Below are 144,179 nucleotides of genomic sequence, written 5' to 3'. Positions count from 1 at the left end.
TTAAAACTACGGAAATTAGATAAGAATATGTTACGGTAACTTCCAAAACGATAAAAAAATATACACAATAAATAATTACTACTATTAAGCGACTAAGTAAAAATACAAGAAAATCACTAAATTCGACAACAACTGGAAGTAAATGAACACTAACTATGAATTTGAACTTGACAAAGAAAATGATATAATAATGGCCGACTATAAGGCGTTTGCTGCTAAGTCGAGCAAGAGTTGTGGTTCGACTGAAACAATGAAAAGGCGACGAACAATCACGTGATAATTAAAAACTTCGTAATAAAGACACAATACTGGCTACTTAGCTCCTTCGTATTATGGGAAGCGCATTGCAATAGGCAAAACTAGTGCTTTTATGCCAAATTGATTCGAGAGAATTTGCTTTTTTTTCGAGGAAAATTTCCATTTGCGCGGAAACTTCCTATACTTTAATTAAGTACTTATATAACACACTTTTTAAGTCTGGAAAATGTCATTTCGATACGATGTTAAATACTCAAAAGAATATGTGCTTATCAAAAGGACAGGTGGGAACAATGTCCTTACAAAACAACGCATATAAAAACACCACAACAGAAAGAACTATTGTTGTAAACTGCACAAAAAGTTAAAAAAGTTTTGAATAAAACTGTTTAAATTTTTTTATAGTAATTTTACTTTTATTTAACATTTAGTTATTACCCCCAGACGCTGAATTAATTTCTTAAAACAACTTGTATTCTTATTCACTGAATAAGAAGTAGAGTGACTGTTTTGAATTGGAGGCATTTTAATTTTCTCGTCGGTTAAATTTCTAAAGTAGATTCGCAAAAATTTTTGTGCATTTTATCTAAATAATCAGAAAATTAAGTACTTAGTACTCACTGCTATCTAAGCTATTTAGAAATGAGCTAAACTGAAGAAAATTAGACAAACATTCTATAAGTGTTTAAAAATTTAAGCTATTTGTAGAAGCTAGTTTTGTTTTGACTAAAAATTATCAAAAAACTCCATGTATAAAAAAAATTAGAAGTACTAAATAAAGTATTTTAAATTAAAGTGTAAATAAAACTTTAAAGTATTAATGAAAGACAAAGCAAAATTTTTTCTTTTTTTTTTTTGTTTGTTTTTTATAGAAAATAGTTATGTTCAGACTAATTTGGAAATGTTTTATGTTTATATACATTTAGAATTATAAAAAGTATAGCTAGTGATTTAAAACGATATCTAAACAAGCCTAATATTTACAAAAAAAAATAGTCTGTGCAACAATATACAACAAGTTTTGTAAAATAAAAGCTACCTTTAGTTGGTCTGAGTTTAAAAAAGTTTAATGGTATTGTAAGTTACTATGAAACACTTTAGTTTGTGTAAATTTTAAATACTTTTTAGAACAAACAACGACTTAAATGCAAAACTGAAAACTCTAAAGAAGTAAAAAAAAAGGTATTTGTTCATAGAAAATTTAACGTTATAGTTGAGCAAGTGTCCTCCATCAGAAACTACTTCATGACATATGGATGGGAAATTCTTAGCAGAGATCTCTCTCATCCTGCTTAGTCGTCAAGCGTTGTGAAATTTGGTGAAATTTTGTAAATTTTCTGAGTAGATGTGAAAGCTTTGACAATGGTGTGTCATAAAGTATAACCAATGAACTATGTAAAAATTTTAGTTTTTTAAAGAGTTTTACTATATAACAACAGAATTAGAATCAATAAACAGCAAATAATTTAAAATATAAAATCTTTACAAGCCTAATTAAAAAAGAAACTGTTCTTAGTGACCTTAAGATGTCCTTTTTTTCAAAATTAAATGAAAATTTAAAAACTTTTTAAAATTAATGAAAATATAGTTTTTTAACAAAATTGTTTATAAAATAACAAGTTATGGAAGTAAAACTGTCTAAATGTTTTTATAGTCTAGAAAAAAAGCAGCCTGAGACTTTCAGACTCTTAAAGATAACCTGATTTTATTCTTAATCGAAACCTACCTGAATTTAAAAACCATAAACAAATATCCTGAGTTATATTAAGTATTTCCAAGATTTTCAAAATTTCTAAATATCCATAGTATACTCATTGAGAGGCAACCCTGGGCTTGAGTTGACCTGAATTTTTTTTAATCTGAGTTGTTATTTTTCGGGTCGAAAAATACTATCCTGAAAGACTACAAAAGATCCTGTAATTCTGATTTTTTAAATTTCTTTATAGTTATTTGTCTTAAATTAAAAAGATTACTTAATTTACTGAAATGTAAAGAGCTTATATAATAATTATTGTTTAATAGTTTAGCAGCTTATAGCAGTTTACTATTTTATTTAACTTAAAGAGGTCGCAATTTTTTGTCACCGAAACACGGTTGTGAATAAAATATTTAATTAGCACATCCTATTTAAAAGTCCTTTAAAAAATATTTAAAATATTTTTGACTTCTCAAAAAAAAGTCTTGCTTTTCAAAAGTATTAGTAATACAGTATTTAAGTATTGCAACTATAACAGATAAATTTCATTTATAATTTAAATGAGTAAGATTTAAAAAGTCTAAATAAAACTACCCTGATTTAAACCAGGATACTAAGTCATACAAATATTTTTATAATTTTCAAATTTTGAGTTATTCTGAGCATGTTAATGTCCCATAGTTACAAAATGTTTTTCAGAAGTTTGATCCAGGTTTTCTGAATTTATTTCAGGATTTTATAGGTACAATTTATTGATTTTATTTATAGATAAAGTTTAAGTTTAAAAAAACTGTATTAAAAATATAATATAAAAACATAATAAAATACTGAAGAATTACTTTACATGTGCTTTTTAGTAAAAAAAATTGTTTGTGATATGTAAACGAAAATTCAATATATTATATTTCTATTCGAAATTTTTTCACTACAAATCTAACTCTGAATTTCTAGTATTTTACAGGTTTTTTAGTGAGCTTTGTTCAAAACTCAAATTTTTTTCACAATTTTTTTATTTCTTTACTTTCAAGATTTTCCAGGTTTTTGAGCTTTAAACCCAAAAGTCAAGTTCCATACTCATCATTTCAGGTTTTTGGCAACTTTGAAGCTGTGACTACCCTAGAAAATTTAAGACCTTACCGAGTTATCCTGAGAGAACTTTTTATCAGAAAACTCTGGTTGCATTGTTGAATTTTTAGCTTTACAATTATTAGAAGTTTAATTATTTACATTATCTGATTAAAATTTGATTTTTTGTTTTAAATTTAATTTAATTACTGACTAGTATTTTATATATTTCATTATATCAATAATTAGTAATTTTAGTTCTAGCACAAACTTAAACAAAAAATATGGTAAAGTAAAAAATTAGTTTTATGCTAACCTTTTTGATATGTAAGTCTGAAAATTCTAAAAGACATTTTCTAGAAAAATAGATTTGACATCATTATTTATTTATAGAAGAATTATTAGAACACTTTTGTTAATCGTTGAGTTTTATTGAAGCGTATTAGAATGTACAAATGAAGGTCTTTATAAATAAAATTATCTAAAAAAGAAAAAAAAAAGTATCTAAGCTACAGGAAAAACTAGCTTTAATGTTAAATTTAATCGAGAAAAAATTAATAAACTAGATAGTGTTTTTTTTTTTCTGCACAACCTGAAAAACTCATGCATCAAAAAATATGTTTAGTGTACGCTAAAAGTTTCTTGCACCCCAAAATAAACTTCGTGTACACTAGTGTGCACCAAAGTGTAGTGTTAACTTAATTTTTTGTTGAATAGTGAATACTAAAATAACAACAGGATATAAAATTTTAATGTTTATTACCTTGAAATCAGTTGTAGCTGATAAAGCTTAATGCAACAATATTGAAATAGGGGTTGATTTGAAATTTAAATACTCAGGATAATTTAATAATTTTTATCTAAGAATAAATTAAGCTCTTTTTTATATAAACAGGATGACTCAGGCCAGTATAGTATTATTAAAAAAAAAATAGGGTAATTTTACGGATTTTTAAAAATCCTAGTCCTTTTTTGCTAAATCATGAATAAGGTATTGTAGTTCAAAACACTTGATAATCCAAAACTGTTCAAAATCATTATTTTTATTGATATCGAAAAAACAAATTTTAACAATTATGTAAAGGATTTTGAAAATTCATGAATATGTTAAATGACAATGTTTTTAATTTATTTAAATTACACAAAATTGTGATAACTAACTTATTCTATAAGATTTTAACTAATTATTAAAGAATTCACCGTTAAAACTATGATTATTATTTTTAATATTATGTTAGATATCTTAATATTTGATATTATTAGAGTGTCCTTTAACTTTTTTTATTAAACTATAATTTTATTTCCTTTCTATTTAAAATTTTTTGTTTATTGAGTGAAACATTTTAATTTAAAATAGTTAGAAAATCTGTATATAATATAATATTTCTGGCCTAAAATTTAGTAATAAAAATAAATGAAAAAAACAAAGTATTTTTTAGTTGAAAATAGTTTTAAACAAAATCTTGAAATGTCACAATATTGTTTCCATGGTCAGTATTTAGGGAACTATAAGATCTTGGGAATCTAATAAACTATAACCCATTTGACTTAAAAGAATGAATAAACCCAACTTATAGTGTTTTTTTTTAAAGATTACCTAAAGCCTAGCTTGTGATTTTATTAAATTTATTTCCTGTAGTCTACCATAAAAATAAATGTGAAAATAGGTTTACTAAAAAAATTATTTAATGATAACTACAGCTGTGTTGAAATAAATCCTTTAGCTTAAGGTATTGTAACTATTTTTTGAAGAGTGAACATTGAAATAAAAACAGGATGTATAAGTTTAATGTTTATTACAATAAACTCAACTGTAGCTGGTAGAGGTTGAAGCAACAACATTGAAATAGGGTTGGTTAAAAAAAGATAATATGGATAATTTGAAATTTACTAAATATCAGAGTAGCACAGGCTAGCTTTTTGTTTTGTATTCAGGATGACTCAGGCCAATATGAAGTTATTAAAAAAATCCAGGATAATTTTAGGAATTTATAGAAATCCTAGTCCTTTTTCTTGATCATGAATTAGATTTTGTTGATCCATATTCAATAATATCATATTTTATAGCCAAATTTGTTCAAAAATGTAGTTTTTATTGATATTTAAACTTATAAGCTTTAAATAAAAAATATTTCAGAATTATGTAAAGGATTGAAAAATCCGGACAACTCAGAACATATATAAGCAAGGTTGCTATTAACTTAAGATGAATTTGTGATAAAGGTTTAAAAGTAAAATATTTATAGTATTTTTAACTAACACAGGTATTATAATAACTAACTTATTTTGTAAAATATTAGCTAGTTAGTTATCAAAGAAATCAAAGTTTAAGCTATAATAGTTGTTTACAATTTAAATCTAAGGTATGGATGTTGTAGATATTATTTAATTTTTTTTATTAGGATTCAAATTCTTTTATAATAAAAATCTTAGTTTTTTAAGTAAAATAAATTAAACATTTCTGCTTGAACATTAAAGAGCAGTGAGCAACAACACTGAAATAGGAAAGTTACAAACTCAGGGTTCTCAGGATACTTTTTTTATTTTATGATTAGTCAGGTTAAATCAGACTAGTTTGATTTTTAGAAAGCTCAGGATGAGTTAGGCAAATTTGTAGTTTTTGTGAAAGACTTAAAATAGTTTTAAGAATTTTCAAAAATTTCAGTCTATTTTTTTCTAGATTTTTAATGAAATTTACTTGTTAAATATGTAATATGTTTAAATTGTATAACCAAAATGTTCAAAAACTTGATTTTGTAATTGATTAGTTATTTAATAAATTTTATTATTCTTTGTAAGGTGTTTTTGTTAGTGTTTTAAAACTCATGATAATTCAGGACAGATTTTGGACTCAAATAATGGTAATCATGTTAAATGTAAAATTGGTAAAAGATTAAAAAACATTTGTAAAATCCAGTATAACTTCATTATAAAACAAAGTTGTTCTAATATTTTTTTCAAATAAAAACTTTTTAAAATGTTTTTTTTTTTTAATTTATGAGAATTATGGGAATTTCAGGAATTATAAAAAAGCACCTGAAATTTTGAACAAAAATCACGAAAGAACGTGAAATTTTTAACAATTTTTACATGATAAGTAGTAAATTTTGATTTGACATGAAAAATCTAACATAGATAAAAACTTATGTCATCATTATTTGTTTTTTTTACTAGAAAATGCTTTAAGAATAATTTTACAGTATCTTTTCTATGTTGTAGTACTATTTAAAACAGTTTTTAACCTCTAACATAACTTTGAACTAAGTAGACCCAAAAACCTATACTTTAAAAAACCTTTAAAAGATTCAGAAACCTGGAAAAAATTTCTCAAAAACCAGTGGCAACCCTGTATTTAGCGAACACAAGAATCAAACGTTAAAGAACTTAAGTAAAAGATCTCGGGAGTCTGAATTTATATACCCATCTAAGTTTTTATAAATAATATACTCAACTTTATAATGTCCTATTTTATAAGTTTAATTTCAGCTTATCACGTAGTATTTGTTTCAGGGTTTCCAATTTACCTTGAAACCTGGAAAAACCTGGAGTTTGACAACTTAGGCAAAAAAAACCTGGAAAACCTGGAATTTAAGAATTTTTGAAAGAAATATCGGATAAACCAGGAATTTTGAAAAAAATCACTAAAAAACCTGGAATTTGTAAAAGTTTTAACATGTTAATTAGTAGAATTTCGATTTGACACAAAAAATCTATCATAAAGATAAAAGAAATTTATCTTCATCAAAATTTTTATATAAAAAAACACATTTAAAGTAGCTTAACAGTATCCTTTCAATTTTTATATACTATTTAACACAATTTCTTACTTAAACTTAACTTTAAACTAAAAATAGACCCAAAAATGTCTACTTTTTAAAACCTGGAAAAATTTGGAAAAAACGAGTGGCAACCCTGTTGTTTCCTAGGGTCTTTGCTATCATTGTAAATAATAGAAAATCTAAAAATACTTTCACTGAATAAGTTGTTTGGTCAAAATTTGCACCTATGTTAAAAGAAATGCTTGTAGGCATAGTACAGATTTTGTGAATATTGAAATAACAACGTATAAAAATTTATGTCACAAAAATGCGATCTTGTCTTATGTCTAGTAGAACTGAGAGTATCATCATTGGATCAGGGTTGCCACAAGCCCAAGATAATCGGGACAGACAATCTGATTTTTTTTAAATTTCAGGGATATCTAAAGATAATATAAAACTAAAAATAAAACAGTCAGGATAACCTAGAGCAATTAAAAATATTTAAAAACCTCAAGTTAACTTAAGATATCTAAGGATAGTTTTAAGTTAAAAAACACTCTTGATAACTCAAAACAATTTGAAGTATTTTAAACTTTAATTTAACTCAGGCTAGTTTGTTTATTTTTTTATTCAAATTGAATCAGACCAGTATGGTGTTAAGATAAATATTAAGTTTTGTGAATTTTTAAAAGTCTCAGCTCTTTTTTTTTATTCTTAAATGAGATATTGTTGTTCCAAAATCACTAATATCTAATTTTATTAACTAATTTCATATTTTATAACCAAATTTGTTCAAAAACTTTTTTTTTTAAGTTTTGAGATTGTATATAAAAAAATTTTAAGAATTATTTAGGGGATCAAAAATTTCAGGATGACTCAGGACACTTCAAAGTCAGTCAGAACAGTTATAAGCAAGGTTGCTTAGACCACCTTGCTACTGCTAACATGTATTTTAACTAGACATCTGAGTTTTTTTTTTTTTTTATTGTAAAGTTGTTATTTAAACAACGTTATTTCTAAAAAGCAGTTTTTTATTTTAAAATCTCAGCAGTCAAATGTAGTACTATTTTTTAAGTTGGTAACAACTTTTTCTGAGAATTAAAATAATTATAAAACATAAAGTTTTTCATGTTTTTATATTGCTTGCTAATTTAATACAATATTTTGTTCATTGTTATGCCTAATTTTTATAAATAGTTCTGAGTATAACTCAATACTAATAAAAGTTAGGTTTTTGTTATTATGGTTTATAGTCCTGGACTAGACATTAAAAGGTATCAAATTTGTGTGCAAATAAATAACTGAAAGGTTCTTTGTACACCAAGTCATACGACCAGATATTTGAAAAATTTTATTTGTTCAGTAAACAATACAGTTTGGTTAAATATAACATGACCGTACAATTTATTAAGTCAAATAAACCACATTCTTTGTTCGTTTCACTGTTATTTAAAAACGTTAAAGAAGATTTAAGCGTTTATAAAAAGTCTAATTTAAATTTTGTCGAAAATGACAGTAAATAAGTGGTTAGGAACTTTTTTCAATCGTCATTTCAAATGAATTACAAGTTAAAGTGCATTGTGAAAGTTAATAATAGCTACTGTTACCAGACACTTAGATCAAATTGATTTTTGTAAAACTTCTCAAAGTTCTTTAGAAATTAAAAGTCTGACTGCCTAATTTTCAGTTTTTATATTTTGCATTTTTTCTCCTATACTGTAAAGTTTAATTAGTTTAGAGTTATTTAATTAATTCTTTCACCCCTACTATATATGGATAATAATCATAAAACTTTTAAGACAGATTTATGTTCCGTACTTTTTTAAGATTTAAATTTATAGTTTAATTAAGATGGTCTATACCTCTAGTAAAAGCTTATTTACATTTTTTTTACTTTTGCTGCATTTTTCAAACAGTTTTAGTGTTCTACTGACAATGTAACAAATCAACTAATTTTTTCTTTTTTTTAATTTGTAGAAGTACTACTTGTGAAGTAGATCAATTATCAAGTTCTCAATGAAATTGTTCTAAAGATGTTTAAATACAAATAGTAATCAGTAAACTGACTAAAAATTTTACAGATTTAAAATAAAATACTTGAAATGTCCATTGATCAAACTGTGCTACGTCTTCTTAACGAAAGAAAGAAGCCAAATAAAAATTTACAGTCATTTTATCGTTCTGTTGTAGAAAGTTTAAGTGAGAAAAAGTTGAAACTTCTGGTTGATTTTCTCACGAAAGGTTGTTCTTGAGATGTGTTTTTGTTTTTAGTTACTAATATAAGTAAATTTTATATTACTTGCAAAAGCTAGTTAAATAATTTGTATTAATAAAGCCTATTATTTATAATTAACCTAATACTGTAGGTTTAGTTGTTGAAAAAATAATTAGTGGTCTCTACTTTACAAAAGAAGAAGTATTTATTTTTCAAATAATTATTTAACAAACTAAGTTTTGCTAAAAGAGCTCGTCAGTGCTTAAGGTAAAAAAAAGTGGAAAATACTTCTTTCAAAAGTCATGGAAAGTGAGTTGTTAATCTAGCAATTAGTTAAAATAAAACAACTAGATTATATTAAGTTTAAAATAAGGAATTTTAAGTTAGGCGCTATAAAACTCTACAACCAATTCTTTTACATGCATACTTGTTACAGTTTAAAAATATCAAACATTAAAGTTATTGTACGTTTTGTTTTAGTTTTAGCTGCATACTGAGCTTACGCTCTTAAAGCAGACCAATTATGTTAAACTATTTAAATCCGTAAGTATGCAGCTTAGGGTCCTGGACAAGACGTCAAAAGGTACCCAAGTGGTGTATGACTCGATAACCGAAAAGTTTTTTCGTGCACTAAGTCCTAGGACCAAATATTTAAGTTTTCAGCTTTTTTTTTTGAATATCGCATAAACACCTGTGCAAAATTTTATATGGTTTAAAGAAACTTTTCACCAAAAAAATGCTACCGTAAAATCTTTAGCTGGATTTTTTTTACATGTGACAATCATCACAAAAAAAATTATAAAAGCATTGACTTTGAAATATTTTTTCAGAAAATTCTACTTTAAAGACTGATGAGCTTTGAGCTAACTTGAGTTTGCTAACAAAAAGTCTTAAAATATAAAAAAGACATAACTATACTAGTTAACAGAATACTTTATATTAATTGTTATATTTTTATCAAAAAATTATAGTATATTTTGCGTCTAAGTTTATAATGTAACTAAAAAAAGTATTCTATGACAAGTTAATATTCTTTTAAAGGTTACATTGATTTGAACGAAAAAAATATACTACCTCTACTAGAGACGGCCTCTCAACTGCTTTTAGAAGATCTTGAAAAATATTGCTATGAAACCTTCATTAAAAAACCAAAATTGAATAATTTCTACTTGATATTTAAGTCGTCAAAAACGTTTGTGCGAAAAGAAATGTTTCAATATGCAGAAAAAGCTTTTGAACTTTTCGTACAAAACGACGCTTTTTTTAAAATGGACCTGAGATTTGTTGCCAAACTACTTTCTAGCTCACAACTTAAATTAAGTGATGAGATTCAGGTTTTCGAAGCCGCAAACTCGTGGTTAAAATACAATTTGAAAGAAAGAAGCAAACATGCGTCATATGTTTTGTCTAAAGTTCGTTTGTCGCTGCTTTCTTTTAGCGATTTTAATGTAGTTAAGGATGAAGTTTCGGCTTATGATTTGAATAACAATTTTCATGATTCTTTGAAAACGATAATAAAAAGTAAAGAATTAAATTTATTAACCTTGCCAAACCATACTGTCAGAAGCAACAGTCATTACAAATTTAACATAGTTGTATGTGGAGGCGAAGACAAAAGAGAAGTGTTAGAAGACAGAAAGGTAAAGCGTGAAACTTATATAACAGAAGGAGATGACTTCTCACAATTAAAAGAAATTGGGCCATTAACAAATCCTCGATTTCATCATTTTGCAGTGGATTTGGGCGAACATGTGTATATTTTAGGAGGATACGATGGAAAATACAAACAAGTGATGTCAGTTGAAGCGTTCTCTAAAGATACTAACTCGTGGAAAGTTGTCGGTTCATTGCCAGATGATAGAAATTATTTTTCGGCTTGTGGATTTATGGGCAAACTTTACGTTAATGGTGGATCTCACGATGAATTTTCGGACTTGAAATCTTGCGTGGTTTACGATCCGAAGAAGCAAAATTGGAACGAAATAGCAGACATGAACGAAGCAAGATCATACTCTCACTGTACTGTTTTCAATGGAAAAGTTGTTGTTTCTGGGGGAAGTATTTCTGACAACGACAACTTTAGAGAAGAGCCGTCTAATACTGTAGAGTATTTTGACTCTTGCAATAATAAATGGCAATTTATGAATAGTATGATATATGGAAGGTTTGAACACCAATCTATAGGTATAAGAAACAAATTGTACGTTTTAGGAGGTAGTCTTCGACAGTTATCTTGCGAAGTCTTTGATATCTACACTAGAATTTCTACTTTACTAAAGCAACCCAGTAACAATGTAAACAGAAATAACTCAAGTGTCCTTTCGATTAGAAACAGAATATTAGTAATCCGAAATGACAAAGAATTAGCTGAGTATTTTGACATAGAAAAAAATAAGTGGACAAAAATGAAAGAACTTCAGCTTTTTAAAAAGTTTAGCTCGTTTTGTTGTATAAAGAGTATTCAGTTGTAAAACATAAAGTCCTGGACAAAACGTTAAAAGGTATCCGTGATGTGCGACTCTATAATCTAAAGGTTCTTTATGCACTAGGTCCTAGAACAAAAAAATTTAAGTGCTTTTTTGTCGTTCAATAAATTATATATATATAAACTTGTCGGTTTTTGATAAAAATATTTTTGAAATGAATCACAGTGTTTAATAACTCTACAATTTTTGCAAAACAATGTAACTTACTTCTAAAACACTTAAAACAGTTTCAAAGTTTGTTTGAAGCTAAGAAAATCAAACTAGAATTATTCTCATTCTTTGTTCAATCTTGAGCATCTTTAAATGTATATTTTAATTTTTTAGGTCCTTTTTCTCTTATAAAAGCTAAAAGTTTTATTAGATATTTAGTGATCAACTGTTTTAATATAATCTTTATTACTTTCTTCTTTTATAACTATGTATTTTTCTCATTAATCTTTTATAGTGACTTGACACTATGTAATTAAGACTGCAGTTCTAAGAGCAAAAAGATATCAAAACATTTTAAGAATAATTAGTATCGATATCTTTTTGTTTCCTAATTATTCGGGTTTCAATATAAATACTGAAACTCAATTAAAGAATTCAAGTTAAATGTAAGAACTTATAAAAGTGTTGTTTTAAATTTTCAATAAACTTTTTGAAATTATGCAATTTTTTATTAATTTCATGCGTTTTTATTAGAGCGATTTTGTAAAACTTGAATATTTTTTAGTTGAGTAAAATTTCGTTGAGGCTTTTCGATAAGTTGAGGCTAATCGGTATGCATCTTGACAAATTAGTAGTCTGATTTTTGTTTCATAGTTATATAAATAGAGGTAGGCAATTTAAATATTTTATTAACAACCAGGTTTCGGTGGCAAAAATATTTTGCGACCTCTTTAAGTGAAATAGAATGGTAAACTGCTTGTATTAATGTTGCTTATCTAAAATGTTATTTAAAAACTTATTTATGCGTCAAAACCTAAACAAAAAACTAAAACGCTAGATATTTGAAAATTCAAGCTTGTCAGTGTATAATTAGGTAAAATTAGTACTAGTTTTAAAAGGAATTGAATTTAATTAATATAATGAGTCAAAAGAAAACTGGACTAAGAGCTTTTTATTTTAATATTAAAAAATATTAATACCTTGAAATTTGTTTAAATGGAATTAAAAGCTATCTAAAATTAGAATTTTGAGCAAAGCATCAACAAAATATTAACTAAACTCAAAGTCACTCAAAATTTCAAAATCTAATTTGTATAAAAAAAAGTAAACGTCAAAATTTTAACAAATTTGAGAACTATCTAAAAAAAATTCTAAAAATTTATATAATTAGAATTAAGAACTGTCTAAAAATTTTAATTTCAACTAAATATCAACAAAACTCAATGAAAATGTCAAAAAACCTATTCTGTACTAGTATTATTATGCGATTTAAATTTTCGATTATATTATAATCGATTTCAGTTAGACAAAAAAAATTTGTCACCGAAACCTTGTTATAAATAAAATATTCAATTTGCACACTTCTATTTAAATAAGCTCTACACATTTCAATAAATTGAGCAATCTTTTTTAGTTAAGACAAATAACCATATATTTTCATCGTTAATAAATTACTTTTTTAGTAGCAAATACAGTAATCTTCTCTTGGGTATAAATTTTTTATGTGCGTACTTCCCGTTGAGTACGAAATTTTTACTTGAAAAACAATTCAAAATATGGATTTTTATATGTACTTGAATAGATCTAGTACTGAGAAATGAACTTTTGTTTAAATTTAATCACGTTTAATGAAATAAAGCAATAGTTAAAACTGTACAAAAATTCTTAAAATCATAAGCAGTATACTTGTTAAAACAAAAATAAATGAATAGCGCGGTTTATACTCTAAAATTTAATGACTAAAATAAAGCTGAATGTAGTTTTACATAATTAAAACAAAAGTTATTTGTAGTTATTTTTTTACCTTTTTGATTGTTTCAAAACCCATTGGTTTTCAACATATTTTATCAATTGTATTATTGCACTGGTTACTGTTACTGTAAAAAAAACGATTGTTTTATCTGTAACCTTTTGTTTGAAAATAATAGTGCTCACATTGTCTATAGAAATCAATTCATTTAACACTACTTTAGTGTTTAAATTTGAATAAACGAAAAAGCTTTGTATATGTTGCTTTTCGTTTTTGTAAAAGAATTGAGACAGTTTTTTTCATATGGTTTTTTAAATCAGTTTCATTACCTGTAGTTTAAATTCTGAAACAGCTTTCTTTCATGTAAGCAGCATTCAAGTTTGTTTGTAAATCGGTTTTAAAAAATAATTTTTAGTATTATTATCTAACAATTTATTACTTTCAAGAAAAAAACCAATAATTCACCGCAGAGTGGATTTTAAAGTTTTAGATTTGTGGTAAACTAATAATGGTAAAAATGACAAAAGTAGTTCAAATTAAGCTTTTTCTTGACAAAATTAATATTTAAAAAGAAAACAAATTACATTTAGAACTATATTAGTGTTGAAAAAGCCTTTAATTTGAAAATTATTAAATTTTAATCTTTTAACACAAACAATTGAACCATGGTATATGATGAGGTATTGAAATCAAATGGATTTAAAAAACAAAACCTTATAAAGTTAAAAAGTGTAGAAACGGATATCAATATAAAATACATTGTTCTTATAGTTGAATTATAGTATGGTAATGTTTAAAAGAAAACAAGGGGGTAAAAACTAACAAAAAAACTATTTTACAAAGCATTGTTGTTGTTACCGCAAATATATTATGACATAGAATAAAATGTTTTTTGTAAAAAATGTTTGTTAAATAAAAAATAGAATGAGGGTCGGATTTAGAATATTAAATTTAATAAAAAAAAACTTATTTTTAAAAATATATTTTAGTTAACAAATAACCATAGAGGCATAATCTAAATTTCTAACTTAATAAAAATGATATTAATTTAAAAAATTTTTAATAAATATATTTTTGATATCCTCAGTGGATGAATTATTGTGTCTTATTTATTTGTTTCGAACTCCATAGTTAAATACTTTTATCTGCCTTTTTCCCACTTTTTTAGCGTAATTAGCCTCACTCAATAGTTTAGCAGATCTACCATAACACGCACCAACCGAAATTTTGCGCTTTTGTGCTGCATACTTTAAAGTAAATTTTTGTTGTGCAAAACATATTAATTTGGTTTACATTTGATAACTGTTTGGATTTAATGGAAAATTTTGAGAAAACTTTTGTTCGTCCAAGCGTTTAAGAGAAAATAAGTCCGATGAAATTTTTCTTAGGCTATGTTCAGTTCAGCCATATATAAATGCTCATCAGTTGGAGCAGGAATCATTCTAGACCACCTAGCTGTTGCTAACATGTTGTACAACTAGACATTTGTATTATTTGTTGTTTCCAGTAAAGTTCATTTTTAAACGATGTTGTTTCTTATTAGCAGTTTTTTTGTTTAAATTATAAGCAGTTAAATGTAACATTATTTTATACAGTCTTAAAAATGCTTCTCTGAAATTAAAAGTCTTTTAAGGTTTTAATATCATTTAAAATATTTCTAAAGCAAAAATTATTTTTTTGAATGGTTATTGAATACAATATCTTTTTGATGGTATGAAGTAAGACAGAATCTTTCAACTTATGTAAGGTAACCTTAATACATAGGGAAACCCCACAGTTTTCAGCTAGCCCCAGATATGCAAGAGCCACCTTGCAACAAGCACTATACCAGGAGAAGCAGTATGAGGGTGTCAAAGATTGTATTTGGGTGATGAGCGACTCAAATGGTCAAAAAAAATCAGATTTGACATCGAGGATGCAAAGGCTCAACTCTTATATTTTGAAAATCGCATGGCTGACCATGGTTTTTTCATATTGAGGATGACAAATATTTTGTACTCAGAGAATATTTGACAAATAATGATATGTCTGATTACATCTTGTTCACTGAGCCTAGAGACGGAAATTTTAAAAGCTTGCATACTTACTTAACATATAAGGATGGAGCCTTACCACATGCTTTGCTTCCAAAAGTATAAATTGACAACAGCAGTGGCTGTGACCTCAATAATGAGGTCGCGAAATTGCTCCTTGACCTAAAAAATAAAGAAATATTACATTTTTTTGCACTTGATTCCTAACAATTTTAAAAAATAGATTGTCTAGTAGTCTGTCATTTGACTTACAAGAGTTCAAAAGATGTGTTATAGATGTCTGCGATGCAGGCATGAGAAATTCAAGAAATGCTTTAAAAGAGATTAAATACTTTTACTGACCAAAACGGAATCCGCATCTCTCAGCTAAAGAAGGAATGCACAGCAAGCCAGACAATTTGGGCAGGGTCAGACTGGAGGCTCATATAATAATGCCAACTACCAAAATTCAAATATCAGGCAGTATAAGAATCAGGTTTACAACAGCCTTTGCTATCAACACAAAACGTATGTTCATTTAGCACGTGGATGTGACAACCACAACCCAGACATATGTCCTATAAGAAATTTGATTGCACCATACCAACAAATAAAATTACCCGTCCTCTTTCCAATGAGAAACGGATGGGGGTAAAACAGTTCTCTCTAAAGCTGCTAGGACTTGTAGAACCACCAAGCTAGCAAATCTACAGGGTTTTCCGAACTTTTTTTAAATGGCCCCCTTTAAATGCAATTGCCCCAACTAACGAGACTACTTAAAAAATTACCATTTAAAAACAACTAAGACCTTTTACTTTTTTGTTTCTCTTCATTTGCAACTGAAGTATTTCTAGTGTGAGTTTCAAAATTTTTTCGACTTACTAAAATCGCTCCCAGGGGGGCGGCACCGCCCACTTTGGGAAACCCTGGTCTAGAACTACTCCTCTTGAAATAGCTAGTGACATTCAAAGCCGAGAAAATTTATTTTTTTAAGTCAAATGGGTTATACTTAATTAGATTCCCAAGATCTCATAGTTTCCTAAATACTGACCAATGAAACAATTTGAAATGATAAAAAGTATGGAACTTGACTTTTGGGTTTAAGGCTCAAAAACATGGAAAATCCTGAAAGTAAAGAAATAAAAAAAAAATAAAAATATCTTGAATTTCGAACAAAGCTCACTAAAAAACCTGTAAAACTAGAAATTTAAAGAATTATTAGATTTGTAGTGAGAAAATTTCGAATAGAAATATAACATAATAAATTTTTGTTTACATATCACAAACAAACTTTTTTTTTATTAAAAAACAAATTTTATTTAGCTCTTCAGTATTTTTTAATGTTTTTATTTTATATTTCTAATACAGTTTTTTTAAACTTAAACTTAATCTATAAATAAATTTAATAAATTGTACCTTTAAAATCCTGAAATAAATTCAGAAAACCTGGATCAAACTTCTGAAAAATGTTTTGTAACCATGGGACATTTAACATACTCAGAATAACTCAAATTTTGAAAATTATAAAAATATTTGTATGACTCTGGTCAGTATCCTGGTTTAAATCAGGCTAGTTTTATTTAATTTTTTTAAATCTCACCCATTTAAATTATAAATGAAATTTATCTGTTATAGTTGCAATACTTAAATACTGTATTACTAATATTGTTGAAAAACATGATTTTTTTTTTGAGAAGTCTAAAATATTTTAAAGATTTTTTAAAGGACTTTTAAATAGGATGTGCTAATTAAATATTTTATTCACAACCGTGTTTCGGTGACAAAAAATTACGTTCTCTTTAAGTTAAGTAAGATATTAAACTGCTATAAACTGCTAAACTACTAAACAATAATTGTTATATAAGCTCTTTACATTTCAGTAAATTAAGTAATCTTTTTAAGTTAAGAAAAATAACTATAAAGGAATTTTAAAAATCAGAATTACAGGACCTTTTGTAGTCTTTCAGAGAGTATTTTTCGACCCGAAAATTACCAACTCAGATTAGAAAAAATTTCAGGTCAACTCAAGCCCAGGGTTGCTACTCAATGAGTATACTGCGGATATTTAGAAATTTTGAAAATCTTGGAAATACTTAATATAACTCAGGATATTTGTTTATGTTTTTTAAATTCAGGTAGGTTTCGATTAAGAATAAAATCAGGTTATCTTTAAGATTTTGAAAGTCTCAGGCTGCTTTTTTTCTAGACTATAAAAACATTTAGACAGTTTTACTTCCATAACTTGTTATTTTATAAACAATTTTGTTGAAAAACTATATTTTCATTAATTTTAAAGAGTTTTTAACTTTTCATTTAAAATTGAAAAAAGGACATCTTAAGGTCACTGAGAACATTTTTTTTTTAAATTAGACTTGTAAAGATTTTATATTTTAAATTATTGGCTGTTTATTGATTCTAATTCTGTTGTTATATAGTAATATTCTTTAAAAAACTAAAATTTTTACATAGTTCATTCGTTATACTTAATGACACACCATTGTCAAAACTTTCACATCTACTCAGAAAATTTACAAAATTTCACCAAATCTCACAACGCCTGACGACTAAGCAGGATGAGAGAGACCTCTGCTAAGAATTTCCCATCCATATGTCATGAAGTAGTTTCTGATGGAGGACACTTGCTCAACTATAACGTAAAACTTTCTATGAACAAATATCTTATTTTTTACTTCTTTAGAGTTTTCAATTTTGCATTTAAGTCGTTGTTTATTCTAAAAATTTAAAATTTACACAAACTAAAGTGTTTCATAGTAACTTACAAAACCATTAGACTTTTTTAAACTCAGACCAACTAATGATAGCTTTTATTTTACAAAATTTGTTGTATATTGTTGTACAGACTAATTTTTTTTGTAAATATTGGGCTTGTTTAGATATTGTTTTAAATCACTAGCTATACTTTTTATAATTCTAAAAGTATATAAACATAAAACATTTTTAAATTAGTCTGAACATAACTATTTTTTATAAAAACAAAACAAAGAAGAATGTTGCTTTGTTTTTTATTAAAACTATAAAGTTTTATTTACACTTTAATTTAAAATACTTAACTTAGTACTTCTAATTTTTTTATACATGGAGCTTTGTGATAATTTTTAGTCAAAACAAAACTAGCTTCTACAAGTAGATTAAAATTTTAAATACTTATAGAATGTTTGTCTAATATTCTTCAGTTTAGCTCATTTCTAAATAGCTTAGATAGCAGTAAGTACTAGGTACTTAATTTTCTGATTATCTTTAAAAAATGCAAGAAATTTTTGGGAATATACTTAAGAAATTTAACCGACGAGAAAATTAAAATGCCTCCAATTCAAAACAGTCACTCTACTTCTTATTCAGTAAATAAAAATACAAGTTGTTTTATGAAATTAATTCGGCGTCTGGGGGTAATAAATAAATGTTAAATAAAATTAAAATTACTATAAAAAAGATTTAAACAGTTTTATTCAACACTTTTTAAAATTTTTGTGTAGTTTACAACAATAGTTCTTTCTGTTGTGGTGTTTTTTATATGCGTTGGTTTGTAAGGACATTGTTCCCACCTGTCCTTTAGATAAGCACATATTCTTTAGAGTATTTACGATCATATTAAAAAATGTCATTTTAAAGTCTTGAAAAGTGTGTTACATAATAAGTATTTACTTAAAGTATAGGAAGTTTCCGCACAAATGGAAACTTTCCCCGAAAGAAAAGCAAATTCTCTCGATTCAATTTGGCATAAAAGCACTAGTTTTGCCTATTGCAATGCCCTTCCTATAATGCAAAGGGACTAGGTAGCCAATACTGTGTCTTTATTACGAAGTTTTCAATTATCACGTGATTGTTCGTCGCCTTTTCATTGTTTCAGTCGAACCACAACTCTTGCTCGATTTAGCAGCAAACGCTCTATATTCGACCATTATTATCTCATTTTCTTTGTCCAGTTCAAATTCGTAGTTAGTGTTCATTTACTTCAGTTGTTGTCGAAGTTAGTGATTTTCTTGTATTTTTACTTAGTCGCTTAAATAGTAGTAACTACTTATTGTGTATATTTTCTTATCGTTTTGGAAGTTACCGTAACATATTCTCATCTCATTTCCGTAGTTAAAAAAACAGAAATAAATCATAGTGTCTGTTGTGCTTGTTTAAATTTTGCTGTAACATAACTATATAAACTAAATTTATATTTGTAGTTTTAAGTAGTGATAAATATTTCGTTTTGTTTACTCAGTTAGAAAGCAACTGTAGCACATACACTTTGTCTAAGTTTAAACTAGTTTTTTTACTAGATCGAAAACTAAGGTTATTAGTTTTCGAGTTTTCCAATACTATCAAAGTTTTTAATTACTAACACTTAAGGTTTTTTAATTTATATAGATTTTGCGACGAAAACCTTATAATATTTTATTATAAACAGATTCACAAGTTTTGATTTAAGTAATATTCATACAATTACTTAGTTTTTAGTAGCGCCTCAATAATATTATAACATTTAACTTTCCCTCTCGCCATCCTAACATGTCCTTTACCCTTCGTAATCACTGTATCACAGATGGTTGTAATCATAACCATAGTAGACCTTTTAGTTATAATGATACTAGACCAGTAGGTTATAATTGTATTAAGTTAGACGGCTACAATCTCACTTTACAATGCCAGTAGGTCAGTGGGTCATAATAACAGTAGGTCAGATCGTTATGGTATTAGGTCAGATGGTTATAGCTTAAAAAGCTATTAAAGCTTGTAGATATGTGAGATTAGACTCTCCTCATACTTCTTCTGGAATTTAGTGCTCTATTTTAGTTTTTTTTTTTTATTTAGACTGTTTTTTAGACATAATTTAAATTAAAGGTGGGCAACGTTTTTAATCGGAGGGCCGGATTATAAAAAATTTAGTTCTTGATGGGCCGAAGCATTTCGATAATTAGTCTACCTGATCTAGTATACAGACTCGGTCGAATAATCCCTTTTTAGATCTGAATCTGATCATATCCTAATTAGAAATTGTTATCCGGATCCAGCCCGACACTGATTTCATTCAGGTTGGTCATTATTTCCATTGTTTTCGGATTCACAAAAATTTCTCAAGTATGACATTTGAAGTTAATATATAACAATTATTTAGATTTCTATGTTTTTTATAACCCTGTGCAGTTTTAATAATAGTTTCATAAACGCAGTAATTTAATTACTAAAAATTACATAAGACAAACTTTAACTTGTTGAGTGTATCATAAACTTTGTATGTTTTTTGTATTTTTATATGAAATTATTGTTTTACTGAAGTTCATCGTCACACAAAAGTCATTGATAGCTAAAAGCATGATACTTATGTATTTTTCCGTTGATATCACTGATTGTTATGTATTTGCAAGAGTTTCAAAATGTGTCAATTTAATCTTACTGAGATGGGGATATAATAGTTTTAGCTTTAAACTTTTCACCTTAACTACAGAGTACAATTGATGAGCAAAAGTACCCTTTAGTTTGGTATTCAGTTTTTTCATATGCCTAAACAAACTACCGTGGGTGCCAAATCTGAGAACCATTCCTTATTGGAAAATTAGAAAAACCCTTATGGTTTTTTTTCATTTATAAAAGTTGCCAAATGTGCGGCGGCTTTATGTCCCAAACACATCTTAAAATTTTTCAAAAACCTATTTAAATGTAAAGTTGAGCAGTTTGACTGAAAACAGTTGCAAATAACTTGTTGAGAAGTAATAACAATAATAATTTTCTTGTTTCTGACATAAACCACTTATTATTTATTCGGGAAAAAATTTATTATTGACTCGGCAATATGAATGTCATTGACCTAGTAGATTGACAAAGGAAGATATGTAAAGTATAAGATTTTAAAAAGAACATTTTGTTCAAAGTAATTTGAAAAAACAATATTGAGACAAAATATTTTTTTTATTACTAGATATAAATTTAAAAGTTAACTTAAACATACAATCTTGATTTATAGGTTTTTAAATTCTAACTATTACGTTTGATATGTAAAAATTTAGTACAAAGTTTTATACAAATTTTGTAATATGGATTTTGGTGGGCTGGTCATTTTCACTCTGCGGGCCGAATGCCCACCCCTAATTTAAAACAATCCTGAATAAAAAAACTAATAATTTTTTGTATACAAAGAAGACTACACTTTAATTTCAAGAATTGATAACATAATAAATTATAAATTACAGAATGTAATGTTAACCTCACTATTTAACGATCACGCTTTAAAAAGTATACTTTTAAGACCTAATCATAAAAAGAATTAATAAATTAATGTAGCATAAAATTTTCAATAAACTGAAAGTATTTTAGTTTTCTAGAAACTTGATTAGTGTTAGGCTTAATATCAGTTTTAGCTGCAAGTAATATTTTTTCTAAAAATAAAATTGCTAAACATGCTTAAAATTTATTTAGATTAAACCATTTGTTGTTGTATAGTAACTTTAATTATGTATTTTTTGTTAAATACAATTTGTTTTAAAGAATTCTATATACTAACATTTTCGTTAAATTTTTATACTTTTTAACATATTTTAAACAGTGAGTTTATTCTTTCAAAACTTGTTTTTACAAACTGAAGAAAAATAAAGATTTGAAAAAATAAGTTCACTATTTCTACTTTAGTAGATGAGATCTCCTTATTTGTTTTCTATAAAATCATAACATATAATATTTTAAACAGTTTTATTTGTTTCGTCTTTTCTTGCTTGAATATTTGGAGTTATTGCTTTATCAAAATTAACATCACAAAATAAGTTAAGAATGAAAAAATTTATCAGTTGTTTACTTTGTTTATTCACTTTTATGAAAAAAAGGGAAAAATCTAAAAACAAAAAATTAAAAAAAGTCAAGTTTTTGAGTTTTGTGTACAAGTTTATATAAAGGTATTAATAATTTATAAAATTAAGTATCGATATGAATAATACATATATATTAAAATTGATTAACTCAATTAATTAAATAAGTTTGAAAACATTTTTAAGAATGGACTTTTGCTGGGGTTTAGTTTCACCGGAGCTGTAATGTCACTTATTCTAGTTGTGCTTCAATCACACTTAACCATTGATTATTAATCAATAGATTAGTACCACCTCTTCCTTTAATTTTTAAGCAACTTGTTTCAAGCTTTAAGGAAATGTTCTTAAAATTGTTAGAAACCACTTGTCAGAAGAAGATTTAAAAAAGTCAAATTGAAATATTTTATGACAAAAAAAAATTTTGCTTAATTTAAAAAAAAAAAGTATGTTAGTTTATTAAGTAAAAAATAAAACTAAATTTTATAAAAACAAAAAGTTTAGTAATTACAAACTAACCTAATTTAGTAACTAAATTCTAACTGAGACTACTTTCTATAATCAGACACGACAGTTTTGAGTGATGAATCTTTTATATAAAACACAACAAGAAATACTAGCATATACAAAATTATTAATTACTTTGGTAACACTTTAAAAACTAGAAGCTGTTTAAATCTATATCAAAAGACTTAAAACAATAAACTAAAAATTAAATAAAACTTTTATTAAAGAAGAAACTGTAAAGATTTTAATAAACTATTCAACTATAAACCTGGCTTAAATATTTAAACAATTAAACACCTGTTGAAATATTCACTTTTAAAACAAAACACTACTTACAATAAGCATTCACAAAAAATTTCAAGATATTTTATTGCTTCAAGCTGCACACCAAACTAACTAACTGCTTACATATAAACTGCCTGTCATATTCTGATGTTTTGTTGCATCAATATTTACTTTGAAAAATTTCGTCATATGATTCTCATTGGCTCGTACATTCAACCGTATTAACTCTAAATATTCTCTGAGCTCAACATTAAACAATAAATAATGCAAGTATTCATTCAAAAGTTTTCAATTTTACAACATATGTAAAGAATTGCATTTCTGAAATGTTTATTTCATAGTTTAAATGTAAAAAAATGTAAATTAGTCACGTGTACAAAATGAGCCAATCACGGTAGATGTTAAATTTTGACTGACGAAAATGACTCTTATTAATTTACACAGGGTTAGTTTTTAAAAAAATTACTTTTCAGTATGCTCTTTTTTACTAGTGATCTACCGGACTCACTATCCGGGTCCGGGTCCTGCCGGATATTGCCATTTTTGTCTGATATCCGGATCCGGCCGGATTCTAATTTGAAAAAAAAGTCCGGATCCGGTTCCGGCCGGATTCTAATTTGAAAAAAAAGTCCGGGTCCGGTTCCGGCCGGATTCTAATTTGAAAAAAAAGTCCGGATCCGGGTCCGGCCGGATCCTAACAGAGATCCGGCCCGGACCCGGATCTAGTTAGTGAAAAAGAGCATACTGAATAGTATTTTTTCAAAAACAAACCCTGTGTAAATTAATAAGAGTCATTTTCCTCAGTTAAAATTAAACACCTACCGTGATTGGCTCATTTTGTACACGTGACTAATTTATATTTGTTTACATTTAAACTATGAAATAAACATTTCATGAAATGCAACTCTTTACATATGTTATAAAATTGAAAACTTTGGAATGAATACTTGCATTATTTATTGTTTAAAGTTGAGCTCAGAGAATATTTAGACTTAATACAGTTGAATGTACGAGCCAATGAGAATCATATGACGAAATGTTTAAAACTAAATACTGATGCAACAAAACATCAGAACATGACAGGCAGTTTATATGTAAGCAGTTAGTTAGTTTGGTGTGTAGCTTGAAGCAACAAAATATCTTGAACGTTTTTGTGAATGCTTATTGTAAGTAGTGTTTTGTTTTAAAAGTGAATATTTCAACAGGTGTTTAATTGTTTTAATATTTAAGCCAGGTTTATAGTTTAATAGTTTATAAAAATTTTACAGTTTCTTGTTTACTAAAAGTTTTATTTAATTTTTAGTTTTTTGTTGTAAGTCTTTTGATATAGATTTAAATAGCTTCCATTTTTTTAAAGTGTTACCAAAGTAATTAATAATTTTGTATATGCTAGTAATTCTTATTGTGTTTTATATAAAAGATTCATCACTCAAAACTGTCGTGTGTGATTATAGAAAGTAGTCTCAATTAGAATTTAGTATTTGTTAGATATTAATTAAATAAGGTATGATTTAATTATGATGGGTAGTACTAATAAGTTAAGTGTACCACAATCAGTCCACAACTTTACTACCAAATTGTCAATTTTTGCTAGCTGTTATACTGATTATTAGATTAAAGTAATTTTTTCAGTTTTAAAAAACCTCATTCTGACTCAGGCTTGTTTATACTCACTCTAGCTAGTTTTATTGACTTAAACAGTGGCAACCCTGCTAGTTTGAAAATTTTTGGGAATTTTAGAAAATCTTGGACTGCCTCAGGCTAGTTTAGTTTTTTATAAAAACTCAGGCTAGTTTTCTTTTAAATTTTGAATGAGTTTGAGCTGATCTAGTTTTCAATATTTTGTATTTTTCTAGTGTATTTTGTTCAAGATCGTGATTTCAGATTTTTTATTGTAAATAACACCTAAATTTGTAAACCTTGTGGCTAGCTGTTCTACTTATTATAAGATTTAAGTTCTTTTTTTTTCAGTTTTTAAAAACCTCATTCTGACTCAGGCTAGTTTATTCTAGTGATGTACCGGACTCACTATCCGGGTCCGGGTCCGGCCGGATATTGCCATTTTTGTCTGATATCCGGATCCGGCCGGACTCTAATTTGAAAAAAAAGTCCGGATCCGGTTCCGGCCGGATTCTAATTTGAAAAAAAAGTCCGGGTCCGGTTCCAGCCGGATTCTAATTTGAAAAAAAAGTCCGGATCCGGTTCCGGCCGGATTCTAACTTGAAAAAAAAGTCCGGATCCGGGTCCGGCCGGACCCGAAATTGTGGGTCCGGTACATCACTATTTTTTACTAACTAGATCCGGGTCCGGCCGGATCCTAACAGAGATCCGGCCGGACCCGGATCCGGACTTAATTTTTCAAATTAGGATCCGGCCGGATCCGGACTTTTTTTTCAAATTAGAATCCGACCGGAACCGGATCCGGACTTTTTTTTCAAATTAGAGTCCGGCCGGATCCGGATATCAGACAAAAATGGCAATATCAAGCCGGACCCGGACCCGGATAGTGAGTCCGGTACATCACTACTTGAGACTTAACAAGTACCAAAACTATCTTAAGTTAGAATGAGATTTTTAACAGTTTTTACCAAGCATGAGTTTTCCTGAGTGTGTACTGATTGAATTACGGTTTTAACTGTTTATAAGTAAAAAAAACAGTATAAAAGACTGGGTTTAGGAATAAAAAGCATCTTATTGTACCTATTAATTTACAAAACTAGTTGTAAAAAATTTAAGTTGTGCACCAAATGTTTTTATATCACTATGCAAGTCTTACATGAAGAAACCTAATTATTGTAAAAAAATATCCAATGACTTTACCACATTAAAACTTAGGAAATTTAATTAGAACTTATCTATTTAAATGGTAGTTTCAAGTTTGTAAGTAAAAGTATTAAATTATTACAAAGTAATTTAAAATTAAGTTCTATGTCTTAAAGAAAAGATTTTAATGAACCTACAACAAGTGAAATATTCTAATTTTATATTTACGTTTAGAAATATGAGTAATTTTATATACGATTGAAAATATTTATAATATCATTTATATCCAACACTACTAAATTTTTAGTCTAATTTACAATCTACATAGGTGACAGATATATTTTTCTTAAACTTACTAACTTAAAAACACTTATAGCTAACAGTTAACAAACTAGTTATGATTAATTAATTTATTAAGTGACTAGAATTAACCTTACTAAAAATAAAAACATTAGACAACATAAGAGGCATTCCTACTTTAAAAAATAAGTTGTTTTTGATAGTATTAATTTTTGTATACAAAGTTGTGTTTTGTTTATAACATGTTTAAGACAGCATTTTCTTTCATAATAATTTAAACTCTACTGCCGGGGATTTTTTAATAGTTTATTGTTTTATTCTTATTTAGTTTGTGGTGCTTTTACCATGCCTGGTCTAGAATAATTCCTGCTCTAACTGATGAGTATGTATATATGGCTGAACATAGCCTATGAAAAGTTTCACCCGTTTTTTTATCTCTTAAACGATTAAATGAATAAGAGTCTTCTCAAAATTTGTTATTAAATCAAAGCAGCTATCAAATGCAGTTTGGCTGAAATTGCTTTTTTGTATTTTTTAACCAAACTATAAAGCCCATTTTTTATAATTTCTTTAACGTTAACCTGGAACTTTTATTTTGTTCCAAAGAACATTCTTAACTTTGCTTTTCACAATAATTGGGGTTCGACTCTAGTAGTGGGGCCCCTTTGAAAATTTAACACTTAAAAATTTTTCTTACTTGTTTAAACTTTTCTACAAAATATAATTTTTTAAACTTACCTATTAAACTAAGTTTTTTATGATGATTTTTTTTTCGTTGAATTTTTTAAAGATATCCCCAAATAAATTGTTCCAAAATATTCAAATTTATCATGGCTTTACTGCAAATATATCATATTTTTCAAATAGTTTTTATTTCAAACATTCTTATCGAACTAATTTTTATATTATGAAAATATTAATTTCTTTTTTTTTAACTATATGAACTATGCAAGTTTTACAAAATTTGAAATATTTGAGGGATTTCTCGCTTAAGTAATATGAACTTATGTAAAACTTGGATTTCGAGCCAAAGTAACCCTCGTGTTTGATATCCTGTTACAATAGCGTGTAATTATTTTTGTACTTAAGTATATAGTGTAAATATGACCTTAGCCTTATGACCTATATTGAAACGTGTTTGACAATAAAGCATTTAAGCTCAAGAAATGAAAAATTATACTTTGTTTTGTTTTTACTTGAACTATAAAAGATAATTTTTGAAAATTTCGTACAGTTACTGAGTTTCACCGGAACAGATTTTTCTTAATTAAACTTAAATTATACCGTAACTAGTTAGCAAAAACAACTTAAGGGTTCTTTCTCTTATTTAGTGACAAGATAATTTTCATATAATTTGTAAGAAAAGTTTAGGTAACAAGCATACAGGGCGTTGGGTGCTGAGGGCAAGACCTACATTTTCCTGATCCATGTTCAAGAAATTAAGTGTTAAACACAAGGAAGTGTAGTTTAGCTAAGTAGTTTTAAAAGTTTAGTTTTTAAACTTTAATTTAAATTTAAAAAACTTTTAACCGCTTATCTTTAAAATCAATAATCAGTTTTAAATTTGCAAATAGTTAAATTTTTTTTAATGAACTAATAACAGTAATAAAGAAACTTTCAGATACAAGTTAGCACTATCAAAATTAGTGCAAAATAACAGCTACATTAACAATAACTCAATAAAAATAAAAACATAAATTGCCAACACACAAAAGTGTCCGAAAACTAAAATACAATTTGATACATAGGGCGAATTTGTTACATCTTCTCTCGGTTGGCCCTTTAACTGAAACCCTTACGAGGAGTTTCTACAGTTATGTTTCTTTTGTTAAGTTAAAGTCAAAAGATTTAAATACATGTGAATTCAAAAAATTAATTAAGCGCTGCTTCATTTCATTAATTTTGTGAAAGATTAAAAAACTTTACTATGAAAAACTGATATACAGCATTACTTTAAAATAAAGTTAATTTAATAGAAAACAATATTATAAAGCTTTCATTCCTCTAGCGTCAGTTGCCGCTTCACCACGCACTCGACATCCTCTGAACCTCTCATCATCGGCCCACAAGTGTCGCTGCTTCTTTCTCTCAAACTCCTCTCCGTCTTTAATGTTCCCTTCTATCAATGCATTCAAGTGTTATCGCTGCATGCTCGCGGTTGAACCAATTCCACATTCACAATCTTGCTCTCAATGGCGGACTATCGTAGTTGTTTTTCAAATTATGGACTTTCCCATTGATCAAGGGCTAAAATGTAGGAATACTAACTGAGAAAGCATTGTTGAGATACCAACCAAACATTGAAACTTTTAAAAGCTTTTTAAGGTATAAGTTTACAAATAACACAGCGAAAAATTGATTAAAAAAAATTTTTGTTAATTTTTAAATTATCATTATTCAGGTACATAACTCTTATTTAGTTTTATATAGCTAATTAAAGATTAACTAAATAAATGTATCTATTTAAAAATTTAAAGAGCATAATTTTGTCATTTAACTATTACAAAAAAAAAGTTTAGGGTAAACAAAGCTTTCACAGTGCAAAAAAATACATCAAAGTTTATAAAAATAATTAAAAATATTATTTTATTTAAAAAAAAAAAACTTGACTGTTACAAAAACTAATCTAAAAAGAAAAAAAGTTATGATCCAAAAAAATTCTGTTAAAATAGAAAAGCTGTTGAAAAAAATATTTTTTGTTGTGCACAATTTTTACTAAGTATTATAACAAAAAAATTAGATTAATTTACATCTAACTATAAAAATTATTTCTTAAAATTAAGTAAAAAAAATCCTTTTATGCAGACACACTTATAATTCTTTTTTTTAATTTTGAAAAAAAAACTTTCATTCTAACAAAAAAAAAGCATTTTTGTCAAATTATTAAACAAATCAAAACTGCTATAACTCTTACCCCCATTTATTCTTATCAACTTATGCGTATTGTAATGGTGTGAAGGAGGGGTCCCTTTTATAAGCAAGTTATTGATAACTGCTGTTACTAACGGCAATCTTAGTTTATTTTGACTATTTTTGCGCGTAGAGCTTGATTTATAACGTGATGCTGGCACTCAATGAACCCATTTGATTTGGGGGCTGTAGGGTAATGTTGTCCGATGATCAATTCCTTGTTGTTTGCAAGCTACTTCAAGTAAATTATTCGTAACTTGTCCCCCATTGTCACTGATAGCAACCTGTGGGATCTGAAAGTACCCAATCCAGTTTTGAATGAATGCATTTCTTACAGTCTCTGCTCGTTTGTTCGGAATTTGTACTGTTACCAGAAAGCATGTACCCCGGTCCTTCGTGGTGAGAACATATTTGTTGTTCTCTGAAGTCACGTCCATTGGACCAATTGTAACAATGTGGAACTGAAAGCTGAAAGCGTTCTGTCCTCCGAGGAAAAAAAAACCAATTTTAGGTCTTTTGTGGCGGATTACTTTGGCAGCTTTGCACTGAACGCACGACCGAGTCCAATGTTCAACATCTTTTTTTTTAAGTTGACAACCAGTAATCTTGTACCACTAACATTGTAGATTTCTCTATACCCAGATGAAGTCGTTGGTGGGCTACATTAAATCTGCTAATCTTAAATCAGTTGGTAAAGTTATTCTGTTTTTTTATTCTTAATTTAAAACCACCAGGCTTTTTGGTTGAAGAAACTCGACCTTTTTAGCTGTTTATTACAGGTTTGGTGTTTCACTAAAGTTGCTACTATAAGGTTTGGTTCATTTCTCTCGAGTGTCGCAAATGACTCCCTATCAAAACTCTCTTGGCCAGTTACTTCCTCGTCGTCATCTACTGATTCGTAGTGCAGCTCCTCTTCAGCCTCTGATTTAGAATCAAGTATTTCCTCATAAACGGAGTCAGACTCATACTGTCTGAAATGCATTGATGTTGCTTGCGGTGGGCGACTGAGTGATCAGCAACATGATTTTCTGACCCTGGAATACGAATAATTTCCGGGTCATACTCTTTTACTTTTTGCAGGTTCCTTTGCTCAGAGGGATGTTGGTTTTTTAAATAATTTTTAACGTCGTTCACAAACGTTAAAGAATCTAACCTAACAATTAATTTTCTTCCTAGTATTTTTGCATGAAAGTGTTTCATACTTAGAGAAAGGGTTCACAATTTTTTGAGGATACTGACCGCATTCTACTAAGTCTTGGCAAGCATTTTAAGAAAAATGCAAGAAAAATCATTTTCTATTCTTCTTTTTTCTGTTCTAAGACAGCTCCGACGTCGGTTTCAGAAGCGTCAGAAGACAGTATAAGGGGTTTGCCGTGATCTCATACTCTAAAGTTGCTGCCTCGGTCGGTACACATTCTGTTTTCTCAAAAGACTGCACCTGTGTTTCGTTTTGTTGTAGTATACTACTACAATTTTCAAAACAATGTAATTTACTTCTAAAACAGTTAAAATATTTTTAAAATAAGAAGCTAACTAAATCCCACTTGAATGATACTTACTCTTTGTTCAATCTTAACCATCTATAAAGGAGTGTCTTGCCAAACGTGAACTTTTTCCTTTTACTGATTTACATAAGTTTTTACTGGTTTACTAAGAATCACTAAGCACAAAATCTGCAGTTAAGTACTTTTTTTCAGAGTTCAACTTAAAGTAATTAAAGACAATATGTAGATTAATAAGTCAATTGAGCAACAAAAAATAAAAAGAAAGTAAATAATAAAGGATCATTAATTTTTGAACTAACTAAAGAAGGTATGCAAACAAAAAATAAATATGTTACTAAGTTAAAAAAGATAATACCTATAAAAAGATTTGCTTTTTAAGTTTAAATTTTAATTTGAAGAAACGATTATGTATAATGTTTATGTCTTACGAAATAATTAATTTATTAAGTTTTCTATTTTTTTTCTTTGTTGTTTAAATAAAATTGCACTTTTTTTTAACTTATGGAAGAAGATACTGTAAACTAGATAATAATGTTTTTTTTTTATTAGCATGTTAATAAGTTTTTAATAAAACACTTTAACTTGAATTTAAAAAAAATTGAATTCATTTATAAATATACATTTTTATTATTTATAATATTTTTAGTTGGTAATCAAGAACAACTGAACCTATAATTTATTTGGTAAATAGTTACTCGAATAACTGAAAAATAACTCAAATTAATTTATTCAAGAGCATATGCTTTTAATTTTCTACGATTATTTGTAAAGTATATAGAATTAAAAAGAAAATTTGTTTTAGATAGTAAACTTCTAAATACTTCTTTAGTTTTTAGTTAACTTAAAACTACAAGACTAATAAAACTTATAATTTAATTGTACACTTAAATTAATATTTTAAACTAAAACCTCTTAAGCATTAATACTTGAAATGATAAACAGATTTAGTATTTAGGCTATATAGATACAAAGATCTGTTAAGACTTAAGTAATTTTTATTAAAGTTGTATGTTATTAGAAATATTTTTCATAATATCCTCACCTCATTTAGTCGGTGATTACGAAAATTAGATGCTAATAATTATGAATAAACCATATAATAAGTAGTTAAAATAAATGCTAAAAACTTATTATTTTTGAGCACAATAATAATATTTAATACATACAACCAGTACTATAAAGGCTAAACATAGGTAAGTTTTAATAAATGCATACAAAAAACCTAAACATTCTGTTTTACTTTATTACATCAACACAAGTTGCATTTAACAGAACTTAATTTATTTTTTCTGTAATTTAAACCTTATATTTACTTATATAACAGAAAATTAAACATTTAACCCAAAAGTGTAATTAAATGTATCGCTTTATCAAAATAGTAAGTTAAGTAACAAAAACAAAATGAACTTTATATATGGCTAGTCAAACATTAAATTTTTTTTTAGTTTTTTGGCTTACTAAACAGCTTTTTAATTTTTAGATGTTTAGGTTTGATGACAATAAAATATAAAGATGTTAAAAAATTAAACTCAATGTCTTTACTCTTGTATTTATTTAAGTATTAGCAGTAATTTACAAAGAGAAAAGTCAGCTCTGCAGCATATACCCCTTACAATTAACTTCGCTAACTATATACCAATCTCAGTAAACAGTTTTTATTAGTGAGCAACTTCTAGTGAATTCAATAATTAAATACATAATGACTTAAATAAGAAAGGTAGTAGTATGGAATAAAAAGTAAGATGAAAATAGAAATTATTTAAAGCTTTATACTAGTTTCAATAGTATATTCTAGTTTGAGTTTATTGTTTTTTATTAAAAAACAACAAAAATTGATTAATCATATATTTCTTAAAATAATAGTTGTGTATGAAGTACAACCGCAATAAATAATTTTGTTATCAAAATCAAAATTTATTAAATATATATCCGCAAATCTTACATTCTTTCAGAAGTCACAATGGCCGAGCGGTCTAGTACGTCAGACAATGCATATTTATACTACAGTGCATATTTTAAGTATTTACCTTTTAGTATTACTTGTGGCTACAAATACTGTTGATTGTGTGTTTCTAACTGTATAACTGTTTGAAAATAGTTTATTCAATTAGTTAAAAATTATTTAACTATTTACAACAAATCAGTTAGCTTCAACCACAGAAAATGGACACTAAAAAATATTTCTAGAAAAAATTATTTCTATTGAACAACTTTGTCCCCTCATATCTCAAGCTTGAAGTCAACCTGTCTAGAGATTCAAAAAAATAAACGCTATGCTAAATTTTTATACTTTGTTATCATTTCTTAAGTGCACTTTAGTTTGAAGTTCACAAAACTAATTGCTTTAAAACAATTAAGACCAACAAATTTACAAGTATCAAAAAAGAACGACTGTACTACAAAAACTAAATTGCTTTTCTACATACAAAGAATGAAATAATATTTTTTTCCGACTTCAGATTAAGTAAAGAACATAGAAATTAATTCTAAATTTATTCAGCACCTAGTTAACTAAGTACAAATAAAATACTAACCCTATTTATAGCTATTTTTAATTAATTAATCAAAAGCTGTAAACAAGTTATTCTAATTAAAAAATAATAGATAATTACTAATAAATAAATTAAAAATGGTTAGAATCATCAAAAAAATTACTATCTACAGTCTTAACAAACACTTCGGAAGGATTTTTCGTTTATTAAAAAATAAACATTGTCAATTCTGCAGAAAACAAAAAAAAACATACTAGCAACCAGAAAAATTTAAATTTCGTACATTAGATATTTTTAGCCAAAAATTTAAATAAAACTAAAAAACTAAAAAAATATTATTTTACTAAAATACTGAATTTCATACTTTTTCTTTGAGCTTAATAGAACACTTATATTTGAGATTATTCAGTTAAGTTTAATATATTTTTTATTTTGAGAAACTGAGAAAACAAAACTTTTGAAAATTAGTTTTGTTTACTGTGACTAAGAAAAAATATTATTATAAACAACAAACAATTTTAAAAAATCCCAAAATATTTTACTTGATAATAAAACTTTTTGATGACATTTTGATTTTTTATTAAAACTTAAACACTGTTTAAATTAATTTTTGCCATAGTTTTTTTAATATATTATTGTTCTGTATAGTCTAACTTAATTTCTATAGGGTTTTCTAAAAACTGGAATGTGTATGCATTTTCAATCTGTTCTGGTATATTATTCTCGTGAAATCATTTATAAAATATAATTAGAGCGAGTTGGTCTTTTATTTCATGGTTTAGTTTAATTTTATTGTTTTTCCATATGTTTCAGTGGGCATTCCACCTTTTAGTAAAGCTGTTCATAGTTTGTACAATATTTAAATTTTTGCATATGTTGCATGTAGCTGCATATATTCCATAATTTTTGAAATTTAAATGTTGTTTAAGTTTTGTATCTTGTATTGTTTTATTATTACTTATCATACTTTTATTATAATTTTCAAGGTTTCCGCATAAAGCACACTTTCCACATTCAGCTGTTTTGTTGTTTTCTTTTTTTGTAAAATTATTTTTTTATTAAATAGAAATATGTTCCAAGGTAAGCTGTTAATTAGTGGTTTATTTAACGAAAACCAAAATTGCTCAAAATGTTTAGGTTCGAGGACCTCTCGGTCATCGAGTTGCATACCCAACGAGTTAATTAGGCATGTTTTAGCTTTTGTATTCAAACAGCAGTTTTGTTTTTTATTTTACTTTTATTTTATGGTTGAAAATCATCAGAGTAACTCTTTTATATACAGTTAACGTTTTATGAAGGTCAAGCAAGCAACTTGTCATCATGTTTGATTTTACCTGCCCATTTAGAATTAACATTACACTAACCAAAAACAAATGTCTGTTTTACTGAAAAAAAATCAAGTCTAATCAAAACTGCTATACCTTAAACATACATCGAATTTCAATACAAACAAAATTTACATACAGAAGCACTCTAGATCTACTCCTTGTAGTGATTTAATAATAATATTTTTTTTTTTACTATTTTTTCTTAAGTTTCAAAAACTTTTTAGGACACTAGACTAAAACTTTGGACCCAAAAATCTAAAGCAGTTAAGGCCAAATTTTTTTCTTAGTCTTTCGGGTATTAAATTATTTTACTCTGAAAACTTTGTGTCGTGTGAATGAACAGAGCTAGCAAGTGATAAACCTATTGTGCATTACATCAAATCATATTAAAGTTTTAAGCATAAACTTACAAATTTGCAATTTATATACATTGTTAAGTTTTAGCACACCATTTTTTTTTTCAAATAGAGGGTTTGTTGTGGTCAGGTCAGGACTGCGATCTTTTCAGCTTCAAAAATATATCTTCAAAAATGAAAAAAACTATCTTAAAAACGTGTGTTTCCAAAAATCTTTTATGCTTACAATTCTCAATGGTTCTAAACAAAAAACTTGTTAAACGGTTTTGATTGCTTTTCAGATTATGACTGAAAGCTTTATTTGAAATAAAAAACTTGGGAAAATAATTTTTTAACTTTAAAACTAGACTAAATTTTTTCAAAAAACTTCTTGTATTAAGCATATGCAATTTTAAAAAATCTTTTACGCTTACAACTTTCAATGTTTTAAACAAAAAACATGTTAAAAGGTTTTGATTGGTTTGAAAATTTTGAATAAAATCTTTATTAAAAAAAAAATTGAAGTAAAGTATTTTTCTTTTAACTTTAAACCTAAACTTTTTTTTCGATAAACTTTTATTGAGCAGCGGCCTCTTTATGAAACATTTACGCTTTTAATTTACATTTTTCTTTTTACCAAAAAACATGTTAAACGGTTTAGATAAGATTGCTGTGAAGATTATGAATAAAGAATTTATTTCAAAAAAAAGTTAGAAAAGGTACTTTTCAACTTTAAAACTAGACATTTTTTGATAAACTTCTTCTATTAAACCTTTTTTCAAAAATCAAAAATCTTTTATGTTCACAATTTTTATAAAAGTTTTAAATTTTTTAAATTTTTTTTACTATCTCTCTTACTCTTAACCCTTACCCTAGTAGATTGGTAACTTTTTTTTAAGTTCGAACAACAGTTTAGATATATGGTTATTCAATAGGTTGTTTGAAAAAAACATGACCACTTAACTAAAAATCTACCCTTTAGTTTTGTAGCATTAGTTTTGAAATTTATTAAATGAATATTTGTGAAGAAATGTATGACATTAAACTGTATCCGTGGTGTACAATACCCGTAAGGTTTTTCGTACACCAGGTCCTTGGACCAAACTTATTGGTGCTTCTTTTTATGCCTTCCTATAATTAAATAATTTAAATATAGAAAAGTTTTGATTAGCTAAGGGGAAATACTTGGTATTTTTTTTATTGCTACAACTCATCTGTTTTACATGTTTATGCTAAACTAAACCGAATTGTAAAATAAGCACATATAATTTAAAATGTCTTAAGATAACATTTTTTTGATGGATTCATAACTTGGTTCTTTTTTAGTTGTGATCTTTTCAAACTAACTTTAAAGTAACGTTTTTCAAATTAATATTCTTTTTTAATTTCACATCAGGTCCGAACATCTACATGTATAGGAAGCAATGATCCTCAAATTATAACAAAAAACTTTTTTTTTTTTTTTTTTTGTTTTTTTTTTTATTATAATTATCACTGTTACCCTTACCCTCGATCGGTAGCTTTTTTCTTTCTTTTTACTAAATTACCTTTTAGTTTTCCTTTTTATAAAAATTTTTGTAAGTTTGGGCGTAGTAGGTAAAAATGCACGGTTTATCTATGATTTGAATACAGGTTTCCAATTAAACTTTGAACTTAACACATAAAGATATGAAGAATTATAGTCGGAGGGTGAAATAAATACATAAAATGTCAGAGAATAGAAAGTGACGTGTGTTTAATTGGAAACCTGTATTCAAATCACAGATAAACCGTCCTTTTTACCTACTACGCCCACTAGAACGGCTAGAGGTTTTTTACTGCAGGTTTATACTTAGCATGCAACCACCTTGTTGTTTTATGTTTTACATTTTAACTTTTATTTTAAACACAACCCGTAATTTATAACACAGTTTAATTATGTAATATTTAAAATATCTGTATAAGATCTTTAAATTAAATACCCAACTCTTTATAAAACAATAATTAATTATTTCAATAACTATATACTATATATATGCAGCTTAAGTCATTGAGTTTTTATGTTATTGCCGTAATTTATTTATCGGTCAGTGCTTTGTAATCTTAATAACAAGTTTGTTTTTGTGCTTTGTTTTCTGAAATTTTCAATTTTTAAATTTAAACTAAATCTGCTTCCTAATTGCATCTAACTTTGATTTTATTATAATCTATATTTAATTATTATAAACATTTAATAAATAAAAAATACATTACATCAAGTTCCTGTGGCTTTTTGTCTTTACCGTTGTTAAATTTATTAGTGCAATAACTATTGGTTGTTGTTTTAGTTTTTATTCACAATAGATTACATATTACTTTTCATATTTAAGCACTTGAAAGATAGCTTTTTTCAATGTGGTAAAATCATTCATTTTAGTAATCGTATAGATTGATGCTAACAGTAAAACACAGCATAAAATGTTTTGAGTGAAACAATAAAATTTTATAATATTCGAAGTTATAAACAGTAATAATGGTGACACAGTTAACAGCACATAGATAAATAAAATTGATATTAGCCTAATCTAAGAATGTGATATTAATGTGAATATTATAGTATTTTAAGTCCATTTGTTTAGTTGAAGCTCTCATTATTGATAAAAGATATTAAAATGATATATATATCCTATTATAAAAAACTTTAGTTATTGAAAGTGATTAGTTAAATAGTTTTATATGAAATTTATTCTGCCAAAGTTTCAAATTTTTGTATTAACTAAACAGACTTATAGTTAACACTTAGGTTTTCTTCTAACACCTAGTGTTAAATTTTCTTTACAAATTTTATTGACCCCTCCCTATAATAGCCTTAGTAACAGTTTGTTTGTTTTTTTGCTCATGCAATTTAAATTTGCTTTTATAAAATCATGTGAAGTATATTGCGTCAAAAAAGATGGCGGATATAAATTTTTATAACTTTGTTTTCTATTAAAACACTGTTGTAAACGCTTACATTCTGACTTATAACAAGACATTTAATGGGAAGAGTGGAAGAACTTATACATTATAATTAGTATCCTAAAATTTCAATAAGGTAATTTCAATTAGCACTGTTTGATATCAGCATAGCTAATGTGATTTCTCTACTGACTTTTTTTTAAAACAACTTAAGAAACAAAAAATTTGGACTCAAAAACTTTTTGAGTTAAAAGTTGAGTACTAAGTTTTTTTTATGAATCCGGAACTACTCTAGTGCTTTTTAGACCCTTTGTCCATTTTTTTATTAGATTTAAATATATTTATGAAAGCTAAAATTATATACCATAAGATAATTAATTACCATAAGATAATTTTCACAGAATAAAAAATTGATAATTTATTTTTGTGATAAAATCTTTTGTATAAAAAGTTTCATAGAAATATAAGAAAACAATTTTTCATTGGTTACTTCCTCTAAATAAAATAGAAAATTGCTAAAATTATGTCTTTATCTTAGTTTTTTAATAAACTGACCTCATATTTTTAGGAAGTGATTCATGCATTAGTAGAAAAAATTCTATTTCAACAGTTTGAAAAAAAGTTGAGAAGCTTATGACGAAACTATTTATTTTTAAGGTCATAGGGAGTTGGATTTTTTTTTTTACAAAATATAACATTGACTCTTCTTTGAAAGTTTAGAGTATATACTATAAGATAATATTTGTATAAATGAATTGTCATAATTAATTTTTATAAGTTTTCTTTTTTCTATCAAAATTACATGAAACATAAAATGTTTAGGATCCGGTTGGATCTCAATTTACAAATAAAATCTTGATCTGGTTCTGGCCGGGTCTTAAAATTAAAAAAGATCCCGATCGCGTCGGAACCCTAAAAAATGGTCATAGCAGATCACCTGTTAATGATGAAATATTTGGTCGTAATGAAAATTAAACCTAAACTTATGAGGTTATTATGATAATAAGCCTGGCGCCTCAACTCAACCGCTCGGCTGTTGGACCTTGTGAAAAGTTTCGTATTTAGCTTTTATAAATTTCATAACTTTAGAATTTTTTTTCAAATTTCTGCACTACAGTTATATTCTTAAATGTAACTTTAAGAAATATATAATAAAACAATTAACTGTATATCTATTTTGTTAATATTACAAAAAAAAATTAAAAATAATTTAATAAAAAAACATAAGATACAGACTTGTTCATTTTAAAAATAGTTTGTTTACAACAACTTTAAAGTCGTTTTAAACGTTATTTTGTGGTTTTTTAAGTTTAAGCTTAAAAGTTCACTTATGGAATTTTTTTTATTAAACATGCTCAACTTACATTTTTTAACTATTTTACTAACTTATGTGATAAAAACCTCTACTTAGGACGTTTTAAAAGTTTTTTTCTATTTGTTTTTACCAAAAAGTTTATACTTTGTAAGATTATCTTTTTTATAACTGCTTACCAAACCTTTTTAAATTGTTTATTGTCATAGGAAATTATTTACCTATACAAACTGTTACGAAGTTTCAATGCCGAACGGACTATGAAATTATCTGAATTGTTATATATGTTGTCAATAAGGATTGTAGATAGAAATTTTTACAAAAAGTTGTTTTCGTTATTAATTCAACAATAGATTTTTTTCATAAATCTTTGTTTAAGATAACCTTAAAGAAGCTTTAACTGTGTTTTGTTTGTGTTGAAAAGTTTATTTGTTGTAAATTTATATACTATACCTGCTTAAACTACATTTTTATTATTTATGTAATTTTTGTGATAAAAACCTCTATATAAGAGGCTTTATAAGTTTTTTTATGTTTTTTTACTAAAAAGTAAATGTTTTTTTTTGAACTGTTAACTTACCATTAAAACTGTCTGTCTAATTCATGTACAAAATCAATATTTAAGAGTTTTGGATGCTATAACTTTGTTTTTGTGTCTATTAAACCTTAAAAGTACATTTATTCTCATATTTTCTATTTAAATTGCTTATAAAACCATGTCTCGTCCAATTACTAATGTTAATTATGTACAAAAGAGTTCTACTAAGGAAGTTTAAACGGTTTTTCGTGTGTATTTCAACTATAAAACTAGTTATTTGAAACATCTAATTAAAACACCTAATTTTTTTATTTAAAACTACTAAAAATAAGTTCTAGTTTTTACGTTTGAACAGACTTTTTACTTTATATAAATTTTATTAATTTCAATTTTTAGTCAAAACTGACCAAATTGCAACCTTTTAATCTATAAGTTTATTTTATTACGTTTCAACAGTTTCTTTTTAGTTTTAAGAGAAAATTTTTATTCGTTTACCACTTTTAATCAAATTTATATCTTAAAGTCTAAAACTCAAAATTCTTTTCTATAAACTATATTATACTATAAGTTGTATAATATGAAAAAATTCTATTTCATTATTTTGTATAAAAAGAAATTCTATTTTATACAATAAAAGTTATTATACTATAAGTAAGTAAATGCTACTTTTTATTAGTTTATATTTAAAATAGATACAATTAATAAATTAATTTATGATAAAAATATCCCTTTGTGTAAATAGATTTATTTTTAAATACAGTTTTTTAATTTATGCTTTTATTTAAATATACCTTAAAATCGTGTAATTTTGTTTTACGTTAAATGTACAAAAAGTATAAAAGTTTCTTGTTTAAAACTTTTAAATATTATTATGATTTTTATTAAACATAGTTCAATTTGTCTTAATATTTTATTTATATATAAATTAATTTTTGAATATATAATTTTGATTTTTACATTTAATTTAGAAATAAAATAATATTTAGATATTTTAATCTAAAAAAAACATAACTAATTTGTATAAATAGTGAAAGTTAGATAAAGTATAGTGTAAGAATACAGTAAAAAATACTTAAAAATACGCCCGTATAAAACTGATATTTAAACTCAATTTATCTAACTCGCATTGGTTTCATCGTTGTTTAACTCAGTGGTCGGCACGGTGTACACTGGTGCACACTAGTGTACATGAAATTATTTTTTTGGGTGCACGAAACTTTTAGGGTACACGAAAGTCACTTACGGGTGCACGAAATTTTGAGACTACACAATTTTGTTTTTTGTTTATTATTACATTTATTTAGCGAAATATTTAAATATTTAAGTTAAAGCTAGCCTTGGTAATTAATTTAGATTTTAGTTTGTTGGCCATTTTACTTTAATGATCTAATTTGGTATTAAAAATCACATACCGTTCTTTATCTAAACATTGAGGAAACAGCTTGCATCTGAGAGAATAAGAGAATTCCCGAAGCTCTTGTGAATTCGGTTGACTAATGTGGAGGAAGCTGTCATCCAGCTACGACCATGATTATACTAAAGAGGTTAGTATTTTCCTTTTTACTTTTGTATTAGTAATTTACAATACTTGGCTTAGTGAAGAAAGTTTTCTTTTTAAATTATTAATATTACTTACTTTTTAAACTAAACAACAATTCCTATAAAGATATTTACATGATAATTATATTATTAGTTCAATAATAATGAAAATTTAAAGCTAATTTTATTAGAATTTATGTTCAATTAAAAATACTTTAATAAAGATAAAAATAGTTAAAATATGTTAATAATTCTCTTTAAATAGATGCATATCAGTAGTAATGAATAAATTTTAAGTAACAGTTTTAAGTTTTAAATAACTCAAATTAAGTATATAATATACCTTTATCCAATATTGAATAATACATTTAAAATTATAGACTTAAATTAACATTGAGTTGCCACACACTGAGGCTAGTTTGAATTTTGTAAAGGTTTTTTGAAAATTCCAGGCTGGCTAATATTTTACTGTTTTTATTTTTGTTAATCTCAGGCTAGCTAGGTATGCTATTTATTAAACAACTTGTTACTTAAATTTATGAACTTTAAAAGTTGAAAAAATTATTTTCTTAATTATTTTATTTACTAACTATTTTTATCTGTTGTTTTAACAAAAAAAAGATAACTGTTAATTTATGAATTATTAAATTGTCTTATTTTATTTCTTTTTTATAAATCAGAATGACTTGACTAGTTTAATGTAACTCAGGATAGATTTTTTTAACACTCACGAAGATTTTGGCTATAAAAAGTTGAAACCCTTTTTATAACTAGTTATAAGTTCAGTATGATTCAGGGTTGCCACAAACTCAGCCTAAATAAATTTTTCTTAGAAATAAAGTCTTATTTAGCATGTTTTTTTTGTTGCAAAATGTAGTCTAGTTTTGGTACTTGTGTAAAATATCTGAATACATTTATGAGTATTTTTTTTTCGGATTATGAACTATTTATTTAGATCTTAATTTATTTTTATCAAAATATTACTTTAACTACACTGCTACTTTTGAGCTTGGGCTTTCTTTTTTCTTTATTATACTCAAGATGACCAAGGCTAGTTTTTGTAACTCATGCAGAGTCCCACACTTAGTACAACTCAGGACAGTATATATATTTTAAAGTTCTCAGGATATTTTTTTTAATCTTATTCCAATGTTTTTTATTTCATTAAATAAAATTTCTTTGTAGTAGTTTCAACTGTCTGTTTTTTTTAATTGCAATTATGATGAATAATCTCAATTTTTTTTTAAACTTTATTTATATTCAATACTATTTATATGATGTTTTAGAAGTGTTTCAAAATTTAAGGGTCAGGATAGTTTTTTAACTCAAAGAGTAACAACACTGCTAATGCTTATTATTTTATTTATAAAAATTATTCAGCAGCAATTTTATTAATTTTATTAGAAGAGTTATAGTATGTGTTTTTAAGATGCAAATTTTACTTTATGCTTTTAAAAAGTTTTTTTATTATTTTAATAAATTATATTTTTCTATTAACATCTAAAAATTTATTATTTCTGAAATATTAAGCTAGTTTTTTTCTGTTTAAGATGTGCTTATTTAAAAATAGTTTTATGTTTTAAATGTTTCAAAATATTGTATAGTTCTTCATTTGTTTTACTTTATTCAAATATTTTGAAAGAACTAGAATTCTCTATAATTTTTATCTAACTTTTTTTATTAAACTAAGCTAAACTAAAAAATATAACACAATAAAAATTTTAAATATATACAGTGAGATATCTAATTTACTGTATGATACCTATCTTAAACTATTTATTTTATATAAGGTGGTTATTTATATTTTTATAGAAATTAAAAGTTTTTAAAAGTTAAATCAGCACAATTATTTTATGATGAACAGTTTTTTTTTTTATATTGATGAAACTAGATTAGAAATTAGTAATGGCATTAGTTTTTTGACAAACTTTATTTTCACACACTCAAACTACTTTGGATAACTCTTATGCTATTTTAAAAGTTTGGAAAACTTTGGCAGAGTAATTGTTTTTAAATACCTATGCTGACACATTTTTGTTTGAACTTTTTATGAAAAATTCAGACTAGTTTGGTTTTGTTTTTGAATCTTAGGCTATTTTTTCAACTGACTAATTGTTGAGTTAATTGGTGTTTTATTCATTTAAGCTTTATTAATTTGTTATTAGTTTTGACCAAATAAATATATACTTCTTTATTTTAAATAGATTAAAGAATTTCAAAATAGTTTTATGGTCAATCAGGATTTTTTTTTACTTAAAAGAGTGACAAAATCTGACTTAAACTACTAAGCCCGGTTAAATACCAAAAATATAGTAATTATATGTAACAAATTTCATAAGAAAGATAGAAAAATTTAAAGTTTTTATTTACATTAATAGAACTAAGTGACAATCAGATACACCCTGTACTTGGTGAAGTCCAAAAAGTCAGTCTATGAAAGAAACTGCACCAGCTATACGGAAAGCAACAAGATATACTGTACATTCACTTAAATTTAGCTGTTTTTTACTCGTTTTTATTGTTTTCGTTTGTCTGTTTGTTTAATATCATTTATGTAGTTAAAATTAAATAAAATATTTTAAAAGTACTGTACTAGGGATTTTGTAGAGATTGCAGTGATGTTTTCAATTAGTAACTATTTCGGGCATAGCCATATAATTAAACTATCATTGTGGAAATAAGATACACTAAAAAGCTCATTAAAATTAGTATAAAGCAGTAGATTTCAGCACTAGTTATTAAAAGGTTTGCATGTAAATATAAACTGAGTTATGAATTTTTTAATTAAAAGTTTCTATGAAAATATTTTATTACATAGAATATCAAGATTTTCGGGTGCACGACAAATTAAATTCGGAGAATTCAAGTTCTCAAAATATATTAAAAGGACCTTAACTTTAATAGTAGTGTATGTTTTGAACAAAAGAATATCTTTGAAGGTCTTTTCAATTAAATATCTACAAGGTTTTTTTTCACTTTTGCAATTTTTTTTTATTTTTGAGATATGGATTGAATAAGTTTTAAAAAAATCATTTTTAGTAGTCAGTGAATATATTTAATTAATAAAAACTTCGAAAAAAGAGGGCCTGAAGATATTAATAAACCTACAAACGTATTTTTTTCAATTTACAAAAGTACATTACTTTTTAAGATGTAGTCTCTCAACTATTTTTTAAGGAATTTGAATTGTCATCTAGCCAGAATTTTGCCTTAAGAGAACGCTTTGATAAAATTGTTTACGTAGTTCCAACACTAACGACGCTTATCAAAATAAGATCTTGGGGTAAACCAATTTTATTTTTGTATTTTAGTGTACACAGATTTCGATTAGCGTGCCGACCTTAACTATATACGATAATAAACTTTCATATTAGTTAACAGTTAGCTTTTTTAAACGTTGAACATTCTCTTAAAAAAAGCTATTTTTCGTGCTCAGTAGAGCGAAGGATTTGGTGGCTAAACGCGAAGCCACCCCAAAATCTCACTTAAAAATAAAAATAAACAAAAAATGTTTCAACTGTACCTGTTCAAAAACCCTGTACTCTAAAATAACTCAACAACTATCTTTTTTTAATTAAAAAAAAATTAAATATAAATGATAATCATACTTAATTACAAACTCACATGAAAAAAAAAGAAAAAAAAAGTTAAGTTATTAAATAATTCTGATGTTTTTCTACCTTAAAAAAAAAATAAAAACTGCTTGTTCAAAAACTATACCCAAGACCAAATCAACTCTACTCACACTCAGCCAACACAGCTGCCATTGATTTTTCTTAAAAAAACATAGAGAGTAAAACCTAATAAATAAGAAATCATTATATTTGTATATATGTGTATATTATCTTTCTAAATTGTATAATAAATGTGTTGAGTATGGTGTGTTTCCTGAGTCGCTTAAATTTGCCGAGGTAATCCCTATTTATAAATCTGGTAAAAAAAATAACATTAATAACTACAGACCTATTTCTCTTTTATCCCCATTTTCGAAAATTTTTGAGTTTTTAGTGTGTGAGAGATTGAAAAAATTCTTTTTGTTGAATGAGGTGCTACATGAAAAACAGTATGGGTTTAGAGAGAATAGTACGACTGAACTAGCTGTGAATCAGATTGTTGATGAGTTAATTGAGGCTGGTGAGAGAAAATTAATAAATTGCTCTGTATTTTTGGATTTGGCTAAAGCATTTAACACGGTTAATCATAAAATTCTAATATCTAAACTTAAAAATTATAATATAAAAGGTTCAATGTTAAATTTACTTAAAGATTATTTAAAAGATAGAAGTCAATCAACGGTCATAAATAATGTTGTGTCTGAGCGTGAAATTGTGAATGTTGGAATACCACAAGGTTCTTGTTTGGGTCCTTTGTTGTTTCTTGTGTATATTAATGATATTTTTTCCTCTACTGAGATAAATATGAGATTGTTTGCGGATGATGCCTGCTTGAGCTACCAACATAGTGATCCTGAGTTTTTAAATGAAATTATTAATAAGGAGATGGTTAAAGTTGATAAATGGTTGCATGCTAATAAACTTTTTATTAATTATTCAAAAACTAAATATTTGCTTTTTAATAAAACTTCAAAAAATTGTGAATTTAGTGTCAAGGTTAATGGTTTTCTTATTGAGCAGAGTGATAGTATAAAATACTTAGGTGTGGTTTTGGATGATAAGCTGAATTGGAAGAAACATTTGAGTTCTCTGAAATCGAAATTGTCTAGGAGTTGTTATGTTTTGTCAAAATTGAGATATTATTTGGACACATTTACACTTAAAATGGTATATTATAGTTTGTTTTATTCGCATATCCAATATTGTATATCTGTTTGGGGTAGTGCTGCTGACTGTTACTTAAAACCAATTGTTTGTATGCAAAAAAGAGTGATCAGGTATGTTTGTCGTGTGCCTGCCTTGACAACAACAAACCCTTTATTTAAAAAAACTGGTGTGCTAAAATTAAAGGATGTGTATAAATTGCAAATTTGTAAGTTGATGCGTAATACTATAAAAGGGTTTGATGTAGAACACAATAGATTTACACTTGCTAGCTCTGTTCACACACACAACACAAGATTTTCAAAGAAAATGAATTTTGTAACTGAAAGACCTAGAACGAGACTTGGCCTAAACTGCTTTAGGTATTTGGGTCCCAAGTTTTGGTCTAGTGTCCCTGAAACTTTTAAAAACTTAAAGAAAGATCCTTTTAAATTTAGATATAAAAACTTTTTGTTGAATAACTACATGGAGTAGATCTAGAGTGCTTCTACATGTATGTTTTGTTTGAGTTGAAATTTGATTTATGTTATTTGGGCATCAGATTGTGGTGTGTAGGTCTTTACTTTATAATTGTCCTGGTAATGAAAGAGTGATTGTTATAAATTATTGTAATAAATTTGTTTATTGTGAGTAATTTTACTTGTTTTTATTTTGTTATTGTGTTAGATTTAAGATAGTTTTTTATGTTTTTTATTAGAAATTAGATGTATAAGTATAAATTTGATTCAAATTTTTTTTTTTTTTTTTTTAAATTTAATTTAATTTTTTTTTTTTAATTTTAGTTTTTTTTTAAATTTTGTTTAATATTTTATTTATTTTATTTTTACTTATCTTATTTGTTTATTTTTTATTTTATTTTTATTATTTTTTTTTGAGTTTTGTACAAACTTAATACTTACAAATTTTAAAAACTCTTATTATTTATTGACTTTATTGTTGATATATATGTGTATATTATTATCCATACAAGTAGTATTTTTTTTTTCATACTACAGTATTTCTTTATTCTAGTTAGATTTTTTTGTTTTTAGAACTAAATACTTAGATATTTGTTTATTTGAGTTTGCAACAGCTGATTGTGAGTTCACACTGGTGGCAGTGATCACATGATTGGATTGTTGAGGTGTTTTTTGTTGTAGCGTCGGCAAATACTTACTTGGGGATTTGAGCTTCATGATTTTCCCACACTTTGTGGTTTTTAGTGTTGAGATTTTAACCTTGTGAGTGTTTGCTAAATGACGTGTCACCAAAGGTTTTTTTCAATAAAGGGTAAGATTAGTTTTTATTTCAGTTAGTTAAATTTTTTTTCTTTTATTATTACATAGACATTTTTATTTTTAGTTAAAAGGTAATTTTTTTTCTTAGTAAATTTAAAGATAGGGCAGGTAGAATAACATGTGATGAGCTCAAACTCACTTGCTTGACCTTCAGAAAACGTTTATCGTTGCAGAGGGGAGAGTGAGTATTTTCTGATGTTTTTCTACCTTAAAAAGAAAAAAAAAAAAAAAAAAAAAAATATGTGATACTGTTTAAAGCAGAAAATTAAGATTGACTTTTGTCTGATTAATTTTTGAGTAGCACATTTTTTAGTCCAGATTGACTATAAGATAATTTTGTTCTTTTAATAATTGAGATATTTAATTTTTTGTAAAAATTTTTCAATATAAACATATGGATCGCGCAAATTATTCTGGGTCAATTTTCTCGGAAATTTAAAAATTCACTAAAAATCTATCTTTTCCTTCATTTTTCAAGCAATCTAATTCAAATTTTCAGGAAACGTTCCTTATAATAAAAGAAAAAAAACGTTAGTTAAGAATTTTACTACTTTAAAAAAATAAAAACTTTATCACAAAAATTAAAAAAAAAGTGTTTTTTTTTTCAAAAAAAATATATTTTTACAATTTTTTTTTTAATTTCAAAGTAACGTTTTTTTTTATTGTATAAAGATTAGACTGTGAAAGTTTGAAGAAGATTGCTTGAAAAATGTAGGAGGAGATAGATTTTAAATGAAATAGTCTTTTTTCCTGTTTTAGTTTTCCCGTCCCATAGGGACCCTATAATGCAGCCCGAATTTGACTGGTCATATCTCAAAAAATAATTCAAATTTTTAATAACGATAAAAAGCATCTTGAAGCTTAGAAAAAACTCTATAAAATAAGATCAACTTGTATAAAACATAGTTTACCCCCCCTATGGCCTTTATTGAACCTTATATATTATAACTATTAAGTTTTGTTACTAAAATATTATGATTAATCATATTAAATGCTTTAGCAGGGTTCGTGCGCGTCAGGCTAAATCAGTTTTTTTTTAAATAGTTTAAAAATGTCAGGCTAAATCAGTTTTTTATTTAAAAATTTGAGAATCCAAGTTTTTCTCAGTTCAAATGCCTAAAAAGTTTTAACTAAAAAAATTGAGAAATCTTTTTAAGATCAAATTGGGATGTGAATTTATTTATAAATAAAGATTTAGTTATTAAAGACAAATCAGTCAGTATTTGTAAAAAAAAATGCTTTTGTTGAATCTCTAAAAAAAAATTAAGAATCTTCATTACTTAGTTTTGAGTAGATTATATACTCATAGTTATGAAAATTCATAAAAAAAAAATACAGTTTAAACATTACAGTTTAGTTCAACAACTTAGCTGTTTTTTTAAATTTGTTTACATCAGCTATGTTTTTCAGAGCTTGATTGGTTGAAATGTTTTAATTTATAATTTAAATGCTTATTACCAAATACTTTTTAGATTAAAACTCTTTACAGCTTATTTATATATTTTACTGTTTGTTTTAAGTTATAAGAGATAATCATAACAATAAAACTTAGCTTTAAAATATAAGTACTAAATTTTGTGGGAGTACGAATTTTAGGTACAATTCATTTTTCTTTACAAGAACAAAATATTGAAGTTTTTTTTATTTAAGTGCAAGCTTTTTAAATCTGATTTGACATCAACAAACACTTTATTTATTTAGAGTTTAGGATTTATAATTATGTATCAATTTTAAGTATTAGTCAAAATACTGTAATATATAATAATACTCGTGAAAGAGTTTCATTTTAAATTTTAACAAAACGTGACAGACAACGAGCACGTCGTTTTATTATAAATCTTATGGTTATAATGTTTTTAATTAGTGCTTAATTAAATTGAACAATTGTGTTTAGTAATATATATTAAATTTTTACACTAGTAATAGATTAGATATAACACTTATTTTTAAATTTATCACTGAATTAGTTATGTTAAGGGCATAGGGGGTCAATCACCTTTTTCACAATTTTATTGAGTTGTAACTAAGCTATGAGTTGCTTTTCACAGATTTTAAAGTTTTTTGAGATAATGTTGGTTGAAGTCAAGTCGGAGACTACAATAGTACTAATCAAGACCCCCCCAATACCTAAAATGACTTATAAAGGGGATTTTCCTTACTTTTAAAAAATGTCAGGCTAAATTGGTCTCAGTCAGGCTAAATGAAAAAATTTTTGCACACCAACCCTGTTTAGCTAAATCCGAAAGTGAAGAGCAATTTATCATCTTTTTCTCACTAGCCCAAATAATTGCATCAATAATCTGATTCATGACCAATTCAGTCATACTGTTTTCTTATGTAGTAGTTATTCAACAAAATTATTTTTTTTAATCTCTCACAAAATTAAAATTTTCTTAATATGGGGATAAAATAGAAATGGGCTGGTTATTAAATGTAATTTTTTACCAGATTTATTAAATTGGAATAACTCAGCATATTTAAGTAACTCAGGAAACACATCTACCACAAATCAGAAAGGTAAAGAAAAATTATTTTTCCACTAAGCATAACAAAATGAATACTAGGGACATCAGGAACACTTTTATATGGTTTCATAGTTTGAATATGATTCTGAATCTCACTATCAGAAATTTCATTAAAATTATTCATTTTTATTGAACCCAAACTATCAGGGTTTCCACTCAGTCAGGAAATCAGGAAAAGTTAAAAAAATGACAAAAGTCAGGGAAAAATGGGAGGTTTTGAAAAAAATTCAGGAAAAGTCAGGAAATTTGATAAAATAAAATAAAAAGTCAGATTTTGTCAGTTTAAATTTACAAAATTTCTTCTTTTCCAAAGCCTTCAAATGGTAAAAATTAATTAAAAGTCCTTTAAAGTCAGAAAAAAATTCCAAAATTTTCCTAGAAATTTATAAAAATATTTAATTTATAAATCATCTGCTATAAATTAGTAAAATATCCTTTATAAAACTGCAAAAATTTTCTTTTAACATATTGAACAAGTACCCTACTTGAACAAGCAGATTTTGTAAGCTTTTTAGTATTGATGATCTGTAGCAAGGACACTTCCATAGTGAAACTGTGATATATACACAAAAGCTTGTCTAGCATAATTTTAGAATCAAAGTGATTTTTGTTTAAGTAAATAATTGAGTTCTTTATAACTAAGAAGTTAGTTTAGTATTTTATGTAACAAGTTAATGTCTATACCTTACCTTTTTATAATTTTTTCAAAGTTGATTAAATTTATAAAATAAGTTATAAGAGAGGTATATGCCAAGATTAAGTTTACTTGTTATTTGTATTTTTTGTAGAGTAACTTAAGTTTTAAAGTAAATAAGAGTATATTTATTTGTTACAAATTTTATACTGAATGATAAGAGGAAATATTTTATAAATAAAAATATAAATAAATGAGTGCCAATAGAAATGAAGCCCACAAGTTGTGGCTTGATTTATCAGGAAAAGATTTTCTTCAACAAGTGTAGGGGCAGTAGATGAGAGCGATTTAAATATAATGAGGCAAATGATTTTAACTTCCAAGAAAATGAAGCGGAATGCAGTTCAGATGAAAGAAACCATATCTTCATTAGATGAAGAGGTTGAAGTGCTAATAAAAAAAATGGAAAAAATAAATTTTAGTACATACATTTAAAAAAACAGTATTTGATTAAGTTCTTTATTGTTTTAATGTTTTAACTGTAAAAGTTCGTTATTGTTTTAAGGTTTGAGTTGTAAAAGCTCCTTATTGATTTAAGGTTTTAATTGTAAAAGTTCCTTATATGTTGTTTCGTTTATTTAGATGCATTTATGCTAGGAAATTATGAAAAATGATGTTCTTTATTGTTTTAAGGTTTCAACTGTAAAAATTTGTTATTGTTTTAAGATTTTAGATGTGAAAGTTTGTTATTAATTCAAGGTTTTAATTGTAAAAGTTCCTTATATGTTGTTTGTTTATCTAGATACATTTATGCTAGGAAATGCTAAAAAATTGTGTCTTTTTTCAGACAAGCTGTGTTTATAAGGTAATAATACAAGTAATTTGCTGATAAAGCTGTTTAATACAAAAATCAAACATACACAGATGGTTTATGTGATGTACTGGAAGTATGATAGAATTCAGCAAAAAACTGTTTTTTTTAACCTGTATTAAAATTAGATTGAAAGCTATATATAGTCTAAAGTGTTAGATTATGTATTTTAGAATAAGTTTAATTTAAGAGTTTGATTTAGAAAAGTCAGGAAAATTTTGGTAAAAAGTCAGGAAATTTTTCTCAGCTTGATCACTGGCAACCATGAACTATTTTCATCATTTTTTACACCAACAACATCAAAACCTCTCTTTTAACAAATTGACAGCAATATTTACAAAATTTTTGTTCATAAGATTGCCCACAGCTTTTTGATCATCCACAAATTTACCACACCTTTAATTATATAGTTGGAGGTAGATTTAGTGGAAACAATACTTTTTACAATCTCCATAATTTTTAGCTGTTTTCTTTATTTTTTAACTACTTGTTTTTATTATAGTCACTTGGATCACTCTAATACTTTTTCTAATAGATTTCTATACTTTTTAAAAGAAGCAGAATGTTGTTTGTTTTCATCTTTAATGGCAAATAAAAACATTAAAATTTGAAGTTCATTGAATTTATTATACCTTTAATTATCCATTGTTTAGCTTTTGTTCTTTTTTACTTAAATTTTTGATAGGAGTATGATGAAATACTGACTTACTAAAATACCTTCAAATTCATCAACATTTATTAACATCTTCACAACTTGTAGCACACAAACTTATGTTTAGTATATTCATACTCAAATTGTTCAGAAAAGCTCCTACTTCAAACTTACTGAAGTCCTAAAAATACTTCTCTTAACAATACATGTTTTTAAAATTTTTCTCTAATTTCTTAAATAACAGACATATGATTTCATAAATCATAATCTAAAACATTAAAATTTAGATTTTTACATACAAAAATAGAATAAACATAGACAATAGAACTAGAGGAATAGTCAGTAGAATGTCTAGTTGGGAAGTAGACAAATTGCTTAGCACCAGCACTTTATATACAATCCAACTAGTCACAAGTTAGCTGATCTATATTTAATAAGTTTACATTTATACAATAAATTATACAAGACACACAATTTCAAAAACACTAAACATATTTCGAGCAATTCTCTTCAGTAGAGTACAATGCTAACAAATAATAAGATTTTACACACTTATATAGTAAAAAAAAAAGTAATCAAGTACAGTAACCTCTCTTATTTACTCACATTGTGTCCACAGAAAAAATGCGTTAAGATACAAGAGATTGTAAAGATACGAGAAGTATCAAATATACTTAACTGTAATGGCTGTTTTTTTTTCTTCTAGTTAAAAGCAAACTGGGGACTTTCCTACTTTTAACAATTTGTTTACTTTATTTATGATTATGAAAACAAAAGATAAAACTATACATCTATAAAAAAAAAAGATTCAAATTTATATAAAATAATTTTACTAATTTTAGTAACCTATAGATTTTATTTATATTTAAATTATTTGATACTTAACATTTATATTATATTGTACCTAGCAAATTCAACTTATAATTAAGCATTTGTTTACAATTAAGAAATGGTGTGATGTCTATATTAAAATTTGTTTCTATAGTCTTTTACAAAAGTCAACAAAAAACATCAGCAAAAGGCTGCAAAGCAGAAGCCTGGACTTTTGTTTGCTGTGAGAGTCCTAATAAGGACAAAACCGGTCTCAGTCTACCAAAACTTGTGGTCTGATGATCGAATTGGCATGATCAACCCTTTTGTTAAACTTTTGGTAATAGAAATGCATTTGGTGCTGTAATAGATTTCTTCTTTTGAATAAAAAATATTTAATAAAAACTGTTTATGTAACTACAAGTTTCTTTAACTTGACCTTTGCCCACATAAAGAAGACTTAAATTTAATCTCTTCTTATTGTTAACAAAATTTTCTGATATACCTAATGTTCATCAATTAGTCAAGTAACATAAATTTACAAAGTCTAAAGATATAGAGAGGTGAGTTGGCATCTAAAAACATATTTTAAATTAAAAATATACAATAAACTAATTTGTGGAATATAAAAAAAAATAGAACTTTTTAGAATTCTAAAATGCGTAACTAAACAAGAGTGCGTAACCCTGTTTATCCAAATTTTTCACATGTAAATGAATTGTTTTGTTAACTAACTCTTGTCGGTAACCATTTTTGTTTGTTAGTGTTTTGATTTGTTTGATTTTACTTAGTAGCAACTCTGGGGAACAAATTTTGTGTGCCCAATGACACTAAGTTCTTATTAAATTTACTTTTCTTTTTAAACTGCAGTTTGATTGAATATTTAAAGAACATCCTGTTAAAGTTTTCTTTCTGTACACCAAAGTTTAAAATCTATTTTCTTTTAGTTTAATTTGTATGTCTAAAAATGCAAGTTCATCATTGTTTTCTTTTTCTATTGTAAAGTTTATAGAATCATGAGCATTATTAAAAATATTAAAGAATTTATCCATAATTTTCTTGCTTCTAACTAAAACACAACAATCATCCACATACCTTAGATATAATAAATTATTTTTGAACGCAGGAACAACTTTTTATTCAATATGACCCATAAATATATTTGCTAATGTTGGTCCCAAGGGGGATCCCGTGACTATCTGGTCTTGTTGTGAGTAAATTAAGGAATTAAGGCCATAGGGGGGGGGGGAGTTTTTTTTCTAAGCTTCAAGATGCTTTTTATCGTTTTGAAAAATTCTAATTATTTTTTCAGGTATGACCAGTCAAAGTTGGGCCGCATGATAGGTTCCCTATGGGAAGGGAAAACTAAAACAGCAAAAAAGACTATTTCATTTAAAATCTATCTCCTCCTACATTTTTCAAGCAATCTTCTTTAAACTTTCACAGTTTAATCTTTATACAATAACAAAAAAAACGTTACTTTGAAATTAAAAAAAAATTGTAAACTTTTTTTTTTTTTTTTGAAAAAAAAACACTTTTTTTTTTTTGTAATAAAATTTTTATTTTTTTAAATTACTTAAATCCACAAGTAACAATTTTTACTTTTATTATAAGGAATGTTTCCTGAAAATTTGAAGTAGATTGCTTGAAAAAAAACATCAGATGAAGGAGGAGATAGATTTTTAGTGAATTTTTAAATTTCCAAGAAAATTGTTTATATTGAAAAATTTTTACTAAAAATTAAAAATCTCAAAAGTTAAAAGACATTTTTGAATTCTATAAAAACTGGCTTGTAGTTTGTACTTAAAGCTTTCATATAAAAGCCAAAGTTAATTTTTGTAAAAAATAAATGTTAGACTCCCCTATGGCTTTAAAACTAAACTTGACACCAAAAGTTGCAATTTTTAAAAGTTTATAAAATTCATTCTGCTAATTGTAGGTTTACTTAACTTAACAATGTATTAACACATATTACAATAACCTTTTCCAACAAAAGAGTTTTAACATGAGAGAAGAAAAATAAAAACAATTTATATTCAACCATTGAAGATAAAAAACAAACATAAAAAAAAAGTTTAGTTTATATAGCAATAATTAATAAGTCTAAACTTATTTGTTAAAGGGCATAGGGAGTTTGACACTTTTTTCACAATTTGATCTTGTTTTATATAGTTTTTACTAAGCTACAAGATGTTTTTTACAGATTTAAAAAATTCAAAACAATTTTTGAGATATAGCTGATCAAAGTTGGAGGCAACAATAGATACATTATGGGAGGCGGAAACTAAAACAGCGAAAATAGACTATTTCACTAAAAATCTATTTTCTCCTACGTTTTTTGAGATAACTACCTCAAAATTTCAGTAAGTGTTCCTTGATATATTTAAAAAATTATGTTGGAAATTTTTTTTTTTAATTAAAAAATGAAAATTTTATTTAAAAAAAAATTATATGCCGTTTTAGTTTGCACCTCCCATAAGGATGTTACCTCTGACTTTGACCGACTAAATCTCAAAAATTATTATGAATTTGTAGTATCTGTAAAAAACATCTTGTAACTTAGTAAAGTCTATATAAAATAAGATCAAATTGTGAAAAAGTGTTTAATCCCCTATGCCCTTGAACAAATAAGTTTAGACTTAATAATTAGTGCTATATAAACTAAACTTCTTTTTTTTTTGTTTGTTTTTTATCTTGAATGGTTGAATATAATTTTCTTTTTCTTCTTGCATGTCATTTTTAAATGGATCAGGTTTTGATGACTGAGTCCAACATTGCACAATATAATAATCTAAGTACTGAAAACAGAGTTTTTAGACCTATCAATATAAAACTTTTAATCACCATGTTGTACAAGTTTATTTTCACTTTGTTTTCAGTAGCACACTCAACATGAATGTTTGCAAGTGTAAAAAACAGACTGAATAATCACATTAAAAACATACAGACATTCTTAATTTGAAAGTTTCACAAAAAAGGTAACTCATTTTTGCACACTTTTTCAAACCTTTAAACATATACTGTAATTTATTTAAGACGTGTCCACTTAAAGCAGCCCTCACAAAACAAACAGTCATCTAGATAAGAATTTTTTTTATAAACCTGCAAAAATCATCACTCTAAACAGAATTTAATCTTGGTTGATTTACACAGTCAGTACAATAAAAATGATGTTAATTAATAACATGAAAATAAAACTCGTGCTCAGATGTTCCACAACAATTTAAATGCATATATCTCATACATTTATTGCAGTACATACTTAAAATCGACATTTGTAGTTTCAAAGTTTTTATGACAAACTTTACTGACATTATCAATAGAAGTGTACAACTTTTTATCTAAGGTTCTAAGCAACTCATCTAATAAAGAATATATACTTTTAATTATATTTAAGGAAAATATGATAAACAGCTATTTATTATGAAATTTTTTTAATGTCTTCCATACAGTTTACTACAATAGCTGGTGAATCATCAGATTTTGAACAAAAATCACTAAACCTGGAATTTTAAACAACTTTTTCATTTTAACAGGGTTGCCACTTTACCTGGAATCCTGGAAAAACCTGGAATTTGACAATTTAGGCAAAAATAACCTTGAAAAACCTGGATTTTAAGAAATTTTGAGAAAAACCTGGAATTCTGAACAAAAAACCTGGAATTTTTAAGAATTTTAACACGTTCAGTATTAAAATTTCGGTTTGACTCAAAAAATTTATCATAAAGATAAAAAAAAAATTTTTCATCACCAAAATTTTTTTTATTAAAAATCTTATTTTAAGTAGCTTTACAGTATCTTTTCAATTATTTTATACTATTTAACACTGTTTCTTTCCTTAAATTTAACTTTAAACTAAAAATAAACCCAAAAATGTGTACTTTTAAAAACCTGAAAAAATTTTTGAAAAAATGAGTGGCAACCCTGTGTTAAGTAGTGAGTTTTGATTTGATACAAAAAATCTATTGTATAATTAAAAATGTATTTTTATGTAAAAAATAACATTTGAGTAAGCCTTAAGGCATAGGGGGGTTAAACACTTTTTTCACAATTCGATCTTAATTTATATAATTTACATTAAGCTACAACATGCTTTTCACAAATTTCAAATATTCAAAATAATTTTAGAGATATAGCTGGTCAAAGTCTGAGGCAACAATAGGTTCTTTATGGGAGGACTAAAACGGCAATTATAGACTATTTTACTTTTACTAAAATCTATCTTCTCCTATGTTTTTTGAGATAACTACCTCGAATTTTCAGGAAATGTTCCTTGATACATTTAGACAATTCTGTCAGAACAGTAAAAAATTAAAAAGTAAAAATTTTATATAAAAAATAAACAAAAATACCTTTTTTTTTTTATAAATTTTATTTTTTAATTGTTCTAAATTTTTGTTTTGACAGAGTTGTCTAAATCTTGCAAGGAACATTTCCCGAAAATTTGAGGTAGTTATCTTTAAAAACATAGGAGAAAATAGATTTTTAGTAAAATAGTTTATAATTGCCGTTTTAGTCCTCCCATAAAGAACCTATTGTTGCCTCAGTTTGAAGCCTATAAAAGTTTAAGGGCATAAGGGGATAAATCACTTTTGTACAATTTAATCTTATTTTAAAGAGTTTTAACTAAGCTACAAGATGCTTTTTACAGATTTTAAAAATTCAAAATAATTTTTGAGATAAAGAAAGTCAAAGTCAAGGCAATTATAGATTTCTTATGGTAGGGGCAAACTAAAATGAATAATTACAAATCACTTAAATCTAAATTCTCCTATGTTTTTTGAGATAAATGGATCAAACTTTCAGGAAACGTTCCTTGCAATATTTGGAAAACAATTTTCTGACAGAAGTTTCTAAATATTGCAAGGAACATTGCCTTTAAGTTTGAGCTATTTATCTCAAAAAATGTAGGAAAAGATAGATTTTAGTGAAATGGTCTTTTTTGCCATTTTACCTCTAATAAGGAAGCTATTGTCAAGCAGAAGAAGTATTAAACTTTAACTTATTAGTGGCTAAGAAGTTTTTATTTACTTAATTTTCAAAAACTTCATTTTACAGAAATTGTTAAAAAAATAATGGACAATGAATCTAAAGAAACAAAAGAGGTTTGTTTTATTTTTTATTTTTATTTTAAATTTTTAGAAAACACTAAGAAAATAAGTTTTAATTCACATATGTGCATCTATTTTTAATGTTTTACATAATTTTAAAGTTTAATAAAAAAGTAAAAAGAAATTTCATATCTAGTTTTTTATTATTTGTCAAGTAAAAATAAACAATTTTATATAATATATTAGAGGTATGCAATACATGTAAACTAGTACATAGTTTTATATTTTATAACAAGCTTTGTTTATAATTTGTTTATATTATGGACGGAAAAAGATTGACATCATTTGTTTCAAGTTCATTATGAACAAAAAATCAAGATATATCATTAGTATAACATTACAGTTGCGCAATATTTTATTTAATTATTAAGCTAAACTAATAACTTCTACAAAAGTCTTTCCATATTTTTTCCAATAGAAAACACTAAGTTAAAATGTTTTTGTTTTATGCATCTACATATATCAGATCCGAATTCTTTTTTTTTTTTTAATTTCAATCCTAAGACAGTCTCTAAAATTTTCAAATATCTAGTGTAAGTTTTAAAATATTGTAAATATAGTATAATTAGTTTATAAGAATCAATAGTAATATGATCAAAATGTTATAAAATGTAGACACATATAAATGTTATTTTGGCTTTGTTTAAATTGTAAGTTAACAAAATAACTGAATTTTATATGTCTTATACATTTTTAAATATTAATTGTCATCATTTGTTTAACTTTCATTTAATATATATATATTTTTTTTTTAATTCAAATTATTTAAAAGTTAGGCTCAGTAAAACCTTTAATCAGAAACAGAGAAGTATTATAAATATTAAATTATGGTTAGATTAATACTTTTTTTTTGTTTTAAAATTGTTAAAGTTCTTCTCTAAAGTAATGTGTTTAAACTTTTTTCTCAGAAACTAGATCTTATGGAGTTTAATAAGATTTTAGTTGACGATGAACATCATAGAAGACAGCAAGAGCTGCAAGGACGTCAGTTTAGTTTTAAATTAAATTCATTGTTCATAAAATTTATTTTTATATATTTAAACTGAATAGGTATTTATTCTTATACATGTACATATTACTGTTAATGTGATTTATTGAGCAAGCGTTGGACTTATGCTTTGAAACTCGAGCCACTATAACATAACGCATGAAATAAAACACTTAAAAAATAAAAAAACACCCACATAAAATAGTTTGTTATATAAGTTAAAATTAAAAGAAATTTTAGTATATAAAATGAGCATAACATTTTATGACAAACAGATTTTGTAAAGATTGTGTTGAAAAATAAGTTACAATTAATCAAATTTAGTGATGTACCGGACCCGGATCGGGACTTTTTTTCAAATTAGGATCTGGCTGGACCCGGATCCAGACTTTTTTTCAAATTAAGATCCGGCCGGAACCGGATTCTTAATACTCTAAGTCATTTGTAATGTAAGTAGTATAAAAACTACTATGTACAATAATGTAATTTTATATAACTAACTACTAATTTAAGTATAATTATGTGAAGTTTATCTTTTATGTGTTATATCTAAATATATACTTTTGAATTTTGAAAAATTATAGTTTAAAAAAAATTTAGACTAAAAAATATTTATGTGCTGCTAAAATAAATAAATAATAAGAAAGTTTATGATATGTTATCAAGGTCTAGTTAAGATTAACAGTTAAAATAGTTGCTGGTATGTTTGCTAATTTTCTGAACAATATTTACATTTAAATTTTATTAAAATTAGAAGAACAAAAGAAAAACTTGAAATTGAAAGAACAGTAAAAAAAAATCAAACTAAAAGAACAATAAAAAACACTAAAATATCTTTTTTGCTAAACTAATAAACTTCAATGATTTTTGGCAACCAGAATATCACCTAGTTTTAGCTAATATCAGGGTTGCCACTCTTTGATTCAAAAAAACTAACCTGAGTGATTATAAACTTTCCTGAGTCAGAATGAGGTTTTGAAAAACCAATAAAATAAATACTTTAAGCTAATAATCAGTAGAACAGCTAGCTACAAGGTTGAACATTTTAAGTAATGTTTACAATTAAGGCTATAGGGAGTTAAACACTTTTTTTTACAAGTTGATCTTTTAATAGAATACTATCTTAGCTACCAGATGCTTTTTATAGCTTTACAAAATTTAAAGTAGTTTTTACCGAAGAGTTCCATAGGGACCTAATGGAAGGCGCAAGCTAAAGACGCGGAAATATCCATTTAACTATAAATTTATTACCTCCTAGGTTTTTTAAGCTATGAACCTCAAGTTTTCAAAAATATACTCCATAGTTAAAAATTTTTGAGTGTTTGAATTTTAAATAATTGAAATTTACAAATTTAAGGTCTAAAATTAAAAAAAAACACCATTTTTTGAAAAAAGGGGACTTTTTCTCAACATAAAAAAAATCCTACACTCAAATGATTTAAAATTTAGTAAAGAGTAAACTGTGAAAATTTGAATAAGATTGCTTAAAAACTGTAGGAGGAGATAGATTTTTGATAAAATGGTTTTTTTTAGCCTTTTTAGTCTGCACCTTCTATAAGGAAGCTATTGAGCTGGCCGGCTTTGACCCGTTGTATCTTGAAAACTACTTAAAGTTTTGTTAAGCTGTAAAAAGTATCTGGTAGCTAAGATTAAAATCTATCAAATAAGATCAACTTGTAAAAATCAAGGTGGATCCCCTATAGCCTTACCAATCTAAAATCAATTAAAATCAAGTTCTCGAACAAAATATTGAAAACTGAATCATCTCAAACTCATTCAAAATCTAAAAGAAAACTAGCCTGAGTTTTTTAAAAAATCTTAAAACTAGCCTGAGTTTTTATAAAAAACTAAACTAGCCTGAGGCAGCCTTAGATTTTCAAAAATTCCCAAAAAAATTCAAACTAGCAGGGTTGCCACTGTTAAAGTCAAAAAAAAAACTAGCTAGAGTGAGTATAAAGTACCCTGAGTCTAAAATTACTTTAATCTAATAATCAGTAGAACAGCTAGCCATAAGGTTAACAATTTGGTAGTAAAGTTTCTAATTTTACAACAAAGGTAAAGAGTTGCATTTATGAAATGTTTGTTTCATAGTTAATGTACACAGATGTAAATTAGTCACGTGTACAAAATGAGCCAATCACGGTAGGTGTTTAATTTTCGAACGTATTTTCTGACAAAAATGACTCTTATTAATTTACACAGGGTTTGTTTTTGAAAAAATACTTTTCTGTATGCTCTTTTTTACTAACTAGATCCGAATCGGCCGGATCCGGACTTTTTTTCAAATTATAATCCGGCCGGAACCAATTCTGGATCTTTTTTTTCATATCAAGATCCGGCCGGATCCGGAAAGTGAGTCCGGTACATCACTAATCAAAACTAATTTTAAGATCAACCATTCATAACTATTTAGAAGCTTCAAACTTGAAACAAATAAACATTCACAAAGTTAACGAAACATTTATCAATTTTGGGGCGGAGGGGGGCTATATAGTTATAAATAGTTTTTAAGCATTAGCAATGAGTATTTTACTTTTTCAATGTTTAACTAATGGGTTTTCATACAAGACTTTTATATACGATCTGCAGCTAACTTTCGTAAAAATATCCCCATAGCCTTTAAAAGTTTAACCAACATTTTGCTTTTAGTTTAACTATACTTAATTTGAAAAACAGAACGTCTCGAGTACAGGGGTTTGCTCCAAAGGTTAGATGATGCAGTTGATGAATGGCTAGAAATCGTCTTCAACCGGAGTCCATTAATCTTCACACGACTCTTCGAAGCAGACTTTACAAGACAGGGATACAGAACTTTTTTGAGGAATGACTATCAAGGTAAGTTTTTTAAATAAAAATTTACTAAAAAATTAAGTGTTTTTAACTGCGTAGAGCTTTCACCCAGCTTCTAAAAGTTATCAAATTAATTTTACAGGAATAAAACTGAACACGTTTTCATTTTTTTAGTATTACTAATCGCGCTTGTATGCGCGTGTGAGATTTAATGAAAAGCTAGACCTAACTTCTATTAACAGGATTCGTAGACAATCAAGACCCTGAAAGGCTAAGGTCGATCATTTCAACTATGGAATTTTATGTAAGGAAGTACGAGGAAGAGGGGATGGAAGGTGTTCTGACTGCTTTCGGGTGGTAAGTAGGGCTTAGTTCTTTTTTTATTTAGTTGTAAACCATTCATTGATGATGTTATTTTATTTCGAGTTATAATTTAGGGCTAAAACTTGTTATGAAAAGTTTAATACTTAGTTTTACACCTACTAGAAATAAGTACACAGCTTTTTTTATTTTTTACAAATACAGCAGATAATAAAAAAAAAACTCAAGGCATAAAAACTGGTTAAGATTTTTTGTCCCAAATATGGGACAATATATATAATAACTGCTTTCGGGTGGTAAGTAGGGCTTAGTTCTTTTTTATTTGAGCAATTAAAGTAAAGGTAACATTTAATAAACAATTAAAAAAAGTTTAAGAGTTAGTATTGCTCCCAATATTTTTTTAATACAAAGCTTTATTAAACTTGAATTTAAAAGACAGATTATGTATAATATATTTATTTAGTTACTTTTTATTTTTTTGTGTTTCATAAGATTGCGCCTGCAGAAAGGTTTTAAATAACGGTTTTATTTTTAAATTTCGCAATTATTTATTAATTTTAGGAAAAGCATTACGTTGCATACTTTTGGTAAAAGTAAATTATGATTTTCATTTTTAAAAGCTTGATATGTTGTTTAAATCACTTAAAAATTGAATGAAAAGCAAAAAATGTATTGTTCTATATAGCTAATGTTTATTCTAATTTTATTTTTTGGAAAATGAGCTTAATGATTTTTTTTTTATTCTGAACAGGCCAGATGAGGAGGAGGCAGAAGACCAAGAAGTACAAGAAATGGGTAATTTACTTTTTCAATGCTTAACTAATGGGTTTTCATATAAGGCTTTTATATGCGATCTGCAGTTAACTTTTGTAAAAATATCCCCATGGCCTTAAAAAGTTTGACCATTTTTTGCTTTTATTTTAATTATACTTAACTTAAAAAACAGAACCTCTCGAGTACATGGAGTTGCTCGAAAGGTTACGTTATGCAGTTGAAGAATGGCTAGGAATTGTCTTCATTCACTGTCCATTAATCTTCACACGACTTTTCGAAGGGGATTTTACAAGACGGGGATACCTTTCTTCTTTGAGGAATGACTATCAAGGTAAGTTTTACAAAATTAAAGTTGTACCAAAAAATTAATTGTTTTTAATTGCGTAAAACTTTCACCCAGCTTGTAAAAGTTATCAAATTAATTTTACAGGAATAAAACTGAATATGTTTTCATTTTTTAGTATTACTAATCGCGCTTGTATGCGCGTGTGAGATTTAGTGAAAGGTTCACCTAACTTCTATTAACAGGATTCGAAGAAATTAAAGACCCCGAAGGGCTAAGGTCGATCGTTACAACTATGGAATTTTATGTAAGGAAGTACGATGAAGAGGGGATGGAAGGTGTTCTGACTGCTTTCGGGTGGTAAGTAGGGCTTAGTTCTTTTTTTATTTAGTTGTAAACCATTCATTGATGATGTTATTTTATTTCGAGTTATAATTTAGGGCTAAAACTTGTTATGAAAAGTTTAATACTTAGTTTTACACCTACTAGAAATAAGTACACAGCTTTTTTTATTTTTTACAAATACAGCAGATAATAAAAAAAAAACTCAAGGCATAAAAACTGGTTAAGATTTTTTGTCCCAAATATGGGACAATATATATAATAACTGCTTTCGGGTGGTAAGTAGGGCTTAGTTCTTTTTTATTTGAGCAATTAAAGTAAAGGTAACATTTAATAAACAATTAAAAAAAGTTTAAGAGTTAGTATTGCTCCCAATATTTTTTTAATACAAAGCTTTATTAAACTTGAATTTAAAAGACAGATTATGTATAATATATTTATTTAGTTACTTTTTATTTTTTTGTGTTTCATAAGATTGCGCCTGCAGAAAGGTTTTAAATAACGGTTTTATTTTTAAATTTCGCAATTATTTATTAATTTTAGGAAAAGCATTACGTTGCATACTTTTGGTAAAAGTAAATTATGATTTTCATTTTTAAAAGCTTGATATGTTGTTTAAATCACTTAAAAATTGAATGAAAAGCAAAAAATGTATTGTTCTATATAGCTAATGTTTATTCTAATTTTATTTTTTGGAAAATGAGCTTAATGATTTTTTTTTTATTCTGAACAGGCCAGATGAGGAGGAGGCAGAAGACCAAGAAGTACAAGAAATGGGTAATTTACTTTTTCAATGCTTAACTAATGGGTTTTCATATAAGGCTTTTATATGCGATCTGCAGTTAACTTTTGTAAAAATATCCCCATGGCCTTAAAAAGTTTGACCATTTTTTGCTTTTATTTTAATTATACTTAACTTAAAAAACAGAACCTCTCGAGTACATGGAGTTGCTCGAAAGGTTACGTTATGCAGTTGACGAATGGCTAGGAATTGTCTTCATTCACTGTCCATTAATCTTCACACGACTTTTCGAAGGGGATTTTACAAGACGGGGATACCTTTCTTCTTTGAGGAATGACTATCAAGGTAAGTTTTACAAAATTAAAGTTGTACCAAAAAATTAATTGTTTTTAATTGCGTAAAACTTTCACCCAGCTTGTAAAAGTTATCAAATTAATTTTACAGGAATAAAACTGAATATGTTTTCATTTTTTAGTATTACTAATCGCGCTTGTATGCGCGTGTGAGATTTAGTGAAAGGTTCACCTAACTTCTATTAACAGGATTCGAAGAAATTAAAGACCCCGAAGGGCTAAGGTCGATCATTTCAACTATGGAATTTTATGTAAGGAAGTACGAGGAAGAGGGGATGGAAGGTGTTCTGACTGCTTTCGGGTGGTAAGTAGGGCTTAGTTCTTTTTTTATTTAGTTGTAAACCATTCATTGATGATGTTATTTTATTTCGAGTTATAATTTAGGGCTAAAACTTGTTATGAAAAGTTTAATACTTAGTTTTACACCTACTAGAAATAAGTACACAGCTTTTTTTATTTTTTACAAATACAGCAGATAATAAAAAAAAAACTCAAGGCATAAAAACTGGTTAAGATTTTTTGTCCCAAATATGGGACAATATATATAATAACTGCTTTCGGGTGGTAAGTAGGGCTTAGTTCTTTTTTATTTGAGCAATTAAAGTAAAGGTAACATTTAATAAACAATTAAAAAAAGTTTAAGAGTTAGTATTGCTCCCAATATTTTTTTAATACAAAGCTTTATTAAACTTGAATTTAAAAGACAGATTATGTATAATATATTTATTTAGTTACTTTTTATTTTTTTGTGTTTCATAAGATTGCGCCTGCAGAAAGGTTTTAAATAACGGTTTTATTTTTAAATTTCGCAATTATTTATTAATTTTAGGAAAAGCATTACGTTGCATACTTTTGGTAAAAGTAAATTATGATTTTCATTTTTAAAAGCTTGATATGTTGTTTAAATCACTTAAAAATTGAATGAAAAGCAAAAAATGTATTGTTCTATATAGCTAATGTTTATTCTAATTTTATTTTTTGGAAAATGAGCTTAATGATTTTTTTTTTATTCTGAACAGGCCAGATGAGGAGGAGGCAGAAGACCAAGAAGTACAAGAAATGGGTAATTTACTTTTTCAATGCTTAACTAATGGGTTTTCATATAAGGCTTTTATATGCGATCTGCAGTTAACTTTTGTAAAAATATCCCCATGGCCTTAAAAAGTTTGACCATTTTTTGCTTTTATTTTAATTATACTTAACTTAAAAAACAGAACCTCTCGAGTACATGGAGTTGCTCGAAAGGTTACGTTATGCAGTTGACGAATGGCTAGGAATTGTCTTCATTCACTGTCCATTAATCTTCACACGACTTTTCGAAGGGGATTTTACAAGACGGGGATACCTTTCTTCTTTGAGGAATGACTATCAAGGTAAGTTTTTTAAAATTAAAGTTGTACCAAAAAATTAATTGTTTTTAATTGCGTAAAACTTTCACCCAGCTTGTAAAAGTTATCAAATTAATTTTACAGGAATAAAACTGAATATGTTTTCATTTTTTAGTATTACTAATCGCGCTTGTATGCGCGTGTGAGATTTAGTGAAAGGTTCACCTAACTTCTATTAACAGGATTCGAAGAAATTAAAGACCCCGAAGGGCTAAGGTCGATCGTTACAACTATGGAATTTTATGTAAGGAAGTACGATGAAGAGGGGATGGAAGGTGTTCTGACTGCTTTCGGGTGGTAAGTAGGGCTTAGTTCTTTTTTTATTTAGTTGTAAACCATTCATTGATGATGTTATTTTATTTCGAGTTATAATTTAGGGCTAAAACTTGTTATGAAAAGTTTAATACTTAGTTTTACACCTACTAGAAATAAGTACACAGCTTTTTTTATTTTTTACAAATACAGCAGATAATAAAAAAAAAACTCAAGGCATAAAAACTGGTTAAGATTTTTTGTCCCAAATATTATAAAAAAACAATTTAAGTAAAGGTAACATTTAATAAACAATTAAATAAAGTATAAGAACTAAGTATTGCTCCCAATATTTTTTGTTACAAAGCTGTATTAAAGTTAAAAGGCAGATTATTGTATTACATATTTTCTTACTTACTTTTTTTTTGTGTTTCAGAAGATTGCGCCTGCAGAAAGTTTTTAAATAATGGTCGTATTTTAAAATTTCACAATTATTTATTAATTTTAGAAAAAGCATTACGTAGCATACTTTGGTAAAAAGTGGTAATTGTTTGAATTTTTTAAAGTTTGATATATTGTTTAAATCACTTCAAAATTGACTGAAAAGCAAAAATGTATTACCATGAAAACATCTGAACTCTCTTATACCCTCATGTTAAGAAATTTAAAACAAAAAAAATAAAACTTAATCCTTGATGAGTTAAGAAATTAATGAATGATATCCAAAAAAAAAAGTAGCCAATACGTTTATATTTACATATTTGAAAAGTTGTTTGTTTAAAACATTTTAAAAAATTAATTTACTTAGTGAGTTTATTTTAAGATGTTTTACTTTTTAGTTTTGTTGAAACAAGTTAATGAAAATTTTCAAAAAAATTTATTTTTTGGAAATTGAGCTTAATGATTTTTTTTTTATTCTTAACAGGCCAGCTGAGGAGGAGGTAGAAGACCAAGAAGAATAATTTATGTAGTATTAGATAAATAATTTAGTGTAGTGTTTTTTTATAGACAATAAAATTAATTTTGAGTGTTAATGTTGCTATATTTATTAGTTAAATAGAAAAATAGAATCCTAGCTTCTAAAACGTATATGAGTTGTTCTTATTTAATATTATTAACTTTAATTTAATAAGAGTGCGTTTAGGACTATTTTTTTAAAAGCAAAAATTATTTTTATTAATAGTTTAATTAAAATTATAACATATGAGTTGCGATAGAGTCTAATTTTAAACAAAAAACAATTTTAAAATTAAAAGTCTTTTTTCGCTCTGTTGAAGTGATAATAGCATGCTAAAAGCATGCATTATTTTGTAGTTTTTAGAAATATTTTATTATAAAGTTAAAAATATATATAAAATTAAACTTTGACAAGTTTTTTAAGACGGAGCTTCGAATATTGTAAGTAAACTTTTTATTATAAGGAGTTGCGTTCTTTTAATTGAGTATAAAACGTTACCTGACTTGCGAAAAAGCGCACTTCGTAGTAAAGTGATGTCGGAACGTTCACTGAAGATACTTTTTACGTGAAAGATTTATTTACAAAAGTTATTTCTATTATTCCGCAAGAAGGGAACATTTACGAACCGCGGAGTAGTCGCAGTTATCAGCAAACTGTGAGAAACGAAGCTGTTAGTTACCTAAACTATTATTATGTGCTTAATATTATTAAAAATTACCTGTATATTAATTTTTACGGTCTCTTTCAGTCTAATTGTAATTATTATTTTGTTAATAAAAAACTTTGAGCGGTTTTAAGTGTGTGTTATTATTTATAAGTTAGGAGTATAAATTACTTGTAACTAAAATACATAAATTTTAACATTAAGAGCTGGGAGACAACACATTTAAGACCTTAGTACTATTTAACCCCATAAACATAACTTGTATTAATACTAAATACATCCCTTTGTTTATAATAGCATAAATATTAGAAATAAAAAAAATTAGGTTTTAATAAAAATAATATAAAATTAAAATGTTCGAACATAAATTATATTTAAGGTAGTATAATTTTTATTTAATTAGACTTAGGTATCTTTAAACAGTGTAACTAGTTTGTGTAACTTAAATTATATTTCTAAGTAATGTATAATGTGTGTCCTTAAAACACGTATACCAACTTTTAATCTTTATAAATTTAAAGTTTGTATTAATTCCAACAAATATCCAGACTTTAACAGCTGATTTTTTTAAATATAATTGTACTTATTAATTAGTTGAAATTTCTACCGAGATGTGAAAGCCAGACTTAAGAAGCTTGTGTACCTAATTTGAAACCATATAGTTCGGGATTAGGCAGGCTTTTTGTAATAGGGTCAGTTTTTATAGAATAAATTCTCCCGCCATCGTTTGAAAGTTTTTAATTGTGCAAATAAAAGTGTCTTTAGCTGAAAAGTACACCGCGGGCCGAAGATTTTGCTTGTTGGCTGTACTTTGCCAACCTCTGCTATTGTTATCCATCGTTTTGGATGTAAAAATTTGTTGATGAGCGCTTGTTTGATTTTAAAATATTTTTGGCAGAATGACGTACTTACGAGTTATTTTAAAAGATTTCTCTGGATAGATATCTGTCTTAATATGCACACTTTACAAATTTTTCAATAAGTTTTCGGAACTATTCTACTACGTATTTAAACGGTTGGAGGTTTAGCGCCTTTGCGTTCAACTTTTAATCCTCTTTTAATACATACTTGAAACAGTATTTTTTAAATATGCTGTGCACACTTAGATAAACACTTTATAGATCACTAAATATTAAAATCCTAACAATTAAATAACAATGCGGACAATTTTAAGGCTTTTAACTTAATTTACTAAACAAAATCTAGACTTTTAATTACTTCATAGTTAAAAATCTAGAACACGATTTCCCAAAATCATTTTGCTAGACACCCCTTTTTCAGAAATGTAAAAATATTTGTCCATATATTATACAATGTAACACTCCGTTAAGTTGTGTCTATAACTTTTTTTTAAACATCCCAGAATATTTAGTGAAAGTTTTAAATTTCTTTAAAATGTGTCTAAGTACTCCTTTACCGCCACTTTACAAGTATACGCTATCTAAAAGCCCCTTTGCGGCTTATAGCTCCTTGACTAGCTAAGATTCGTAACTTTAGACAAAGTAGAAAAAAAGCTTTGCGAAAAATGTCTGAATAAAAACGTTTAGTTTTGCAGCAAGTCATCAGCAAAACGAAGAGCAGAACGATCTTCTCGACGGTTCCAAGAAGTTGTAAACATTCAGGAGTATGGCTGCCTCAGAAGACCGCTTTTAAAACACTCCAGGCTGCGTTAAGAGACACTGAGCCCGTGAACAAGGTTTGTTTTGTTAACAAAAAAAACTTAACCTACGTTTGAAACCTTTCTAATTACTTACACTACGGATAACACAAGAGTTAATTGAATTTTTGTAGTTTAGAGCTTAATTAAAGGTTGTAAACAAGAAACCCGAAAAAAAACGTTGAAAATAGAACTTTTTAGAAAATCTGGAAAGTGGAAGTTTTAGTGAAAAGAGTCATTAAGTTGCACTCTATAAAGTTAAATAAAGTTATAAAACAAGTTGTACAGTAATCTTCCTTTATTGTACCAACATATGTTTCTGTGTGTTAACGAATCAACACACTTCAACTGGGTTCTGTAAAAAATAATTGCTGTAATGAAAGAATAGAAGCATAGAATAAAGTAGTTGTATACATATGTTGGTACAATTAAGGAAGATTGCTGTACAACTTGTTTTATTTATATTGCAGTGAAGTTATTTCACTAGGATCTTTTGTTAGCAAACGATTAAACCTATATTTTTGAACAGTTAAATAAAGTTATAAATTTTTGACTAGCGAAATTCATTGCTGTTTTGAAGTTGCCTCTCATAAGAGACAAATCAGACTTTGTATTAAAAAAAAAAAAGTCACGAAGAAAACCTGTATTTTAAGTATCACTAGTGAAATCAGCTACATCGGCATTTCAAGATAATTTGTTAAATTTAGATCGGATACAACATTCAGTTTTACTGAGACAGGTCCAAGAAATAAGAAAGAAAAACGTTCTGTTAAGTGCAAGTTTTTATGTTGCAGTGAAACTAGCTGTATAAAAAAAACTTGTAACTTAATACAGTAGGGATTTTTTCGTACAGTAGGGACGTCGATGAGGGATGCACATTAAGATGTACGCAATAAACCACAAAATAAACTAAATTCAAAATACTTTTTAAATTAAGATTTTTTATAAATGAATAAAATTAAAAGAACGAAGGCATAATATTAATGCTATCAATGCAAATTATAGCACAAGTATTTTTGAAAAAAAAAAGTATCAATAATAAAATAAACTAGAACAGATCGTAATTTAATTAAAAATAATTAAACCTTAGCTACTACTTGGTGTCTTGAAACCGTACGGTACGCATTTAAGGTAAATTTTTGCCAGGGTTCAAGATACGTGTACCTTAACGATGTCCCTACTGTATATGTTAAAAAACTGTCTTAACTTTTTGGTTAGTTTACTTGTTTCTACTTTTAATAAAATATTACCTTTAAAAGATAGTCGTTTTTACGCTTCATAATTTGCAGTTTTGAAAATTGCATAAGTTTACAATTTTTTGTATGAAAAAGGCATAAAATTTATTATGTTATTGTGAAATTGTCCACCGGAAAGTTATTCACTCAAATTAATGGAAATTTTTAGGATCTTTTTATCTCAAAGCATGTTTCTATTCAAAACAATTGGATTAAAAATACGCATATTATAACCCAGCAACAACATGTTATTTTAAATTAATATAACTCGTAAATATTTTTTAAACTTGATGGAAAAAATACTTATTTAAACTTTTTCCCTACACTAATAGTACTTTAGTATAAGCATAATAAACGTTTGTAAAAAAAGAGAATAAAAATAAAACAATATACTTATAAACTTATAATTACATTATATAGCAGTACAATCAAAAAAATAGTTTTACTCATAAGTGAATTGAATATTAGCATTATGTTATACATGCATAAAAAGTAATAGAAATAAATAAACACTCACAATGGTATGAGCAAAAATAACTATCTAATTTCTAAAAACTATCACTCCAGTATTAATTGTAGTACTATGGAAAAAGTTATACAAATATAATTAAAATTATTGAATTCAAATAGTAAATATAGTTGAGTTATTTCATATAAGTTACTGACCTGTAACCTGTTTGTATGTTCATCACACTTTTACTGTTTCCTTTAAAATGACCAATATAACTTTATTGGGACAATCAATCTGTTTTTTAAAATAAACAAGACTTAGTTTTCATAACAGTACATATTTCGTGCTTAACTCGTCAGTTGTTTACTAAGCAATTAAAAAAACATTTTAGTCTAGCTTACATAGTCAAAAGGTAATCAATGTCGTAGTAATAATAATTGAGCAAAGGGTAATTAACAGTACATAAGTACTTCTAATTACAATGAACTAAAAAATAAAAAAAACATACGTAACAACTTATAAAATGTATTCCCAACACGAAACCATGAGTTCCCCATTTGTCTTATATAACCATATGGAAAAAAAGGTGATCTTGAAGTAAAAGGTGACTTATTTCAGATATGTTGACGATTGTTTTGTGCAAGGAAAAGATGAGAAAGAGATTGATGAACTCTTTGGTGTTTTGAACAAAACATATTCATCAGTAACTTTACATCAAAAAAGAAAACAGCAATGAATTGGCTTTTCTCGACGTTTTAGTTACGACATAAGAACCAACTTTTGACATCGTTTTTTTTAAGGTAGAGAAATATCAGTAAACATTTTCTCATCTGTTTATAGAAAGAAAACTTTTACTTTAAACTATTTAAACTTTCATTAATTTTGTAGTATGAAATGAAAGACAAACTTGATAGGAACGCTCGGCCATCGAGCACATAAAATCTGTTCAAAAGAACTATTTTCTGATGAAATAAATCAGATAAAATTGATACTAAATAAAAATGGCTATCCACAAAGACTTATAAATAAAATTATTAATTTGCACCTTTAAGTTTAAACAAGTTAAAGCCACAGGACCGAAAAAATATACGATTACTTTATTATACCTTATGTCAACAAGAACTCAACAATAATAGAAAAAAAACATCAACAAATTAATAAGTTGTTCTTATCACTCAGCAAAACCGAAAGTTATTTTTTTATCCAGATCAATGATTAGACCTGGGGGCAAGATCCGATGTCAGAATATAAAAAAAAAGGTATGGTAGTTGACCAGTTTAAATGCTTCTGTGAAGAAAGTTATGTCGGTATGACTTCAAGGCAATTTGGTAGAATGATAAAATAACATATTCCAAAAAGTATTGATGAATTTTGGTTAACATGGTATACAATTGTTTAGTACTTAAAAATAATTTATTATTAAGAAAATTATGTAATCTATCAGTGTGTCAAATATAAAAACTAACTAGCATAAAAGATAAAAATTTTATTAACCAGTACGTTAAACCTTTCAAAAGCTGTTCTTTTTATCACTATCATTAATGAATGTTTTCTGCACACATAACGTTATGTAATATAAGTTATACAATAACTTGTTACAAGAAACATTTTTCTTAATGTAAATGTCTTCATCAACTTAAAAAAAAATCTGTTATAAAATACTGCTTTTAGAAAAATGGTTAAGTTTTATACTGCAAAGTAGATTATTTCTAATCATATTAGTGTGTAAGTGTAAAAATTTTTTAAAGTTTTAAAAAAACAAATAAAGAAATCACGTTAAGAAATAAAGGTCTTTCCGTTAAATTATTATTTTTAGGTATTAGCAATATAAAGATTAACAAATACAACTAAGTATATCTTAGTTTCTAAAAATTAATCCTTTAGAAAATTAAAAGTAATACTACTTTCTACATTAGTAGTCTTTTTTTTTTTGTATATAAAGCTTTAGCTCTGTCTCGGTGGATATATATAACTTTTAGGAATAAATAAAAATTTACCAAGGTTTACAAAACAAGATCAATGAATATTTTAAAGTCTTAAAAATTTTAGTCCGATAAAGCTATAAGTCCTTTACCTATTAGTAATGTTTTGGTTTATAACAACAACCTGTCGTTTTACAAGAACAGTCGAAATGAAAGTACAGCGGCCAATCGAAGCTTCTTTTTTAATTGAATATTACTGCTAAAGACCCACTATCCACTAACTAAGGTTGTACATTAGGGGAGGATATTTTTCTAGTCAGCAGAATATATTTACCAGAAAAATACTTATGCAGGGCGAGCTTATTAAAAGCTAAGTGTTTGCTGATCGCTAAAATTTGAAAATTTAAATTAGAAAGTTAATAATAAATTTCTTAAAAAAGTAAGTCGTATCGAAAGTATTGTTTAGTAAGCGTACTTGTAGTTTAAACGAGAACACTCAAAAGTGCTTGTTAAAGTTCTAAGATGAAAAACAAATAATAAGCTTAAGTAGTCCTTTTTTCGTCGCTGTAATGTTATGAAATTACTAAATGATAAAAACTTAAAGTAAAATAACTTCTTATTAGTGATGTACCGGACTCACTATCCGGCTCCGGGTCCGGCCGGATATTGCTATTTTTGTCTGATATCCGGATCCGGCCGGATTCTAAGTTGAAAAAAAAGTCCGGATCCGGTTCCGGCCGGATTCTAATTTGAAAAAAAAGTCCGGGTCCGGTTACGGCCGGATTCTAATTTGAAAAAAAAGTCCGGACCCGGATCTAGTTAGTAAAAGCATACTGAAAAGTATTTTTTCAAAAACAAACTCTAATTAAATTAATAAGAGTCATTTTCGTCAGTTAAAATTTAACACCTACCGTGATTGGCTCATTTTCTACACGTGACTAATTTAAGTTTTTTTACATTTAAACTAAGAAATAAATATTTCTGAAATGCAACTCTTTACATATGTTGTAAAGTTGAAAACTTTGGAATGAATACTTGCATTATTTATTGTTTAAAGTTGAGCTCAGAGAATATTTAGAATTATTACGGTTGAATGTACGAACCAAGGAGAATCATATGACGAAATGTCTCAAAATAAATACTGATGCAACAAAACATCATAACATGACAGGCAGTTTATATGTAAGCAGTTAGTTAGTTTGGTGTGTAGCTTGAAGCAACAAAATATCTTGAACGGTTTTATGAATTCTTATTGTAAGTAGTGTTTTGTTTTAAAAGTGAATATTTCAACAGGTGTTTAATTGTTTAAATATTTAAGCCAGGTTTATAGTTTAATAGTTTATTAAAAATATTCCAGTTTCTTGTTTACTAAAAGTTTTATTTAATTTTTAGTTTATTGTTTTAAGTCTTTTGATATAGATTTAAATAGCTACCAGTTTTTAAAGTGTTACCAAAGTAATTAATAATTTTGTATATGCTAGTATTTCTTGTTGTGTTTTATATAAAAGATTCATCACTCAAAACTGTCGTGTCTGATTATAGAAAGTAGTCTTAGTTAGAATTTGGTATTTGTTAGATATTAATTAAATAAGGTAGGATTTAATTATGATGGGTAGTACTAATAAGTTAAGTGTACCACAATCAGTCCACAACTTTACTACCAAATTGTCAACCTTTGCTAGCTGTTGAACTGATTATTAGATTAAAGTATTTTTTTCAGTTTTTAAAAACCTCATTCTGACTCAGGCTTGTTTATACTCACTCTAACTAGTTTTATTGACTTAAACAGTGGCAACCCTGATAGTTTGAAAATTTTTGGGATTTTTAGAAAATCTTGGACTGCCTCAGGCTAGTTTAGTTTTTTATAAAAACTCAGGCTAGTTTTCTTTTAGATTTTGAATGAGTTTGAGCTGATCCAGTTTTCAATATTTTGTAATTTTTAAGTGTATTTTGTTCAAGAACTTGATTTCAGATTTTTAATTGTAAATAACACCTAAATTTGTAAACCTTGTGGCTAGCTGTTTTACTTATTATTAGATTAAAGTTATTTTTTTTCACTATTTAAAAACCTCATTCTGACTCAGGCTAGTTTATTCTAGTGATGTACCGGACTCACTATCCGGGTCCAGCCGGATATTGCTATTTTTGTCTGTTATCCGGATCCGGCCGGATTCTAATTTGAAAAAAAAGTCCGGATCCGGTTCCGGCCGGACTCTAATTTGAAAAAAAAGTCCGGATCCGGTTCCGGCCGGATTCTAATTTGAAAAAAAAGTCCGGATCCGGGTCCGGCCGGACCCGAAATTGTGGGTCCGGTACATCACTACTTCTTATCAGCTTTAACAGAAAATGAAACTTAATATTACAAACAATTAAAATGAATCCTTAAACATGAGAAAGTAAAGGTTTGGTAATAAAATAGTTTATATTTTTTATGTTTTTCATTTTTCAATACACTCGTTACTAAATATTTTATGAATTAAACGAAAGAAAAATGAGTTTATTACAAAAAAATCTAAATTTTATGTCAATATTTTGACTTTTTGCTATCTATAATTATTTTTTGTAAAAGTCCTTTATAAGATATTTTTAGCTATTCTTATTTTAACTAAAACCTTCTATCAATGTATGTCGATTGCTTTACGTTTGTTAATAGAGATTTGAACAAAGCAAATTTGTTGGAGAAAATTTATTTTAATTAGCGCACGTTTTTTGTTCTTAAACTAGTAACTCAGTTCTACGGAACTCTAAAAAAATAAGTACTCCAAACAAAAGAAATCTTGTGTGTTTTGAGTATATAACTTTTAAAGAATATTGATTATTCAAAGTAGTTAGCTTTTATTACAAAAATACTAAATAAACGTAATTAAAAATATTTTCTCATTTAACTAAGCATCTGTGAACATTAGAAAAGTTTCTATTAACACTTCAGTGCACAGATACTTAACTGAAAACCACTGTCATATACTACATATAGTGTTATCCGCAAAAAAATACTAAACAAGCTGCTAGTACGGTAAGTTTCCTCTTCTTTACGCTCTTTAAACACACCCCAAAAGTGTGTACTCAAAAAGTCCTGGTCTAAAAGCTCTCACAGTTCAGTTTGGAAAGTAAACCAAGCCTGTATGTTTTGCGCGCCAAAAATTTACTTTTAAGTTTGCAGCACAAAAGCGCAAAGTTTTGGTTGGTGTGTGTTATGGAAGATCTGCTACACTATTGAACGAGGCTAATTACGCTAAAGAAAAGTGGGAAAAGTATGACAAATAAAAAAATCAAAAGTAATTTTATATGATCAGATTTTAAAATAAATTTATGTAGTGCTAAGTTTAAAAGTTATAAACTTTTACATTAAAGTACAGTTGACGACAAAAACAAAATTCTTACCATAGACAATGACTGCAGTGTAAAGTCTTCAAAGATAGATATACCAAGCCATTTTTTTCAAGACCAGCAACCATTGAAAGAAGAAGACATTTTATTAAATATATATAAACCAACGGATGTTGCTAAATCAAAAATAGTTTATTTAGCAGTAGTTTTGAAGAAGTTTACACTAATAATTTTGTTTTGGAAGGAAAAAAGTAGTCAGCAAAAATAAAAGCTACTGATTGTAAGAATAATAAAAAGCTAAATTTATATTTTAATAAATTTTAAAATAATTAAAAAACTTAATAACAATAACAGAAAAGCTAATATTACCGGTATGTTTGTTTTTTAAATGATCTACTTTAAAGTAAACTTCACTGTTTGTTATTTTCTTTTTTATATTTGTAATTAGACAATGGCCTAAGAAAAAGTATTTATTCATTTTTAAATCTTTAAAATGGCTATAAATTACACAGTTTATTATTTCAAAAAAAAAAAATAATAACGGTTAAAACAGCTATTTTATTCATTTTTAAATAATAAACTTTTTGCATATGAATTGCTCTGCAATATTATTTATTTTTGCTAGTTTTAGCTATTTTTTTAGATTTTTGTAGGTTTTACTTGTTTGTAGTTTTTTTTTACTGGTAGAGTTTTTATAAGTAAAACTTTTCATGTACAACTTCACATTTTAAACATAACATTTTTCGGCCGAAAAGTGCATAATCAACAAAATATTACTGAACTTGCTACTTAAATATATTGAGTTTAATTACTATCAAATAAAAATCTGACTAGTAAAAATATCAAAAAATTACATACCGTACCGTACAATCATAGTAATGCTTGTTAACTTATTTCTAACCTATTAAACTAATGAAATTTAAATTATTTAAAAACATATAAGCGCTTTCGTTAGATGCTAACAAAATTAAAAACAAAATTTCTAGTCCTAAAAAATAAAAATTGTATTACATGTTTAAAATACTCCGTTTTTAGTTTTTAAAACTGTTATATTTAATTGCTTTTACTAAGTACGTTTTCAAGCTAAAGTGGTTAAAATTTAGCAAAATGGTAGTTTTGATAACAATAAGTTTCAAAATGTTTAGTCTTTATTTTAGATTATACACTTAATTTATTATTTATGTTTTAATAAAAACATTATGTTTTTTTTTTAGTTCTTGTTTCAAACTTATTACTTCTTTTGGCTTAAAAGTTTAGTAACAGACAGTTAAAATTCACGGACACTATCTACAAGTATAGCAATAATACTTTTTTATTTTTTCATTTATTTAAAACTCGAAATTTCTTTCGTTTTCAAGTATCAATTAATGCTTAATATAGAAGATATTTGTAAATATAACAAAAAATTGTTTGATATATTTTTTAAGCAGAAGTGCCACTGAGATAGTGTGTATATCGGCAAAACGTTCCAGAGACTTCATATTAGAAGATACCAACATAATTCAAAATCCCTTAGAAGTTGGATAGACACGGGTTTTAATAAACCATCTAATAGGTCATCGTTGTGTGCTGTAAGTACACATATCAAACAATTATGATTATGCAAAAAATTATAGTGATAGTCATTTTTCAACTTTAAAAAAAGCACGTATGATTATCAAATAAGCGTTTTAGAATCTTTATCGATAAAACATTTAAACCTAATTTATGCAAGCAACAGTACGTTTATAAATCTAATCTTTATAAGTTGTTATAAATGTTGTTTTTGCTTATTTTATTTTACTTATTGTTTGTTTAGCTTCTTTTTTTTTTTGTATGCATGATTATGTTAGTTAAATTAATCACTAACTTATAATTTTAAAACTTTAAACTGTTAATCTATTTCTAATAAACTTTGCTTAGTTTTATTAATTGAGTATTTTCTGATGAAACTGCTTACTTATTCAACATTTATTTCAAAATTAGTTGATAATAAAAGTAGTTGATATAGGTTAGCTGAAATATAGTTCACTTGTTTACTCAACAAAAATGTTTTAGAATGAACCCTGTCTCAAAATTTTGTGTAAAACAGACACTTGAAAAACTTTAACAAACATTTTTTGTTATATTTGCAGATATCTAGTATATTTACCTTTGGTTAATACTTGAAAACTAAATAAGTTCTGAGTTTGAAATATATTTAATAATAAACAAGTTTTATTGTTATACTTGTAGATAGTGTTCGTAAATATTAACTTCTGTTTAAACTTTAAAGCAAAAAGAAGTTATAAGTTTGAAACAAGAACTAAAGGACAAAAAGTTCTTATTCAAAACATAAATAACAAATTAAGTGTATAATTTGATGTCAAGATTGCTTATTTTTTAACAATTTAATTTTCCTGTAAAAATTTTGCTTACTTTATATTAGCATTAACAAATAGTTTTTAAAACATTATATAAAACAAATAATATAAGTTAACTGTCAATTTAATAAAAGTTTTAAATGTCACTTTATTGATGTCGTAGTCGAGTAATTGAAATTAAATGGTCAGATTTTGTAAACAAGGGGCGCGTATAGACTGTTTTAGAGCCCGTGCGACCTCGAACAAAGATAAAAAGGCTAAAAAGGAAGTTTTAATCATTCAATTCAAAGTATTTTTATCAAAAATTTTGCTTACTTTATTAAATTTATTTACGCTTTCTTTTAAAAATTTTAAAATCTTGAATAAAGGAATATCAATAAATGCTTTGAGAACCATAAGCAATAATAACAAGCAAAAATTTAATTATGTCGTAAAATAATGTTAGTATTCAAAAATGACAGAAATTTGGCAGAGTATTTTGTTAAAGAAAAAGATAAGTGGACGAAAATAAAACATAATGAACTTTTGATAAGGTTTAATTCGTTATTTTGTGTAAAAATGTTCAAATGTAATGCATAAAAGTTTTTCGCTTTTTAATAAAGATTATTTTTTGATTGAAATTGTTTTAATAATCGTAGAATACTTTTTAAAAACTAATTTTGACTTACTTCGAAATACTTAAATAGTGTTTAAATTTGCCTGTAACTAATTGGCACAAACTAATTTTAACACTGTAAAATACTTCTTCTTTGTTTGATTCTAGCATCTTGAAATGTATATAATAATGTTTTAGCTTTATTTTATTTCTTTAAATAAAACTTTATTAAGTTTTTCTAGGTCAACTCTATCAACATTTCTTTTTTGTATTTTCCCCTTTATTCTCTTTGAATAGTTGTTTATAAACTTTAAAGTTTGCTACTACACTATGTAAAGTCGTTAGGTTAAAAAGATAACAACATTTTAAAACTCATTCTTATCAAAACTACCGTTTTGCTAATTTTTTTACCTCAAAAGCTTGAAAATATAAACTACACTTAGTTAAGGCAATTAAATATTATAGAAAGCAAAACTAAAAAGAGATTATTTTAAACATGTAATACAATTTTTTTTTTCAGGACTTTATTATACTTGTTTGCTCAAAAAAAATGTTTTTGATTGAATCTTGTCTCAAGCTTTTGTTTAATATATGTAGTGCTAAAATGTTATTTGAAATAATATATTTTGTAGTATGAACAAGTTTTAGAAAATAGTAAATTAAAGCTAACAATATTTCCTAAATTAATACAGCTATTTTTATTATACTAACAATTTAAAAAAAAAGACAAAACTTAAGAAACAGATTTAAAAATTTAGTTATACATATGTGACTAGAAAACGTTATTAATAGTTTAAAATAAGTTTTCAAAATAGTAACTTACATTACATTCTAAATAATAAATGCTTTAACATTATATAGACACTTATGTTATTTTCTAAAGTATTTTATAAATAGGCACTATAAAAAGTTTTCTAACTTTGATAGAAAAAGTTTTAGTGCTTCATTTTGAAAAGATTAGACACGCCCCTGCGAATTGATTTAGGTCTTACTTGCGAAAACGAATTTCCTTCTGACAAATCAAAGCCGTTTTTTATCAAGTTTTATTAAAAGTAGCTATTTAAAACTTTTTATAGATATTAATTTAAGATTAAATGCTTGAACAACAAACTTGATCCTAATTTTATGAATAATTCCGTTTCCAATAGATCACTACTTAAGATTCTAAGTTTAAGAACCTTTACCTTTTTAAGGTAATCATCATATTTCTATACTATAGCATCTAGTACTAGTTTTACGGGGACTCGTTCAAAACCTACCCTACCCGCGATCAAAATCCAACCGCGTTTAAAATTCACCTGATCAAAATCCACCCATTCAAATTCAAGAAACGCTTACCGATCGAGGGTAAGGGTTAGGGTAACAGTGATAGTCAAAAATAATTAAAAAAATAAAATAGGTGCAAAAAATATATAAAGTAAATTAATAATTAAAGAACAAGAAAAAAAATTAGTTGGATTTTGAACGCGGTTTGATTTTGATAGTATACCAGTTTTACGCTATACTTTGACTTTGGCATTGGCACTTAACAATTTTAAAAAGTCCCTTAAACAAAACAGTTTTAGTTGATCAGCAATACACAATAAACAAATTATTTATGTGAAAAGCCAAAGGTAGTCCTTATAAAGTTAAAATATACCTTTTTGAAACCAAAATGTACAAAAAAATACTAAAGCTCAAATACAAAAATAAGTTACAGACACTACAAAATAGATCAACAGTTTAACCATATGGGCAACAAAAGTTAGCTACCATCAGTCTCTCTTAAGCTACAAACTATTTAATTTTTTAATGCACAAATTTCAAGCCATCCCTTGAAACTATACAAAAATTTGGATTAATATTTAATATTTTAATATAACTCATAAGCAGGTTTCAATCACAAAGTTAATTTGTTTTAACATATGATATGTTACAAATATTTTTTCATAATGGAATAACATCAGACTCACTCTTCCCTTTACAATGATAAACATTTTTTGAAGGTCAAGCAAGCAATTTTTCATTACCTTTAATTCTACCTCCCTCCTTGAAACTAACATTAAACTAACCAAAAAAATAAATAATTTATTTTACTAAAAAACCCTTGGTGAAACATCACTTGGCAAACACTCACAAAGTTATAATCACTATAAATACTATAAACCACAAAGTATGGGAAAAAACAAGGAAGTTCAAATCTAAAAGCAAGTATCTACCTGCAATAAAATAAAAAACACATCAACAATCTAATCATGTGATCACTACCACCAGTGTGAACTCAGAATCAGCTCTTGTGTAACAGTAATTTTTAAGCTTTTTTGTGATACTATTTCAGGCTGACTTAGGCCAGTCCTTAAAGTTGGTCTAATTTAATTTTTGTTACATGATAAATTGATACACATAATTTTTAACCTTAAGTTTAATTTTCTACTTAAAAGAAACAAAAAATTTCTTATTTCAAAATCCTGGAAGAAATTTATTAAAACCAGTGGCCACTGTTTTTACATGAAAGTTTAAAATTAATATTATAAAAAGTTTTTAAGCTTATATAATGCCAGTGGTGGTAATTTTACTGTTAAGTTTTTAAAGAATACAGATTATCCTGTTATTAGTTAACTTATTAATCAGGCATGTCACTAAAGTTAGTACCCAAAACTGTTTAACAATAAGTGAAATAACACCCAAGTTTTAGTAGGTTCTGAAACACTTCCAAGAAACTACTAACAAGTGTCACTTTAATAAAATATATATTTTATTTTGTTATCAAACTTATTTAAAGTTTTTTTACAGTATGTTTTAAATATTTTTAAAACTTAAAAACATTTTTTTTTTTCTTAAACTTAATTTAAGACTAGAACAAACAGAAAAACTTCTACTTATTAAAACCTTAAAGAAAAACCTTTGGCAACCCTGTACTGTAATAATAATTAAAGTATGTGAAAAGTACACTGCTATTGTTTGATAAAAGAAATATAGTTTGTGCTGTTTTTATTTCGATAAGAGCAAGCTCTTTGACTGTGTGGATAGAAAGGTTTTGTTAAACAAGTTAAAAAATATTGGAGTATATTGGAAAATGCTTAAATTGTTTAAATTATACTCAACTAAAAAGTATTGGAATATATTGAAAAATGCTTAAATTGTTTAAATTATACTCAACTAAAAAAATTTTTGTTAAATTTAGTTCATATGTATTAAACTGATAGTATACAAAATTATTAAAATAATTTTATTTACATAACAGCACTAGATTTAAAGTCTTTAACTTTGCAAATAACATGTTATATATTACATTAAAACATATATATTTAATACCTTAATTCAGAACTAGATAACGTATCAAAAACTAAATACATAGCAACAAGATTGCATGTTCATTTATTTAAATAAAGTCTGTTTTTGGAAAAACATAATTTTACATTTTAAGATAGGTAAATTGTTTATTAAAATGTTAAAGGGTTATAAATACTTTTATATTACATAAGATAGTATTCTTAATTTGTCAAAATTCATAGAAAGTTTAAAAACAATTTTAAATTTTTTCATGACTTCAAGAATATATTCTAAATTTTGGAGTATTTTTAAAAGGTTTTTTTTATAGCTTTGTGTTTATAATTACATAACTACTCACTTCTCATTTCTTGTTTATTATTGAGATGGACGATGCAATATTTGTAAAGAAAATTAAAAAAGCTCAAAACAGTATTTCCCTGATATCCATGTAGCTCCACTTTGTATATAAACAGGGTTGCAATACACTCAGGATAACTTGGATAGTTTCTTTTTTTTTTAATCTCCAAATAAATCAGGCTAGTTTAAAAATTTTTGAATAAACTCAGGATGACTCAGAACAGGTAAGTTATTTAAAAAAAACTCAGGTATTGAAATCTCATGCCAACTCTTTTCTATATTTTGAATGAAATTTAGTTTTAATATTTTGTAAAAGAACTTGATTTTTATTGATTTTCAAAAGTTAAAAAAAATTCTCAAGGATTTAAAAAACTCAAGATGACTCTAGACAGTTCAAAATGACTACAATTTTTTTACTCAAAGATTGGCAACCCAAGTATAGAGTACTTTAATTTAACCAAAAGAAATCATCTAATTTAAAGTGTATATTTTAACAAAAAAAATTATTCTGTGCTTATAATGAAACTAAACTTCTTGTATTTGAATTAAGAAAAAAAATCCTTAGGCTTTATTTTACCTAATAAATTCAAAACACCTTTTGAAATAAATTAATACTGACATGTATAAATATTTTGAAACTTATATGTTACCCTATAAAAATGGAATAGTATACAAAACAACAGATTTTATTGCTACTCAAACAGTAATAAATCTTTTCAATTATGTTTCCAAAGTAACCAGTTTCAAACATATTGAACACAATGTTCTTTTCTTTTATTATATAACAACTAATTTTTATCAAAGTTTAAGTATTGTTTCATACTATAGTTTTTTTTCATCTATAAAAACCCCAAATAAAACTTTAGATTTTGATTTATATCTTACTTAATATTTAACAATTAATATTAAAAAAGCAATACATCAGTTGCCACACATTTTAGTTTGAAGTTTTTCTAAGCATTTCTAAAAGTTCATTTAGCCTTATACTACTTTTTTTTGTTAAACTAAGGATAGTTTTTATTTAAAGTTTAGTATTTCATTTTTTATTGTTGAAATATTATTTAAATTCTTTTTAGACTTATACAAGTTGTTCCATTAAATTTTTGCTAATTAAATGTTATAAAAGTAAAATTTTCTATCTGCTCAACAAATATAATCAAATTGTTTTAGTTTTTCAATTTTTTATTGTAAATAATTAATTCGTTAGTTGTGAAAAATAGTTCTATAGCTACAAATATGTTTCTCTCTCAATCAAGCTTTGGCTTAAAGAAAGAAACTAAAATTTCACATTATTGTCTAACAATAACAGTTTTAATTTTTGATTTAAATAATTGAGTTAAGTTTATTAGATTTATCAGGACAGTAACAAGTTTATATAGTCAAGGTCATCTTGCTAAACAAAAAATGAATACAACCAGTAGATTTGTACTCCCACTGAAAACTCTCATATGTTCATTTATTGTTTGGAAGCTAAAGAACAAAAGAGCTCCTTGCATGGCGGCGGCAGCCCATAAAGACAAAAGGGAGTTTAACTTCATAGCGGATGTCTTAGAAGGAGTCTTGCCTGCGGTGGTCAACATCAAAGGCATGTCGCAGAAATCAGCAGGGAGCTCCCTTGTGACCACCGGCTCTGGGTTTTTGGTTGCAGAGGACGGGCTGATTGTGACAGCAGCAAGCCTGGTTGGAAAGCATGACAAGTTTGTGGTCAGAATGAATGATGGGAGCGACCACGAGGGTAGGGTGGTGCATGTGCAAGGCTCTTCAGACCTGGCTGCCATCAAGATCAATGGGACAAACTTCAAGACAGTCAAGCTGAACAAGGCAGGAAGCACTTTGGTCGGAGACTGGGTGATGGCGGTAGGAAGTCCGCTGTCATTGAGAGACTCTGTCACCCACGGAGTGCTCAGCAATGTTAACAGGCTGAGCAAGGACATCAAGGCCAAGAACTCAACTGTGGGTTACTACATACAAACGGACGCGATTATAAACAATGGCAACTCGGGTGGCCCGCTGGTGAACTTGTCAGGTGAAGTTGTTGGGATGAACGCTTTGGTAGCTTCTGCTGGCGTTGGCTTTGCAGTGCCTTCAGAGTACGTTCTGAAGTTTGTGGAGCAGGTCACCAGCAAGCAGGGGGTTTTGGAAAAGCGCAGGCACATTGGGTTGAGGGTCCTCAAACTGACAAAGAACATTGCTGGGCAGCTTGAACAAATGTACAAGTGCAGTGAAACTCCAGCAGAAGGGCTTTACGTTGACAGTGTTACTGACAGCTCACCAGCATTAAAAGCAGGGTTGAGGCAAAAAGATGTGATTGTTGAAGTGAATGGGGAGCCAGCAAGGTCTACGCAAGACATAAGTAAGGCTTTGTTGCTCAATGAAAAGGTTGTTTTGACAGTTTTAAGAAATAAGCAAACAATTACAGTTGAAGTAAAATCTGAGCTAGTTTAAATTAGGCTTAAAAAAAGCCATAATCATTTTTGTTTTACCTAGCTTTAGTTTTTTTGATATTTTAAGTTATTTTTTTATTTTCAGCTGGTCTATAAACTAGTTGTGCAGTTGCTGTAAAAATTTAGTTATTATTTAGAAATCTTACAGAAAAAAACTAATTTAAACAAAAGACATATTTACTTTTAAATATATTTTTTTAAACTTTTATATGTTTACTAGCAGTTCCATGAGTATAAAGTAGATGAATAAATTTTTTAAACATTTTGAATTAAAATAGATGAATTCCAGATACTTTGAAAGTAATTTTTTTTAAATAGCAATGATATTTAGAAAATTTTAAAATCTAACTTTATTTTGTTAGTACTAAGCTAGATTTTCAAAATAAAGTTTTCATTTAATGTTGAATGTCTGTACTTAGTATCTTTTTGAAGTTTTTTGTTTTTCTATAATTTTTTTTCTCATTCTGTAAGTAGCAAAATAAAAAAAATTGTTTTATGCCTTTCAATAAAATACTTTCCAAATTGTTCAAAATTGGGAGTATTTAGTAGCATATAAGGTTTTACTAAAACTATTTATTTAAATTAGTCTAAATTATCTAGTCACTAGTACACTAACCAAACTATATGTTGAAAAAATGTTGATCAAAATGCGTTTTTATGTCAGCATAAAATGTTACAAAACGACTATCTTATAATTAGTCTGCTCAGAACCTGCTTAAAGTTCTGACAACTTTTTACTGTTGTTTCAAAACCTGTAAAATCTAAACAATTTATCCACAGACTGTTATAATAATGACTTTACACGCGATAGTGCTGGCGGGCAACAGCGGGGAGGGAACCACAGACCTGGACATCCCCAAACCCCTGCTGCCCATCGGGAAGAAAAAATTGATCTGGTTTCCCGTCAAGTGGCTCGAAAAGCAGGGATTCGAAGGTGAGTTTTTTATTCATATTTACTATGTTTTTTCTGTGTTTTTTTTTATGTTTCCTTTTTTATGACTTTAAAGAGTTTTTATTTTTCAAAACATATTTAAACTTTGCACTGTATAAATGATTTCTAAATATTTTATAATTATTATTGAGACTCTTGTTGCTTTGTAATGTTTTTGTACTTTAATGATAATATGTACTTGTTAATATAAATCTATTTCTGTAATGAATTTAAAGTAGCTTTATATCCTTAAATGTAAACTATATTTCAAACTTTGCAACAAGTTGATATGCTATGAGCCTGACTGAAATATCTGTTTGTATATAAAAAAGTTAAATATTTTTTAATTCATAAGTTTTTACTTTAAGGTGGACTAAATAATAGATTAACTATTTTAACTTATTTAATAATTTAAAACTGTTTAGCTACCACTTGTATTTGAAATTAATTTTAACTCCAGTATTTTAAACTCATATAAGCTGTTTGGTATACAATATTTCAAAACATATTAGATCTTTTTGCTACTTATGTTTTTAAAACTTCCAATGTTTTGTTTGGTAATTAAAAAGATAAAAATAAATATTTAATGTTGTAAAATTATTATTATTAATAAATCTTATTGTTATTCATGTTGCTTATTAGTTTAGTTTTACTGAATAATTTTTAAGTACTAGTAGCTGCTTCACTTTTTTTTTATTACATTGTTTCCAAAAAACTTGGAATCCTTGAAAAACCTGTAATTTGAGAATTTAGACAAAAAATACCTAGAAAACCCTGAGATTTTAAACAAACTTCGCATGTATAGTTTCGAAATTTTAGTTACATAGTTTCAAAAAATGTATAATAAAGAAAAAAAAATTATATCATTTAATTTTTTTTATATAAAAAATGTTATAAGTAGCTTTGCATTATCTTTTTTTGTTTTTATACTTTTGTAGACAAACTTTTTATTAAATTTAATTTTATACTAAAATTGGACCAAAATTTTTTTTTAATCTCCAAGAAATTTACTAAATACATTTGGCAACCCTGTTGATAGTTGAATTGTACAGATGACAGACATTAAGTTAATAGAGTTATTTTTTCTTTCAAATTTTTTAATGAAGTTTTCAATTATAAGGTAAAAAGTTAATTTTTTTCGTAATCACAAGCTAAGGCCAAAAAGTTTTATAAATCTTATGACGTTAAGTATTACAAAACTTCAATTTTTCAACAGAAGTAACAATAATAACCACCGACGAAATGAAATTCGACATCAACAGGGCAGTTCAGGACGTCAAAATAGACAAGAAGTTTGTCGTCATTGCCACCGATTTGGACGACTCCATCGGCGAACAGAAGGGAACGTTAGATTCGCTTCGGCTGTTTAAAATGCAGCAAAATAACAATGTTTGTTTTTTTTAATAGAAATATAAAAAATCTAAGGATATATTTTTGTTTAGTTGAGAATAACTATTTCTAATATTTAGTTAAATTTAGTTTTGCATTATGCGACCTTAAAACACAGAACATAAAATCTTTTGTACCTAAAATGATAAACTTTTTGTTAAGCGTGAGACTTTTTAAAATGTGAAATTAATATTCTTCTGTGTTATGGTCTACTAAGGTATTAATTAATATTAAGTATTTAAAAAATTATATTATGTAGTTGTTTTATAAAATAGTAAATTAAACCTTTTTAAGTGACAATATTAAAAAAGGCTTATTATCATTGTGTTTTAAATTGATCAAATATATTTTTATGTTTACTTAAGTTTTATTTTTTTAAAGGATTATGCTTTTCAACTTAGAAAAATAACCTATTTTTTAATGACACAATTTTTTCTTGTATTATAACAATGTTTTATAATAAAATCTAAGTCTCTAAAATTTATTTCAATAGTAAAACAAATTTAAGTAATGCATAAAGCAGTATTAGTTAAATTGAAAAACTATAGATTAAGTTTGTATTTTATAGATTAACTAAAATCAATAAACCACTTTATAGTTTTTTGTAAGGAAAATTTCATGTAATATTCCTTAACAATTTGGTTAACATTTCAAAACACTCATATTCTAATTTTTATACAGTTAAATGAATTTCATTATAATTTGCATCAGATTTTTCTTAGACAGTTTTAGTATTTGTTGTTTGTTTTGGTAATATTTTTTATGCCATCATTCTCTTAGTCTTTTGCCACTGGTTTTAATGATCCATCTAAAATCTAAATTATTGAAATATCAGTTTTACTTTAAATAGAATTTTTAACACATAATGAATATCCTTGAGTAATAGATTATCTTATGCTTTTATTTCTGAAGTTTCCACCATTTAAAAAGTTAACATACTAGCTGAGATATGCTTTGTAAAAGGGTGTTTGCTAATTCATATTTATTTCAAAATCTGACTAGTTTTTTTTTTAAATGTGTAACTTTAATGTTTAACCATATCACTTATCTTAACCCTTTAAGAACTAATAAAGCTTTTCGATTATGCAGGAACAAAACTTTTTTAAGTTATACTCATGAACTAACTGTAAGCACGTTTATCTGTCTTCTACATGTTCAAAAATAAATTTTTGAATAATATTTAAACTATTTTTGGAAAAAAACAATTTAAAACTTAGACTATACTATTAGCTCAGACTTCAAAAATATCGTAAAGGTACCTTATATTGGAAAATCTAGTAATGAGTATAAAAAGAAACTAGAAAAGCTTTTAAACAACTACATCGAAGAATTCAAAGTAATTTTTACCAGAATAAAAATAAGCAATTACTTCAGTAATAAAGATAAGACACCCTATGAATTAAAATCCAACGTGGTCTATGAGTATAAATGCTCTTATGATAAGAGTATCCAATATATTGGATTCACTTCATGACCATTAGTAGAAAGAGCTTAAGAACATTTAAAAGGCAAAACAGCTGTATCTGACCACATTAACAATTGTAATGTTTGTAAAAATGAAAAAATAACTGTTAATAATTTTGGAATTTTGAAAGAATTTAGAAATAAATTTGAGACCCTGATAAGTGAAGCTCTGCTAATTAAACGTTATAATCCAATTTTATATAAACAATTAACTAAGCCGATATTGCCCATACACTAAGAATTTTTGATTAGTTTGATATATATTAGTTTAACAATGTGTAAATATTTATGTAACATATTATTTTATTGTAGTTTATAATTTTAATTTATAAATGTTTGTATATTGTATTACTTAAAATTTTTATACTTAGTTGTTTAACACTAATTTTTATTTATTTTGCACAGTATTTTTTTGATAATGACTGATGAAAATTCGAAACGTCGTCTGCGAATAAATTTTAAATTTAGAATGTGTTTCTCATTGAATTGGTATTTAAAAACTCCAGTATCCCCACCTGTTTTTAATATTATTAACGTACTTAAATTTTAGTTTTAAATATTTTAACTTTAAAAATTACGGTCTTAAATTGTGGTTTTATTTAACATTGTGATAAATTTTACAGGTAGAAAACGACATACTGCTGGTGAACTGCGACATGATAACATCACACGGACTCTACAACTTGTACGACTGCTTCCTATTGCACGATTCGACAATCACGTGTCTGCTTTCGTCCAATCAGCAAGCCGTAAAAGAAAATTTGCCCGGCGGTAAAGCGTTTCATAAAAGTGGGTTTTGTTTTTAACAAAATGAAGGCTTATTTTTTAACAAGACTGCCACTTACTAAGGCTATTAAAATTTTTGTGATTGATCAGCTCAAGCTAGTTTTAACTTGTTTTTATTAAGCTCTTTAGAAAACTCAGACAAGTTTTAAAAATTTCAGAGGCTAGTTTTTTACTTATATTCGATGACATTGACTCAATATTTTCTAAAAACCTAAAAAGTGAAAAAGCTTCAAAAACAGTTGCTTCCTTTTACTAAAAAATTAGCAATTTAATTTTCCCTTTTTTCGCTATTTTCCCTGATAGATATAAGTTCCACATCAGAGACAATATTGTCCAGCCTGCTTTAATTATTTATTTAAGTTAAACCACTTACCTTTTTTCACCATTCGCTACTTAAACTTAATTAGTATTTAAACATTTTTGCCACTACAACTTAAGTTAGTTTTTAAGTTGTGTTTTTCAAATTTAACAATACACTTCGGTTGGTTCAGGCTATATTGTAGTCATTTGGGTTAATTTGTTGAACTAGACTACAGACATATTAAAAAGCTCTGCTTTGTTTACTCGAGCGTGAAATTACTAACTTAAAACAAACCAAAGTTTATACGCTTCATTGCTGAATTACCATAGTAACTATTAGCATTTTACCAACTCTGCTAGACTACTTTCTTGCTTCAATGAGTAGCAATTTTATTACTTTTTAAGAACTAAATTAGAGATGGGCCAAGAATAGTCTTTAGCCTGGACGTATTTTTAACAATAAATACTTTTAAATGTGCTCTGGGTTCGAATATTAACACACATGATTAGTTGTTAAATTAACATAACGTTGCAAAATTAATTTTAATAATTGAATTTTATTTACAATTTGCTAACTGTGACTTTTTGTTAATAAGCCCGACCTGAAAAATATTTTTTATAATAAAAATATTTTTTAGGAAATCCGGCCCGCCAACTCGAAATTTTTCCCACCCTTAGACCAGATAATGGGCATAATTTAATTTAATCTGCTGAGTAATTTAGGTTAAATCAAGTAATTTAGGTAAATCAAAAGCATGATATTTAAACATGATATTTATATTTAGAATTTTATTTATCAATCAGTTTATAAATTTTGAAACAGAAGTTACAAGCTCAACTCTAATAAAATTAATTAGCTGACATTAGTTCAGCTGCTAAAAAATTATAAATGGTGCGGCATTATTATCGCTTTTTTATATCTTATTATGCTCATGTATATTTTTTATAGTGGTTCTTTAACAATTTTCTTTTAATATTACAAATACTTGTGATGGATATAACATATAACCTGTATGACGATAGTTGAGTTACTGATAAAATTTATTTTTGCTTTTTTTTTAATTGCTCAATTTCAACATTGAATATCAGTTTCAATTTTACTTATTAGATAAGTCTTCTCACAGCTCATCTAATTTTGAAGTTTTGTATAAATTTCATCAAAATGTTTTATATAATTAAACATTATTTGACACTTAAATAAATTCTTTCAAACAATATAAACAAAACTCATTTTTTCAGAACAAAATATATTTCATGCTTCTTTCATCAGTTGTATACTAAGCAATACAAATAAAAATTTCAACTCTAACTTATATTGTGAAAATGCAATCAACGTAATTAATAATGATAAAGCAAAGAGTAATTAACAATACATAATTACAATGCAACTAAAAAAATAATAAAACAGAGCAACGACTTATAAAACAATTTAAGAAAACATCGAAACAGTATAATCAAAATCTTTATGTTTACACATTTTGGGTTTTCTTAACAAAATACAAATAGCCTCAAGTTTAATTAAATCCGAAATGTAAAAACAAGTTTTAACAATTTTAAATCTTTTTAAATTATAATTACTAGCACAATCAAGGTTATTTACTAAGTGTTCAGCAATAGCAGATCTTTTTGAAAAATTTATTACTCAATAGATTTAGTTTTCTTATTACTCTTACACAATTCAACGATACTTTTAGGAATATGTTCCTTTATTCTTATGCCAAATTGTCTTGAGGTCATCCCGACATAACTAGCTTTACAGAAGCAGTTAAACTGGTAAACTACCATACTTTGTTTAAATTCTGCTATCGGATCTCTTCCTCCAGGTCTGAACATTGGTTTGGATTAGTGATGTACCGGACCCACAATTTCGGGTCCGGCCGGACCCGGATCCGGAATTTTTTTTTCAAATTAGAATCCGGCCAGAACCGGATCCGGACTTTTTTTTCAAATTAGAGTCCGGCCGAAACCGGATCCGGACTTTTTTTTCAAATTAGAGTCCGGCTGGAACCGGATCCGGACTTTTTTTCAAATTAGAATCCGGCCGGACCCGGGTAGTGAGTGCGGTACATCGCTAGAATAAACTAGCCTGAGTCAGAATGAGGTTTTTAGAAACTGAAAAAAAGAACTTTAATCTAATAATAAGTAGAACAGCTAGCCACAAGGTTTACAAATTTAGGTGTTATTTACAATTAAAAATCTGAAATCAAGTTCTTGAAGAAAATACACTAGAAAATTACAAAATATTGAAAACTGGATCAGCTTAAACTCATTCAAAATCTAAAAGAAAACTAGCCTGAGTTTTTATAAAAAACTAAACTAGCCTGAGACAGTCCAAGATTTTCTAAAATTCCCAAAACTTTTTAAACTAGCAGGGTTGCCACTGTTTAAGTCAATAAAACTAGCTAGAGTTAGTATAAACAAGCCTGAGTCAGAATGAGGTTTTTAAAAACTGAAAAAATTACTTTAATCTAATAATCAGTAGAGCAGCTAGCAAAGGTTGACAATTTGGTAGTAAAGTTGTGGACTGATTGTGGTACACTTAACTTATTAGTACTACCCATCATAGTTAAATCCTACTTTATTTAATTAATATCTAACAAACACTAAAATCTAACTGAGACTACTTTCTATAATCAGACACGACAGTTTTGAGTGATGAATCTTTTATATAAAACACAACAAGAAATACTAGCATATACAAAATTATTAATTACTTTGGTAACACTTTAAAAACTGAAAGCTATTTAAATCTATATCAAAAGACTTAAAACAAAAAACTAAAAATTTAATAAAACTATTCGTAAACAAGAAATTGTAAAATTTTTAATAAACTATTAAACTATAAACCTGGATTAAATGTTTAAACAATTAAACACCTGTTGAAATATTCTTTTTTAAAACAAAACACTACTTAAAATAAGCATTCAAAAAAACGTTCAAGATATTTTCTTGCTTCAAGCTACACACCAAACTAACTAACTGCTTACATATAAACTGCCTGTCATGTTCTGATGTTTTTTTTTGCATCAGTATTTAGTTTGAAACATTTCGTCATATGTATCTCATTGGCTCGTAAATTCAACCGTATTAACTCTAAATATTCTCTGAGCTCAACTTTAAACAATAAATAATGCAAGTATTCATTCCAAAGTTTTCAATTTTATAACATATGTAAAGAGTTGCATTTCATGAAATGTTTATTTCATAGTTTAAATGTAAACAAATGTAAATTAGTCACGTGTACAAAATGAGCCAATTACGGTAGGTGTTTAATTTTAACTGACGAAAATGACTCTTATTAATTTACACAGGGTTTGTTTTTGAAAAAACACTTTTCAGTATGCTCTTTTTCAGTATATTTTTCAGTATGCTCTTTTTTACTAACTAGATCCGGGTCCGGCCGGATCCTATCCAGACTTTTTTCAAATTAGAATCCGGCCGGATCCGGATATCAGACAAAAATGGCAATATCCGGCCGGACCCGGATAGTGAGTCCGGTACATCACTAGTTTGGATACGAAAATAACAATCGGCTTTGCCGAATGATAAGTCCTACTTACTAATTGACAAATCTCTCTTTCTAAAACTCCTGAGGTCTTATTGACATAAGGCAATACTAAAAGAATCAAGCATTTCTCCGGCCCTGCTGGCTTTATTTTGTTCAAACTATTAAGATGTAAACTTATAATTATATTAACAAGTTCTTGTGGATAGCCATTCTTATTTTTTATCAGTTTTATCTGTTTTATTTCGTCATCAAATAATTCTCTTGAACAGATCTTATGTGCTCGATAGCATAGCATTCTTATTAAATTTTTCTTTCTCTTCATGCTACTGTTTACTCTTTGCTTTATCATTATTAATTACGTTGATTGCATTTTCACTATATAAGTTAGATTTGAAATTTTTATTTGTATTGCTTAGTATACAACTAATGAAAGAAACATGAAATATATTTTGTTCTGAAAAATTGAGTCTTATTTATATTGTTTGAAAAACTGTTTTATTACAAAGAGCTTTTTAGCTTGTTAATAAATTACTATATAAAGTTCAGAATAAAATAAATTTTATGTAGACAAATCTAAAAATGAAATAGAAACAAGTAATTGTAAAAAATAAAAAATATGTGTAAAAATAGATAGAACTATAATGAACAAAAAATAAGAGATACAGTACATATGATACTTTTTATATGTTAAATAGTCTACTGCCCTAGCAAAGTTTCGCAGTCGATAGTACAAATCAATAAAAGTTTTTTGACACAATTTAAAATAAAAATGAATCTGATAAAAGTACTTGTTAAACTGGAAAGTATTCATGTAGGTTGTAATGCCAAAAAAAATTATAGTGGTCTTAAAAAAAATTGCTAAAATTACCACATTTAAAATGGGCATAGCTTCAAAAAACTAATATGTGTAATAATGAAGGTACAAATTTTAGATCAATATTGTTGAAAATAAAAGAGAAATCATAATATTCAATTTTGATTTTTGCCATTTTTCGCCAAATTCATAAATATCTTTTATCGGTAACTTGACTATTGTACCTGTATGTAATGTTATAACAATACAGTTGCTATGTTTTATACTCTTTACCATTATCAATATAAAGTTTGTTTAACCATATTATTTAAAATTTATTTTGGAAAAGTCAGGAAAAAATTAAGGGTTTTGAAAAAAAGTTTGGAAATTTGATGTTAAATTCCTCTTAGTAAGAAATTTTATCATCACTAAATACTATATTTTGCTAATGTTGTTTTATAAAAAGTACTGCTTTCTTAATTCTTTTTGTTTCAGGGTCTAATTGAATTTTTAAAATAAATTTAAAAAATTATGACCTCATGTGTGTAAATACTATTTGATGCGAGAGAGTTTATTTTTAGAAATATAACTTTGTGTTATATATCATGCATTCTTTAAAATAAATGTTCATAAGTAAGTAGTTATAAAACTGTCAAAAATAACAATCTTAATTGGTTTGTTAAAAATTTAAAAGACACTAAAGAGCAGTAAAGATTTCTATATAAAGGTTTTCTAAGCAAAAACCCAATTACAATATACTGGATCCGTTTCCGACCAAAATTCAGCTAGGATCCGGATCTTTTAAAATATTAGGATCCTGCTGGATCGGGATCATTTTTATAAATTAGGATCCATCCAGATCTTAATCCAAGTAAAAAACAGCCGGATCCGGTAGATCACTAATTAAGAACTCAATTTAGAAAATTCAGGAAACTTTTTTCAGCTGATTCTGTGGCAACCCTGATTTTTTTTTTTAAACTCTTTCTACTAGAATATTTCTTCTTTTAACACTTTCACAGTTTTTATCAAGTAATATTTATACGTCTGAATAGATAAAAAAATTTGCGGTATTTTCATAAAAATTGAGTGAGATTAATTTAAAAACTGTTTAAATGCATTTTTAGAACCGGATCAGAAAAGAAATGTTGAAGTGATCGGACTATCTGAAGTCCATGGCACAAGAAAAAACATGAAAAGACTTTTGTTGAAAAAAGATATGAAAAACTTTGAAGTTTGTTTCTTTTTGTTGAAATATAGAATCTTTTCAATGTTTTAAAAACCTTAGTCACGCTAACCAGTGTTTTTTGTTTTATATTTTTGTTTTAATTGTTTATTCTTTACACATGTGTACAAAAAATGCATACAAAAATTCCATACATGATTTTAAAATACAAGTTTTTATACATTATTTTACTTAAAGTCGTTTTGATATCTTTTATTTTTTTAAACTCGTTTTTTAATAATTGATCATTAAAATCGTTCTTTTTTGTTTCTATGTAAAAGATTATAAAAATTTTATGCAGTTTACCTTGATTTATAATTTATTTATGGCTATTTGTAACTTTTCATATTTAACGTTGTTCTCTACATATAAAAAATAACAATTCAGTTTTGATAAGTATATAAAAACAAGCATCTTGTTGAAGCAAACATAGATGTATTTAATAATCTGAAATAACTTTTTTGAAATATTTACCAATTTAATGTATGCATACTTTTCAAAGCTTTACAGCTGTAGTTTTTGTTTGTACTAATTTGATGTTGTTATTCGAAACAGGATTTTCAGTTGAACTTGAAGAACAGATCAAGTAAGTTTAACCATTACGAAGCAAGAGCGGATTTGGAAGACGTGCATCTGTACATATTGAAGAAGGAGCTTTTGGATTATTTTGAGACGCTAGAGTTAGTAAGGCGTTGTATTATTGATTTTATCTTATAAATGTTTTGTAGAAATGACCGCGTGATTATGAGATTTTAGATTTTGATAGTATTTCACTTATATATCTGATTTATCATAAAAACTAATTGTACAGTACTTCTTTTATTATACCGACATATGTTTCTGTGTGTTAACGAATTTACACACAGAAACATATGTCGGTATAATAAAACAAGTACTGTATAATTTGTTTTTATTAAATACTCTAGTGAACTTGTTTCACTAGGATCTTTTATTAACAAACACTTGACTTATATTTTGAACAGTTATATCTGATTTATCTTAATTTTTGTAATCTTTTTTACTTTAAATCACGCTCGATTGTTTTTTTTAGTCATTTTTTTCTAAATTAATTAGAAAAAAATTGTAAAGATTTTAAATTTAATTGTTTCTAAGTTTTTATTAACATATATTTATAGTAACTTTTTTTGTAAGTTTCAATCAGTAATTATCCATAAATTTTTCTGTACAAAAACTAAAGTTGTTTGAATGTATATAGCAGTGGTCTTCAACCTATTCAAAAGCTGTACACACTAAATTAATGGGAAATAAACTCTGTGCACACTAGACTATAAAAAATATGTAATTATTATTAAATAATACCAGTTTTTATGCTTTGAGTGCCTTAGTGTAAAAATAATGGTTTAAAAACTGTTTTTATATGTTATAAATATATTTTCCTAAAGAAATAGACAAAACTAGCCTTATCTAAAAAACTTTTTTTAACCTTACAAAATTTTATTTTCACAGTAAAAAAAATAATTCTTTGCACAATAGTGTGCACAGGTGCACACTTTGACGATTACTGGTATTTAGTATTTAGATATTTGAATGATTAACTTTATGATCATTTACAAAAAATTACTTGCTTGTAAAAACAGATTTTTATTCATACTTCTTAATTATTATTTTTATATGCTTTGTATTTTTTTAAAGACATTTTTTTTTACAAAAAATAATATTGACTCTTGTACTAAAGCTTAAAGTATAAATTATAAACCATTTTTAATACAACACAAAACATTTTATCAAGTTTTGAGATAAATTATTTTTGTAAAAAGTTTCTAAGTTTTTTTCACTTCGCCCTTCCAAAAAGATCCTACTGAACTGTCCGACTTTGTCCTCATATCTCAAAAAACTAGTTTTTATTATAACAAGGTTGCCACACTTCCAGGAAACTCAGCATGTTTTGAAATTTTAGAAAATCTCAGGGTAAATCAGGATAACTAGGATATTTTGATTTTTTTTTAACTCAAGATGACTCAAGGTAGTTTTGATTTTTTATAAAAAACTCGGGATAGTATTAAAATTTCTTAAAAATCTCAGGGCAGATTTTTTTCTAGATCTAGAATGAGATCTATTTGGTCCAGTTTCAATATTTTGTTATTTTATTTACCAAGTTTTGTTCAAGAACATGACTTTTATTAATTTAGAAATACTTGTTTTAAATTCTTTTTAGCTTTGCGGCTAGATCTTCATTATTCATACAAATAACATTGTAGTTTTAATTTTAAATCTGAAATCTATGCTTATCATTATTTAAGTTTGTTTATGCAAGTGAGTACTGTACTTTATGTGATAGAATTAAATTTAGTCAATCGAAATGTCTTTTTAAAATTCAAACTTTATTTTATTACATAAACTTTTAACGTTGAGCCTTCTAAAATAGTATTTCTCATAAGTTTAGTGAGCATCTAATGCAGAAGTATTCACAAACATTTTATTGAGAAAAAAAGAACATGAGGTATAAGTAGTTTGCGCCAGATGCAAAAAAAAAAATTCTAGGATTTTTTAAAAAATTGTATAACTCTGGGTAGTTTTTAGTCACTTAAAGCAGATTTTTTTTGACTCAGAGAGTGGCAACCCTGTTATAAGAAACGGTAAAAAGTAATTGTTAGTTAAGTTAGAAATCTTAAAAATGACACCAACGTGTAAAAAAGTGCCTTACTAACCCCTCTATGCCATTAATTTCATTTGTATTTTGTTTTTTTGCTAATAAAGCGTTTTTGAATTAGTCCAAGAACTTTTGGCCCACCCTGTATATATATGATATTATGAATACTTCTTTAAATTTGCAATTTTTTTATTCAAACAGATCATCATATCAGAGTTTAAGAAAAGAGCTTCTACCTAAGGTATTGGACAAGCAGTACAAAATCAACGAATTTATTTCGAATAATTCAAAAGATATCGATGAACAAGGCCCATTTTACCAACAAGAAAATGGTTAGATTTTTGTACTAGTTAAATAGAATAATTAAATCTAATGTATAACTTTTTTTACTACATATATTAAACAGAACTTTGAGACATGATTCATTCAAAAAACATTTTTATTAAGCAGCAAATAAAATCGATTTCAGCTAACTTTTATCAATTGCTTTTGTTAGCAACAAATTTTAAGTTAGTAAAAAGTTAGAGGTTTCATCAAAAAATATTCAATTATTAACAATTAGTATAATTAAGCAAAATAAATTAGAGATAGATTAACAAGTTATAATAGCATAATTGAAGAATAACTCCTTGTCAATTTAGTTTAATAATTTATTAACAATGTAAAATCTGAAAAGAAAACAAGTATAAACATAAACACTAAAATGAGCTATAGTCTAATTATCCTACAGCCCCTCCAGCTCATTAAAGATAATAACAAGTTTAAGGCAATGACATAGCTCGTCAAGAGGGGATTTAAACAAGTAACAAAAATATTTTACTAAGATGAAACTAAATTTAAAAAAAAAAACTCAATTGACTTAAATAAAAAATCTTTAAACAAGGGATTTATTTGAAGAAAACCAAAACTGCAATAAAACGCACTAAATAAATCCAAAAAAATACAAATTCATGCTATTCCACGCTGAATCCTTCCTGGCTCAGCAATCATTATATCAGCATCAATTGAACACTCAGCACAAACTTTTGTATAAACAGGAACAAGCAGACTTCACTTACGGTGATTTCTACTTTGGAGTACTCCACTTTCAAGCCTCCCTGGCGCATTGAAGTCTTTCAACCTACGCAAAGCAAGCGGCACCTTATTTTTTTTTGGGAACTATAGGAGCAGGAATGTACTCTTCCCCAACCTCTTCATGATCCGCTTCAACCTCACTGGTTTTACCACTATTGGCACTGTTGGAATCCTCTGTAATCTTTACAGAAGAATCAGGACGTTGAGGACCAACATTGCACTCATGTGAGCTTGGTAAATTACTGCTCCAACCATGGGAAGTTTTTGCTTCAATGCTTGTTGAGGCTGGGTTGTACATCCTTAAAAATTTTCTGTTCCTCCGAGTAAGTCTCCGTGAACCATCAACTCTGACTACATACTGATCATGTGGAAGCACCTCCATTATCACTCCGCTTCTGTCCCATTTACGTGGATGAGTGCCACTCTGGTTCTGTAGTAGACACCTACTGCCAACATAGAGAGGTCGCAAATCCCTGGCTCTTTGGTTAAGTACTTCAGAATTCTTAACAAATCTTGTACGGAGCGCCTCTTCCTTAAGCTTCCATGCTTTTCTCCACATGGGTCGCACATTAGGATTGGAGAATTTGTCAAGTTTGTTTAAGAATGAGAAACTATCTCGCAGCTGACGTCCATATATGATCTCGGCTGGAGACACTTGACAATTGCTATCAGGAGTATTTCTCAGATGGAGCAACGCACTTAAAAACTTGTCATTGTCCAGACTTCCTGAAGCGTCAACATTTGATCTTAGCAACCTTTTTACCTGTTTGACGGCTACTTCCGCTCTGCCGTTTGATCTTGGATAGTAAGCTGAAGATATTCGATGCGTGACATCCCAGGTTTTAAGGAATTCCTTTGTTGCACTGGACGTAAATTCCGGTCCACCATCACTCGATATTTCCTCGGGTACTCCAAACCTGAAAAACAAAACTCGGAGGCACTTAATCAACCCACGCGAACCTGCCTGAGAGGTTCTGCTGGGTGTGGAAAATATTTCTGACCAACCCGACAACCTATCACCGACTACCAAAAAATTGTTTCCGGCAAACTGGAAAAAATCTGCGAATATTTTTTCAAAAGGGTTTGTAGGAGGATCAGATGCTTCTTGTGGCAATGATGGTTGAGAAGGTGAATTGCGGTTGCAGCTTTGACAATTGGCCCGAATTGCTTCAATGTCTTGTGTAATACCAGGCCAGAAGACAATCTGTTGGGCACGACTATGCATTGATGTGACTCCTTGGTGCGCCGAGTGTAACTTGTTGAGGACCCGATATCGTAAACTGACGGGGATTACTACTCTGTCCTTGTAAAGTATAGCCCCATCACTTAAGTACAATGCATCATCGTATCTAAAATATGCTGACAAAGATTCATCATGTTTCAAGCTTCGACCTTCCTCAATACACCTGGATACTCTTGAAAGAACTTTGTCATTTAGTGTCTCTTCTACAATTTCCTCCCAAGTGATTGCCATTGAATGGCATACTTCATTACTCAATGAAGCAATTAGAAGTGATTCGTTAGTCAAATCATTATCATGTGAATTAACTTCATTAATCGAGCTTGGATAACGCGATGCAGCATCTGCCGCTAGATTAGTTTTACCTGGCATGTAATGCATTTGAAAAAGCCATGGCAAAGTACGTTGTTTGAGCCTAAAAATGCGCGTGTTGTGAATTTCGTTTAAGGTGCGATCACCAAAAATCTTTACCAGTGTTTTATGATCCGTAACAACCACAAGATCTTTGCAGCCCTTAGTGAAATACTTTGTCTGTTCTAATGACCAAGCAATAGCAAGCGACTCCCCTTCTATGGCAGCATAATTCTTTTCTGCCCCATTCAGAAACCTTGAACCTGCAAGCGTCACTTTCCAGCCGGTGGTGCAGCAATCTGGTAACCGGCTATTGCATTTGCAGTGTTTCTGCATAAGGAAGTAGCCCAATCCTTGCTTTGACCAGTCTGGTCTAAGACAAGTCAGTTTCCCAAGATCAAAAATTTGAACACCGCTCTTTATTGCGTCAATGATTATCTCTTTTGATTCATTAAATGATTGGTTTAATTTTTCTGTCCACATAAACTTACATTTTGGACTGAGAAAATCTCTAAACGGTGCCATGACTTTACGAAGTTTGGCATAATTTGCGACTTGATTTATCAGACCAAACCAGCTGCGTATATCTGTGGCAGACTTTGGGGTTGGGAAATTGCGAATGGAATCCAGTGTTTGGGCAAAGGTTCTATACGTTCATCAGAAATTCTAAATCCAGCAAAATCAACGGACTTTTGACAAAACTGGAACTTTTTGGGATTTAGAATGATGCCTGCATTGCCAACTTTTGACAGAAAATCTATTGTTCGCCACCAGTGACACTCTAATTCTGAATCAAAAAATATGGTGTCATCAACACACCTCTCCTGTCTTTCAAAATCAGATAAAATAGCTGCAAACCGTCGATTGTAACCATCACCAGATGATACAAAGCCTTGAGGTGCTCTAGTATATCGGAACCTGCCAAACGGAGTGATAAATGTAGTGAGGTGTTTATCACTTTCTCTCAGTGGAACTCCATGATACCCGTTCCATGCATCTGTTACAGTCTTGAACGTTCCCTTTGGAATTCTGCGCGCTAGTTTAAACGGAGTATCTGTAGCGCACGTCTCCCTCTTGCAATACTTGTTAAGTGGTGAGAGATCTACTGTCCTCCTAGGTGACCTATCCTGTTTCCTGGTGACCACCATGCGGTGACACCAGCTTACAGGTTCACCAAATGGGACACGTTCTAAAACACCCAACCTCACATCTCGAATGAGATCTGCTTCAACCTGTTTCTGCCAATGAATTGGCACGTGAGCTGTTGTATGACAAGCACGTGGTTTAGCATCATTCTCCAAATGTATCTCAAGTGGAGACCCACTCATTTGCTGAAGTAATTTATGTGGACATACATTAAACGTTGAAGCTGCGTACCTTTGTAAGAGCCAATCACGCATTTTGCTAACGTTTGTATTTGTTGCCTCAAACGGAAGTTTGTTTGGTCGGTCTGGCACTCTACTCCTTGGCGGGCAATCACAGGTCACATTTTTATGCGAGTCCAGTCTGTTCGGATCATTTTCATTTGAACTTACAGCAACTTCAGAATGCTGATGAGGCAGTTGAGATCCAATGGTGGGAAAATCTTTATTAATAATCAGGAGGTCAACCATGGTTTCATAGGAGAGAAAGAATCCGGTCACTGAATCGCTTACATAAACAATTCCATCACATCTGATAACCTCCTTCTTTGGAGACATTCCGCTGAAAGTCGCTTTAAAAGCCCCTAGAATGTTAATAGGAATTTTATTGGCAGCCCGAATTGTGATGGATACAGGCATTAAATCCTTCTTACAAAAACCAGCCTCCTGAAAGTTTTTCCACCCCCAAAGGTTCGACTGTGCTCCAGTATCAGCTAAAGCACTTACCCATGCAAACTTGTTTGTGCCATGTCTAGCAATCTTGACTGATGCACGAGGATGATCAGTCGTTGCCTTGGCTTTACGCAAGGACTTCTTGCTGAATATGGTGTTATTCAACATGATTCTTTTACTTGCGTGTAGTGACATTATTTGGGTATCTTGTTGCATAAAATCAGAACGATCAGCTTGGATTTGAACAGCATTAACCCTTTTTGATTGACTACGCCAACAAGATAAACAATATCTGAAAGGCTTTTTATTTTGGTTACTTTTTTCGTTGAAAGGATAGAAAAGCCTTTTACAGTTCTGGCACGGAACATGTTGAGACTTATCTCCTATATTGACACGTCCCTTCTTCTGACGTTGAAAGGAAGAGACTGCAGATATGGTCCGCGAATTCTCAGTTGCATGGCGTCCCATTTCTTTACTTTCAATAAAGGAAATTATATCAAATCGACTCCATCAGTTTAGAAACGTAACTTTCTGATTTGGTCATCAGTCGAGGATCACTTGCTAACATAAGATCTCCAAGCTTGTCCTGCGCACACTGAAAAAGCTGTATGCTTGCGTTTTGGTTGCTTATATTCGAACCAATCTTGAATACCTCCCACCTCCGAATGAAAGCAAGCCATGTCTCTTGGCTGGTCCCCCGGTCAACCCTTGGTCGAATCAATAGAGGTGCATTTGGCATTACTCCATTATTGGATAACTCAGAGTTTTGCTGACGCTCCACTTTGTGGAGGTTGAGAAGGCTACTCACAACATCACCGGATAGATCTGGCGTCTGGAACTCGCATCCACGAATTAAGCACTTTACTATAACCATTTTACTTTTCTCAGATTGTTGATAAGATTTTACATGAAGAATAACTCCTTGTCAATTTAGTTTAATAATTTATTAACAATGTAAAATCTGAAAAGAAAACAAGTATAAACATAAACACTAAAATGAGCTATAGTCTAATTATCCTACAATAATTATAAATAAATTAAATAGTAATTTAACTAAGATAAGCAAACGTATAAATATAAAAATACAACAAACAATAAGTATAATAAAATAAGCGAAAAACAACAATCATAACAACTTAAAAGAATTATATTTATAATCGTACTGTTGCTTGCATAAATTAGGTTTAAACGTTTTATAAATAAAGACTCTAAGACACTTTGATGATAATCATTACGTGCTTCACTTATAATTAAAAAATGACTATCACTATAATTCTTGGTTTAATCATAATAGTTTAATAAGTGTTCGGCAATCGCCAATGACCTGTTAAATGGTTTTTTCAAACCCATGTCCATTCAACTTCTAAGGGATTTTTAAATATGTTGGTCTCTTATAATATAAATCTATGGGACGTTCTGCCGGTATACACTTTATCTTTATTTATAAAAACGTTTAAACCTAATTTATGCAAGCAACAGTACGTTTATAAATATAATTTTTTTAAGTTGTTATGATTGTTGTTTTTCGCTTATTCTATTATATTTCTTGTTTTTTTTATTTTATATATATACGTTTGCTTAACTTATTTAATTACTAATTAATTAATTCATAATTATGTAAGTATAAACTGTTAATTTATCCCTAACAAATTTTACTTATTATGCTAATTGGTATTAATTGAATATTTTCTGATGAAACCTCTAACTGTTTACTTACTCCAAATTTCATTTAGAATTAGTTGCTAACAAAAGTAATTAATAAATGTTAGCTAAAATCAATTTTATTTGTCCGCTTAACAAAAATATTTTTGAATGAATCATGGCTCAAATTTATGTTTAAAATAGTTAAAGTTTTATTTTTTCAAACTTTGATTTAGCAAAAAACTTGAATTTTTTACATAACTGCAGGAAGGCTTTTATAAGTTTTTAAAAACAATTTACAATAAAAATATCAATATATTCATTTTATTTCCGTTTTATACAAAGCTTTTCGGTAAAACTTTTGTACTCTTTTCAATTGATAAAATTAATTTATAATTTGTAAATTTGGTTAAAATATAATAAGCTGATCAACAAAGCAAGTTGATTTATAGATGAAATTTAACTTAAGTATTTTCGAGCATTTGCTTTTGTTACAAAAACAGTAAGATACTTCTATCCAGTTTGATTACTTTATTGTCTTTGAAAAATAGATGCCAAACTTTTTTAATGGGAAATTGCTGAATAGGATTTACAATGTTTGACTATTAAACTTTTACTTTTTCCTGGCAATTATCGACTCCTGTAACATATTCGAATTCAAACAAAACCAACCAATCACGCAGCGCTGATAAACTGGGTCAAAGCGAACGCGTCGGAGCGTGACGAGTACAACGTGGCGCAGATCAGCGAGGCGTGTCGCGATGACGTGTTGAAGCTGCACGCTTACGTGGCGTCGGGTGACGAGGGCGAGGATTGTGACGAGGAGCAGACGATCTGCGTCAACACGCTGGCGTCGTTCGTGCAAGCTAACAGACTGGTCAGTTGGCAGCTTGGTAGTATAGATAAATTTCTTTAATAGCTTTAAGTTTTTAGTTAGATATCTTTTTCAATTTAGTTTATTATCTTACTTTAAGCTTCCTTCGTCCAAGTAAACAGACTGGTTAGTTTGTTTTTTGATAATATAAACAAGTATCGTAATAGTTTTACTCAAATTAGTTTAAAGGTATTTAATCATTCTTAATACATTTTTGGTAACTTATTAAGTATAGTTTATAAGTTTAATTTAAGCATATTTTATGCAAACCAGCAGACTGGTTATTTGTTTAATATTTACTGTATTTAGTTTAAGTGCATGTGTTGTATCCAATGAAATGTTTTGGGTATGTTAAATCAAAAAAATTAATTAGATAACAAATATAGGTATAATGCATACAGGTTTAAAATTCTTAAGTCTTTAGAATTTCCTAAGTCTGTTCAAAGAATGCTTTAAATTCCAATTTTTTATAGTCCTAAGCTAAACTTTAATATCAAAACTTCACAATGATGTTATATTTAAATTTATTAATTAGCATTTAAATTCTCTATTTAAATGTTCAGAGGTAAACAAACTTAAGAGCATAGAGGGCTTAAATCCTGTATTTTCACTACATAATCTTACTTTGGACAGTTTAAACTAAGCTAAAAGTTGCTTTTTACAGATTAAAAAAAAACTAAAACAATTTTTTTTATTACTCCTTTTTTTAACCCTTTTAAAAATTTGATTCAAAATGTTTTGCTAAATATTGCAAATAACATTAAAACTTGAGGCATTTATCTCAAAAACGTAGAAGGAGATATATTTTTAGAGAAGTTGTTTTTCTACGCCTTTTTAGTTTACGCCTCCAATAAAGGACCTACTGTATTCTCCAACTTTAAGCGGCTATATCTTAAAAACTGTTTTGAATATTAAAAATCTGTAAAAAAAAACTTGTTACTAAGTTAAAAAGCTAAAAAATAAGATCAAAAGTTAAAAAGTGATTTATCTCTCTATGACCTTAAAACATAGGTTCTGTAAAAAGAGTTTTTCCTTAATTTGCAATAAAAAATGGTTTTTTGACAACATTTGCACCTACGCTAAAATAAGGTTGCCGAAAAACCTAGAATTTGACAATTTTGGTAAAAAAAACTGTAATGTGTAAAATTTTGATTAAAACCTGGAATTTCGAACAATTATCACCAGAAAACCTGAAATTTTAAACTATTTTTACATCTATAGTACAGAAATTTTAACTAGTTACGAAAAATATTTTATGATAATTAAGATTTTTTGAATTTTTTTTTATATAAATTACATTTTAAGTAGTTTTACAGTATCATTTTAATGTTTTTATACTTTTGAAGACATTTTTTTTAACTTTAAGTTAATTTTATGCTAAACTTAGATCAAAAGACTTATTTTTTAATAACCTGGAAGAAATTCAGAAAACCTGAAGGAAATTTACAAAAACCTTTGGCAACCCTGTATAAATGATGAATTGTCAGTTTTTCAAAAAATTTAGTTTACAGTTACTTCTCGCGAACCTACGCACATAGTGTTTACAGCAAAAGTGCGTAACTAAACGAGAGGTAGCAAATATACCTACTGTGTTGGCTGTTTTTTTATAATGTATTTGTTTAACTAAATTTTGGGGACTTCCTCATTTTTTTTATGTACAAAAACAGTTTTATATGTGAAAAGTTTGTTTATATGTAAACAAAGTGTTATTTTTTTTTTCTTTGTTCCTTGCCTACCAAACATTAAACTTGTCTTGCATGGTATTAAAGAAAAATATTTCAAGAAATAGGAGATTTTTAGTTAAAATTAAACTTTTTGCAATAAATATTTTTTTAATTGTACTTTGTTTAGTTTAAAGGTATAGAGAAGGCTGAGACACTTAAAATATAAAGAGCAAAGCCATATAGTTTAACAGGTTCCCTATAGAAGGCATAAACTAATAATAATAAAAAGTTAACTAAAAATCTATCTACTCTTATATTTCTCAAAATGTTTACTTTTAATTTTCTTAAAATATATAAAAAGTTAAATAACTTCTCAACTAAGTACATACAATAATTTTACAATATTGAAATTGTTTCTTTTTTTTTTTGTATTTTTGAGGCGTTACCAAACGAGTGCGTAGATTTGCGAGATGTGACTTTACTTGTAAAATTATCCGGAAAATGTTTCCAATTAAGTGTGGCAACCATGTAAAACCTTCGAAAAATATCTGATGTTTAAAGTGGAGGACGGGTGCATTCAATTTCGGACAATTTAAATTCTTTAAAAAACATTTAAAGGGCCACAACTCAAAAATGGTGTATATTTAAAAGAAACTAAACCTGCATAGTTAAGTCTTATTAATATCTACAAGCCATTTTTTTTTGAAAAGTTTTAAGTTGTTTTTTGAGGTATAGCGAAAATAAGTTTCGAAATATATGAAAAATTATTTAAAATTCTACAAAAAAGTATAAAACGGCTTTTAGATAATAGTAAGAAAACCTTCATACGTTTTTTTTTTATTTTTTCAAATATATATCATCTTTAGAAATATAGTTTCTTGAAAAAACTTATTTGAGAATTTGAATTGTCATTTAACCGTTGAGGACTGCTTGTAATTTTTAGTTAGACATTATAAAATTATTTAGTTAACTGTGGATATATTTTTTTTGATGTTTTCTGAAAAAAACAGTTTTTTATATAACGGAAAGTTTTTTTTAATAACTTTAGTTCTATTTTTTATATTATAAAACATTATGACTCAAGTATCAATATAAGGTGTTGTTTTAATTTTAAATTGCAATTTTTTATAACTTTTTATTTTCATATTTTTTGTTTGTTAAAGATATAAAAATACAAACAGATGTTCAGGCAGGACAGCTTCTTGGTGAAGAATTTCGGTTTGAACGAAAAAAGCGAAGGAGACAAATGCCACTCTTCAGTGAAAGTCGGCGAGAAAAGCATGGTTAGTTATTGTTGATTTTTGATTAAAATTTAGTAAATTTTAAATTGAGAACAGTGATTGATGACAAAGCACCACTTTTGTTAAGAATGATAGTTTTGTAATTTATTATTTGATAACGTTCACTGTTTAAAATTTTGTTATCATGAACATTAAAAACTTATATTTGTTTTTGACCTCGGATTTACGGCTTAACTTGATATTATCATTTGTTCTCATGACTTATTGTTTTCAATTAGATTTCATGCAACATAAATATTGCGTCCAACATTTTTTATGAAATATTTTCAGTCTAATGAAAAATTACAATTAAAAAAAATTAGAAATTCAAGTTTAGAAAAATAGATTGTGAGAAAATTCTATTTTCAAACAGGTTTCAGCCGAGTGTTTGGTGTCAGAAGGAACTTCGGTCGGCAACAAGTCCAAAGTGAAAAGAAGTGTCATCGGAAAGTGCTGCAAAATTGGCAACAACGTCACAATAAGCAACTCCATACTCCTTGATGACGTCACTATTGAAGACGGGTTTGTTATATTTTGTGTTGAAAGATAAATATTAAAAAGTTTTTTAACAGTTATAAGTAAAAGATGTTTAAAAATTTCGCAAAATTGATTTTTCAAAAGTAATATACTTAATATTTTAAAATCTTAAGCTTTTTAACACCGTTTTACTCAATATAGTTATGACTTATTCATAAAACAACAACAAAAAACTCAGTAAGGTCTTGAACAATAATTAGTAAAAAAAATGAGAATGTTGCTCAAAATTTATCGTTTAAATGTAATATTTTCAATGTTTTAAAGTCTTAGGCGTTTATGTTGTTTTACACAAAAGTTATTTATATTTATATAACAACGAGCAATGGTCCCTAATTAACTTGAAATAATAAATTTGAAATTCTGAACAACGAGGATTTATATATCTTTTAAATAGTTAAATTTTCAAGTAGCCTGAAAATTTGATGTTTAAAAATCTGCAAAATAAATGAAAACTCCCTGCAAAATCTAAATTTTTCAGTCTTTAAATAGTAGCTTTCTAAAAAAAATCCTACATGCTTTTTCCTATCTTTGTGTTCTATTTTTGAGGCAGATTTAACATACGTTTTGTATTGTAGTAGCTTGTACACAGGGTTGCAACACGGTCAGGAAAAACTAAAAAAAAATGACAAAAGTCAGGAAGAAATGGGGGTTTTTGAAAAAAAGTCAGGAAATTTGACAAAGTTTTATAAAATTCAGATTTTGTCTATTTAAATTTACAAAATTCCTAAATTCCAAAGCTTTCAAATGGTAAAAATTTAATTAAAAATCCTTTAAAGTCAGACAAAAATTGCAAAATTTTTCTAGAAATTTACTGAATTTTTTAATTTCCAATGCCTTCATCTGTTATAAATTAATAAGATATCCTTTATAAAACTGCAACTCTTTTCTATTAACAAATTGAACAACTACCCTAATTGAACAAGCAGTTTTTATAAATTTTTTAGTATTGATGATCTGTTGCAAGGACACTTCCATAGTGAAACTGATATATGCACATAAGTTTATTTAGCATAATTTTGGAATCAAAGTGTTTTTTGTTTCAGTTAGTAATTGGGTTCTTTATAACTAAGCAGTTAGTTTAGTATTTTATGTAACAAGTTGATGTGTATACTTTACCTCTATAAAGTTTTTTTTTAAGTTGTTTAAATATTTAAAAAAAGTTATAAGAGAGAGGGGACCAGATGAAGGAAACCATATCTTCATTAGATGAATAAATTGAATTGCTAATAAAGAAACGGAAAAAATAAATTTTAGTAAATATAATAAAAATAATAGCGTTTGATTAAGTTCTTTATTGTTTTAAGGTTTTAATTGTAAAATTTCATTATTGTTTTAAGATTTTAGTTGTAAAGCTCGTTATTAATTTAAGGTTTCCAATGAAAAATTTTCTTATATGTCTTTCGATTTATGTAGTTACATTTATGCTAGGAAATGCTAAAATATTGTGTAATTTTTTAGACAAGCTGTGTTTGTAAGGTATATTGCTGATAGATTTTGTGAGTATTTTGCTGATAGAGCTGTTTAATGCAAGTACATCAATAATACACAGATGGTTCAAGTGATGTAATGGAAGTTTGATGATTGAAAGCAAAAAAAAAACTGTTGTTTTAACTTGTAATAAAACTAGATTGAAAGCTTTATATAGTTTTAAGTATTAGATTATGTATTTTAGAATAAGTTTAAATTAAGAGTTTGATTTAGAAAAGTCAGGAAAATTTTAGTAAAAATTCAGGAAATTTTTCTCAGCTTGATCTGTGGCAACCATGTGTATATTTAGATTACTGTAGAATGTTTCCTGCTTAGTAGTTGTGAAATTTAAAGTATTGTTATAAAATATTATTGGTTTTTCATAATTTATTAAGATAATTGTAAAAGCGAATCTAAATGGTATTTTCGACCACTTTTCAATAAAAAAATGAAACTTCGACATCTGTAACTCTAAATTCACATTGTAAGAACCTTGCTTTAATTTTCCTAGAATTAGCTTAAACAAAAGTTTTTATGTATACATAAAGTGTACCTTTTTAAAGTTTTGATTTTTTTTTTGAGGTTTTTGGGTCTAAAGTCGAAAAACATTGAATACTTATTATCAAACATGGGATATATTTTCAAATTTTTATTTTATTCTTAAAAAACTTTTGTTAAGACTTTTTTTTGTAAGAATTGGCTTTTTGAATTGGGTGTCATCTAAATTTTATTTTACCATATAGACTTTTTAACGACCTCCCACCAGATGACATAATTCCAATTGCAGATGTAATTTGTTGTTTTAATTTTTAAGTTCGTATAATATTCCTATTACCAAACATAAATTCAAAATGTATTTTTAACTGAACTTGTGCTTCACTCAGAATATTAGTGAAAACTTGATAAATAAACAGAAACTACTTGCTCAGATTAAGAAATAAGTTGACGTAGAAAAACGTCGTTAGTTTTATTTAACTGTAATTTTCAAATTTGTTTTTACTTGTATAACTATGTACATACTTATATTCTGTAAGACTTAAAAGAAAAATTATTTTTTGCACTAGTATAATGAGTGATATTTTTACTATAGATGTGTTTTTAAGGTCGTCAATAATTGGATCAGTAATTTGTAACAAGGCAAATATAAAGGAAAAATGCAACTTACGTGATGTGATTGTAAAATCTAAGAAAACAGTTCCAGCTAAAAGTTAGTGATTCTACATTTGTTGCAAGGCATAAAAATAAGTATATTTCTGTGTCTGAATTTTTCTTAATCAGCGAAAAATAATATATTGTTTTAATCCACAATAATAAACATAAATTCATATATTTATAAGATTTAAAATATTGTTTCTTAAAAATATTAAATATTTTAGTAGCAAAAATTAAGGAATAACATTTACTATTCAAAGTTCAAAGTTAATCGTTTTCTAATAGAGATCTTAGCTAATTAAGATAATTGGGTTATATAATAATAACAAATTTACACAGTACTCCTCTTAACATACAGTAACATGTGTTAGTTAAATAAATTAACTTTTTAATTAAGATTTTATTAAGACTTATTTTATATTTATGGTAAATCTAGACATTGAAATAGTTTCAACTATATTTTAATTCTTTATTTTATTGTAATACTTATATAGTTCACTGTACAGAATGAGTTTTATACTCGAAAAATACTAAAAAACTGCTTCTTATTGATTGTAGAAACGACTATAACACTAAAATTAAATGAACTGTTATTTACACTAGACACAAGAGTACAACTTATTTTTTAATTAATTTTAATTTTTTATCAGCCGAGGTCAGAGAAGATGTGCTTGAAAACAAAGTTTATTCAGATGACGACGATCTGTATTAGAGAATTATTTTTGAAAAGTTGTAAAAATACAAAAGGTGAAATTTCAACAAATTGCAGTTGAACTTTTACCAATTATAATTAGGTGCTTTCTTTTCAATATAGTAGTTTTGCTGCTAAATTAGTTGAGTATTGTTTAAACTAAGTTGTCTGTAGTAGCTACAATATTTTAGGTTAATTTTAAACAATAAATTTATTTTGTTCTGTTTATTCAACTGATAAATGTTTTAAATGAGATTTGTTTAGTTTCACAACTAATTAGCTCACTTATTTATTTTTATTCGACAACTTATTTTCTCTCTATTTTTAACACAGATACTGAACTAATAAGAAATACTGTTACTGTTATAAACTAAATTAATTGATTTTAAATATTTAACAGGCAAGTATATTTTACAATATATAAGATTTTATAAACTTTTTGTATAAAATAAAATTAAATATTAGCAATAAAGCTATTTCTAGCTAGAATTATTTACCTTAAATTATTTAATTATTAATAAACCAAAAATTTATCTGGACGTTTAAAATTATTATAAAATGGTATTTAGTACTGTATTTAACTATACGTTTATAATAAAAAATTAAGATTAAATTATAGTTACGATTCTACTTAGGTGGTTAGAAAAATGATTTGCTAGTTTAAATACAGAATTGAATTAAATTATTTATTAACAGCGTAGCACATAGATTTTATACATATATGTTTGATTATGATTTTAAATTTATGGTTTTATTAACTTATTCTATACTTGATCGATACAATGATTTTAATAGTTTTTAGAGGTATAATTTTTTCATGTAAATTTAAACTTTTACTGTTAAGTATGTTTTTTACTGTTTTTTTTTCTCTGGTAGTCCTTATACTTAACCTAACTTTCTAATTGCTCAAACTAAGCAAGTAGAAAATGGAAACTTAATCAATATCTAAATCTACTAATTAATTTATGTATTTAGCTCATAAATTAAGTTGAATAGATAGGATTTTTTTTAGTCTTTACAGTTTTTAAAATATATATTTGCTCAATTTTTAACAAAGTTGTACCCTTTACTAAATTTTGGTTAAACGAAACTGTTACATTTCAAAATTTTTACTGTAGTAGTTCTATACCTAATTGATCTAGCGTTCTTCACAATCTAAAGATTAAGATTACTACCGATTTAAAGTTATTTTAATAACTCCATATTAACATTAGACTAAAGTTTACTAAGCTAAAAAGAGACTTATTTATATAAAAATTCTTAGTATAACAATTTAAAATATATGGCTGTTGTATTTAAACTAATTGTGTTTTCATAAAAAGAAAATTAAGCAAATAAGTTTTTATAAACAAAGAACTCTTAAATATTTTTTTAAAGATCCTAAAAATATTCAATTGCGAGTGTTAATTTTAACTAAAAACTTATAATTGCAAAACCTTCACAATGAACAGTAATTGCTTCAAAATTAAGAAGTATTTTATAAGTGCTTTATTGAACAATAACGAGAAATTGCTAAAAGTTCTTTGGTTCAAGGACCTGGTATACGCAAAAAGACCTCTCGGTCATCTAAATGCATACCCAACTTAACCAAAATTATAATGAGCTAAAAGAAAAAAATTTACAGTCAAAATTTAAACTCTATGAAAAATGAGACTATTAAACTTTACAACATTAAACATTTTTCTTAAAAAAGTTCCAAAAAAATAAAAATAATTTTTATATAACAGCATCTGACTTTATACACACAAATTATATATTGAACTCTACGTTAAAAGGTAAAGTTTCAATCTGAAATGTTTTTAACTTTGAAATTTATCAACAATTTTAGAAAATAGTTTAACCTTTTAATGATTTTAAAAAAGAGTTTTTTTTTTCTACATTTTTTTATTTTTCTTAACTGTAAAGTATATTTTTGTAATTAAACTGGTCTTTAACAAAATATCAACTTTTATGAGTTTTTATAATTGACTTCTGTTTACAATTAAAGAAAATAATATATGTTTCAATTTACTTGGAAAATATACTAAAATGAGTCTTTCAACATTTATAAAATGTAGTTTGTTAAATTTCTTTACGATATAACCAAATGCGTATAAAATAAAGCTTGTTTGATATAATTACTGCATAAATGTTTATAGACAAAAATTGTAACTTCTACACTTAAAAGTTTTTGAATAGAATAGATTTGTCTAAACTTAAAAGTTTCAATTTACTAAACAAGAAACCAACTTACCATATACAATCGGTTAATAAAATTTTAACTCAAATGAAATATATTCAGAGATTAATACAACAACGTAAAGGATTATAAAAAATAATTACGAACTGTTAACTTTATTGTATAATTTAGTAACCTTCCTCTTGAGTAGGCTAACAAAACACAGTCCAAAAAGTGCGTACTTAATAGGGATTGTGTACTTAAGCAGTATGAGATAAAAGTTGCATTTTGAACAAAACGTTTTTTGACTCCCAAGAGAAAATTACTGTACTCCTTTTTTTTTTGAAACTCCGTAAACTGTGTTATTAATTTAATACAAAGAAATATGCGTTACTTTTTAAAAAATTTAGTACTTTGCAAAAAAAAAAAAGGAATTTAAATACTTTAAAAATAGTTAAACAATATAGTGTTTAACAATATTAGTTGTTAAAAATAAACTTTTTACTAAGTTATTTAAAACAATCTTAACAAAATAAAAATCTTATAATTGTGGCACTACTACTAAGTATTTTTGACCTATATTTTTAGAATTTGTATGACGTTTAAAATTAAAAAGAAAAACTTAAATATCGATTTATATTAGTTTTTTTTTGTATAAATATAAGCTAAAAACTTTTACAATTTAGATAATTAACTAATAAGATAACCAACTAAATAGTACAGTACGTTTATTTTTATAAAAAACCAACTAAATTTAAATAGTTTTTAATAATTTTTTACCTAATTATTTTTATATTATATACATTAATAATAAAATTTCAGTATTTTGAGGTTTTTTAGTTCTTTAATTTATTACGTATTTAGAATCAAGATAAAAGCTTCAGTTATAAGCGACTTATTTTTAAATAAAACAAAAATATTAAAAGTATAATAACTTAAATATTTTTAGTATCTAATATTTATGTATAAATTTTTCTTAACTGTGGAAAACAAGCTTAAATCTTTATTTGTTAATACGAACTAAATAAAACGTTTTTTAAGTTACGTCTTTTCTATAATATTTAAAACTTTTGTGAAATCGTAAATAAATTGAATTTTTATTACAAAGTATTCTATTAACAAGGTACTTTTAACATAAAAAACCTCTAAAACTTTTTTACTTCAAAAGGTTCTTCAGACCAATCACTTTTATCAACATCATAAAAAACTATTGAAGATGTTTCTCTGTAGAATATTAGAACCTTATTTCCAATCAAAACGATATTACTTAATTTGTTGTATTTAATTTCAGTATAAAAAGACAATTTTTTACAAGTTATGTCAAATACCTCACAGTCTCCTTTATCCGTATTAATAGCAAACAACTTATTTCTTGCAACAACTCTAAACTCTTGTAGTAATGACGATTAACCATATTTGGCATTAACGACCATTTGTTAGCAATGACGTTATATGATTTTACAGTGTTCAAGCTATTAAAATCAATATCATACCTTTCACCAAAAAGCACGATATTTCCTTCAAATACAGCACAGCCAGAACGTTTTCTTTTTTCTTTCATTCTTGCAACTTCTTTCAATATTCTATTTGTAGTATCAAACTGTAAGAAGACTTAAGAGTTACCACTGTATAAAAGACACCCTTTAGCGTACCTTCAAAAATAAATAAGTTGTCCATGAATGCACAAGCAGAATAACATCTGCAATCATCAATCATATCAGCAACTTTAATCCAGGTTTTGGTTGTCCGGCAATTTTAATCCAGGTGAATATTTTACAACAGACGTTATCAAGTCAAAACTAGCATCAACACCCCCAACTAAGTAAATTTTATTTTTGTACAAGCTAAAAGTGAACGATACTGGTTACTAGTTGTTGTAAGAAAAATGTTTATATTAATTGAGGTTTTATTATAGTTTAATTTCTTTTTTGGATTTGTTTAACATTATTTGCTACTTTAAAACAAGTTTCTTCAAAACCTCAAAAAAAATATTATATCTAACTTTTCTTGCTTACAATACTTAGATGTACAGTATCTGTTTGGCTTACTTTGAAGAAAATTGTCTTTTCTTGCTTTTGTTTCTTTTAGTACATAAAGACAATCATTTTTTTACTACGTTCTTCTTTTTTGTGTTTCAATCAACTACTTGCTGCATTAAATACTTCAATTTCAGAGTGAGTGTTTAGTTCTGAGTTTTGAAAGTACATTTGCAACTAGTTTAAAACCTAGTTTTAAGAAACTTTGAGTCTAAAATACTGTTGTATAGCAATGTTGTAAGTAGTTTTGAGTTGTTTCCGCGAGACTTGATAAGTTGTAGAGTTTAGCGAAGTTGTAAAAACACGTTAAATTTTTGACAGATTTTTTAACGAGCGTTAACTAAGCTCGATTAGCAGTTTTTGCAATTTTCAAAAAAATGTCCAAACTTTAGATCCAATTTATTCCTTATCTTTAAAGAAGCTAACTAAGATTTTTTTTAAATCTCGAGAACGCTCCTATGCCTTTAACTAAAATAAAAACCCATTGGATTAAGGTTTGAATTTTATAGTGTGCCCCTTTGAAAAAATGTTCTTTTTTTGGAATTTTTACTTCAACAGCAGTTTTAGCTAACTATAGTATATATTTTTTAATATTTTTCTTCAATATTCTTAGTTTGCTGTGTTCTCAGAAGTTGTTGTTTTTTCTCTAAATTTCTTATATTATGATAATATATACAAATATTCCCGATTGTAAATTTTAAAAACCTTCAATTTTCTAATAGTCACTGTAGAAAAAAATATTAACTTATTTCAATACACTTAATTATGACTATTTTAAATGATTAGCGCTTTTTTTATCTCAACTGTTTTTAAGTAAGACATTACCAATGAACGTTTTACTAAAATTATCATTATATGAACATTAAATCCCTCAGAACTAAATTATTCACTCTAAAATTGAAGTATTTGAAGCAGCAAGTAATTGGTTGAACACAAAAATGAAGAACGTAGTAAATATGCAAAATATTTGGTACTAACAGCTCCGTTTTCCTTTAATTTCTGATTGTGCATTGATGTGTTATAAATAATATTTTATCATTCACAGAAAAAAGTAATTTTGTTTATGTAGTAAAAGAAATAATAGCAAGCAAGGACAATTTTCTTCAAATTAAGCCAAACAGATACTATACATCTAGGTATTGCTACCAAGAAAAGTTTGATACAATAATTTGTTGTGGTTTTAAGGAAACTTGTTTTAAAGTAGTAAAGAATGTTAAACAAATAAAAAATTAAATAACATGAAAGTTAATCCGACCTTGACTAGTTAGTATTACTGTTCATATTTAGTTTGCACAAAAAGAAAAGTTTACTTTTTTGGGGGTGTCGATGCTAATTCTGACTTGATAACGTCTGTTGTAAAATATTCACCTAATAACAAAACCTGGATTAAAGTTGCTGACATTATTGATGATCGTAGATGCTATTCTGCTTGTGCTATCATGGACAACTTATTTATATTTTTGGAGTTATTCAAAATGGTGTCTATAATGCTTGGAATAATCTTAATTATTGCTTCAATTTGTTACAACAAATTAAAAATGAAAAGAAGTTGCAAGAATGACAAAAAAAAAATTCTGGCTGTACCGTATTAGAAGGAAATATTGTAGTTTCAGGTGGATGGATTAATAGATATCGCAGCAAATTAAATACTGTAGAATCATATGATTTTAATGCTAACAAATGGTCATCAAAGCCAAATATGGTTTGTTGTCATAACTACCATAATTTAGTTGTTGCAAGAAAAAAATAGTTTGGTATTAATACGCATGGAAGAGACTGAGAGGTATTTGACAGAATTTTTAAAAACTTTATCAGTTTTAAACCGAAAATCAAGTACTCTAATTTTAGTAGAGTAATTTCGATTCGGAAAAAAGTTCTAATATTCTACCAAGAAAAATTTTAAATAACTTGTTATAATGAATGGACTGAAGAACCATTTAGAGGTTTTTTATTTGTAAAAGTGCCTTATTTTAAAAATACTTTGTAATAAAAGAAAGCAATTGCGTAAGTCTGTCAGACCAAAGTCTCGACTTACGTGTGCCGTGACCGTGAGACTGACGACTGTAAGCTTTTTTAATTGCAAATAACTGACAAGTTTCAACAAAAACAATACATGGGTTTTAGTCTTCGAGAGCTTTTGATCTGATGAATGAAATAGTATGACTAAACCTTTTAAGCAAAAACTATAGCCTTTTATTTGTCTTTTATTCCTGAAAACGTCAAAACACTATAAAAAATTGTAAATGAAAAGAAATTATTTTTAGTTTTTTAAAATTAAAAAAAAGAAGTCTTTATTTTGTTTTTGAGTTTAAGTATTTTATAGATTGAAAACAAATAACATAAAAGTTGCTATTTATAATTTTACTACTATAGATATGTAACTTTTGTTTAATTTGAATATAAAACGCTTGTAATTGTTTATTTTACTGCTTAAAGTATTTTATATTGATTTCATGTAGTGTAATAAATTTAAGAATTGAAAATTTTTTAAATTTAAATTTTACTATTTTTTTATAGCACTAAAAAAAATTTGAGATAAAAATTACCAAACTTTTTTTTTTTTTCTAATTTCGTATAAGAATTTTAATCACAACTAGATGTAATACTTTATTTATAAATTATAGTTAAGTCTTTAACATAACTTCCTAAATTTATACGAAAAAATAAAAACGGTAATAACCAAATATGTATTTTTGATTTATATTTGTTTTTATTAAACTTTTGTAAAAAACTTTTGTTTAAAATTTTACACTATAATAACAAATACTGATGTGGTATACATTATAGCTGGTAATTCTAGTCTTTAAATTTTATTACAAACCTAAGTATTTACAGGAATTCTAAAACCATTTTTTAATACAATTTAAGCAGTTTTTTAACTTAAGTTATTAAATTACAATTTTTTAATTAACAGTAGAAATTTAACTGCAGTTTAAATTAAAGTTAGTGTTTTGGTAAAGTAAATTAATTTAAAACTAAAAAACTTTAAACTAAAAGTTTCGGAAATCGACAAAAAGATAATAACTTAACTAAAAATAAAAAAGAATTTTTTAACAACATGGCGTTATATAAGATATAATTAAGTTAGTCGGTGGTTATTAGTTCCTTTTTTTAATTATTTTTGTTGACATACTCTTAAAAAAAATAAATAAATAAAAAACAATGTTTATAGTTTTGTTTAACTTTATGTTGGTATTTAGTATATAATTATCTATAACTTTAGCAGCTTCAAAATACTAGCTTTTGAATTGTTTTGATACTCTGCTCTTAACATTATTTTCTGATTTTAAATTTCATTTTAGAAGCACCAACAGCTACTATTTCCAAATATGGTTACACTTTTGTTAAAACCTCAACATAACCAAATAAGTAAATAACTTTCTAACTAATGCACACCAAAAAACTCTCTTGCCTTAGTTGGGTCACCCTGTGGAGTTGGATTTTTTCCTGTCCGATAAGTTTCGCAATTTCTATCGCTCTAATTTACTTATAATAGCTTAACATGATATAAATTCATATAAACTAATATTTAAATTTATAAATAAAGTTATAAAGGATTAATTCATATAAATATATAAAGTTATTCTTTAAATTTACAAATTGTATTTTAGTTTACAATAAGTAATATTTTCAATCTTGGTTGCCTTTAATGGTGTATTATGGAAGTAAGTCAACTGAGTTAACGTGTCTCAATTTTTAAGTGAGTATTTTAGTTAGTTCTAGTTGTTCAATCTAATATTCTTCTACTAATTCAGTCAGTTATTTTGTCAGTTGTGCAACTAAATTATTTAAGGAAGACAAAACTGACATAAGTATGTAAGCTTGTCTTAATAAATTTCTATGAACCCACAGTGAACTATAATCAAGTATGTAATACAACCTAAAACTACTGATAATTTGACTAGCAAGCTATCTGCCATAACTATAATTGGAGCGGTAACTACATCTCTTTGTTTTTAAATTGTTCAAATGGATATATGATAAGTTTCCTTTAAGATAAAACTACATTTTATTTATCTGCTTATAATATCTTTATCCCTTGTATAATAATTTAAATATACATTCAAATATATATTAAACCAGTGCTTCTGAAATGGGGTTCCGCGACGCCTCTCAGGGGTTCCGCAAAGCCTTTCTAAATTTAAAAATTTATGTAAAAATTATTTACATTTTATGTAAAATTAAAATTAGGGGTTCCGCAGAAAAGTTAAACTTTGGAAAAGGGTTCCGCCACTAGAAAAAGGTTCAGAAGCACTGTATTAAACATTATCTGATATTAAAAAATTTATAGCAACAAGCTTTAAAAAACTTAAAAATAGGTGAAAAAAACTGTTTTTATTTTTAAATTACAGATTCCTGCAAAAAATTATTATAAGTACAAGAAACATTTCCATTGAAGTAAAGGCATCTACCTAAAGAGATAGAATTTAAGTGAAATAGTCTAATGTTTTTTTTGTCTTGAAAGAAAAGCTGTTAAGGCCATGGGGGGAGGGTTAGAGCACCTTTTTAGTTGGTATTATTTTGAAGATATACTTACTTTTTACTGTTTTGTAAATTTCTAAATTAGTTTATATCTGGGTAAAAAAAATTCTGAGGACTATAGGTTCCTTATGGAATCACCAAAGTAAAATAGTGGAAAATCACTAATAAAAAAGCTATTTTCTACAGTTCTAGAGCAATCCTTCTGAAACTTTCTCAGTTTAATCTTAATTTAAAAACAACAATTTTGTTGTTAGAATTATTTTAGTTGAAAGATGGATAATTTTATTTAGATAAAAACAAATTGCTAATCTTTTGTTTTTGTCGTAGAACTCATATTTTTTTCATCTTTTACTGTTTAATTCTTTCTAGTAGTGCAAGAAACATTTCTAAAAATTAAAGTTTAATAGGTTAAAAAATGAAAGGGAAGATATATTTTAGTAGATTATTTTAAAACTTGAGAACTGGCAATGTAAAATTTCCTCCATAAAGTTTTTATCATTAATTTTTACACAACTGGCTATCTCTCAAAGGTATACCAACTAATTATCATTCTTTTAAATATATCCTACTTTCAGTAGATGCTAATATAATTAAAAAAACTTAGACCCCATGTTTCCTAATTTTGATTGTTACTATCTCTTAGGCTACTTTAAATTTTATTCAACTTAAAAAATAAACAGATTTCATGGTTAATTAAGTGAAAATAAGACTTTAATAGAAAATGTTTTATCAGGACACCCTACTAAGAAATTGGTCATCATTCCAGCAGGAGATAAATAAATTAAATTTATTTAACATTTTTTTCATTATACAGTGACCTCTCTCAAAATGACCTTTAGATTTCTCAAAAAATGCATTAAAACATTATTAATTATCAAAAATTTTCAAGAGCTAACTATTTAAAAAGAAACTGCTAACAAAATACTTATTTTATTTTGAAATTCTTGCAATAGGAATTTTCTAAAAATGGAATAATATATAGTAGGAAAATTTGCTACAACTTTTTATTTATGTAATCTTGTTAATTTTATACGTTTGCTGTGGACGCAATGTGCATAGATTTGCAAAAGGTTATTGTACATTTGTAATAGAAGTAAGTAAAACAATAATAGTATATACTATACAAGCTGGCTAATAGTTATGTTTGGTACATAACACTTGTAGATATGTACAAATTTTTTGTTTTAAAGTACCAACTGTGCATTCATGTTAATGCAAAACTCTCTTAGTAATAATTTGTGTGGCAAAATTAGGTTTAATATAACATCACACTACACACTGCAGATAAGTCATGCTTGTTTGAAGTATTTGAAAAAAATTACAAAGCAACATCTTTAAAGTCTAAAGCTAGTTTTCATAACTTTAACTTTTTAATTTATGCTTTTAATAAATCATTTTCTTATTTGATAAATTTTAGAGATGTTTAAGCTAGGTTAACAATAAGTTTTTCAGGCTTTAAGTTTGTATTATTATTTTTTAAATTATGGTCTTGGGACTACAGCATTTTTTTTTTCAAAAATTAACTTATTTGGAACTTAAGTAGAAACTTTAAGATGGTTCTTATAGACCAACAGTTTTTCAATAAAATTATGAGATATAAACAGTTTTGTGAAAGGAAATCTTCAACTGTATGGAATAAAATATATTAGTGGTCATGTTAAAGTTATGAAAAATTCACTATAAATATAAGTTCTTCATTTTTAAAGTAGTTAATAAGTTTTTATGAAATGTCCTTTTAAAGTTTATGAACAACTTGTAGGAAGTTAATTTTTGAAAAATTTATGACTAAAATTCAATAACAATAATTTTTTGGTTACTTTAATATGTGAAAAAAGATGTTTTTTTACAATTTGTTTAAATTTAATCAAAAATTTAATGGAGTAAATAGATTTTAGTGATTTAGTCTATTGCTTATAAGTTAAGCCAATTGAGAACTCAACTTTGATCGCTTATATCTCAAAAGTTACTTGAAATTTTTATAAACATTAAAAAACAGTTTTAAAAAAATCCACAAAAAGTGATTCATTCTACCCTGTGGCCTTATCCTACAAGCGCAAGCTATATTGGTTTAACCTAAGTTAATCTTCAGTCACTCAGGCTAACCTTTTGCCTCAAGAGTTTAAATTTTGTGTTGTATAAAACTAAAACTATGTTATTATTATCTCATAAGTGTAAGTAGGTTTTAGACTTAATTTTTACTATACTTTCCAAAACTATTCAAAAATAAGAAGAGTGTTATTCCAGTTGCATTACAGCTGAAATATACAAAATAAAAAATGTCCGAAGATGATGTAGCTGCTTTAGTTGTAGACAATGGATCAGGAATGTGCAAGGCAGGGTTTGCTGGTGATGATGCACCTAGAGCTGTTTTTCCTTCTCTTGTTGGTAGACCTAAACATCAGGTAATTTGTTTATATTGTCTAATTGAGGCTCTGCATGACCAAGTATGATGATAACATAAATACTATATTAAAATTATCTTACTGATAAACAGATATTTTAGAATATTAAATACACATATTTATAAATAGTAAGTAACATCTGTAAATTATTTTAAAAGTTTTAATTTTTCATTAATGTACATGCTTTGAATGTCAAAAGTTTGGTTCTATTTCTTCTCTCTTCTTCTCTCTTTTTTGGATTGGTTTAGTAGTTCCAAAAAATGCTTATGTTAATTATCCTGACCTTATTATGTAAGGCTAAAGCTTATTTTCTTACCTTTTACAGAATTATGCTCAAATTTTCTAGACTGATTTTTATTACAAATTTTAACTTATTAATTTAAATGTTTTATTTATTGGACCATTTACTTTGTGATGTTTTACTTTAACCCAGATTTTCTTGACTTGACTACTTTTGATATTAAACTTATTAATATTTAATAAATATTTGCCTCTATCTTCAATTTTATATAATAATTACTGTAATTTGTTTGAAGTACGAAAGTTTGATATACTTAGTATTTATACCATGGTGCATTGTTATAGTTACTAAAGTTTTGTATAGACAGAAGTCTATATTTTATATTACTTATGTCATCAACCTTATTCATTATTCTAAATTTTTTGTTGGGGACACTACAACTGTAAAAAATAAAATCTCGAAAATTTATTATAACTGTGCTCCAACTCTTTTTATTGCATTGTTTAAAAAATAGGGAGTTATGGTTGGAATGGGTCAAAAAGACTCATACGTTGGTGATGAAGCACAAAGTAAAAGAGGAATTCTCACTTTAAGATATCCAATTGAGCATGGAGTTGTTACAAATTGGGATGACATGGAAAAAATTTGGCATCACACCTTCTACAATGAACTTCGAGTTGCTCCTGAAGAACATCCTGTTCTATTAACTGAAGCACCTTTAAACCCCAAAGTTTGTATTTGTTAATGTTTAAATCATACAAGATTATATTGCTCTTCTCTCAGTTGTATTATTAATTTTTTTTTGTATAGTTTTTAACCTAAATAAAGTTTTGCTGAACCTCTTCAGCAATAACAAAAAGTTTATCACATTTAAAAGTAATTGTTGTTTCAAACTAAAAACAAATTGAAAAAAAATATAAAATTTATTTAAGGCAAACAGAGAAAAAATGACACAAATAATGTTTGAAACTTTCAACACCCCAGCCATGTATGTTGCCATTCAAGCTGTTTTGTCTTTATATGCCTCTGGTCGCACAACAGGTTTCTAATTTTAAAAATTATATAGACAATGTATAAGTTTTAGCTTCTTAGTCTTGATTTTCTTTTAGCTATAAGTTATTATTATAAATTTTTACTATTGATTAGTTTGATTATTTTTCTGAAATTAGTTAGTGTTTTTAAATTTTTTTCATAACTAAACAGGAATTGTGTTTGATTCTGGTGATGGTGTGTCACATACAGTACCAATTTATGAAGGGTATGCACTTCCTCACGCTATCCTTCGTCAGGATCTAGCCGGTAGAGATCTCACTGACTACCTCATGAAGATCCTTACAGAGAGAGGTTACAACTTCACTACCACAGGTTAGTATTTGTTTTGATGCAGTTTCTCTACAAAAATAATAAGCTTTCCTTTTTTTTCTAATTAAATACTTGTCTAATAATGATCTCATGATAGTCAATTGCCTCTGTTTTTTAGCCGAACGTGAAATAGTTCGTGACATAAAGGAGAAATTGTGCTACGTAGCACTCGATTATGACCAGGAACTTGCCACTGCGGCTACTAGCAGCAGCTTGGAGAAAAGCTATGAGCTTCCAGACGGACAAGTATGTTAAATTAAAATGATATTATGTTCTTTTTTAAGCTGCTACTAACTTATTTGTTAGTTTTCCCAAAGTTTAAACTTTCCATAATAATCTTAAAACATGTGTTTTTTTTATTAACATACAAATAAGATTAACTTAATACTATACCTAGATGTACGAAAGGATCCAAATAAATTAAATTAAAATTGAAAAAAATAAAACTTATTTTTGATTTACAGGTGATCACGATTGGAAATGAAAGGTTCAGATGCCCGGAAGCCATGTTCCAACCGTCCATGTTGGGAATGGAGTCTTCGGGAGTTCACGAAACCACGTACAACTCCATCATGAAGTGCGACGTCGACATAAGGAAAGATCTTTACGCTAACGCCGTCCTGTCGGGAGGAACCACCATGTTCCCTGGTTTGTACACCAGTTCATTCTTTATTAAAAATACCTGCTAGTTATATTAGTTTAGCCTGCATTTGGTTATTTAGAGTATCTCTTGTGGTATATTTTTTTTTCAGTTACCAACAAACCTTTTGTAATTTTATGGAGTTGAATAAAAAAAAGAAGGAATGTTCATAATTAAAACTAAGTTTTCAATTGTGCAGGTATTAGCAAAGCAATTTTTTTTTGAGTAAAAAAACTTTCGTTAAGACTTTTAAGTTATATAAAAATAGGATATTTCATAATAACAAATTTTCATTGGTGCGCAGGCATCGGCGACAGGATGCAGAAGGAAATAGCCTCCCTGGCTCCTTCCACGATGAAGATCAAGATAATCGCACCTCCTGAGAGAAAGTACTCCGTGTGGATCGGAGGCTCCATCCTCGCATCGCTGTCCACATTCCAGCAAATGTGGATTTCTAAACAGGAGTACGACGAAAGCGGTCCTTCCATCGTCCACAGAAAATGCTTCTAATTTCGTAGAGCGTTTCTACTAATATATATTTAATAGATATGCTGAAATATGATACAAAACATTCTTTTTAACTGGTCTTTAAATTTAGTTAGCATCAATATGCAACTAACATCAAAATAATCTTCCACTAACCTTTTTCATTATTCAAAAGTTTCATTCTGTAAAGTTGGGATATGAACATTAGAATTTCTTTGTCTAGTTAATTTTTATGGTTGTGTTCGATTGTGTTTTCGACATTTTTATCGTTCTCATAAACTTACAATACAATTTTTTACTTGAAAGTTGCGTTTTTCGATATTTCTGACTAACGAATTAACTGTTTCATATGTTTATGCTAATTAACTTGTGCCAAGCTAGATAATAATTATTGATAGAGGTTGATATTTAAAAAGTAATTCATATCTAGTGTATTTTTAGCACAAGTCAGTTATGTAATCTTTGATTTTCAAATAAACGGTGTAAACTAGTGTTTCCTAAAGCGGGCCATTATAGAAAATTAGTAGGACATAAGCTGCAAAGGTGGTGGGCCCAATTTAAAACTTACATTAGATATTCTGGAGTTGTTGATTAAGAACAAAAATTCTTTATTTATTTAAAAGTTTTTTAGAAATCTCGTTGGGGGAAGCCATTGCTTTTTTAATTCTCCGCATAAAGAAGCTAAATAGAATTAGAATGTTACACAGATTAAAGTTTTTAATTAAACATAGATATAAGGTTCATTTTATTAATTTTCATAATTTTTTTCATGATCCTCCAGTTAAAATATAGTGGAAAATTTAGAGAAAATTGATTAACATCATCTTAACTGAAATTTAATATTTACCTGGACGGCAGAAGGGCTTAAGTCAATTTAGAATAGACTTACATATAAAACTGACGAAGTTTAAAAATTCATGGGAATTAATTAAATAATTTCCCGACATCCTTGATTATTCGGCTTATTTTAAGCATTTTCCGTGTCTAACAAATAATATTAGTTGTGTCAATAATTGTGCTCTATAATAAAAAAGTTCTACAATAAACTAATTGAAAATAATATTCCAAAAAAACAATTTTATTGTTTGTAGCATAACTTTATATTAATATTTTAAATATTAAAAAGTTGTTAAATAACTTGATAATGTTAGATAAGTATATCTAAACTTTTTTCTAACAGATGCTTTTATTAATTTGATGCTACTAAGTATCTGTAGCCATCATATCGAGCTGATGATGTAGTAAACTAATTTATAGCAGCTAAGATAATTGCAACTTGTTAAATTTAATTTATTGTGAAGGTACAGTACTATTTTATTTTTGATGTGACCAGTCCAAAAGAAATCAACTTGGATGGAGTAAAATAAAAACGATTTACAAACTAGGAAGATTATCGAGTTGTAAAAGCAAATGACTTCAGTTACTATTAAGAATTAAATAAGAAAAAGAATTACTAGGTTTTTCAAATTAGACTGGAAAACATCGACAAAAAAAAAAACAAAACTGACAGTGATAGGTATTATAGTAAAATGTACAGAGGTGTGTGAGTTTTTTTTTTACATGACAATTGATTCTGTTCAAATTTGCTTCCAAAAAGCATCATTCACAAGTACCTCTATATGTCTTTTTTACTAGTCACACATTTTTCTATTTACTTCTAAAGTTATATTTAAACAAGTACTAAGTTTTATTGGTTGAACACTACTACTAATATAAGTAAAGTACTCCTATTAATGTAAGTCTTTAGCAACAAACTATGATCTAACTAAGATATGTATAAATCTTTAAAATAATCATAAAGTTTCTGTAGTGAGTGGAACATTAAAATAAGAATTAATTTAACGAAAATAATTTAGATGTAGTTGCTGTTTAGTTAATTATTGTTAAACATAGTGTTTTTAGGTTGTTTTTCAAACGAAATATATTTGAATTCTAATAAAGCATACTCCGAAATAAATTACGACGATGCAAGACTCATATGTACAACTAAAGTTTTTTTCTTGTAAACTTTTTTCAACTGTTACAACACTTAACTTTGTTTCTAAAACTAAATATCTTTGTATTTATTAAGGTCATTGCACAAAGTACTATAGTTGTTTTGTGAAGCATATGTTTTAAGCTTACTTTTTATTTTTTTTAAACTAGTAGTAATTTTAAGGCCTACAAAGAGATTTAGTTACTTATTAGTTTAGTGAAGATGGTCTAAGTTGTTGAACTTATCATCAGCTAATTGAATTAGTTAGTCAACTAAAAAAGCAATGAGCCCCTCCAATGAGATTTCTAAAAAAAAAAACTACCCTAACATATGCCAAGAATCTTACTTTTGCTTTTCATCATCAACTCCAGAATATCTAATGTAAGTTTCAATTTATGTCCTCCAACTTAGCAGCTTATGATTTCCTAATTTTATAAAATGGCCTATTTTGGAAATTCCGGTTTACATCTTTTATTTTGAAAAATAGCGTACCGCAGTTTGGCATCTCCTGAGGTTAAATAACACACTTTGTGTGTAAAATAGATAAAAAACATAAAATTCAAACAGACCGAGAAATTATGTTTTACTAAAAAAAAGGAATTCATAATTGACAACTGTGTTTAAATGTATAAACTATTAAGAAGTAAGTAGTGAAAGCAGATACTTTAAAAATATAAAAGTTATATAGACCGAATTAAGTAAACTTTTTTTTATTTGTATTACCATTACGAAAATTTTTTCTTAATTGATCGCAGTTAGTTATTGAAAGAACATAGGTAGTAAGTTTATAAAAGTTGTTTCTGTATTAATATAATAAAACTTTTTTGCTAAATATTAAATAGACGTTTTGATATGTTAAGTAACAATTTAACTTTTAATAAGCTCTTAAACTTATTAATATTTAAAATTAGTTTAAAGTTATATCCTCTGTAAAAAATCTTCCCAATACCTTTACAAATACTAGTTTTATTTGTTTTATAAATACTATCTAGTTATTCTATCTTAAAATTAACACTGTTCTAGATTACCTTTTAATAAATAGATACGTAATTTTAGTCTCGATGTATCATAAAGTTTATGTTTTCTTAAAGTATTGAATTTTCTACAGTTTGTTTTATACGTACAGTTATTGAACTTTAACATTTATTTTTCAGTCTTTGTATGGTTCTTGCTTTTGTGATAAAAGACACCTATCTTTACTGGAATATAAATAAATGTTTTAAATGTACAAAATAACTTATTCATTGGTAAGTAATTTAAAGAAACTATAAGTAAACTTAGAAATAAATTTAGTTTTAAAGGCGTTGAAATAAAAAAAATGTTTAGAAATATTCAAATTCATATTAAAATGAATTTTTAGAATATTTTATCCAAAGTTATTTCAAAAGAACACATTAAAACTGAATGTTTGTTAATTTTTGCTTATAGATTATACATATAATAAAAAATGTATGTACTAACTTATTCAAAAATACTAGAAAGATTTTTAATAATTTATAATGAATACTAAGCAGTAAACTATATATCTATATAAAAACAACTTATTTTTTTCTTATTTTTATAATTTTATTCGGCTAGCTAAGTTTCACTCAAAGAGCTCGTAAGTGCTTAAAATAAAAATTTCAGAATAAATATATCTAAAAGTCGTAAAAAGTAAATTTTTTAATTAAAAAATTAGTTGAAATACTGATAAAAAACAAAATGACAATACAAATCAACATTTATTATAGTCTCAATGTAAAAGCTTAATAACTAACTTAAAAATAACTAAGCAAATCAAAAATATAAAATGAACTTTTAATATGGAGCTAAAAGACTTTAAGTTAAGTTAGTAAACTATGGTATTATAGTTTACAATTACTTTACTACTATTTAATTTCTAAGTTGTAGTTAATTTTTTTTTTCAAAGATAAGTTCAAAATAAGGCGGCTCAAATGTTAAACGTCATTAAAATCTCATCAGTTTTAAAAATAAAGGGCTTTCAACAATAAAAATAAACATACAATTTTAAAAGTTTATTACATACGCTTTTTCTTATCTTTTTAAATCTTATGTTTCTTAATATTATTAATTATCTGAACTAAGAAGTTTTTTTTTTAAATTTTAATAAATAAAGTATTTTCGATAAAAAGACTACAAAAACTACATTCTTTAATTTGTATACAAAAAAAAAACTAGTTATTCAATTAACTTTACTTTAGAGTAAACTACAGTATTTTCTATTACTAGTGAATTATTTTTTTTAAGTATATGCATGACGAGAATACAAGTTGAAAATTCAAAACAAAAGACTTCTAGATTTGTTTAGCTACATAATTTTGCGCTACTTATTAGCTTTTAGACTTAAACTAGTAGTTTGTGGAATAAAATAGTTTTAGTTTGATAGGTATTGTAGTTGTAAAAATTTTATAAATTTAGGATGTTGTAAACACATCAAAAACAGTAACACTAAATTAAAAGTAGTCCATAATATTTTCTTAGTATTTATAAAAGTTGATTAAGATAGTATCTTTCTACACCATTCGTAAAGTACTTAATTAAAATTTTATAAAAGTATAAATTACAAATTTCTTAAACAAACTAAAATGAAATAATTCAGCCTTTTTTTTGGAGTAAATTTTTTTTTCAAATATTTTTTTTTATTGCATACGTCTATAATCAACCTAGGACGTTTAAATAAATATTAAAATGCAAAGTTCTACTTTTTCTTTAAGCTCTTAGAACAATTATTTATCATAAAATTAACTTACATAGCATCATAATAAAAAAAATTACTTTTGTATATTTTGGATTAAACATTGATAAAAACTTGACTGTAAAGTATCAAATAAAAATTCAAATAGTTAATCTGTATAAGTAAATACAAATTGTATTGTTCATTTATCGATAAGTTTAGTACTATGTATTGTTTTAAACTTTTTATTAATAAAAGTAGCTAGTTTTAAATGTAAATATAAAAAAAAATCCTTTATACACAGAATTGATAAAACTATTTAAAACTGGAAACTTAGTATTGTGATCTGTTTCTAAAACTTATTTAAAGTAAATTACCTCACTTTAAAATTAAACTTTTGTTTGAATTTCATAAATTAATAAATTTTAATACTAAAAAAATAGTTCAAACATTTTTCGCTTTCGATCTTGTGACCATGGAGTGACAGGAAGTTTTCTTCTTGCCAGCCACGCCTTTGATCAGCCTCAAACCCTTGCTTCCCCTGCAAACCCTCCTCTTCAACCCCCCACCTCCGTTCATGAGAGATTGCTGCTTCATGGTGGCGAAATCGACCATGTACGTGTTGCCCAAGATTGCCAGCACCACCGACGACTTTTTGTCTCGCCAAGCTTTTTCTATTGTTTTAATGCTTGTGACGTCATATTCCCACCATCCGGTGTTTCTTCCGGCGTAATACCATTTTGTGTTTCTGAAAAGTAAAGTTTTGAAAATTATGGCTTAACTATAACGGAGTTTAAAGTAAATGTATTTAATTTAAAGTATTAAAAACAGTTAGGATAAAAATTATGTTAGTTTATGTGCTAAAAATATCAAAATATTAGCTTAAACACTTTAGCTAAATTTGCTGATGTTAAAAATCAACAATCTAAACATTGTTGGAAGTGTTATTATGAAGATCATACTACAATTTAGGAACAAATACTTATAGAGTACCAATTTTAAAAACTTCTAGTCAAAATATTTCATTAAATACTTCAGCTTTTCTCTCTAAAGATAACATTATAGTATATTTATGAATTTTTAAAAACTTAGTTATTGTTCTTCGTTTGAGGTTTTTGTCTGAGTTTTATTTATAGTTTGTAAAAGAACTTTATTAATTGTAATAATAAAAAAAGCACAAAAATTTCACTTATCTACATTCTAACAGCATCATTTAAAGATATTAAACATTGCTAAAACTAAATTTTTAACTTTTTATTATATTTTTGAATACTATCAATTTTTTGAAACATTTTTGTTTATAGAAGCTTTTAACAAAGAAATTTACAAAACTTGAAAAGGTAAAAAAAAATTAAATAAAAATTATGAACATAATTCAAAACTGAAAAACTTAATCAAATGACACTTTTCAATAAATTAACTTATTTCAAAATTTAAGCTTTGTCCAAATTTATCATTTTTATATTGCTAATGGACTAATAAAATAATACTTGAAATATTTATTTGATTACCCGTCAGTCATACTTTAATAAGTTTCCTCCAGTTTGTACTTAAAACTTTTTTGATTTTTTATAACAAGCTGCGCGAATTGTAAATGAGTTAAAATAAATAAAATTTTAAATAATTATAATGAAATTAAAATACTCTTATACAGTGACAAAATACATATAACTTAAATAAATAAAACTTCATACAATACTTAACCTAAATTAAAAGCATTATACTAGAACAGACTATAAAGAATAAAAATATCTTCAATATTTTTCAACTAGAAAATAAACAAAAACTTTTTGTAAACTCTATAAAATATCACTTTTAAGGAAGCGATATTAAAAATCTAAAGTAAAAATAAAAATCTAACATAACTTAAAACAACCATAACTTGATAAACCAATAATATTTCTGACAATCAACAAATTAAAAAATTTTAGCAAAGGTTTTAACTGTTAAAATTTGATGTTCTCCAAAAAATATTAAGTTTTATGCAAACTGAAATTATTAGATATTTACGAAATATGATTAACAAATGAGTATCAACTCTTATTTAGTAATTTTTTTTTGGGTGACGACTATCTTAAAGGTTAACCCTTAATGTTTACGAATATAATAAAGCTCAAAGCAACTAAATATAGTATATATTATTAATCTTAAACTTAGTTTTGAAATGTCAATTTAAATAGTTATATTTAAAATCTAGCTGCTAGACTTAAATGACAATAAAGTATAACTTGTGACTTTCCCATATTGTAACTATTCATAAAAGTTTTTTCTGTTTACATATAAGCTTACCTACGCTTTAGTTTTACGTAATAAACCTTTAAGTAAACACATACAATAACTTTTTCATAAAAATTTTATAAATTAACTGTACTAAAAGTCTAAGATAAATATTTCGCTCATCAAAGGTTTGATTATTTTAGTTAGAATAGTTATTTTAAAATTGAAAATTTTTTGCAACACTAAGCTTTAAAATATAAGTTAACCTAATCCTTTTTTAGATTAAGTGAAGTTTGAAGTTGCTAACATTAAAACCATGTTGTTTCTATACAATATGTTTTTATTGTAAGTAATTTCAGCTATGTATGGACATTATTTTACTAATGTCTTTTTATCAATTTTTTACAAAGGTTATTAGTTGATAATTTATAACATCAAAACGTATTTTTTAAGTAATGATATATTTCATTTTTTTAAAAATATTTATGACTTTATTAATACTTATTCACATAAATACTTGTAAGTTTTCTAAACTAGCTTAATTTTGAATATAAAATTAATTTTTCTAAAAAAAAAAACGATTAATAGTCAGTTAATAAACTTCTGTTTGTTTAAAATCAATTTAAGTTAATTAAATTTCAAACAAAATACAGTATACAAGAACGAATTAATTTTAAAGTAACGACGCTAGGTGTTCTTCCTAATTAACTAATTATAAGTTTGCAACAAGTTAAAAAAGAAATTGAGGCTAAAACGTTTTAATAAAAAAATAGAATATGAAATTAAGAAAAGCTCATGTACGAATAACCTAGAAAAGAGCTTACAAAATTGCTAAACTTTAATAAAATAAACAACAGGTCATTTAATAAAAAAGGCCTACGGTGCTTATTTTTACTGAACTTGACAACATAAAAAAATTGTAGGGAAAACGTAATACTTTGTCTTCTTTTTATCGGAAATATCGTATTAATAAATTTTATTTTATCTTGGTGTTATCTAAAAAAAGGTTAAGACTTTTCAAATGCATGTATTTTTGCGTGATTATTACAGCAATTCGAAAATCATTAAAAAATATTATAAACAAACGATTCAAAACAAAGTTAGATCGTGTCATGTGGTTTTCAGTCTATTATTAAGTAGCAAAAAGTACTTTGAAACTAAATTTCTTTTTGCCAAAAAGTAAAAGTATTTAGATTTAATAAAAAAATTGTAATATTAACTTAAGTTCTAAGCGAAGCTTTTTGCAGTACAACAAAAACTATTTTAAGATATTCTGGTTTTGAGAAACTCAAAGTTATTGACGTTTGTTACAGAGTAAGAAAAATAATTCGATAAGCGTCGTATGAAACAAAGCTGCTTGGCGTAACTTACACAGATAAATTAGGTTATAAAAATATTTTCAAATACATTTTTCTTCTTTAAAAATTCTATTGAAGTCATTCTATTTAAAACAAAGAAAAATTTGTATAAAGTATATATTTGTGTAATTGAACATGTTTGAACCAGAATAATTATGCAGTTTTTTATAATTTTTTATGTAAAACTAGTTTTTTTTGAGTTTTACTTTTATAAAAAAAAATTTTTATATGAATATTTACTACAGATAGTTGCTCTTTAATATTTTTAAGTGTTAGTAGTATATTTGTAAAATAAGACCAACAAACATTCAAAGTTTTGTTATTATAATAGTAGTATAGTAAAAGTATAGTTTTTTTTTTGTTTTTTCAGCTTTACAACTTCTTTGTAACTACTCTACAAGTTTAAAACATTTGCTTATTTTTATTAACTTTTGTAAATATTTTTTTGCATGCATAGCTAGTTTTTTTTAAACAAAAGTAAAATAAAATAATCTAGTTTTTTTAAACTTTAAAAAACGTTTCTGTAGTTTTTTTTTTAATACAAACCATATTTCATCCATCTTTTAGTGTTTTACTTGCTAACAGTACAAATACTTTTTCATGTAACACCATATAGACACAAATGATTTTAATTTTGTTTTTTATATTCAAACTTGCACTTTCCTATCCGAACAAAGAAAGTGAGCTTTTGTTTAAGCAAAAATTCGTTGTACCAAAACAAGCGACAACATACTGGTGCAAAATTAAACGTGTAAGTATCAACCATGACAGACAAATTTCTGGCTACACTGCGTTCTTTAGTCCTTCAAAAAACAAAAAGTATATTCACCACATGGAGGTAAGTAAAATGTATTAAACTTACTTTGAAAACAAGTTAGTAAATGTTTAATTTGTATAAATTATATGTGGATTGTTTATGGGCTGTAGAGTGTAGAAAAATTTATTTTTGATCTAAAACTTGGGATTTTGTCTTTACAAAACTAAAAAGTTTTTGAATTATGGTACAAATTATAGACTAGACACAATAAGTGTCTTCATTTTAAAAAAATTGCACTTACCTTAATTCAGGTGTTTCTTTGCAACGAAGAAGTCAACAAACCATATGAAGGATCGTGCGATGCTGTAAAGAATAAATGTAACCACGTGATCGCCGCGTGGGCGCAAAATTCCGGGGTGAGCTATAATTTTATATTAAATATACAAAAAAAATCAATTAAATAAACTAGTTGGCTAACTTTTAGCAGTAGCTTTAAGTTTCATCTACACTGTTAATTGTATTTATACTTTGCTTCATTCTTGTGTTTTATCTTTGAATTACACGTCCTAGCACAAACTTTTTATATTTATGTAAGAAGTACATTTATTTCCAAGTTTCAAAGCCAGTCAATCATGAATATTAATTTTTATAGTTCATATGCTTTCTACTTACTATACTTATAAAAGATTAACTACGGTCGCTAAACCTTTTTTATAATTAGTTTTATGCTATTTATTTTTAAAATTTAAAATATAATCTTTAAATACTCGTTTTACAAATAAGTTATTCTTTAAATACTTAAGTCACACTTACTAAGTAAATAAAGTATCTTGTTTTCAAAGTCTTTAGAAATTTTATTCACAATTTCTCGTTTTATTACAGAAGCCTGTAAAGTATCCAAACGAAGCCGGATTGTTTCTCCCAAAAGACAGGTTCTTGCGTCTTGAAGTGCATTACAACAATCCTGACCTTCTCGGAGATATTGTTGACTTTTCTGGCTTCAAATTCTCCCTGACCAGTACCAGACGGCCTTACAACATAGGAATTTTGGAAGTGGGTAAAATTTACACGCCATCGATGGGTATTCCCCAGAATCAAAAAAGTTTTGTTTGGAACGGAATCTGTCCGGCGGCGTGCACAAAAAAGGTTCGCTCGGATTTTATACGTAGACCTTGTTAAGATTTCAAGGCAGCTTGGTTACTTAAAATAGTTATTCAATTTTTCAAAAAAAAGTTTAACATTTGAAAAATATAGTTTTTACTCAGCCTTCCTGGTCAATTAAGTTTATAATCTAATTTACCTTTTTTTCAGGGTTTGCCGCAAGGGGGCATCAAAGTGGTGTTGGGCCAGCTTCATAGTCACTTAGCGGGAAAGAAAATGAAGGTTGAAGTGAAAAGAGGAGACAAATATTTCGATATTTTACTGGACAGAAACTATTCAACTTGGCACGAACCAATAGAAAAAATATCACCTCTCGTATCAATACTACCGGTTTATTTTTTTTTTCAAATATCTAACAAAAAGTTAGCTTAAGAATTTTGAATAATTAAATGTAATACTTAAGAATTGAAAAGTTATTAGACTTTTTTCAAATTATGAAAAAATGTATATTCAAAAAATTAAAAGTTAGTGTTTTATTTTTAATAATACGAAAACAAATTATTAAAGTAATTAAAGTAGTCTAGCTCTTAAAAAAATCTTTTATGGAAAGTTTAAAAGTATCTAATAATAACTCTATCATATTTTTTGTATACTTAGAATTCGTAATATGTAGTTTTTGGGAATCACAGTAAAAACTAAAAAAAGAGCTTGCTGAAAATAACTTTACTATTTTCATTAAGTGTTTTAATTTTACAATAAAGTACAAAAACAGTGTTTTTAAGCTTATTGTAAAGTATTAATTATTTTATCAAGTATAAGACAACTGAAGCTTAAAAATCAAATTAACAATGAAATCCTAACATGCTTGTATCTTTTGTTTATTTTATCAGTTATATAATTTTAAATTATAAACGTTTAAACTTAGTGATTAAACTTCTAAACTTTTTAGTACTATAAACTCGATCAACAAATGTTTTCTAAAATAATTTTTTTTAGTAGTATAAGTATTTGTACTTAAGTACGATTGTTATAAACGGTTTTACAGTTGATTGTATGTTAGTGCAAAAACATGTTAAAAAAGAAAACAAAAAGCTAATGAAAATTGAACTTTAAGTAAAACAAATTTTGAAGAAGTTATAAATAAAAAGTTTAACATTACCTACTAATCAGAATACCTTAATTTTGTTACATTTAAATATTTAAAACAAGTATAAGTTATAAGAAATTTAAATAGTTAAAGTTGTTAAACTTTAAAACAGTCAAATACTTTTAAGTGAATTTATGAATTGTGTTTTTAAACGTTCGTAATATCTAAAACTATCGTTTATAATATCTTAGCTAATTATGATAATTATCTTTTGCTATCAATTGCGATTTATGCATTAAATAACAATCTGATAATTTATTTTTTCTTATATAAGCACATTATAATATTTAAAATAACTTCATGATAAAAATAATTTATAATAGTTTTTGTCAATTATAAAAAAACGATAACAATATATTAAATTCTAGGGTGATGTCATAAATGTAAAGTGCTTTTATGACACAACAACACGCAAGGAAGCAACATTGGGAGGAATGGGCTTGAAAGACGAAATGTGCATCGCCTACTTGCATTATTATCCTCAAGTAAAACTTGAAGTTTGCAAAAGTAAAATTTCTACAAAAACTCTTCAAGCTCTTTTGGCACTTACTTACGGGTTTGAATTTTTCTTTATTTAATTTAAAGTTTAACTTTTAAAACTTTAAAAAACTTCCACTCGTCAATAGATAAAAAAATTGTTCAAGCTTGATTATATAATACTCAATTGTTTAAGTATACGTCTTTTATTGTTTATTAATTGATTTCAATCGTATAAAATTTATTGAAAATAAAGAGAAAATTATAAGAAAAATTATTTTAAAAAGCATAATATGTCATATATATATATATCTATATATATACATTAAAGGTTTTATAAAAAGTTATGATCGATAGTGCTCGACAAATTAAATTGGAGCTAAATATTTATCTAATTATATAAAAACTATAATTTATACAGCTGTTTCACACATGGAATGTAAAATTTCATGTGATCGTCAGTAAATTACAGTTTATTATAATAGTGAACAGAAATTTTGATTTTTAAACTTTTATAACAATTGTAGTTTGGCGATGTTTCTATATATATATATATATATATATTAAATGTTTTAAACACTTCATCTGAAGAAAAAAGGAACCATAAATTAAGCCTTTTTAAATCCTATGGTTTCTATAATTATAGCAATCGTCACGCGTATAGTACTGACAATAAAATGCAAAAAAAAAACTTAAGTTTTAGATCCAATAGATTTAGGGATGCTTCTTTTATAACCACTTTGCTTTAAAAAGTGACACTTATCTTTCACACTGCAGCCAAATAGCAACTGTATACACTGTGAAATTATTTAGATACATGAAACTGCTATGGACATGTGCTGATTTATTAAAAAACTCAGCAGTATTACAAAAGTATTTTGTGTTGTATAAGTTATTTAAAAAAAAACTTTTATTCTTTTAGGAATAAACAAATATCAAAAACATCTGTTCTGAGATTGTGGTCGAACGAAAAACTGGCATCTTTATACCAACAAATTTATCGGGATTCGTCAATTGATGTTGACTGTTTAGACAGCTTTGGTTTTCCATTACCTGGAAATTGGAAAAATATTTCTTGATTACTATCTTTGCAAGATATATCAAAAAAATTATTTATTGAGTATAAACTGTTGTAATTAAGTTACTGATGTTCAAATCAAAACCTATTAAATTATGTTCGCTGCTTTTAGTTGTTTATCTATATTGGGTTTGAAAATGTTTTTAAGTGTTTTCAGTACGATTATGCATCTTTATAGTAAAATATAAAAAATGAATCAATTTACTCAAATTTAAACTTATATTGCAGTTAAACATAAGTGTCAGTCCTAAAAAAATGTTTTTTTTCTTCTTTAAGGAAAGTAAACTAATAAAGCTTTTTCATTTGTGAATTTTTTATTATACTCAACAAATTTAAAATAAATTTAATCTGCAATATTAATTTGGTTTAAATCTAGGTATTTTTTATATCTAACTCATATAATAAAGCTATTTTTTAGTTGCTATCTTTAAACAAAAATCTTTGCCCACTTTAAGTTTTTACTACCGTTTCAACTTCTTTTAAACGCTATTTATACAGTTGATAGTATATTAGATAGTTTTAATGCCAAATTTTGTTTCATATTCATAACCTTTAGTTCCTTTTAATTCCACTATACATGTTTTATTTTTAATCTAAAAAGTGCATATCAATTAAAACCTTAAAAGTATAAATTCTTGAACACAACTGCCGCCTAAAATATGAATAAAAGTTTTATATTAAGTTTAGCATATTTGCTCGGTTCATTTGCATTTATTGTTGTTTTTAAATTCACAATAAAAAGTTGTCGCTAAAGATCAGAGTTTGCCAAACTTTTTTTCATAACGTCCCCTTTAAAAAAATAACACTATAAAAACAAAAAAACGTTTACAGACAAGTATAGAGTTATTATGCAAAAGGTATTTACATTTCAAAAAATATAATTGTTTTTTTACATTTATATACTAGAAATATGTATACTATTTTTTAATTTTTTAAAAATTTCATAAAACAGTTATAAAATATAAACATAAATAATTATCTTTTGAGTTAAGATATAAATACTAAGTTTTAAATATACTTTATAACTCAATAAAAAATCAATTTAAGCGTTTCACGATGCAAAAATGTAGTGCTATGCATTTACAAAGTAAACAAATATTTATGCAACGCTTGTTTACATTTCAAGTTTGAACAACTATCATGGTAAATGTTGATACAACAAAAATAACATGCATTTGAAAAGTTTTTGTGTAGTATGAGTTTTTCATATGTAAAACATGTTACTTTAAATATGTCACTTAAAAATCTTAAACATGGTTATTTGCATTCTTACATCTTTACATTTATGAGTTTGGTTCAGAAAGCTACGCAGCAAAGTATGTACATAGTTTTTAATTTTAAGTCAAAAGACCGCTCAATTGTAAAAGGCAGTTTTTTTTTACTAGTTACATTATAGAAAAGTGTTTTCTTTGCACATACAAAACAAGCAAACCAAAAATAGCATAAGTACTTTTACATTTTAGTAGATTTTTTAAACCACAAATAAATAAAGAACAATTCAATACAAATAAAAAATACATCTGTGCTTTTTTAATATAGATTACCAAAGTATTAAACGAAAAAGACATTTTATACTGTAAGATGGTAATAAGCGTATGAACTGCCGCCTTAAAAAAGTATTTTGGTAAGCAAATTAAATAATCACCTGAAATTAGTAACTAAGTCAACACTTGAAACTATTTATTTTATTTTAAAATACTACTAGTTTACAATAATAAATTATACGACCGCTTTTTCTAATAAGTGGCAAAATATATCTTTTGGTTTTAATTTTTGTTTCTAAAACTTTCTTTTCAAAGACTAGTTGTTTATCATTTCAACTTGGTAAAAATTTAAACAAAAACAAGTTTGTTTCAGTCAATGAATTGGTTGAAAATTTTTTCTTCTATAACTTGTTTGGAAAATATGTAATTGAACGTAACTAATAATACTAGTTATTCGTAAAATAATGAGTAAATTTTAGGATTTAATGTTTGTTTTAATCATTTCCCAAACTACAGTGTACGTATTTTCAAAGCATACAGAGGAACACAACTTTATAAATTGAAAATACATTCTTGATATAATCTATACTTTATAATGATTCTTGACGTAGTTCTTAAAAAAATATAAACTTAATTTTTCTTGATGTTATAAACTTACATATAAATATTAGTTGTCAGTAAACTATTGTAAGAGAAAACCATATAACAATCGTATTTTTATTATGTTTATTTCAGTTTTTAGGGGTCACACAGAAAACAGGAAACCAGTCCAAAAACGCCTCTGGTAATAAGTATGTATTGTCAATTTTATTGTTACAAACGGAGCACATATAAAAATATAATTTTTAATCAAATTTAGCAAATCAAAAGTGTTTTAAAATCAGTTTTTGAACAATTTTACAAGTCCCAGGGTTTCATTTTTTTCTAGAAAACTTTTGACCAAATCACATATTGTTTTATACCTTACAAAATCTAAAAAAACCATAGTTTTAGTTTTATCACAGGCTAATTTGTGTAGAAAAAAAAGTCTTCCGCGGGACTTCATTACTTAAGATAATTATAGTAATCATCAAAAATAGTTTCTTTAACGAAAAAGCGTGACAAAGTATACAAAATTTATTAAAAAAAAAGTATTTTATTAGCTAAAAAGTACATCGCGCGGGCCACATGTATTTCTTTTTATAGCCGCAATAGGCCTGAAGGCTTTAGTTTGCCGTCTCTGCTATAAACTATAACAAATTCAATACTTTAAAAAAACACAAATTGTGAGTTAAAAAAGATTGTAAGTACATACTAATTTATTTTTTACTTAAAGACTAAAGGAAAGCTAAAACATCCTTACGTATGAGTTAAATAAATTAGATACTGTTTATTAAAAAACCTTAAATGTATGTAGAAAATTTCAATAATGGAATAACTTTCATCTGTGTTTTTAATTAAAATTTTTATCTAATTTTAATACACTTACAACCTTAGATGAAGTTAAATTATCGTTTTGAACTTCTAGTTATCTTTTATTACTTAGTAGTATTTTTAATAACTTATTGATACGGAAACATTTTTCATAGATATTCTTCTTTAAGTGTATAAAATTCAAAAATTATCAATTATGAAAAACTTAAAAAAATAAAATAAATAATAAAAACAAAAGGAACGTTCACTACCTTATGGATACATTTATCTATATTTTTTTAGTTGAATAAGTGCATATCTATTTCCACTATTTAACCCTGAAACATTTAGAAGCTTAAACATAACTGCCACCTAAGATAGGAATAAAAACACGGTTTTTTATTAAATTTAGCATATTTGCTCGGTTCGTTCGTATTTTTGTTGTTTTAAATTCACATAAAAAATTGTCACTTTAGATTAAGTTTTCCCAATCTTCTTTTCATAACAACTAGTTTAAGAAAAAAGATAAGTAATGCCCCATCCAATAAAGATTCTCAAAAATCTACTGTGCGCAAGATTTTTTCTAGTAGTATATAAAGTAATTTTTATAACTACTCTTAAATACTCCTAAAAATTTTTTTTTGGTCTTCATCGTGAACTCCAAAATATCTGGTAAAAGATTAATTTTATGGCCTTTTGGCCTTTTTACTAGTCAAGGCCTCCCTTTTACCCATTTACAGCTTATGGCCGCCTAACTTTCTAAAGTTCTCCCAAAGGGGCCTCATTACCCAATTTAGAAAATCCCGTTTTAGAGTATTGTAACTTCAACATATTACAAAAACTATAGTCTATTAAAAATTAAAAATACTTTTTATGATGCTATTATGTTACAAATTAAAATAATAGTAAGCTTGAATTTTTTTAAAATATTATGAAGAACTACCCTATAACACTCATACAACTACTTTATATATGATACTTTTTATTTACTTACAGAAGTCATGGATTATTTTTTAGTTTGAAAACACAAGCGTTAACAAAACCTATTTATTTGCTATAAAGTTTAGTAGATTATTAAAGTTTTTTAAATAATAATTGTTGTTTATACATATCAGGTTATCTTTATAATTTATAAATCAAAACTAAATATACTTTTTATTAGCGAAGAATATCATAAAAACAATGTTATATGACTTTTTTTTACCACGTCTAGTGTTTTAAATAGTGCTTATATAATTTGTTAAACACAGTTCACAGAAATCTCTCCTTTTCAAAAACTAGAAATAAGATTAAGTTACATAAGGTTTACATTATTAACTTCTTTAATAGTTTGTTGAAAAAGTATTAGCTTCCAAAAACTATCAACTATAACATTAGTAAATATCTCGTATATAGGCTTTAAATAAAAAAACAATAAAGTGATTAGTAAGAATATTTGTCAACGCAACTTGTATTGTAAATTTTTCACAATAATAAAAATGTTGAAAAACAATCGATCACAACTAAAAAAAACTAACTAGACAAATAACTTTCAATAATCATATTTCGATTTTACGAAATGAAACATTGTTTGAATAAAAAAGAGGTTCTTTTGACGCAATTTATATGTTCATACCTACTAATTTTAAAGAAATGTTAAAAGTCGGGATAACAATTTGATAAATAAAGAGCAAGTCTATAAATTACTAGTATCAATGTGAATATTATCAAATAACGCTGTAAAAAATTAGAAGCATTTACTGTGGACGATGGAAGGCCCGCTTTCGTCGTACTCCTGTTTAGAAATCCACATTTGCTGGAATGTGGACAGCGATGCGAGAATGGAGCCTCCGATCCACACGGAGTACTTTCTCTCCGCAGGAGCGATTATCTTAATCTTCATTGTTGATGGAGCGAGCGAGGATAACTCCTTCACCATCCTTTCACCGATACCTGCACGGTTAAACGAAACTTTATTTTATTTAGAATTACTTTTCTATCACTTATATATGATGAACTTCACCACACGACCAACAACAAAAGCATCCGAGACAACCTACGACCGGTTTCGTCATTATGAGGACTCAAACCTATAAGGACTTAATTGCAAAGACTATAATCTCACAATAAGCTGACAATTTCGGAGACGTTTGGCTGTGAATGATTTAGCTGTGTCAATTTTTTCAACTTAATCCACAAACGGTCGCTTCAGTACTTTGTACTGAAGCCCGCTTGATAAGATCTCAACAGCTGTTTCTCGCGACTATGCCTGCCTGATGAGACGAAACCGGTCGTAGGTTGTCTCGGACGCTGTTGTTGTTGGTCGTGTAGTGAACTTCATCATTTATTGTTGATGGCGCAAACATCTCAACTTTGTTGATGATGCCTATATAAATATTGTTTTTTTATTATTTAAAAGTTTAAAAACAGATATGAAGCTTTATTTACTATAAAGTCTAATCAATAGTTTTCTAACTTTGATAAAAAAGACATAGCTACATATACTCTAAATAAGTGAAAGCAGATTAAAAAATTCATACAGCAGATATATCTAAAAAGAATGAAAAGGTGTTATGGCAAACCAGGGAACATGGTAGTTCCTCCCGATAGGACGGCGTTGGCGTACAAATCTGTTCTGATGTCACAATCGCACTTCATTATGGAATTGTACATGGTCTCATGAACTCCCCAAGACTCCTTGCCAAGCATGGACGGTTGGAACATCGCTTCAGGACACCTGAACCTCTCATTTCCGATCGTGATCTCCTATAAATAAGCAGAACATGTTTATTTAGTTCTGATTAAATTTACAAGATATTTTTGAACAGTTTAAGTAAAACTATAAAGTTAATCTTGTTTATTTGTCAGAAAAAATTTAAACTAAACAAAGTAATCATATGAGTTAGTAGCAGTTGAATGAACT

The 144,179-nt window shown here is 26.7% G+C and overlaps 5 protein-coding genes across 5 annotated transcripts in view; 4 read left to right on the top strand and 1 right to left on the bottom strand.

The window, feature by feature from the left end:
- Positions 1-83,981: 83,981 nt before the first annotated feature.
- LOC145832402 (serine protease HTRA4-like) lies at positions 83,982-85,022 on the top strand. Its single transcript, XM_082939720.1, has one exon. The coding sequence runs from the start codon at positions 83,982-83,984 to the stop codon at positions 85,020-85,022; it is 1,041 nt and encodes a 346-aa protein (XP_082795846.1).
- A 783-nt stretch (positions 85,023-85,805) lies between these two features.
- Positions 85,806-112,286, top strand: LOC145831746 (translation initiation factor eIF2B subunit gamma-like). The gene is made up of 11 exons (XM_082939071.1): positions 85,806-85,955; positions 87,169-87,341; positions 89,429-89,594; positions 95,317-95,423; positions 95,970-96,094; positions 98,227-98,357; positions 104,829-105,022; positions 107,865-107,966; positions 108,337-108,485; positions 111,071-111,174; positions 111,770-112,286. Exons 1-11 carry the CDS (start codon positions 85,814-85,816, stop codon positions 111,829-111,831), a joined length of 1,455 nt encoding a protein of 484 aa, XP_082795197.1. The 5' UTR covers positions 85,806-85,813; the 3' UTR covers positions 111,832-112,286.
- Positions 112,287-122,762: 10,476 nt separating this feature from the next.
- On the top strand, positions 122,763-125,641 carry LOC145831605 (actin, cytoplasmic-like). The gene is made up of 7 exons (XM_082938910.1): positions 122,763-122,888; positions 123,644-123,859; positions 124,062-124,170; positions 124,333-124,494; positions 124,610-124,737; positions 124,956-125,139; positions 125,436-125,641. The coding sequence occupies exons 1-7, from the start codon at positions 122,763-122,765 to the stop codon at positions 125,639-125,641; spliced, it is 1,131 nt and encodes a 376-aa protein (XP_082795036.1).
- A 9,032-nt stretch (positions 125,642-134,673) lies between these two features.
- On the top strand, positions 134,674-138,402 carry LOC145832401 (tyramine beta-hydroxylase-like). Its single transcript, XM_082939718.1, has 6 exons — positions 134,674-134,679; positions 134,910-135,014; positions 135,481-135,744; positions 135,910-136,089; positions 137,215-137,402; positions 138,246-138,402. Exons 1-6 carry the CDS (start codon positions 134,674-134,676, stop codon positions 138,400-138,402), a joined length of 900 nt encoding a protein of 299 aa, XP_082795844.1.
- A 4,598-nt stretch (positions 138,403-143,000) lies between these two features.
- LOC145831636 (actin, cytoplasmic-like) overlaps positions 143,001-144,179 on the bottom strand; it is a 2,925-nt gene continuing 1,746 nt past the window's right edge. Inside the window, exons 6-7 of the mRNA XM_082938945.1 lie at positions 143,839-144,022; positions 143,001-143,209 (exon numbers count right to left, since the gene is read on the bottom strand). Of these exons, the coding sequence (XP_082795071.1) occupies positions 143,004-143,209; positions 143,839-144,022 (390 nt within the window). The 3' untranslated portion in view covers positions 143,001-143,003. The remainder of the gene's footprint in view (positions 143,210-143,838; positions 144,023-144,179) is intronic.

The sequence above is a fragment of the Thalia democratica genome, chromosome 3 (assembly GCF_965202585.1).
Source record: "Thalia democratica chromosome 3, ktThaDemo2.hap1.1, whole genome shotgun sequence".
Lineage (NCBI taxonomy): Eukaryota > Metazoa > Chordata > Thaliacea > Salpida > Salpidae > Thalia > Thalia democratica.
The sequence above is the reverse complement of the archived record's forward strand: the minus strand, read 5'-3'. Positions and strand labels throughout refer to the sequence as shown.

What these genes read in the sequence shown, in the direction of transcription:
- LOC145832401 (XM_082939718.1), top strand. An exon ending in CGGCGGCGTGCACAAAAAAG is followed by an intron (nt 135,745 to 135,909) that starts GTTCGCTCGGAT and finishes CCTTTTTTTCAG; the next exon opens with GGTTTGCCGCAAGGGGGCAT. An exon ending in CTTTTGGCACTTACTTACGG is followed by an intron (nt 137,403 to 138,245) that starts GTTTGAATTTTT and finishes TTATTCTTTTAG; the next exon opens with GAATAAACAAATATCAAAAA.
- LOC145832402 (XM_082939720.1), top strand. Translation starts at nt 83,982, where the DNA reads ATGAATACAACCAGTAGATTTGTACTCCCACTGAAAACTCTCATATGT.
- LOC145831605 (XM_082938910.1), top strand. Translation starts at nt 122,763, where the DNA reads ATGTCCGAAGATGATGTAGCTGCTTTAGTTGTAGACAATGGATCAGGA. An exon ending in TGCCTCTGGTCGCACAACAG is followed by an intron (nt 124,171 to 124,332) that starts GTTTCTAATTTT and finishes ATAACTAAACAG; the next exon opens with GAATTGTGTTTGATTCTGGT. An exon ending in TTACAACTTCACTACCACAG is followed by an intron (nt 124,495 to 124,609) that starts GTTAGTATTTGT and finishes TCTGTTTTTTAG; the next exon opens with CCGAACGTGAAATAGTTCGT.
- LOC145831746 (XM_082939071.1), top strand. Translation starts at nt 85,814, where the DNA reads ATGACTTTACACGCGATAGTGCTGGCGGGCAACAGCGGGGAGGGAACC. An exon ending in AAGATATGAAAAACTTTGAA is followed by an intron (nt 95,424 to 95,969) that starts GTTTGTTTCTTT and finishes TATTCGAAACAG; the next exon opens with GATTTTCAGTTGAACTTGAA. An exon ending in ATTTTACCAACAAGAAAATG is followed by an intron (nt 98,358 to 104,828) that starts GTTAGATTTTTG and finishes CCAATCACGCAG; the next exon opens with CGCTGATAAACTGGGTCAAA.